Source organism: Carassius carassius, chromosome 45, assembly GCF_963082965.1.
Source record: "Carassius carassius chromosome 45, fCarCar2.1, whole genome shotgun sequence".
NCBI lineage: Eukaryota > Metazoa > Chordata > Actinopteri > Cypriniformes > Cyprinidae > Carassius > Carassius carassius.
The window spans coordinates 6227791-6359365 of NC_081799.1; the positions used below are offsets into that span (position 1 = coordinate 6227791).

Sequence of the window (131575 nt, forward strand, 5' to 3'; positions counted from 1 at the left end):
TCTGCGAATTTCATCAATATTTCCCCTTGCAGGGGCAGCTCCTTCTTCTTGAACTCCACTATATCATTGATTTTTGAAGTGATTTCATCTGCACTTGCTTTGGCACGCTGACATCCTTCAACATCCTCATCCACCAAGATTCCCAGATTTCTTGCAATCTCAGCTAAATGAACAACTGAGGTTTTATGATTATTGTACTTAATTGCATCTTGCAGCTTGTTATGGATTTTGTTAACAAAGTCTGCATCATTTTGCTTAGCTTTAAAAATTAAATTGCTTTTCTTCAGATTGAGTTTGCTGACTGTAGCTTTTATGCTGTCATTGGTGGAGTCTCCCACAAAAAATAACTGAGCCGTAGATTTCTGACTGGGGACTGAAATTAACTGTGCATCTAAAATTTGTGATTCAAAGAACACAAACACAGCAGTTGAAGCCTCACACAGAAAAGTGTACTGCGTTTCAAAGCTCTGAATGTCACCTCTCAAGTTAGCGATTGCTACAGGCTCAGGAAAGACATCTATGTTCTTATTTCCACAAGGCAGATAGCAGGTCATCTCAACCAACCCATTTGATATTTTCTTATTGATGTTTCCACAATCCATGTTGGAGTGCACAAAAGTATCAGTGTACTGCTGTGGATTGCTGAACAACTTATTCAGAATTTCTGATTTGGAAATGTTGCATCTACCAAGTTTTACAAAAGACACTAAAGGCATTTCTGACAGAGCAATCCTTTCTTCCACAAATGCACTTGGATCTGATAATGAGTGTGGTCTGAATTCTTTCACAATATCTCTCATTGCCCAAAGCATAAGAGTGATCTGATCGTTCTCACTGTTTGGAAGCAGCAGAGGAACAGCAAACTGACACATGGACATTTTCATGATCATTTCCTGCTGAAGAAAGCTATCAGAACAAAGAAACACTGCAGTCAAAACGTCTAAAGGATTTACTGAGTGAGGACAGTCTGATTCACTCTCCTGATCATCATCACTCTCTGAATCTTCTGTACCGTCTGATGAAGAACACTTAACACTCCTCGCTGTTCTCTGTAGCATCATCAGCCTCTTCAAGAAAAGCCACGGCAGATCTGAAAGAGACTGAACAGTCCCATCTGTGATACTGTTCTTGTTGATCTGCAACACTGTGTGTAGAGTGAGTTTCTTATCATAGTAATCTGCTAAACCCAAATTGTCCAGGAGTTTCTTCATGATGTTCTCTGTAAATGAGAACAAAATGAGCTTTCCCAGTCAACACAGCATGATTTTAAGAGCAATGCCATACCCCCATTAAATACTTTTATATAATAATCCACTGGTATACCCTAGTGAAAAATAAATATACTTAAATTTATTTAAAATACATTTATTTCATGCTAAGTATACTACAAATAAATTTTCTGATTTATGCACTTAATAAAATGCCCTGCAATTATACTTTTTATATACTAAACTGGTATACTTAAAGTCTGCTAAATTGGAACAACTAATTAACAACTTAATGCACTTTAATTGTGCTAAAAGATATACTTAGTATATTGTGCTAAAGTGGAATATTTTGCATTTAAACACTGATGTTTTGCATTTTGCATTTAACAATTTACACTTAAATCGATATTGGTCTACACTTCACTATGTTAAATTACCAATAGCGATATTGGTCTACTCGTTATCATCTTAAATGCATCTGTTAAACACCTTGTGGTACTGTACCATCCCACAGAGGCAAAAAACAAAACAAAAAAAACGATGCTTTCACTTTCCCTTAATTCCGTCCTTTGGAGAACTTTAGATAAAATCATCTGCTAAATGAATTCATGTAAAATGTACATGTAAATATGAAAATAATAATAATAATTATTATTTTCTGTTTTGAAGACCGAAAACAAGAAAACAGAGCATTAACCTGGTATACAGGGTCCTTAACATTTCACACACAAATCAAATGATGCTGATGCTCAAATTACAACTTTAAGGGAAGATGTCACACAGAGTAAAGTAATGGTGCTAATCTGGTATTCAAAATCTAAATTAAACCTGAAATAAAGCGTAGAACAATGATTAACACAATTTATTAATTAGATTATGAACTGCATATCAAACATGATTATAGAAGTCACTTTAACTTACTTTCTTTTGAAAATTCTGGTTTCCTTCCCTGTGGAGAAAAAAATGACATTAATGAAAGTGCAATTACTAATACGTATGTGAACAAATTTAAACAAATTAGAATTTTAACTTTCCAGAGCTATTGGTCTTTAAAAGATATTTCATTTACACTTTATTTTAAGGTTTACCTTTAAGTTTAGGTATAAGATCAAAGGATCTAGAATATGGTCATGTAGAATCAGTATGTGCTTTATGTAAGCAATACATTTTGAGAGGCCGTGCTGTATTGTGAATAAGTTACAGCTGAAAGGTGATGTTATGCAAGATGCAAAGCAAATCTGATTTTGTGCATGTGAGATGAGTAAGTCCATGTTAATATTTAATTTAGAACAACAGTAAGCATCATGTTCACACTACGCCTCTGCACTTACTACTGATTTCTCTCAACATGGGGACAGGAGACCCGTCAGTCAGTAAATGGGAAAACAAATTTACTGCTGCTATTTATTTGAAAAAGTAACTTAGATACTTTCAGGTAAATTAAAAAGTAATACGTTACTTTACTAGTTACTTGAAGAAAGTAATCTGACTATGTATCTCGCAATACTTGTAATGCGTTAACCCCCATCTCTGTCTAAACTAAAGTGTTACTGATATTTCATAATATCTTCATCACTTTTACAAGTACTATAGTGTCTCTGAACAAATTAAGCCCAGTGATTGAATACACTTAAGCAGTAAGAATATAGTTAAACCAATGTCACAAATTATGAGTTGTGACAGGATGGAGATTATGTGGCCTTGTCATCATACTTTTTTCTGTTTTTCATAGTTTTTCTCTGCATTATTGTAATGTATGTGCTCTTGTTTTTTAGTCTTTCAGTTTGTAGTTTTGCTACTGCTTCCTCATCTCAGTTCACCCAATGTTAAAACTAGAAACTAAAAGACTACAAAACAAGGGCATAAAAAACATAGCAATTATTTACGAGAATGTTCTTTTAAGTCCAATCACTAACCTGTATTTTGAATGATATTGTGTTACAGTCACGGTTCTAAAGGAGTGGAACATTTCCGGTGAATTTCTGGAAATTTCATTATTCCATAAAATCCTGGAATGTTTCCTAAATTTACTGGAAATTTTCCATATATCTGTAACCCTACAGTAGTTACAGTGAAGAATTAAAGAACTGAAACTGAGAATCCAAAGAAGAATGATCAGAAAAGTAACTTTTTTTTAAACCAGAAGAGTGAAATAGTTGAAAAAAAAATCAGTCCTACTTTATTTCAAGGTCCAATTAATGCTATTAACAAACCATTAACTATAACTTTTACCTCAATAAACTCCTTAAAATGCTACATATGAATAGTTAATAGTTAATGTTAATAAAAAGCATGCTAATAAACAACTAGATGAATTCGTCCCTATACCAAAGTGTTACCGTGCTATCAATTGTTTTCAAACATGTGCAACCTGTACATATCTGCTAACATCTCAAAAATGTGTTTTCACGTTTAGGGCCCTATTTGTGCACTGGTGCACTTAGGATATGTCCGAATCCACTTTTGTTAGTTTAGCGATGGGAAAAACGGTCGGCACACCCAGGTGCATGGTCTAAAAGAGTTGTTCCTATTCACTTAATGGGTAATGGGTGTGTTTTGGGCATAACCAGATAAAAGTCTCACCTTCAATTCCCTTAAAGAGCTTGCACCAATGGCGGATTTGCTATTAACAAGGTAGAATGTGCAAAGTGCAAAGACTAAACACAGAGAGGAAACGGAGCTGCTCGTGCACGAGGAAATAGGTATCCTAATTTTGATACATGCTTATACTTATATTTATGTAGGCTATACGATAATAATCTTTTACATTGTAATTCTTTAAATGTTAAGGGGAAGTTGTGGCCTAGTGGTTAGAGAGTTTGACTCCTAACCCTAAGGTTGTGGGTTTGAGTCTCTGGCCGGCAATACCACATCTGAGGTGCCCTTGAGCAAGATACTGAACCCCATAACTGCTCCCTGGGCGCTGCAGCATAAATTTTAATTTATGCATTTATCAGATGACTTACAGAGCACTCAGGATACAATTTTTTACCTAACGTGTGTTCCCTGGGAATCGAACCCACAACCTTGCACTGCTAATGCAATGCTCTACCACTTGAGGCACAGGAACACTAATAAATGGCTGCCCATTGCTCCAGGTGTGTGTGTGTGTGTTCACTGCTGTGTGTGTACACTTTGAATGGGGTATATGCAGAGCACGAATTCTGGGAATGGGTCACCATATGTGGCTGTATGTCACTTCACTTTTTTTTATATTTGGCATGTTTGTGTGCTGCTGTGTGTCCCTGTGTGTGTAATAAGCAGAGTATGCATGCGTTGTGGACCAACCTGTAGGCGCATATTTACTATCGCACTCTTTGAATAACAAAAAATACAGTGTAGGTGACATACAGCCACATATGGTGACCGATACTCAGAATTCATGCTCCGCAATTAACCCATCAAAAGTGCACACACACATCAGTGAACACACACACGGAGCAGTGGGCAGCCATTTATACTGCAGTGACTGGGGAGCAGGTGGGGGTTCAGTGCTTGCTACTAATCTTTCATTGTTCAGAAAGAGAGCAAATAACATTTACATTATTTTCACTGATAGTCTAGAGTTCAATCACTCTCAGAAACTTCCATTAAAATCACTGAAACTGTTAACACTGTGAAATCAATATCTTAATTAAAGATTCGTAAACACATCTGCACTTTGTTGTTTCTGAAGAGAGAATTCGCCAGAAAGCGGTATTCCGTCAGAGAGCGAGTGAAGGAAGCACCGGCATTTTAGCGATGACTCATCTGAACACCTCTGATTGGCCAATGCTTTAATAAGCTCAAAAGAATCATGTGTGATTTGTTATAATGCGCAGCGCTGTAAAAACACATCTATCTCTGGCTCAGCGCCAGCAAGTGATCACAGATCTGAATTTAGCAGCTGATGATATGACTCGCTGAATGTACTTGCGCCAGTGTGATTGTATTAATATTAATAAAATCTTAATCGCCTATTTTTTGTCTTTTGGAAGCTGCATTCAACTTGGTTCCCTTCTGTTATAAGTCACACGTACAACAAACTAATGTCACAGTGGTATCGTGTACTGTAATCGAATGTAGCCCAAGTTACCTGTTAAACAGTAGACAGCACACGCGGTGTTCATCTAATAAGGATCTCCAGCGCAAGCAAATAATAGCCTTTGCAGATTTGCTTTCAATTCAGTGCAGTTCCATAGCCACGTTTTCAACGCTGCTGATGTTAAACGTTACAACTCCGAGTGAACCGCTTCAGACGCTCAGCGCGTGCGGCAGGGAACTGAACGACTCATTCAAACTGATTCGTGAACCAATTCACTCGTTTGCCAACTGGTTTGATCAAGCCTTTGAACAGAATTGACTCAAAAGAATGAATCATTCGCGAATGGGCATCGCTCATTGCCCAGAGAAAAGTAGATGTCGCGTTTGGAAAAAACGGAAGCAGTTATAACATTTATTGCATTAAGATAAAGTAACGAGAGGAGCGTAACACACAGTAACGAAGTAAAAGTACAGATTTTCCCCAAAAAATTTACTCAAGTAAGAGTAAAACTACCCATCTTTAAATATACTCCAAAAAGTATTAGTTACCCCAAAGAATTACTCAAGTAAATGTAACGAAGTAAATGTAACTCGTTACTACCCACCTCTGCACAAAGGGCAATGCTGTTTAGCTTTGTTAACTAGATGTCAGGGCTGTGCAAAAAAATTGAATGTGATTTTCATGCGCATCTCGTCAGTAAAAACGCTCCTGTGATTATAAGTACATCTCCAGCACATGCTCCTTGCTTCTCAAAACTAGTCCAATCACGTTTCCAGGAGGGCAGCGTGCGCTCAGCTGCTGTCGAATCACAACACAGGAACCGCTGGCCCAATCAGAACTCGTTTCGTGCTTCTGAAGGAGGTACTTCATAGAACAAGGAAGTCATCAGCCCGTTTTTATGACAGTGAAAACAGTGGTATACAGATAGGTGAATTGTGTGAAAAATACTGTTTTTTTTACACGCGAAACATGAACACATGTTATATTGCACACTGTAAACACAATCAAAGCTTCAAAAAAACACGAAAAACGGGACCTTTAATTGAAAAGACTCAGTTCGTTCATGAATCAGACTCCGCTTCTGCGTGTCGGAGCACGTGATATATTTTAAGGAGTATCGATATGTTTTATGAAATGTAGTGAAGTAAAAAGCAGTGCTCAAATTGAATCAAGTCTAATGGGGGTCCCCACCATAACATTTTTATTTATTTTTTTGGTGGGGATTAGTCTGACAATACACAATTTAAATACACAATATATTTGAAAATAATATGCATAACTATAAACTATTTATTAAAAAAAAAGGATTACATATTAGAACAGGCTTTTGTTTTGATAAAGAAAAATCAGTCCAATGCTGCATAACAAAGAGATAAGCTATTCTTCTTTTAAATGGCTTTCTCCAAGTAATACTGGATTTAGAGGGTGACAAAGTAGCAGACCCAAAAGGGCAACTATGGCAAATATACCAGGGGAATTCATATATATTCATATTTTACTTGAAGATCCGTAAAAGCATTTGACATCAAAATACATAGAAAATTCTCAAAAACAGTATAAAATATTCAGATGGTTTTCAGACTCACTGAATTATATTCAGATTCAGCAGTGGCAGTAACTTCATATGGACCTGTTTAAGGACCAAAAGGATGGGAAAATGCTATCAGGCTGGAATGATACAGATGTGATTGGGTATTATTCAAAGAGTGCAAGACAACTGGGCAAACAGGATATAGTCTTTATAATAGTTCATAAGTTTAACATACTCAAAAGTCAACTCATTTATCTATAACAGCTCTCAAGGTGATGATCGGTGGGTGAAGTCAGAAACCAATGTTTAAAACAGTTGTGTACAAATTATGTTCAGGATTCTTTGACGAGTAGAAAATGTAAAAGAACAGCATTTATCTGTCACTTTTGATCAATTTAATGCATCCTTTCTGAATAAAATTATTAATTTATTTAATTTCTTTCCACCCAAAAAATAAATTAATAATTACATTTTTTACTATAATGTATAATGTTACAAATTATGTCTATTTCAGATAAATGTTGTTCTTTTGAACATTCTATTAATCACAGAATCCTGGAGAGAGAAAAAAATTGTACTGTTTGTGTATGTGTAACTGTTTTCAACATTGATAATAATCAGAAATGTTTCTTGAGCACCAAATCAGTGTATTAGAATGATTTCATGTGACACTGAAGACTAGAATAATGATGCTGAAAATTTTTACTATTGCTTGATAATTATTTTAAATTATAATAATATATCATGAAATTACTAATTTTAGTGTATTTTGGATCAAATCAGTGCAGGCTTGGTGAGAATGACTTTTGAACAGTAATGTACGTCCAACAGAATAATTCTAGCATTATTTACCAATGTAGTTTTTATTATTTCCCCAAAAAACGACTGGATGATTGACACTATGTGATAACAATGTTTGTTCCAAAAGACTTGTTTAAATGCAATTATCTAGTTTATTAAATAATAAACCAATAAACTAAACTAGTTTATTATATATTTAAAATATAAATTGTGACAAGACCGGCTGCCAGTCTGTGTTAGTGCTGTGGGGATTTCAGTGCAGTTTACATAGTTCAACCTATTCTCACTCCCAAGGTGTCAAAAACTGAAGCATGGAACTGAGCATGGAAGACATCAAGCTTTTTCTGTGGTTGGACCTCAGTTATGGAACATTCTGCCGCTTGAAATTAGCTTCCCTATCCATTTTTAAGTCCCTTTTAAAAACACACTTGCTTGATCTGGCCTATTAATATCCCATTCTTATTAGATATTATGGTCTTGATTATCTGTCATTTCTTTTGTTTTAAATTTATATGTCTTATTCTTTGTGTTTTATGGTTTGATTTTAACGCACAGGACTTTGGTCAATCTTGTGGCTGTTTTTAAATGTGCTTTATAAAATAAATGAACTTGAACTCTTTCCTCTATGTGATTTCTGAGTTCTCCATAGCAGTAGCAGAGTCGCAATCGGGAGAGTCAGGACTTTTTTTCAGTATACAATATTAACTTATTGAGTGTAAATTTTAATTTTAATTCAAATTAATAAATGGATGCCACCCTATTGGGACAAAGCCCTCCCTACACCTACCCTTAACCTACCCAATATTATTTTCAACTTTTTGATTATTTACTTCATTTTCACTGAAAATAAATGCTTTTCTGATGTGATTTGAAATTTGAAAAGGGAGAAAAAAGTTTGCCAAAAGGCAGATTCAAACACGGTCAATCACGGCAAAATATGCATGACACAAGTTTGACCTTCTGCGCCACTAGAACTACTGGTTAAGGATCGTCTTTGTAATCTTGACTAGCTGAAAATAACACATTTGGTGGGTGAATTAGGGTTGTGCCGATGATAGTATCGTGTATCGACGATAGTCAGATATATCAAGGATAGCAGATGTCTCTGTTGATAGTCAAGACGATATTAGGCTCATTCTCCTATTAATGCATTAAATTATTATAATAATAACTATCATTATTTTTATTAGGTGGCCTATTATAATTCGGCTATCAAACTGCCCAGCTATTTCACTTCAGCATGGCATTTCACACACACATACACACACACACAAAATGAAAGAGATAAATAACGAGGAGTTGGTTTCCCACACATTTAATGGCTGCTACACAACAACGCGCTCTTCTCATACATTAGAGAGTAACTATTTCTTGGCATCACAAATAAAGTAAAGACAAAATAATAACAAGGTGGCAGAGCGAACTTATCATCCATAGTGGTTCTCAAGTCATCACCACATAGTGTGCGTTATAAGTTAAGTGATCAGTCTCTTAAAGGACACATAATAATGTGATGCATGCAAAATACATAGTTTTGGCCGTTACGAAGTCTCCATCCTCAAACAGACGCACATCGTCTGCAGATATAAGGGATTTCATTGCACTTTAACAAGTAATCTGAATGGCCTATATATGTGCAATATTTTAAACGAGCCCTCACTAACTGAGTTTAATGTCACAGTTATGTTAGATGCATCTCATTCTTGTTTCTGTGGAGGTGCGTCGGTCTCGTTATGAGACGTGCGGTCCGGAGCGACAAAGATTCTCCCTCTTGCTCCACCCATGCACGATAATATCGTGTATCGTCGATGTCACGGGCTGACGATATGACGATTCGAAAAATTACCATATCGCCCAACACTAGTCAGTCATCTGACTGTACTGTGCATATTACGTTTTCACAAACTTTATAAGTCCCACTTGTGATTATGAGCTGGAAAACTCGACTTCAAGTAATCGACTTCACATTGCTTTCATATGCAGATTTTAACTGTCATCTTCATCATGTCGTCCAGACTCCTCTGAAGATTCTGCAAGCCTTCAGAAGAACATCTAACAAACTAAACATGAGTGCAAGACTTAAAGGGTTAGTTCACCCAAACATTTTAATTCTGTCATTAATTCTGTCAATTATCACCAGTGTTGTGGGTAACGCGTTACAAAGTAACACGTTAGAGTACTCTAATTACTTTTTTCCTGAAATGTGTAACTTAACGCGTTAGTTTCGTGCGTAAGTAATCAGTAACTTCGTTATTTTAAAAAAAAAGTAATCCGTTATTTTAAGGAAAGGAAAATCCCGACTGCAGCCTGCTTTTTGTCAGACAGTAGGCCTAGGTCTACTGTGCCACCTGCGGATGTATCAGCGGAGCCGAAGCTCTGTGATCGTAAAGTCAATGGCTGTGATACGTCTGTGCCCTGCGCACCCGTGGAGAGGCTTTTCAGCCTCGGGAGTCTCGTTCTTACTCCCAGGAGAAATCAACTGTCGGACAAACGTTTCGAAAATCTGCTTCTGCTACGTTTTAATCACTACTTTGAAGAGTAAATGTAAGAGGACTGTGTTAAAGCGAATTTATGCTTGTGACTGTGAGTGACACTTTAATAATAATTAGTTCGGCTATTAAGCGATTTGTCATTTGCCTGTGTGGCAGTGAAGGATTTAATTCGGTTTGTTATCATTTTTGTTTGACAGGCAGCTGTTAATTTCTGTTAGATCGTTGGCTGGCTGGTTGTTCATCATTTCTAAATGGATTTAAATCTGCAAGCCTGTTTAAGGTTGTGTTTACAAGTAAGCATACTTGTACTTTGATAACTGCATTATTTAAAGTTAAAGAAAAATCAGGAGTTATCTTGTGGTGCTCATAATATACAGTAGCCTAGGCTACCCGGGCTGGGTAGGTGCGAATTATGAATAATAATATGTTCTGTGATAATAAATAAATAAAACGCCATGTGGAATAGCCTATTGCTGACTGTCTTTCCTGTTATTGTTATCCTGCAGTGTTAATTTAGTCGGATGACTTACTGACGTTATTCATTGTCGGGAGTCACGACTTCTAGTGCATTTAAAGGGGCCGGGGGCTGTGTCTGTCATGTGTGAGCCACTGCAAACGGCTTTTAATTTTTGGTAACGCATGAGTACTCTAACGCATTACTTTTATGAATAGGTAACGCTGTATCATAACTGATTACTTTAAATTGATGGTAACGTTGTAACCTAACTAACTACTTTCCAAAGTAACTATACCCAACACTGATTATCACTATATAATCTTCACAATTGAGTTCTGCTTTACAGTTATCTGTTACTTTAAATGACTGTTGAATGTGGATGGCTAATAATTACATAGGAAGCAGATAAAAATATATAACAGGGCAGCCTTGATGGATGCCTCTATTTTAAAACTATGGGCAGTATCATGTTGTATTTGATTGAAGCATTTCCATTATAATAATACAACGTTTGACTTGCATTAATACAATTGAGGTCAAAACCAAAAATATCGAAAGACTTGAAAATGAAAGGAAACTCAATGGAAAAATGGATAAAACTCAAGAAAAAGCAGGAAACTGTCATCGCTTCTAAACACATTTGCGGAGCACTTGCACAGCATCAAAAGAAACCGGAAACAGCTGACGGACCGATCCACTGTCATTATAGGGGTAACTATGAGAACGATTGGTATAAGTTCATTTAGTAATACAATAAATATCCGTGATACAAATTTGGGTCAGGAAGATGTTAACAGAAGATTTTATTCTTATGATATTTTTCATTTGCTGTTTGACAGCTTGAGCGTGTCCAACAGAAGTGTGTGAAGTTCACACCGATTTATCATCAGTTGGTTCAGTCCGAGGATGGCCGCTGCTGTCGGTGTAAATAAACAGACGAGCGCAGCGGCGATGGAGCCCTGTGTGAGACACGGCCGCAGTACAACCGCTAATGCGGTGAAGGTATGACGCATACGACATAAATAACCACTACACTAGAGGTTTAGCTCATAAAAAGCATGTGGTGGATGTTATTTTTTGTCCTGCCGGAGTTCAGTGAGCTGCGGCAGGGCGTTAGCACGCTAATGATAGCAACATTCAAAACTGTCACTGCGTTCTTTATGTTAAACACTGTTACACATTCGTTTATAAACTCATCATGACACTTTAAACATTAATTTGTAATGAAATATTGTGTTGTATTGATAAATGTACAGATTTGAAAGTAATGGCACTGAGTTAGCTGGCTAGCTAAATGATCAACTGTGTTCGGACACTAGAGAGGCGTGTTTAAAAACCTAAGGTGCACATTTAGGCTCAAATTAGACTTATTTGAGAAATTTTAAAGCTGCTGTTATGAAATTATGGATAAATAAGTGGTGCTCAATCAATGCGTATTCATGTATAACAGATATGTATGTTGCTGCAAAATAACATTGGACTGGATATGATTGTAATTTACTGAAGTATATATCACTCTTCATGCCAAACGATAGTGTGATGTTCAATTAATCTTATTTAAAATCTCAGTTCAATATATATATTTTTTTATATTCATTTTTTTTATTCCAAAAAGCATTTAGACACCCAAGGCAAAATGTAAATATATGTAAATACTATTTAATTAGACAACCAAAATAATACAATATGTGTACTTTTAAAGAAAGACTGCACAAGCACACACCTTTCAAGCAAAATATATATTTTTAAAGCTTTTGTTTGCATATTTTTGTGCCATTCTCAAGGTGTTGGAGTGTGGTGTTTGCGAGGATGTGTTTTCACTGCAAGGCGACAAGGTGCCGCGTCTGCTGCTGTGTGGACACACGGTGTGTCACGACTGCTTGACCCGTCTGCCTCTTCACGGCAGGGCAGTTCGCTGCCCCTTTGACCGACAGGCCACAGAGCTGGGTGAGTTAAACACTGCCTTTCTATTCTTCATTTAACAGTATAATCCTAAAGAAAGGAAAGCAATGTCTCACTCCATCTGATTTTACTCTCCAGGAGACTCGGGTGTGTGGGGCCTGAAGAAGAACTTTGCTCTGCTAGAACTGCTCGAACGGCTGCAGAATGGGGCCAGCAGTCAGTCAGGCATGTCTGAGGATGTGCTTCGAGAGATGGGAGAGGTTAGAGAGAGACACTTTTTATTATGAAATGTCTATTTTATATTCTTTATAATAGTAACAATGATAAAAATAATAATGTTGTTAATTAGAATACTATTAATACTAATACCGTAATATTTTTTTTTTATCATTGTGATGTTTTATTAATACATTTAGTTCTATTATACAATAATTATTTTATTGCTGTGGCTCCCTGTATAAACTATATATATATATATATATAGATCCTGCACAATACTGAGGTTTGCATCATGACTAATTTTAATGAGCAGTGTTTTGGTCAATGGACCTACCTCAAAGTTACGAAACATGCAAAAGTATGAGCACATTTGACGACACATCATTTTAAAGAGTGTAAAATCAATTAATGCAACTTAATGATGAATTTTTGCTGGATGGGGGATAATTAGTTTTTTTGGGGGGGATTTTGTGAAAGGTGAAGGTGATTTATTATTAATAGCTGGTTGTCAAATTAGCTTTTGCATGTTTTGTAAGTCTGAGGAGGGTTAATTGACTATAACCTTGCTCATTGAAATTTGTCATTAAGCAAGTCTGTGTACTGTATGGGCTCTATATTTTTATTTGTTTATATTATCATTTCATCCAGCTCACCTACAGTTGATTTGGGTGTGCTATATATTGTTATGAATCATTTTTTATGAACACAATTAATTTCATGTCTCATGTCTCTATTAGTGCATAATCCGCTGTGATGAGGATGAGACTCACACTGCTTCCATGTACTGCACTGTTTGTGCCACACATCTGTGTGCCGAGTGCTCCCAGCTCACCCACTCCACCCGGACACTGGCCAAACACCGGCGTGTGCCGCTGGCAGACAAGCCCCATGAGAAGATGCTCTGTCCACAGCACCAGGTGCACGCCATTGAGTTTGTCTGCCTGGAGGACGGCTGCCAGCCGGGGCCGCTCATGTGCTGCGTGTGCAAGGAGTACGGGAAGCACCAAGGACACAAGGTGCAGAACCTTAATGCAATATAATTCAAAACCACTTGTTAGTCTTTAGGCTTAGAATATTGGCTTGGATTGTTTTATATAGTTTGTTTCTTATTCACAAAGTTTTGATTCAGGTTCAGTCATGCATTGAGTCTTGAAGCAGATTTTCTGATTTCATTCATTTTTAGGAATTTAACAATGCAGTTATATTTTAGAGGCATTGTTTAATGTTGTTTTGTTTTTTTTGCAACTGGATTTATGTATTTGAGAAATATCTTGAAATCTGTCTTAATAATTTGCAATAGTGTTGTTTCAGGTGCAATAACACTGAAGAAGGATTATTGTTAAAACAAACTAAAATAATAAAAAAACATTTAATTTGAAATAAGCCTTACTTATTATACATTTTTACTTCAAATAAAATAAACATTAATTTAAAAAAAAAAAAAAAAAATCTGCTACTTGCAAGGCAATATTTCTCATTTAGTTTAACCTGAAGTACTAAAATAACCAGAACTAAAACTGAGGTAATGATAAAAGCTGTATAGACTTATTTAAAATAATAATAATAAATCACACACTCATGAAATGACTAATTTAAACAAAAAAATTAAAGATGTGGAAAATGTATATTAAAAAAATAACTTAAAGCAGTGTTATATAGCATCATAGAAATACTGTAGTAGTTTTTAATTCACATTTTCTACACCAGTTTTTATTTTTATATTCTCAGCTTTTATTTTAATTTGAGGTTTTTTATACTAAATTATACTAATTAAAAATTATACTTCAGCTATACTAAATTAAAATGAGAACCGCAACTAGTTGAAAAAATATTTTATTTCTGTTAATATGTATTTTATTCCAAGTAACAGTTTTTTTTTTTTAATTACTGAAATAACTCTGATTCAAAGTATTAATAAAACATATACTAGTCTATCAATTATAGTAAAATAAAGCTGGACAGTTATTTATATATTTATTTATTTTACTTAATCGGTTTGCTGTTCATTGTATTGAATTTAATTCAGTTGTTCTCAATTTAGTTGAATCAAATACTATGCTAGTGAATCTAGAATCATATCAGTTCACTGTCAGTCAAACAATTTTTACCCATTCACACATTGTTTTATTGGTAAGAGGATATTTTGTACCAAGGCTGATTCACATTTTCAATCTTTTCTCATGGAAACACTTCACCAGCATGCTGTGCTGGAGGCTGAAGCCAACCAGATCCGAGCATCTATTCTGGATATGGCACACTGCATCCGAACATTCACAGAGGAAGTGTCGGAGTACTCCAGGAAACTAGTGGGCATCGTGCAGCAGATTGAAGGAGGAGAGCAGATTGTGGAGGACAGCATGGGCATGGCTCACACTGAACATGTAGGAGTGTGTTTTATGTGTTCATATTGCATTTGCAATCTAAATAAGTTTGCACTGAACTCTTCCCTGGTTTCCACTCAGGTACCAGGAGCTGCCGAAAGTGCCCGATCTTGTGTGCGTGCCTATTTTGCGGATCTCCACGAGACGCTGTGCCGTCAGGAGGAGATGGCTCTGAGCGTGGTGGACGCACACGTCCGAGAGAGGCTGATCTGGCTTCGACAGCAGCAGGAGGACATGACCATACTGCTGTCCCAGGTGTCCACTGCCTGCCTGCACTGCGAGAAAACACTGCAGCAGGTACAGACTCAAACACCTGACACAATCACTGGGATCATGAGCACTTCAGGCATTTGAGTTGCTCTGTTGTGTTTTTCCGCTAGGATGATTGCAGGGTGGTTTTGGCGAAACAGGAGATCAACCGGTTACTAGAAACACTGCAGAAACAGCAGCAGCAGTTTACAGAGCTGGCCGACCACATTCAGCTGGATGCAGGCATCCCTGTTACTTTCACTAAGGTAATTTGACCTTTTTGTGTCATAGCACGGTCAGTTCAGCTTGTAAAATGTTATGTGGTTCAATTTGTATTTTACATTTTTTATTTATTGAAATAAGGTGACCATGCATCCTGAAAAGGCCTGTTTTTTGGTTTGTTTTCCTATTATTTTCATACTTGCTGAAGGTAATAACTGAAAATTAGTTTGATGAATGCATACCAATAGAAAAACAAAGAAATTTTAGGCAATTTGGGAATCCCAGTCTGGTGGAACAAAAGAGGATGTATCATCCTAATTAAACTGACGAGTCCATCTTTTCTCCAGGACAACCGTGTGCACATTGGTCCAAAAATGGAGATCCGGGTTGTGACTTTGGGTTTAGATGGAGCTGGCAAAACTACTATTCTCTTCAAACTGAAGCAAGATGAGTTTATGCAGCCCATACCGACCATAGGTATCTACTTGAATCTTCAATACAGGATGTATACAAATCCAAACACGCCTTCTTGTTTGAATATTTAGAGGTTTACTTTCTGTTTTAGGTTTTAACGTGGAAACTGTTGAGTACAAAAACCTGAAATTCACCATTTGGGATGTTGGTGGCAAACACAAACTCCGTCCCCTGTGGAAACACTACTATCTGAACACACAAGGTACAGTTCACTTTACTGTGTTTACCCACACAGTCACATTACTTGTATAATGAGTGAATATGACTGAAATTGTTCTTCTGTGGTCTCCCAGCGGTGGTGTTTGTGATTGACAGCTGTCACAGAGACCGGCTGATGGAGTCTCACAGTGAACTGGCCAAACTGCTGACAGAGAAAGAGCTCCGAGATGCTCTGCTGCTCATCTTCGCCAACAAACAGGTGAGAGATTTGACAAATGTTTATTTTAATTAGAAATTCTGAGTGGAGGGACATTCATACAAACACATCTCATTAATGTGCCTTATATGCATATGTATGGAAAAAGATGCTGGTCCTTCAAGAGTCACTCGCAACTTATTTGTCAATAAAGCCTATTAAAAATGAGTCTTAATGTGTTTCACAATACTTCAGCATGTTATTTTTATAAAGTGATGGTCATTTTTTTTAGTGTCTTAGAATCTGACACCTTTTAATTCTTGAGTCTTCAGGAAGATTGCAGTTCTGGAAAATAGTGGCACTGGAGACTAAATGGTTCTTAATAGTTTCACACCTAATTCTTCACATTTAATTCTTAAATCTTTTGCAGTTAACATCTTTTCTTCTCCACCGGGTTTTTTTTTTTTTGACCTCACTGACCCAGTGAGCATTTTGCTGTCCATTGCCCATGTCTTCCCTTGCAATTTCTGTATCGCATTAGTTTTGAATATTTCTCATGGGGATTTGATCATTTTTGATATCTCAGTCTGAGTTAAACCTCTTTTTTGGCTAATTTTATCAGTAAAAGTACACTCGACTTATATATCTGTAAAATGTGCTTGGAGAAATTCAAAAAACGTGACTATTATGCACGTAGTGTACATTATGTATTTATCAGATTATTGCATTTTGCCAATATGTGTGTTCTTTGTGAATCAAATCCTTGACCTTGAACTCCTAACAAGATTTGTCTTTCTGTAGGACGTTCCTGGTGCGGTGTCTGTGGAGGAGATGACAGAGCTCCTGAGCTTACACAAACTGTGCTGCGGCCGCAGCTGGCACATCCAGGGCTGTGACGCCCGCAGTGGCATGGGTCTACACGAGGGGTTAGACTGGCTCTCACGCCAGCTGGTGGCCGCAGGAGTTCTGGATGTGGCCTGAAGGACGCTTAACCACTATTAATAGACTTATGACTTAAAACTCAAGCTGGACCATGCCATTTGCACAGTCACCCTGCTCATGTTTACCCACAGTACCACGTCGTACCATCATACATTAGTAGACTTGCTGCGGTGTGCGCTCATGGCTCAGTGGTGTACATAAGTGGAGCTTAAATAGGAGTGATTGAAGCGAGGACTCCAGGTTAAATACAAGGCAGCACGCTGCCGGTTACCATCAAACATCATTTCAACTCCGCTGTGGCAGTTGCTTCGGTTGCCCTGTAGACATGCTTTACTGTAAAAATGTTTTTTTGTTGGATAGTCCCTGCTTGGATCCCTATCACAGAGATTGTAATCAAGAACATTTGCATATGCTTTTCATTAATGTGTATTTAACCTGGACTGTTCCTTTCAAAACAAGTTGATGGACATTACAAACTAAACTTTGTACTCCCTCTCAGGCCATCCAAGATGTAAATGAGTTTGTTTATTCATGGAAGCAGACTTACAGAAGTGTAGCATTGCATCACTTGTTCACCAGAGGATACTCTGCAGTAAATGGGTGCCGTCAGAATGAGTCCAAACAGCTGATAAAGACATCACAATAATCCACTCCAGTCCATCAGTTAACGTCTTGTGAAGCAAAAAGCTGCGTGTTTGTAATCAAAATCCACTGACGTATGTTTACAGCTGTTATGGCTTGTAAAGAGTTTTTGATCCACGCATATTTCTTTACTCATTCTGAAAGCAGCCATTCACTGCAGAGCATCCATTCGTGAGCAAATGATGCAATGCTACATTCCCATTGCATCATCTGTTCAGATGAAGAAACAAACTCCTCTACATCTTGAGTACATTTTCAGCATTTTTTTTCTTCACTTTTGAACTATTCCTTTAACGTAGTTTATGATACTCATCTTTTCGTGCTCACTTTACTCATTTTGATCATTTGTTTAATAGTGACTAATGCCTAGAGATATTTTGCACATATATAGTAGATGTGCTTAAGCAAAATATAGTGGTCATTTCTGTACAGACACCCTCCTGAAATCCCAATAGTGTTGTGTGCAAACAGCACAAGGTTTAGATAGATCTATTAAATGTTTAATCATAGGAAAAGCCCCTGGGGTAAGGAGAAAACTAGGCATCAATCACCAGATTTACAGTTTCTGCAATGTGAAGTGCCTGTTAATGTGTCAATCAGCTACTGAAATAGTGAGAAAAAACGTGATCAAATTCCATTGCCATTGTTCTAAAGTTACATGAAAGTAGAGGGGTGAATTTCACAAAATCTTACAATAACATGAATAGGTCATGCTTTCCTTTAATATCAAAGAAAAAATATTTATATATTGGCATTAAGAAACCTGTTTTAGGAGCATTACGGATTTTCTTTACAATCAAGCACATCTTACCCTCATATTCTCTTAACCGTAATGTAAAAAAAAAAAAACTAAATCTCATTAATGTGAAATGCTACACATGGTAGGATTGCCTTTATGGATTCGTGTTAAAATAAATCGTAGTACAGTAGTGAAAATTATAACTGGGAAGAAATTTCAACAATTGTATGGAGTATAATGTGCTTCATTGTTATGAAAATTACGAGAGCTAAATATTTGTAACGTTTGAAAAAGCAGTGTAGGTTTTTTTCTTTCTTTTGTTTTCAGTTATGCAAATTTAAATTGATTTTGGGGGAAATGTGACTCACATGCATTTTTGTGAGATTCACCCAAAGGCATACCATTAATCTAGTTTTTTTTTTTTTTATGGCTATTGTGACTCTTTGGCTTTAAATGAGCCTATAAATATTTATTGAAATGTACATTGTGGTCTTAAGACTGGTGCATGGTTGTAGGTGTATTTTCACCATGTAAGGAGAGATGGACGTGTCTGTGGCAAAAGATAATGTTACTGATAGTTATGTTTTAGGATTGTAGTTGTCATAAAATGTATAAACTCACTCCCAGTTCATTTGCCCACTGCTTATTAATATCTGGCTATATCTCATTTGTTAGAGCAAGTATTTCTTAGCGTCTTAACTAAAGCAAAAACTGTTACATTATATGAATATTGGTTCATCGGTGAACTTCGGCTATAACACAGATGTGGCTGTATGTAAACGCTCCATTATTTGACAGATTATCCGCATTAGTCGGTTTAAGGAACCATCCTTTGGTTTGAAACATTGATCCTCATTGCTATGTGATGTTGCCTAACTGTATTTAGATGAAACGCATGTGTGAAGCCTTTCCTGGCCCCCTTCGCAGGAGGATCTGAAGTTGTGAAAGGCTTTGTCGTTAATGTGAGTTTTGAAGCCTCTCAAGAAGCACAGTGCACATCCACGTTTGTTGTTGATTTGATGATGGCTTTTTGTATAACCATTCATAATGTTATGCTATTAAAAACAGTGCTGAAAACTAATTTTGAATGATGCATGACTAATGAAACAGTATTAGTATTATTTTTAAAAAAGATACTTTATTTAAAAAAAAATCAGAAGCGAACAGCTCAGGCGGCACATCTATTTGACAGTGATGTTTATGATGCTGATGTCTTCATATGGTTTTTCGGTTTTGGGGTTGACTTTCAAGTTGGAGATCCTCTGGACCACCTCCATACCTTTAGTGGTCCTCCCAAAGACCGTGTGCTTGTTGTCCAGCCAGGGCTAATTGGAGAGAAAATTTGATCAAAAGTTAGTTGAACTGACTCCGCTCAACCGATGTCAGCTCAAAATGAAAAACTTGGTGATTTTCCAAGATTCATGGTAACTACAAGACATTCACAAAGTGACAATGGTGTGACATTCATTTTATGACCACATATTAAATGAATGACCTAATTGTGTAATTAGGCCAATTTTTATTATGTTTCCTGCCTTTACTGCTGAAACTAGAGCCCAATAAGCAAAAGAACCTTTACCGAATCATTCAAAAAGATTCACGAGCTCATTTGAATCAGTACGATGGACCCTTCAATAAACGAACATAACCTTCAAAACTGTTACTGAATTAACATTACTCAATGCAATATTTTAATAGAATACATTAAAAAGCGTACATAAGAATAAAAGCAGGTGATACAATTTAATCCTGTAATAATTTTAGACTTAGTTACAACAGTTAACATTAATGCAGTTGATTCCTGTGTCTATTAAGTACTGTATATAGAAACAGAATGGCATAGTTTCATAATTTTGTTCTGTATAAATTTACAGCAATAACAGTGAATATGAATTTTTCATAAGCAAAATGGATACGGTAGCTGAAACACACCCAAATTAATTAATTAAATCCCTATTAACGAAACAAAAAAAGGAATGACCTTAAATATTCACATTCTCTTATACATGTACAATTCAAAAGTTTGGGGTCAGTATGATTTTGGTTTATTAAAGAAATTTGATGAAAATATTTGTTAATGTTAAACTTTCCATTAAAAGAAAAAAATCTATCCTGAATAAAAGTACCCAGGTTTTTATTTTATGTTGCTTAAGCATCAAATCAGCATATTAAAATATTCAATTAAAATGATATAATAAAAAATATTTACATGGTTTGAAGGATCATGTGACACTAAAGATTTGAGTAATGATGCTGAAAATCAAGCTTTGCATCATAGAATTACATTTTTTAATAAATTCAGCCTTGTGATGAGACCTTTCAAAAACATTAAAAAAAACCCAAATCTTACTGACCATAAACAAAAACACAAGGCCGTTTGGAGGACTTACAGTTGGGACGACAGTGATGAAGAACTGCGATCCGTTGGTTCCCGGGCCTGCGTTGGCCATGCTGAGGGTGTAGGGTCTGTCGTGCCTCAGTGTGGCGTGAAACTCGTCCTCAAACTCTCCTCCCCAGATGCTCTCTCCACCCATCCCTGTGCCCGTGGGGTCTCCGGTCTGGATCATGAAGCCCTACACAACACGTGAGAAATCACCTGTTCAATCACATCCTCAAACCTCCGGAGGAACACGTCTAAACACCCGACAGGAGCGCACACCTTGATGACACGATGAAATATGTGGCTGTTGTAATAACCGTTCCTGCTGTGGACGCAGAAGTTCTCCACGGTTTTGGGGCATCTAAGAAGAAAAAGAAATAAATGAACAAGCATTCTGGCTTCTCAGGCCAAACTGCTGTTAAACGATAAAACGAAACGTACTCCACAGGAAAGAGCTTGATATGGATGTCGCCCATTGTGGTGTGAATGATGGCGCTGTCTGACACTCTTTTCGGCCCTTCTGCTTGTGTGGCTGCCATCACTTCCTCTTTAGACGGCTTCTCGTTGAAGATGTCACGGTCAGAATCGGCACTCTTGGTGTCCTCTGGCTCTCTCTTTGTGAACTGTTCAAAATAAACATATTATTAAAGCCCATTCACAGCAAAAACAATAACGGTAAATTTTAAGTAGATGCGTTTGCTTTTTCATGGGAACAGATTTGGAGAAATGTAGCGTTACATCACTTGTTCACCAGAGGATCCTCTGCAGTGAATGGGTGCCGTCAGAATGAGAGTCACAACAGCTGATAAGAACATCACAATCCACATCACTAAAATTAATTAACGTCTTGTGAACTGAAAAGCTGTGTTTGTAAGAAATCCATCAGGACACTAAACTGTTGCTTTGCACATATTAAGCTAAGACAAAATATTTTTAAACATGTGTAAGGGGATTTTGATGTGAGAGGACAACGGGATGGACATTTTTGTTTTTTGTTTATTATGGATTCAACTTTTAGCTAGAAATGATGGTTTAAAAACTTAAATGATGGATTTGTTTCTTACAACCGTGAATTATTGTGCTGTTTGGACTCTCATTCTGACGGCACCCATTCACTGCAGAGGATCCATTGGTGAGAAAGGGATGTAATGCTACATTTCCTCAAATCTGTTCCCATGAAGAAATAAACTTATCTACATCTTTGATGGCCTGAAGCCGAGTACGTTTTTAGCACATCTTTTTTTGGGGGTGATCTGCTCCTTTAAAAAAAAAAACTTGCGTTCAAAATTATTTTTCCACAATTTTTTTAACATAAATCCAGCTCCCATTTATAATCAACAGAACATTATCATCCTTCTAGAGTCTAAAGTGTGTCAGATTCTTCTGGATATTAACAGGAAGAGTTAAGTGAGTGTCTGGATCTCACCATGTAGAAGCGGTTCTTCTTGAAGGCGGTGCAGAAGATGGTGGGGTCTGGATCAGAGCTCTGCAGCGCTGGGTTGTCTGAGGCCTTCATCTCAATGGTTGGAGCGGCCTGCATGGCCTTGGCTATTCCCTGAAACAGACTCAGCTGCACCACACGGATGTTCTCCTGTTTGCCCAGGATCCGCACACACCTTTACAGCAAAAACAGTTCAGACACAGTTAAAAAAAAAGACTTTCAGAACTGCTGAAAAGATTCAAAGTAATGACTCATGTGGAGTACCATAGACTATAAAGTAATAACAATCCACCAACACATTAGCTCTTAAAAATAAAGGCTCTTTATTTGCAATCTGGGGTTCCATGAAGAACCGTTAACATGCAACTGTTAAAAGTTATTTACACTGAGGGAAAAAAATGGTGTGAAAATGTAATAGATGAAAGTAGACATTTTTAATATATTTACAAAATATGGTAATAAAGTAATTTTAAGAAATATCAATAATTATGTATTCAAATATTCAGTTTTTGACTATTTACAACCTGAACTGATTTTGCCAAGTTATTCAAAACCTCTGATATTTTAAGAGACTGACCCTATTGACACAATCATGAGTGTTGGCAGAGGTCCTCTATATGATATTTCATTTGACATTATTGATCATGTTAAAATAAAGCAATAAGCCACAAGAAGCCATGGTTTACAGCATTGTTAGGACCCCCTTAGCTGTTATAAATTCACTGTAAACCACGGCTTCACAGGGATTATTACTTTTATAAAACAGTTATTCCACATACATAGTAAGGTTTCACAGAATAAAACAGAGCAAATGATATTAATAAAACCAGTATTCTTCCCCCAAAGAATGAAGTTCCTGAGAAAGATGCCGGGCAACACACAGAAGTAAACAAAGCAGTACGTTTATAGAGTAATTTACAACAGCTTAGAACGGGGCTCAACCAATCAGAATCAAGGACTGGAACGATCTGCTAAAAATCATTTGGGAATGACAAACATCTTCATCATAGAAGAGGTGTGTTTATTGTGTGCTGTGTGTTCTCTACCTGTTCGTCTCCACGTTTATGACTTTAATGCCCAGCATGGTGCCGTACAGCACAAAGTGTCCAGTCTCATCGAAGATGATGTTGGTCAGGCGGATGCCGTCCACCTTCTCCAGCTCTCGCTCCACCGCCATCCTGCGGCCAAACTCCATGTCAGGCAGCTGCTGCCTCATCTGCTGGAGCTCGGTGAACATCTGCCATCCAGTGCACAGACACCACAAATGACTTCACGTTCTTCCAACACGCATTTGATCTTCTTTAAAATCAGTAAATATGTATAGTTATTTAAAGTCCCTAACTTACGGTTAAGGATTCATCAAACACCCTCATCAGCTTCCCAGTGAGGAAGCGGAAAATCCTGACTTTGCGGTCGGTGGCGATGGTGGCCATTTTCTTGCCATCTTGGGAGAACGCCAGGCTGGTGGGATACGTTTTGCATTTGGCAAACTCATACAAGTCCGTGTCTGTCTTGAAGTGCCACTCCACCTGCCGTGGAAATTTGAATTCGCTCGGGAGCCCCGTCCAGTACTCCAACATCCCCGCTTTATCAGCCGACACTATGACGCGATACTTCGGGTTCAGCCGGATCTGAGACAGTGGCGTGGTGTGCATCTTCTCAAACGTGTGCAGGGTCTGATTACTTCCCCGTCCGTCATATACAAAAATCTTCCCCGTTGATTTCTCCGAACAGGCTACAGTGGAGATGGCATCTCCCGGATTATAGATCCACTCGCACTGGCCTGGATGGAAGCTGGGAAAAAAAGAAACTTTATTAACACTCTTAGATCACTTTAAACTAAGAATATATAGGTTTTAAATGTTTTATGTTATCAGAATAGAATAAAACTATGTGACTTTTGTGGCATTGCTATACGAACACACACACACACACAAATAATGGACATTATAAAAAATGGAATAGTCTTAAAAAAAACAGTCATACTTAAAAAAAAAAATGTAAATACATTTCTCCCACCAGGTGAAAGCAAACTGCTCAATATTTTTGCTTATATATTTTGATTATTTTATATTGAAATAAATTATGTATAATTTAAAAGTATCATCTATGAGCATTAAATATTTAATACAGAATATTAAAGAATACATTTTATTGAAAAAATAAGTAAAAATAAAGCAAAACAGATAAAAACAAAAAACAAACATACAGCACATTTCCAAACAGAAGAGCAAGGCTTTACCCGAGTTTGAGCATGTTGATCATGTCGAAGTTAACGACATCAAAAACTTTCATGGCCTGATCATCACCCACGGAGCAGAAGAGCGCTCCCTCCGCACTGACGGAGATACACTCGATCACTCCTGCAAACCAGAAACAAACTTATTTACAAACACTGTTTTGAGATATTTTCTGAAATAAAGATCCACTCCCACAATGCTAGGCGTGTTGTAGGTCGCTGTCACTCTCGTTTAAGTATTTGCTAGGGTTTTGCTCACCAGATGTAATAACAGGACACCTACCCAAATGGCTGCGGAAGTGCTTGACAAACTCCACTCCATCATCCTCTTTCTTCTTCCAGAATTTCACATGCCCATCTTGACTCGCTGTTATGATAAAATCAGTTCTGGGATGGTAAAAAGAATTACAATCAAGTCAAACAAATGCACTTGTCTTAGGGCTGTAAGATCGATGAATCGCTTCCAAAATAAAAGTGTGTGTATCCAACTGTATAGTATGTTCATAGTACTCCTATCTGTATATCATGCTGATAGTATTTAAAATCTGTAAATTATGTCCATAATACTTCCTTATTTGTATATTTATTGTACATTTGTAACATACTGTAGCCCCTGTATATTCTGTACTTACTGCTAATTGCACTTCTGGTTAGATGTTAACTGTTTTGTTGCCTTGTACCTTAAATGTGCAGTGACAATAAAGTTGAATCTAATCAAATCTAATGTATGCATATGTGCTGTTTACATTTATATGTATATAAATACCTATACATACATGTTTAAATTTAAGAAATATATATCATATTAATATTTATATATTTGCAAATATATGCATTTATTTTTCTGTTACATAAGGTTGTAAGCTCTGCTTGTAACTTGTAAATCATATACCTGATTTACAAGTTACAAGCACAGCTGGCTGATTGTGATTTTGTGGTTTTGGAGTCTCCAGCGGAATTACAACAGAATTTTAAGCTATGATAATGTAATGCGTCACAATATAAATAATTATATATGTATCTATATAGAATGAGAGAGGGTTTTTTTTCGTGGTGGGGTTAATTAAAACCACTGGTCTGACCAGGCATGCAATAAAAACTATTTTAATATATTATTAATATTTTGAGGTGGCAAGTCTGAGGGAACTTACTTGGAGCACACGATGTGTGTTATAACATCCCTGTGCATGTAACTTCTCTCATACATGGAGGCAGAGGGTAAATTGTCCAGATACAGTCTCTCATACTCCAGAACTGCAGCAGAAGACATATGATGCATTAATAAAACATATCTCAGCCACCAAACCAAACAGCACACTGCTATGAACACAGAACACATCCAATATTTGATAGAAACGGCTAACTGTGTCTCAATTCAATATCTTAAACTTTAGGCATATTACTAGTGACTATAATGCCCACAAACGCTGTCTAGGGCTCTATAGTTAGGCAGCTCACTGGGTTTAGAGACACAGTCATAGACTCTTCCGGGTTTTTGAAGCATAAATCCAGTTACCGTAACATTACCTTTCTTCTTTTTAGTTTGTGAGGCCTCGCAGGGAAGAGGCCCGACCCATTCGCCTTCATCTTCATCTAGTTTGCGTTTATTTTCAGAAGCATCACGGCTAACGTCGGACGCCATTTTCAAATGAAGTTAATATTTCTTCTTCGATGGTGGTTTTAAGGTAACCATCGGCTCTCCTTCCACACCTTCCACACGCCGACTACAGGACGGGAGAGAAACTGCAGCTAGTAGGCACTCCACCAAAATGAAACGCATTCTCCTCGAAACGCCACACCTAACATTGTTTTCTTCATTTACGTTAATAATGGAAAATTCTTCATACTCTACAACAGTAAGTGCAGTGGTAATCCTGTTGTATTGAACTCTGCTCATCTGTTGAGTGGTAATGTTGTTCCTCAGGACATTTGTGAAAGGGTTAACATGAAGCAATGTGAGAGATGTAGGCTGACACATGAACACACATAGGCCTATAGAAGTTTATGTATGAAGTGCAAAGTATTGAAATGTGTAAATTAAAATGTGCATATTTCTTTTACAGCATGCCTATGTGTGTCTCATCAGGTAATTAAAGCTCTAAACATACTTGCATTCTTCACACCAACTTGAAAACTTGGGACAAATGCAGGAAATATGACATAATTAAACAAATGCAAATGTAATTTTAGTTAAAAAAAATTATTATTAACTTTAATTTTTAATGACATGCACTTAACATGTTCATTTGATTACCCAATGGCTGTATGTTTTTTTCTTCTTCTGTGTTGATATATTATTTCTTATTAATTTAACATTTCTTACATTTTCAAATTACTACAGCATATTTAGACATTTTCACTGGCCTGAAACCCTCTCCGTTTCCCGAGTATATGTACATTCACTAGAATTTGTTACCTTGGAAATGATCTACAACCATTTCAGGACTCATAACCCTCAACAACTTTCCATGAGAGGGTCCACAGTTTATTAGTTCCAAACGTTACTGTGTTTCTGCAACTTTAGCTTCACACAACTCAGTCATTCTTAAATTATATTCATACCTGGCAATGTGAAATTGCTTTATTTTGCATTTGCAAAGTATTTCATTATTATTATTTGTGTGATATGATATTTCACATATTAACATATAAACTATCAACATATAAAGAATGATTATATATGTATATATATATATATATATATATATATATATATATATATATGGGGTTATTTTAAGGTGTCCTTGTTAGAGTATACGTACACATTTAAGTACTGAGTAATATTAATTAACTACATGTACTTAGCCTACTATATGGTTAGGTTAGGATTAGGGTTTGGTTTAGGGTTACTTGCAAGGAATTATACATACCGGTAATAATTATTTTTTTATTATTTATTTTTATTTTATTTTATTATTATTCCTTATTATTAAAGCAGCAAGTCAGCCCCGGTGCATACAGATAACACTAACAGTAGAGCCTAAAAATCTAGATCAAATATAAAATATAAGATACAGCTATACAATAAGGGAATGTAAAAAAAGACATATAATAAAATTAAAAATAAAGTTACATAAAGCAGCGCAAGGCACATGGCAGATAGAGTGCAAACCAATGAAGTGAACAAACAGTGCAGATAAAAAGATTTTTAGTGCAAAAAAAAGAAGCTTATTCAGTCTGATTAAAGTGACAAAGCACTTAAAAATGTAAATAAAAAGTAAAAATAAAAATGAGAAACCTAATCTACAACAAACAGAGCATACCAACTTACATAATTACATATCAGCATCACATAAACCATACCACAACACCTGTTAGAAGTCAAATACAACAACAAACAACATATAACACAATAACATAATAACCAAAACATCCCACTACAGGCAGTATGACAGCCACATGAAGCTTCATACAGAAATCAAAACAGAACAACAGCCTATATACAATCACACTAACAGCTGAAGGTTTCTTTGACATATAATTTAAAACCATTAAGTGGGATAATAGTGCTTATCAGTGCTTCAGTTGTGTGATTTTGTATTTGCAGTAAATCAGTGCACTGTCACATAGTCACCTCAGGGTGTCGCTGCAAACTAAGCGACAAACCGCAATCAGCGAACACACATCTAGCGGGGCGAAATACCACTTTCATAACACTAGACGATATTTATTTGTATACTACATTCTATTTTAATTTGATATGTAATGACATTTACAAACGCTGGTTTTCTATTCTGTTGTTGATTTACTGTCTGTGCCACTGTTCTATCACATGGAAAAAGAAAACACCTGCGCTTCAGATAACAATATAAAATATGGTTAAAAATAAACCATAATATACACTTATAAAAAAAAAAAAAATTACTTGACAGTCTAACCAATCGACACTTGAAAAAAAAAAAAAAAAAAAAAAAAAAAAAATATATATATATATATATATATATATATATATATACATATAATTTATTTTCGGGGGGGGGGGGTATTGACATTTATTGTGAAAATAATGTTAAATGAAATTTATTTTCAATCCCATTTGACTCTAAATAGGACTTTGACTTGTTGCATGCCTCGGACAATCTGAATGTTAAGCATAAAGATGTTTGTTAATCGTTTGTTGGAGGTTTGTGTTGTTACCTGCTTCACCTGACGATCAGGCGCGCGCGCACCGGCAGGCACATCTGCAATGACGTCATGGCGAACCTCCCCGGCGGTGTTTGAGTTTGAGTGCTGCCTCAAATCCGGCTTCACTATTAAAGGCTGCAAGTCTGTGATCAGCTCTGCTGTACTGCGAGCGCGCGCCCCGATGTGCGTTACTGTTATTATTCATCTCTGTTCAACCAAAGAGCACGAGACCAGACAATAAGCCATCACACACGCTGGAAACTTAAATAGTTAAACATGAGCTGATTATTAACTTATTCATCAACTTTTTCATATTTTGGAGTCTTCCCCCCTGCATTGCTGATGAAGTGAGTTCATGAAGAGCTTTTTTTTCTGTACAAGGACACAACTACATTTGTTGGCATGAGAATGGCTTGAAGCGAAACGAGAGATTTGCTGAAGAATGAACTGAGGTGGAATCAAATGAAGATTTCTACTGTCTGCATGTGCTCTACAATAAAAGATGAAGACGGTAACTATCATTTCTTACAGTCTTTCGGACAGGAAGGATAGTCTGGGCTTTCCCAGTGGAGTTTGCACAGAAGATTTCAATGCATGTCAATATAACGGAGTCTGTTTTTAATAGTAATGCTTTGTGACGGCTTTATCTCAGACGACAACATTAATGAAAGATACTTAATAAAGAAAGAAAGAAAGAAAGAGAGTCCCTTGGAGCGCATTAGTAGTCTTCTCATTGGTCTGGTGTGTTTTTATTTCAGCGGTCAGTGTAATAGTGTTGGGCTGCTGCCAGCTGTCTGGGTCAGACACGTTTTAGACTCGAGCTGCTGTCTGGAAGAAGCCTTTATTAAACTTATGAATGCATGTCTGCACTTTTACCGCTTCAGCTTCTGCTGCGATAGTAAGAAACACATGAGCTGACATACAGGATATATCTGCTGGAACTGGCATTTGATTTGATGTTCATCCGGTGAGTTTCTTCTGGAGTTGCTTTTACTGTCACATAGAGCTCTATACATTGAGTCTAGCAACGGTACTGCAACTCAGTCCTGCTTCATAGATAGATAGATAGATAGATAGATGGATAGATAGATAGATAGATAGATAGATAGATAGATAGATAGTTTTGGGGAAATGCACCATAGTTGTTTTGTCCATGCATTTGTTGTTAGTTGTCATCAAAACTGTTTGGTTACCAGTTTTCTTCTTTTGAGAAATGCACACAGGTGAGTTAGTACTCGATGACATAAGTGTTGTTTTTGTGTGAACTATCCATTTAATACACACTTAAAAATGTAGTGAAAAATTAAGTGCCATGCTGTGTGTTTTTATATTACAAATCTATTAAAATATACTGTTCAAAATGAAGACAAAACTATATTTTGATGTCAAACGTTAGTGGATTAAGTTCTGCACCTGTGTTACTCTGATAGGACACCTGTGTGAAGTGAACTTGAGGAGAACTGACTTCACACATCCACTAAAAACCATCTAGAGACCAAATGCAAAGCTGTAACTGCAAAAGAATGGTTTAGAGAAGTTCTGAGAGGAGCTCCAGTAGCATCTGAATCCAAATGACGCTTGATTTCATGGTTTGAAATAAATGCTTGTTGATTTCATTCACACATCAAGAATCTGGAAAAGTTGTAATTTGCTGGTGAAGCTTTAGTCTAATCAGCCACCAGTCAAGTTATTTGCAACAGGTTTTCATGCCTTGAGTCGGAAACAGGCAGGGCAGCTAATAGTCAAGTGCAGGTGTGAAAATGATAACCTGAAGTTACGGCATCCAACTCAACACCTTATGAGCTCAGCGTTATGTGTGTGCGTGTGTGATCAAACCGGTTCAAGTCCAGATGTTACAGCTATGGAATTGCAATCTGACAAAGCATGCTTAGTATTTGCAGTTAAAGAGCTATGTTCAGTCAAAGTCCATTTTATGATCACAAACTGGCAATTTTCCCCTGACAAGTTTTTTCCCCCCTACTTTCATTCATTTCCAGGCAAACAAATGGACCATTTGGGACAAACTCCTAAGATAGATCTGCTGTTTTGGAATAACATGAAGAGAATTCATGTGGATTCTTGCCCTGCTCATGGCTGACAAAGGTACAGGATCAAGTCACCTTTAGGAACATCTTTGAACCTGGGATTAAGTGTGGACTGAGATTCAAATGTGTCGAGGATGCTTGTCACGGATATGTTATGGTGCGAAGCTGGATTGATCATATCGCTTTAATCCACTTGTAGCCTCCCCCAAACCCCCTACCCCACCCCATGTCAGATCTTTCCTAAATTATGGAAATTTTTTGGAAGACGCTGACTTGGATATTTAGCCTGGTCTTGGCCGCTGCTGAAGCTCAGGTCCTTTCATACAACTCTCAAGGTAGGTTTAATAACGTGTGGGCAAGAACATATAGTGATGACTATAGCTAACAGCTGATGTCATAGCAGCTCTGAAAATTCACCAGCAGCCAGCCATAATTCATTTCTGCTTACAGTGACTTTCAGCTATACCTAGAGGAAACTTTTTTATTGCTCAGTTATGTTTCATGTAAGTGTCAAGCTCATCTCAGATGCTTCTTCTTAGGAGAAATAAACAGATGAACAAATGAGACAATTATTGACATACAGCAAGAGTACAGAGCTATAAAATAAATGTGGGTAGCATAACTCAGATGATTTGATCTTGGAAAAAAATGAGTTCATTTTGAGATCTCTGGCAGACTTGAGCACAGTGCGAGATGTTTTTGAGATCTCTGCTGAAACGCTGTAGGAGAAAAATCAGAGCAGCAGACCTAATAATGTCTACACCTAGAAGAAACGATTGAGACAAAGAGGCCTTTACTAAAGAAAAAAGATTACAAAAGATCCCTTTAATATCTCATTTGTTTCTCCTAGACATTAGTGAGACTAAATAGAGAGGAAAATTGTGTCTGCTGCTTCTGATTCTTCTCCTTGAGGAAAAAATAATCTTGTGTGTTTCCATCGGATTCCAAAAGAGATCTCAACATGTCTCAAACTGTGCTCAGGTTTGCCAGTCCAGTGGAAAAATGTATTTCTTTTGCAGAAGATGGTGATCTCAGTTATGCTTCCTTTGAAGTATCACCATTGTTGCTCCTGAAAAACCTTAAGAGAAACCTTAAGACTTCTGATTTTAACTTTTAAAATTTGTCCATATCTACTCTGAAACATCAAGAGGAGACACATTTGAAATAACTGGGAGATATATCAGAGAAACAGAAGTGTAACTCCCTTTAAATGTTACTGCTGTGAAGGAGAAACAATGGAGACATTCAAGAGTTTGCAATCCGATTTCTCATCAGATTCTTCCAAGAGCAAATTATCTTAGCTTTACTCTACACATTGATTTGTGTTATTTTTATTTCCCCAAAGCATTTTAGGAGAAACATCGGAAACAAAGTTTTTAGAGGATTAAACGTAACCGAAACTCTTCTAAGCCTTGAAAGAGCAATCTCTGAGCAACTGATCTTTCCTCTGAGCACACCTGCTACTTACATTGCTGAAATTGCAGATTTTTGGTTTCCCATGATTACCCTCTGCTTTGTTTTGCTCACTGTTATCTGCTTCACTTTATTCCCCAAAACACAAAGCGGAATTCCTGTCCACGCTGGAGCATTACCAGCTAACAGTACCAGTGCGGGTGAATGAGAGGGGCCAGTTCATGAGTTACACTGTGAAGCATTACAGGCCTGGTCGACGGCGACGTGGACTGGACCAGACTGAGCTGGACCACACTGAGACCAGGCTTTTTTACAAACTCTCAGCCTACGGCAAGCACTTTCACCTGAACCTGACACTCAACCCCAACCTGGTTTCTAAACATTTCACAGTAGAGTACTGGGGCAAAGACGGACTAGACTGGCAGCATTCAGTGGTCGATAACTGCCACTATGTTGGATTCCTACTGGATCAATATAGCACTACAAAAGTGGCTTTGAGCAACTGCAAAGGCTTGGTGAGTACATCCGTCTTTGAAAATCTTCATGCTTTTGGGGGTTTGAGAGGGTAAGTAACATTTGCTTTCTTAAAAGAGCCTTCTGATTTGTCCTGAATTTGTAATATTTGTAGCAAGCTGCTTTTCCCCCCAAAATACCTCAGGAAAAAGCACACCGTTTTCTGCTTAAAAGAACAGATTGGAAATTGCAAATTCAGGCAGGGATATGAAAGCATGCTGGCCAAAGACATGTGGAATATGCATTGCATTTTATTGCCCACATATCTAAAGATCTTCAGCTGAAGTGTTTACTTTTTTTAAAGGGCCACATACTTGCTGACTTCGCTTTCTTGATGTGACTGATACGCTGTCCTTACTGTTGATGATTATTTCTAAACCACGTGCATTGTTGCGGAGATGTGCTATTACTTTTAGCAATCAAACTTTTAAACTTTATCCTGGCAAAGAAATAGGTGAAGAAGGGACCCAAGCAGTATCTATGGACTAGAATATCATAGAGACTTGGGTGGGCTCTTTTGAATTGGGCTTGTGGCCAACCAGCTAGCACCCACCCACCCAGAACACACAGTTTAGTAAGTGCTGCCAATCGATTAATAAAACAACTTATTAATCACACTTTTTTTCTGAAATTAATCACAATTAATTACCATTAATCCCACCCAACATTAGTTTTTAAATATACTTTTATATTGCAATTTCACATTCAATCTTTCAAATGAACATAGAAACAACATAAAGTATATGTTTACCATTTGTTTAATGCCATCTTTTTTACGAATAAAGGCAAGTATCACTGAGACCGATGTTATTTAACTATTGACTATACACGTCAACTGTTGGATATTATTTCAATGTGGATGAATCCTAAAAGCTAAAAAAGTTATTGATTTCCTCCTTTTCCTTTTGTTCTTTGATTAACAGACATCACAGCTGCTGGATTATTAGATTATTTGGCTGCTATTACTTTAAGAGCAGCTGCTGCTCAACCTCGTGAATCTGATGCACATGCTTGTAGTTTCATTCACACTTTAATATGAAATGATTCAGGCTACAGCGTGCATGGTCGTATTGGTGCATGCAATTGAAGAGCATGCGCTACAAGCACAGTATAACAGGACAGGACATGAAGATTCATTTTTACTGATATATGTCCTGACCAAATTTAATTTGACCGCAGTTCACTGTTGTTCTACTGAAGTTCCTCTTTACCTGTACCATTTTTGCGCACAATTGACTAGTGCCTAATGCTGAGGGGAAGTGAAGTGCATGTCCGAAAACTCTCCTGTTTGATGTGGTCGTAAAGACATTCTGCATCTAAATAAACACAATTCTTGTCAATAAAAAAAGTCAGAAGCAGCAGTAGTGAGTCTGGTGACCAACCCTTGCTTTGCCCCTGCGTTAAATGTGTTAAGTATTTTTAATGCCATTAAACTGGAAAAGTTAATCGGCTGCATTAACATGCTAATTTTGATAGCAAAATACCTCAATAAATGCATATACTGAACACTCTATTGGTTGGACAAACAGACAAACAGACACAGACTATTGAGTGTCCCCAACTCACGCCATTGGTCGAACCAGTGTTGGAATGCTGGGAAGCTCAAACAAGCAGAGAAATGTTTTGATAACACCAAATTGTTCACACTTTTTGGGAAAATCAGCCAAAATGTTGCATTTTAAGCTCAGATAGGTGAAAGGATTTTAACCATGAAAAGTGTCAATATCGATGTCTTGCTCAGCAGTTTAACAGCAGAGCTTCATGCCAATGAGTCAGCATGTCTACATCACATTAAGCTTAGGCAGCTTCAAGAAACTTATGCCTCATGTGTGACTAACACGAGAGGGAGAGAGAGGTTAAAGCGCCTCGTCTGTTTTGCTGCCAGAGTCCTTATCTCTGTCCCTGTCTCTGTGTACACGGCTGCTTCTGCTCACTGTTAAAGTGACTGCTGAGTGACAGCAAAATATTAGCTTAGCTGTCTCTCCGCATTGGGCTTGAATCCCTCCTGCACCTGCAAGCCCCTTGCCAGCTGATTCCTATCTCACACTGAGCATTTCATCTGGTGGGGACTTTGATATTGCTTAACTAAACCGCACTCCTCACGGTTGCTGTGAAACGTGGCTTCCTGTAATGCAATGCGATTATCGAAATGTTAGATCACGGCTCTGGCTAGTATAAACTAGCGTGACCCTGCAAATTTCCTTGAATACTCACTTCTGTAACTTTACTGCAGAAAGAATCCATTCATCGTTTTGAGGTCTTGCAGGACATGTAGCATATTTATTTGTGAACAATTCGGTTGAACGCTGCTACATGATAAATATATATATATATATATATATATATATATATATACAGTATATATATATGAAACATTTTTCAAAATTCTAGAAAAAACAGGCATACAGGTTTGGAACAACGTGACTAAATTGTGAACTATTCCCTTGAAATAGCTTTAGCATAGTTACATTTAACTACTTTTCCAAATGCTTGAGTGTCGTTTAAGTACTTTAAACTATGAGTAGCTTGTATCTTGGCAAGATTCAGTTTTTATAGTAGCATCCCCATTCCCCATCACTGGAAGCTAGACTGCACTCGCGTATTTTGTGTCTTTAATTTGGAGACAGAATGAGAGGAAAATTCCCAAGAGATCTGGCACTGTGCAATTACCTTAAACTGGGGTGTTCATGTGGGAGGACAGGCCTCGATATTGGATTCCACCCTGGTATCAGCAGCACCCTTGCATAAATCTATGAGAATTTAGAGTGGCTCTGCTGGTCCTGAGGCATTTCCTGCAGCCACAGTGTCTGCGTGCAAACACAAAACCTTACCTCTACACCGCCGGGCAGACCTATAGTTTCAGGAGTTCAGTAAACAGCAAGCTTGTTGAGATCAGAATCAGAATCAGAATCAGAATCAGAATGAGCTTTATTGCCAGGTATGTTCACACATACGAGGAATTTGTTTTCGTGACAGAGCTCCGCAGTGCAACATAACAGCGACAGAACAAAAAAACACAATAAGGAATAAAAAATACAAAAAAATACAAATAGGTGGGTAAGGATTGACAATATACAAATTGACAATGTATGGCAGGTATATTAAAAAGAGCATTTATGTATGTACATGTATATTATGTGGAAAAATTGTAACTGTACGCTAAGTATGTGTGTTTGGATAAATAAGTGTATGTCTATATAAATATAAATATAAGTAGTATAGTGTGTTCCATGTATGTACATGTATATTATGTGCAAAAGATTTACGTGTACGCTAAGTATGTGTGTTGGATAAAAAGTGTAGTGTATATAAATATAAATAGTGTAGTGTGTCCCACAGTTATTATCAGCTGTTCATAAGATGGATTGCCTGAGGGAAGAAACTGTTCCTGTGTCTGGTCGTTCTGGTGCTCAGTGCTCTGTAGCGTCGACCAGATGGCAACAGTTCAAAGAGGGAGTGTGCTGGATGTGAGGGGTCCAGAGTGATTTTAACAGCCCTTTTTCTCACTCTGGATAAGTACAGTTCTTGAATAGATGGGAGGGTTGTACCGATAATTCGCTCAGCAGTCCGGACTACCCTCTGTAGTCTTCTGAGGTCCGATTTAGAAGCTGAGCTGAACCAGACAGTTACTGAAGTGCAGAGGATGGATTCGATGATGGTGGAGTAGAACTGTTTCAGCAGATCCTGTGGCAGGTTAAACTTCCTCAGCTGGCGAAGGAAGTACAACCTCTGCTGGGCCTTTTTCACAATGGAGTCAATGTGAATGTCCCACTTCAGGTCCTGAGAGATAGTGGTGCCCAGGAACCTGAATGACTCCACTGCAGTCACAGTGCTGTTCATGATGGTGAGTGGGGGGAGTGCAGGGGGGTTTCTCCTGAAGTCCACGATCATCTCCACTGTTTTGAGCGTGTTAAGCTCCAGGTTGTTGAGACTGCACCAGACAGCCAGCTCTTTAACCTCCTGTCTGTAAGCAGACTCGTCACCGTCCTGAATGAGGCCGATGAGTGTGGTGTCATCTGCAAACTTCAGGAGCTTGACAGAGGGGTCCTTAGATGTGCAATCGTTAGTGTACAGGGAGAAGAGCAGTGGGGAGAGAACACAGCCCTGGGGAGCTCCGGTGCTGATTGTACGGGTGCTGGATGTGTATTTTCCCAGCCTCACTAGCTGCTGCCTGTCTGTCAGGAAGCTGTTGATCCACTGACAGACGGAGGTGGGCACGGAGAGCTGAGTTAGTTTGGGCAGGAGGAGGTTTGGGATGATCGTGTTGAAGGCAGAGCTGAAGTCCACAAACAGGATCCTCACATAGGTCCCCGGTCTGTCTAGGTGTTGCAGAACATAATGCAGTCCGATGTTTACTGCATCGTCCACAGACCTGTTTGCTCTGTAGGCAAACTGAAGAGGATCCAGCAAGGGTCCAGTGATGTCCTTCAGGTGGGCCAGCACCAGTTTTTCAAATGACTTCATGACTACAGACGTTAGAGCCACAGGCCTGTAGTCATTTAGTCCTGTAATTTTGGATTTCTTTGGGATGGGGATGATGGTGGAGCGTTTGAAGCATGAAGGGACTTCGCACAGCTCCAGCGATCTGTTGAAGATCTTTGTGAAGATGGGGGCCAGCTGGTCAGCACAGGATTTCAGACAGGCTGGTGTAACACAATCTGGGCCTGGTGCTTTTTTCCTTTTCTGCTTCCTGAAGACCTGGCGCACCGCATCCTCGCTGATCTGTATTGCAGGTGTGGGGGAGAGGGGGGATGCAGGAGGTGTGAATGGTGAGAGCGCTTGATTGGAGAGGTGTTCAGGGTGGGTTGCAGGAGTTGTGAGTGGTGTGAACAGTTGTTTGGAGAGGCATTCAGGGTTGGTTGCAGGAGTTGTGAATGGTGAGAGCGGTTGATTGGAGAGGTGATCAGGATGGGTTGCAGGAGCTGTTAATGGTGTGAACGGTTGTGTGGAGAGGCATTCAGGGTTGGTTGCAGGAGCTGTGAATGGTGTGAACGTTTGTTTGGAGAGGCATTCAGGGTTGGTTGCAGGAGTTGTTATTGGTGTGAACGGTTGTGTGGTGAGGTGTTCAGGGCAGGTGATGGGTGTTCTTTCAAACCTGCAGTAAAACTCGTTCAGATCGTCTGCCAGTCGTTGATTTTCCACAGTGCTGGGGGGTGGTGTCTTGTAATTGGTGATCTTCTTTAGGCTTTTCCACACTGATGCGGAGTCGTTCGAAGTGAACTGAGTCCTTATTTTTTCAGAATAATTCCTCTTTGCCACTTTGATCTCCTTTTCCAGTGTGTATTTAGCCTGTTTATACAAGACATTGTCCCCCTTCACGTAAGCATCTTCTTTGGCCTGACGGAGCTGTCTGAGTTTTGCAGTGAACCACGGTTTGTCATTGTTGTAATTTAGTTGAGTCTTGGTAGGAATACACATATCCTCACAGAAACTGATATATGATGTTACCGTCTCTGTGAGTTCGTCCAGATCAGTGGCAGCAGCTTCAAAAACACTCCAGTCAGTGAGGTCAAAACAAGATTGTAAATCCTGCTCTGCTTCATTAGTCCATCTTTTTACAGTCCTTAATACAGGTTTAGCTGATTTTAGTTTCTGCCTGTAGGTCGGTATAAGATGAACCAGAAGGTGATCAGAATGTCCCAAAGCTGCTCGTGGAACAGAGTGAAATGCATCCTTTATTGTTGTGTAACAGTGATCCAATATATTACTGTCTCTTGTGGGACAAGTAACATGCTGTCTGTATTTTGGCAGTTCACGGGAGAGATTGGCTTTATTAAAGTCCCCAAGAATGATTAAAACAGAGTCTGGGTGTTGTTGTTCTGTCTCTGTGATCTGCTCAGCGAGTTTCTGTAAAACTGAGCTCACGTGCGCTTGAGGAGGGATGTAAACACTCACCAGAATGAACGAATGAAACTCCCGCGGCGAATAGAACGGCTTGCAGTTAATGAAGAGCGTTTCGAGATTTGAGCAGCACGTCTTCTTTAACACAGTTACATCTGTACACCACCGTTCACTGATGTAAAAGCATGTCCCGCCGCCGCGCGATTTCCCCGTTGATTCTGCGTCGCGATCCGCTCTAAACAGCTGAAAGTCCGGCAGATGGAGCGCGCTGTCCGGTATGGTGTCATTCAGCCAAGTTTCCGTGAAACACAGAGCAGCAGAGTGGGAGAAATCTTTATTTGTCCGAGAGAGCAGAAGCAGTTCGTCCGTTTTGTTGGGTAGAGAGCGGAGATTTGCCAGATGGATGCTAGGCAACGGCGTTCGAAATCCGCGTTTTCTGAGTCTCACGAGCGCTCCCGCTCGCTTTCCCCGCCTGCGCGTCCTCTTGAAGCGTGTGATCAGCGCAGCCGCTCCGCCGACAAGAATGTCCAGCAAAACATCAGAATAGTCGAAAACCGGTGAAATATCGGGAGATGTGTGTTGCCGAATATCCAGCAATTCGTCCCTGGTGAAACTGATTGCAGGAATATAACTAAAGACAGGACAAACTAACAAAAACACAAAAACAACTGCAGAGCACGTCACGGAGGCAGCCATCCTGTATCGGCGCCACTTCTAGATCTTTACTTGACTCCTCAGTTTGATATTGCAAGAGATGACGCAATGATGATTTAAAGAATTTTCAATACACCTTAGGCTTACTTAGCACCATTTGTGACAGTGCTGTTGATTACAATGGTAATTTATTTATATTTCATTAATTTATAAAAACCATCTCAATGGCAGTTGTTTGGCTGGCACATGACTTGCATTTAATAGTTTTAGCTTTTGTAAGAAGCTTTTGAATTTTGCCAGTTTTCACAATGTCGAGAAACGTCGTTTATATGATAATATAATAAACCAGTTCAACAAGGTTATTAACGCTGCACTCTCTCATCTCGACTCATATAATACATCTTTTTAATCACTTAAAAAATTCAATTGTGATTCGTGGTTAAAAATCGGATATTTTAATTTTATTCTACACGTGATGATTTGTGCTTATAGGTGAAAGTGCAGTAATTATGATGAAATTTCTCAAATGACATAATTGCGGGTCAAATTTTCAGTTTAACATGATCATTAAACCGGTCATTAAACCGCTAAAAATTATGCATTTTGCTTATTTTACATGGCAACAGTGTTTTAGTGGCCTGAAAATAGTTTTTTGGTAATGGTAATCAATACAGCAAAATCAATACAGCAAAAATGGGTTTAAAAGTGCAAGTTTTGGGAAATAATAAGTTATCGTCTCAGGGTAAACTAAATTATACTCAATTTTCCTCAGTTGGAAAGAAATCAACTGTAACAATATAAAAACTTCATAATCACGGGAAGAAGGAGGCGGGAACCGGCGGACATTTCAATCAAAACTTTAATATCCAAATAAACACAAACAAAACCAAAACACCAAATAAAGTCCAGGCCTGGTCCTCTCTCGTCCTTCACTGTCATAAGTCCTCCTCTTTATCCTTCCGATCTCCTCCGTGGGACTCGAGACCAGTGAGTGGAGCAGGTGTCACTCATTTCCAATCACTCCACTGGCCTCGTCCCGTTCCCACGGCTCTCGGCCCCGCTCCACTCGTCACATTGACATTTAAAAAAGGGTGTTTTCTATGTTTCACTATGTGTAGTTTTTCCATTTTGGCTTTATAGGTTTGTATAATATAACGAAATCAATATTTTGTCGAAATGTACAGCTACATTGAAGTTGCCTAACAGCATCTACCAGTAAGCTAACAAGCAAAAATTGTATTTACAGTATTGGACTTACTATGGAATTTTTTCCTTTTGTCAGTAAAGGTTGGGAATTTCTACACAAATCTTATGTTAACATGAAGTAAGTGTAAACGTAATGTTGAGGTTTTACAAACTAAGGGAAGTAAAGTGTAAATTATTTTCTGCTGTCCAAAAAGCTTACTTGAGATAGCTGTAAGACTATCTATCTTATCATTTCACATGATTTAGGACAAAAAGTGTTTTTAAACGATTTTTGCTGTATTGATTACCATTTGTATAACCACAGTTTTACATCAAATGCTATGGTTAGTTTAGAAAAACCATGGTTAATTTTGTGGTTACCATGGATTAACTATAGTAATCATGGTTTTTGTGGCTTCTGTTGTAAAACCATGGTTAATTTTGTGGTTACCATGGATTAACTATAGTAATCATGGTTTTTGTGGCTTCTGTTGTAAAACCATGGTTAATTTTTTGTAAGGTTTGATATCTGATATCATCAAGTTTGATCTGTCCCAATGGCTGGGCTAAAATGAAAGTAAAAGCGATGCTTTTACAAACATGATGTTCCACCTTTGCCATTAAACCAACCAGATTACCAACACAAAAGCTTTACGCTGTAGTCCACAAGAAATTTCAAACAGCTTTGCTTTATCAGGTCTGTAATATTAGGCTTTTCTCCACAGTCCTCCTTTAGTCAGAATAAAGAATGAGACAGTTGTAATGATGCTAAAATGTTATATTATGATTGTTGCGGCCAAAGGTACTGGCTCACCATGCTTCATAAATTGAGATCTCTGCATTGCTTCAGTCATTTTATTGAAAAATAAAATGGAAAAACAATCCTTTGAATGCCTCAGCATTTTTCACCGCGCATCACACAGCATACGGCTTATATCAACTGTGCTTTTGTTTTGCGTGCACAGCGTTGGCTATTTCTTTGTAAAGATTTAATTGGTCTCATTGTGGAGTTTTACAGACTTGGAGAACATGCCAGCATTTTTTTCCCTCTTCTTTTTCTATAAACACATTTCTGAGGCTCTTTTTGAATTTATGTTAAATTGGGGGTGTTCAAGGGCGCAGGTCTGTGTGCTTTGGTTCCTGTCCCAGTAATTACAGTGTTGTTCTTTATGTAATTGGTGGTTTTTGAGTGATTTATCTCACTGATTTGTATTGTGGCGTGTTTTTGCATTTTCTTGCAATGCTGAATGATATGAATTACTTAGTAATAGTTATCTTGATTCTGGTATGTATTTTAACAGCATGAATGTATTTGTAGAGATGATAAGCATGTGATACGGCCATTAAAATGCATGAATTTACAACCTTGTCCTTGACATTGCAAATGGAATATTTCAAACCTTGTCAATGGACATATTTTCTTATTTTTCCAATGTTCCTTTTGCGTAACCTATCATTTTCTCTTTTCTTATCAAGCATGGTGTCATAACCACAGAGGACGAGCAATATTTAATAGAGCCATTAAAAAATATATCCAGAAATTTCAGTGACGTCAACCAAGATGGACAACCACATGTTATTTATAAAAAGACTTCCATTCCTTCTCTGCAAGAGCCAAGCGAGGAGCTCAGCTGTGGTGTTTCAGGTTGGTAAACCTCCGTTTGGCCACACAGTGACATAAACAGCTATAGATAGCAGTTTAGGAAATGATGGTCAGTGGTTCAGGTTTGGCTGGACGTCTTTGCAAACAGCTTCAGCATAAACGTTAAGTTAAGATCTACTTCAGCTTAACCTCATTTTACTATCAATTGAACTGCTAATGAATCACTTTTTGATAAAAATGTGAACGATTTTTGTTTTCCCCAGACCTCACAATAACCAGGACACCCAACTATGATACCAATCCTGAAGCATACACACCTTACCCAGCCACCGAAGGCAACAGCTCAATGGGTGGCCACCGCCAGCGGCGCTCTGTCAGCTCTGAACGCTTTGTGGAGACCCTAGTGGTGGCGGACAAAATGATGGTTGGCTACCACGGTCGCAAAGACATCGAGCACTACATCCTGTCCGTAATGAATATTGTAAGTTTGGTCCTGCTTTTCTCATGTGTATTTATCTCCGATTTGCAATTTATTCCTTTAAGAGTACGAGAGAAGAACTCAACAGCATTTGGCTGACTTTGTGTCTTTTCTTCTTTTCTGGAGGTCAGGTTGCCAAACTTTACCGTGATGCCAGTCTTGGAAACGTTGTGAACATTATTGTAACCCGACTGATTGTTCTGACAGAAGATCAGGTGAGTGTTGCACAAGTCGATCGTTGTCCCAAAAATGACAATTCGGTTATTGCTTACTCAACCCCATCAGCTTTCACTGTAAGGATGAAAAACAATGAGACATTATCGTGTTCCACAGAAGAAAGAAAGTCATACACGTTTAGAGTGGCATGAGGATGAGTAAACAATAAAGAGTTGGGTGAACTATCCATTTAATGGTGTAATTCTTCAAGCATAAACAGTTTATAGTGTACAGCTGCATTCTGGTTTTGCTAAAGGTCAATGTATTTCAGTAGTACTTCTTAAGACTAGACTGGTGTGATATATTTCCCTAGTCTCACGCACATGCACGCTATTCATCGTTCTTGTCTTTCATCTGCATTAGCATTAAATGAGCGTGAGCTCAGAGTATATTTAGAAGCTTAGAAACACACCTCACGGTAGTCTGCTGTTTTATTGCCCTGAAAAAGACAGATGGAATCATGAATCGTCTGACCACTTTTAAAGATAAAAGTTATTCAAACAGATATGCCTAGACATTGTCCCTGAGGGAAACTTTGTAAAAGATTTTACGTTAATGTCTTTAATGAGAGAGCCAGGGCGTTTCTCAATGTTTTTTTGTACTTGGAAGAGTAAAATAATTCTTCCAAGACTGGGAAACCAACCAAAAGATCCAACTAGCTCTAAGATTAGCTACAATTCTCATTGTACCAGCCAAATAATATATAACATTTTAACTAAAATATATACACTTAACACGCTGAAGCATCCTTTGTCATATTGTGACTTGTCAACTTGCTGTGGATCAGATTTTGTTGCTTGATACATTGAATTGTTTTTTTTTATGTTGCAGCCCAACTTGGAGATAAACCACCATGCAGACAAATCTCTAGACAGCTTCTGTAAATGGCAGAAATCCATTCTTTCTCATCAGGGAGATGGAAACAGTATCCCAGAGAACGGGATCGCCCATCACGACAATGCTGTTCTCATTACAAGGTCGGTTACTATTATTTCCATCTGATTTCTGAAGTACTTTGTGGTTGAGGTTGGGGATATGGTTAGGATTGGGTTTGTTTGAAAGGAATGTTGTTTCAGGGCCAAGGTGTTGATTCAGGAACACATCCCACTTGGTCACCAACACTTCATTTGTTCAGAATCATGATTGACGACAACTAAACTTTACTGTAAAAGGACCAGTTCTCACTATTAACTAGCATGCATCACTAGCACATTGGGCTTTTATAAGTACTTATAAAGCATATATTAATTCCTTATACTGCATGACCATATTTTAGATCCCTAATCCTACCCCATGCCCAAACTTAACAACCACCTTAGTAACTATTAATAAGCAGCATATTAGGAGTTTATTGAGACAAAAGTTGTAGTTAATAGTTAGTTAATAATGAGAACGGGATCTTAAAATAGATTATATGTATTCAGTGCTAAGTAGTTAGTATAGTTGCCATTCCACAACCTAAATAATGTTATCTACTACATGTTAGCTGTCTGAAAGTACAAATACTTAATTTTTACACCTCATTTCAGTCTGACTATAACATTAGTTAAGAACCTCTGTTTAAACTTCCAACATCACCTTAAATTGTTGCAGTTGCTTTGATATTTTGTATATTTTGACGGCGTAACCCAGCAAACTAAATGGGTCTTGTTAAAAATAGTTTTTATTGACTTGAGGTCCTCTTTTTTGTGTTCTTTGTGTGTTTGTTAAATACATACCCTTTTGGAATCCCTTCCTTACTTCATTATATTTATCCAGGAGCTCAAAACGTCTTACAGTAGTTGCTTCAGTGATTAGTTTGTGGGCGATCTATCCACTAAACTGCGGACAGCCCTGTGATTTAACATTTTTTACTAACTTCCTCAATTTAGCTGGAATTAGAGAAGAAAGACTTGTTTTAGGGTTGGTTGACATTTTGGCATTTAAGGTTTGACAGTTTGTACTGGAAGCATATATTGGGTGGGTCGTTTACAACTGAGACTAAACTGGTTATTAATGTCATTGTTAATTGGTGTTCAGTGAGGCATGACTTTGTGGTTTGGACAGGTGCAAGCCTTGACACCGTCACACATAGAATTTGTTTAACTTCGTAGTGTTTTTGCTAAACACGTGGAGCCCAAACAATTTTTCGAATTGACTAAAATGGGCGGTGCGTCTGACGCTAGTCTACAGAAAGTTTCATTTTAAGTTTATTTCTCCAGAACAGACACACATCTGCCAAAGTAAGCCAGGCGGTAAACAGCTAGCCGTTGTCCTGCTAATTTCTGGCAGACTGGTTTTGAGCCTGGCAAACAAACCCCGCTAGTTTGCCGCTATAAATGGATTTCATTCTGAATTAAGTGCAGCTTTAAACTTTAGTCAGAGAATTTTCCTTTCAGAAAGAGAGGGAAGCCTTTGTGTTATGCTAAATTTATTGGAGGAATTGACATTTCATATTTCAGTTAAATATAAATGACTCCAAAGCTCATATTGTATTCTTTGGATCCACGGCTGTTGTTTTAAGAGATCCGTTCTGATTGTTTGAGGCTTTACTCAAGAAACGAACAATAGTCAAACGGTGGATAGCTATTATATCCCAAGCCAAAAATATTCATTAGATCTTAAGTCAGTGTGTGGAACCTGTATATAGAGACATTCAGATTTTTTGATGTTTGTATTTTTTTATTATTATTTTTTTTTTAGAGTCTGGACTAAGTTGCAGTTAGTTTGAAAAGTTCACATTGAATTTATTTAAAGAAAGACATAACTAAATGTATTTATTTTAACTGAAGTATTTCTCATCACTCTGGACTCATTCTTCATACATGTGACATTTACTTTTATGACATTTATATGGCATTTACTTACACTATTTATATACTGAATGAGTCACTGAGGCAGTTATTTAGGACAAAGGAGTGTAGTATATCCGTGCTTCTGAGCGAAATGTCATGATAGACATAAGCAAAGGCAATATTTCAGTTTTCTGTCCTCTCTTTCCACATTGTGAGAAAGTCATTTTACATACATCAGCTACACTGCATTAAAGAACAGATCAGATTTCATCAGTGGTAAAATGACAGTGTAGTCAGTCGGTTCTAGATTAGATTTGAAAATCAAATTTGATTCATGTGCAGCATGAACAAAGCCTTATTTACATGAAGGCTAATATGCTGATTAGCTTTGCGTGGTTAGCTTATTGTTGAGTACTGCAGGAGGAAGGTGCCCCTGCAGCGATGTGATTTTATGACCATTTGTACTAGCAGTGCTTAGTTTGGAGACATTTATGTGAGGTGATTTCATATACGACTAATGATAGCCTGAAGGAGAGCTTAACAATCAGAGTGATGTTTCCTTGAAAGCCCGTTCAAGTAAACTCACCAGCATACCATACAAAGTAATGTCTATACTCATTAGCTCTCTAGCCAATTATGATTATTTGCTTATTTTGGTAGAAATCAGTGCTAATCAGTCATGCTTTTGATTGTTTTTGGTTTGTGATTGTTGTTCGACATCACGTATTGACTTTTACTAATTTTTTTTTTTTTTTACAGTGTCCTTGTTCCACATTACAAAAGTTATGCACATATAAATAATTTAAAATGCAACAAACCCAAATCTTTACCCTAACCCTATAGTAATTACATGTTGATAATTATTATTACTCAGTACATGTACAGTAATTACACTGTACCAAGGACACTAACATAAAGTGTAAGCTAAACTTGTCATAGTGATAGTACAAATATGGTTTATGAATTTTACTGAATGTTTTATTGTTGCAATTTACTGTACAGTGTTTACTACAATATCAAACGTTGCCATATTTGTTCACATAATTGTGAGTAGTTTACAATGTGATTTTTACAATAGTTTATTAAGTTTACCGTAATATAATTAACTATAATGTAATAATGGAAACAACCACAACATCGCAACTTAAGTAAACGTTGTAAATTTTTCAGTTATTGCTATTTTATTAACTGTACTGTACATTGTTAAAATGAACTAAGTTTCAGATTTAAGTTTCTCTTTAAGTAAATTTTAATGAATGCAAAAAGCTTACAGTAAACTTCAAAAACTGTTGTAACTATGAGAATAAGAAAATGTTGTAAACTATTCCAACTTTTGAAATTGTTAAAAAAAATAGTGACTATAGCAACCATTTTAATCAAATTTGTAAACTGCGGCAACTTTCACAGTCGTAGTAATGTACAGCATCACTCTGACTTTTAAGTATTTTTCAAAGTTTCTAAATTTTGTTGAGTTTTTATGGTTTACTTAAATGACCCAAAGTGTTCATATTAATAATTTATACAATTTATAAACTTTACTAAACTGTAAATAATTGCAGTCGTTTACTAAATGAGGTAAAATTGTGATCTTTGTACTTTTTGTAGCTTACTAAAATAGATATAGTTGTGTGATTTTAAATTTAAAGGTGTAACAGAAAAAGGACATAATTCTTGCAGTAGAAATAATTATAGATCAATGTATCTGATAAACTATATATTTACATACTGAGAAAAAAAGTAAAGCCTGAATATGTCACGTTGGATAAAAGTGTCTGCTAAATGCATAAATGTAAATGTATCTGTTGTTAAATTACTTTCACTTCAGCAGAGGTCACATGGACAGTTTTCTGAGGTCAGCTGTCCCTCTCATTGGGTGGCTCAGAGATGCAAACATTTAGACAGAAGCTCTCGGGTGATGGCATTTGCCACATTTGCTGCAGTATCTCTGCTGGTACAAGAGAAAGAAACATTAATGGGGTAAAGACTGCGTGATGCAGACACATAATCCTGACGGACGGTCCATCCTGACCTCTTCAGCAATGTTTTTCCAGTCCTAGACTTTTGGCCGGAGCATGGCGGGGGGATGCAATATTGCTTGTTTGGAACACGATCCATTGTGAAAGCTGGGGGAAATTAAACTAACTAAATCAAAATAAATCGATGTCCAAATGAGGTCAGCTTCTCGACACAAGTTCATGAGACAGTACCTAATGCTGGTGGGTTTGCTCTGCTTGGGGAGTCATGGAATGAGGAGGGAGTGAACTGAAATTGAATTTGCATTGTCCTTGGTTTTTTAATACATTAAAAGCCCGTCCTCAAGCTAGACCTTGTTCATCATTCCGCGTGTATGCCTTTCTTTTTTTATTATTATTGAATTACCAGTTCAGTACATACATCAATTAGACATCAAGGGTAACACACGCATGCACGCGCACACACACACACACACACACACACACACACACACACACACACACACACACACACACACACATATGTATATAGGATCTCCCATTTAATTTACTCTAAATTATAATGTGTAATTTTGTTATACGTACAGATTTAGCAGTGTGATGCAATGCTAATATTATGTAGTTATTATTAGTTGTGGTTGCTTATGGCAATATTAATAAAAAAATGTAAAGCCTGTTAAACTAATGATTTAAGAAATATTCCAGTTCGATACAAACTCGGTCAACAGAATTTGTGGCATAATGTTGATTACCACTAAAATTAAGTTTCCTGTCTTTTCTGTTCAAAAATGGAGAATTAATTTTATAGTGAGGCACTTACAAAGGAAGTATAGGGCGGTAAAATTTATGGAGGGTCAGCAGAATTGAAAAGCTTATTATTGTATACATTTATTAACATTCATTATTTTGTTAAAACTTGTGTATTGTTTATGCTGTGAAGTTTATTTTGTAAATTGTACGTTCATTTTAAAGATGCCATAGAATGCATAGATACATTATTTTAAATTGTTCTCTGATGTCCCCAGAGTGTGTATATGAAGTTTTATCTCAAAATACCCCACAGATAATTTTTATGCCTTGTTGAAATTGCCACTTTTAGGGTATGAGGTTTTTCCCGCCGGTTTAAGTGACACCAATAACATGATATTTAGCCCCTAAAATGCACATTTTACCAGAGGAATCCCACCATAAATGTGCATTTTATCCCAACAGAATGCGATTTTCACCGGGAGATCCCCCTCAAAACATGATTGGGCTAGGTTTGAGTAGCTATTGGGAGGTTTTTGTAGTGAAAACTTGGCAACCCTGATGGAGCTTCAAGAGCTCATGCGGTGGTGACCATGTTACCAAAGTCCTTTTAGGCAAGTCGTGCCACTCGCCTGCCATCTTGGCAACGCGTTTTCAGACTAACAAGACCAGGCTCCTATCTAAATGAATGGGCATGGTCACCGGGACATAAAAACTGCATGTATAGAAACAGCAGTAAAATATAATAAAAAATTGCTGAAAAATGTTGATGACTTTGCCCCAAAATAAGGTTTAAAATGCCTTTTCCCCACAGGTTATACTTTTACTACGCATGCGCAAGAGTTCCTCAACTGTGCGCATACGTCAGTGGAACCAGACGATAGGCTCAAATGTTTCCCGGCTTGACTGTTAAAAGCAGATGATTGGCTTTCCAGCGGGAGGGGCTGGACATGTGCATAAAATCGCCATCTTTGCCGTTACGGGTTTTCCTTATATAGTTGTATTGAGGATTGAGGAAGTGGCATGTCTCTTATAAATTGTCTCTGATGTTACTGACGTCACATTGCTTCCAAATGCAACTTTTTTAACACATTCCTATTCACGATCATTCTGGTAGCACATGAAGGCAGCATTAGTGAAAACAGGCGGAGACAATGGTAGCTGTAGCAATATTAGCCTTACAGAGAGCCAAGAAGCTCTTTTGGAAAACAAAATATGATGTGTGATGCTTACTTTGTCTGGAGTATGGATGTTTGTGCACGAAGCATTGGTATCGATCCCTCTTTCAGAAGCAATCTTTGCCCAACTCCAGCGCTGAACTGACCCTTGTTTGTGAGGCAGCCCAATGTAAAAGTTTTTTTTTTTTTTTTCATCGTGTCCTAAGCGGTCTATGGAGGCTACAATGTTCGTTTGTGCATCCCAAAACACAACACTTTTAATGGCTCTTGGTGCTGACATTGTACCTCCAGCAGCTACAGTAAGAGAACAGTAATGGCGGACCACAGCTTCTCACTCAGGGCTGTGTATATGCTAATAGAGTAGAGAGCGTCACAAATGGGTGGGACTTTCCCTGCCTATGTCGTCATAGTAGTGAGAAATGCTAGTGTGGAGAGACTGTTTATGAATTATGAATTATGAGGATTATAAAACAATGAGTGAGTGGATTTGTACCATTATAGACTGGTTGTATTCACACACTGTGTTCAAACACCTTATAAAAGTGATTTAGCATTCTATGGCACCTTTAAAGAGATAGTTGACCCGAGAATTATTTACTCACCTTTATGTTGTTCCAAACCTTCAAACTTTTTTTTTTTTTGGAACATAACAAAAATAATTTGAGAAATGTTTCAGTGGTATTTATTTCCATTCAGTAAAAGTAGAGGGTAACCAAAGGGACTTAGTTATCAGCATTCTTCAAAAAAAAAAATTCTTTTTGTGATCTGCAGAAGAAAGAAAGTCATGCAGGTTTTGATCAACATGATGGTGAGCGAGTGATAGCAGAATTTTTGGGTGAACTATCTCTTTAAGGTTTTAGGTATTACATTACAGTGGCAAAATTGTTGGATATCATTTGGATATAAAATGTAAACAGAAAATGTTAATAAGAGTTTTAAAGGGACCCTTTTACACTTTTTCACCTTTCCTCTTGTTTGTAAACCTTCTCAGCGTCATAATTGTGCAAATTTGACACCATTGTGAATATTAGCTGAGCAGATGAAGCTTGCGGTTATGGTAAGGGGCGTGGCATCTCTAGAACACGCTCAAATTGGTTCACCAATTACAGCGCACTGGGCCAGCTAACCAATCAGAGCACATTTCATATTTTGAAAGGATGGGCTTCCCCGAAAAAAGGACCTTAATAGTGTTTAAGACAGACTGGTAAGAGAGGTGCAGCAAGGGTGACCACCTGCTAATAAGCCCAAGGGGGGACAAGGGGTACGTTTCTGAGGGACAATGTGGGACACCCCATGGGCAGACTCACTGATAGTGGTTTACCCATTTCTAGCACATACCACCTTACATGGTATATTAATAATGCCCTATTCCCCTAAACGTGTGTAATTGCTGATGTATGCTCATGACAGAATTGACAGATGCACTTCCACTTACGATTTACTTTAGCTATTTTATTAATTTTTCATTACAATTTATTCACTTTAAATAAATTATAATATAAAAAATGATTAAAATGAATTGTAGTTGCTCAACACCACAGGAAAAGTAAAAAAAAAAAAGTCTGACATCACAACTCAAGGGAAGGGAATTCACTCATTCACTAATCCCTATATAGTGAATGGCAGTTGAGTTCACTATATCAGGAAGGAGTGAATAAATAAATAAATAAGTGAACGGATTCGGACAGTGACGTATAACCTACACTGCGCGTGAGACTTGGAGCTGTTGCAAAAACATTGCCATGTGTACTTTTATATTACATCTACCTAATTTTAAAAAAATAATACTAATAGCAATAATAGTCAAAATTACTTTATATTGCAGTTATACATACCTCCCGCGTCAGCTTTGTGGTTTCATCGATGGTATATAGTAATAATATATATATATATATATATATATATATATATATATATGTATATATATATACTGTATATTGTAATGCTTTTATGTTCATAATCATTAATTGCTATTAAAATAACGTACTGAGAACAAAAATAAACACACATAAACGTTCATAATTATGTTTTTATTACTTTTAGTATCTTGACACTTACTCAAGCAGCGTTTTGAGCTCAGATAAGATGGTTGTTGAGCGTCCACAGGCGACTGTTACTTTTACATACACTACCTGTTATTAACGGAAAAATGTAAATTATTCACCAAATTATCATTTTTGTAAGTTAAAAACGATGCCACCTCAGTAAATTAGTCAAATAGTAAACTGAGTTACATAACATAAACGTTAAAACAGAAATAATAAAGATGTAAACTTCATCTCTCATTCAAACTCGCTCGCTCGCTCTCGCAGTAGCGTGCTGAACTGTCAAGTAATGTTCGTTTGGCTGCCTGGGGCTCGAGGATATAGAGCCATCAACTTTTTTTGAGCAAGCATTGATTTTGCGTGACACAGTCTCAATTTGCGGGACGCATGAATTGGGCTTCAAACGCTGTGCGCGCACGCGCTACGCGGGACGGGTGGTCACCCTAGGTGCAGCTATTATGTAAAATATGTGAAAAACAATGAGTTTTTGGAAAGAAAAAGAAGGAAAGCCTATTCTAGTACACCCCAAAAACCAAATCAAGACTTCGTACAAAGGGATAATAGGCCCCCTTTAATAAGAGATTGTTTTATTGTGACTATTCTGTTGAAGCAGTGAGTATTTTAACACTTACCAGCTGGCTCCATTCTCTTCTTTTGTCAGTGCCTGACAAATCTTAAAGAAAAAGAATAATAATATTAATATTTTTTTGTGGTAATCAACATTATGCCACAAGTGCTGTAGACTGAGCTTAACTGGTATTGAACCTTGTATATTATTTTAAAATATGACAGGTAATTTGTGCTACGGGCATTATATCTCAAAACACATAGCTTGTTAAATAACTGATGATGGTAAATTAAAAAATTCCATAGAAACAGCTGTTTTGACTAACCACCTAGCAATGCCCTAGCTACTGCACTGCTGCACAAAACGCCCTACTAATTGTATTTCATCTCACTTGCATGGGCAGGCACTGCTCACATTGTCCTAAGAATGTCTTACACGAGCGCGATCTCACAATGAGTTTATATTTTTTCACATTTGTATAAAAACTGTGCATAGGAGCACAAAGAGACGCTTGTTTTGATTATTTCTTTTTTGGCTGCAATATTCCAGTATGGTTTTCCAGATTCAAAGATCTTTTGGCTCTTTTGACCCTTTTCAGTTGCCACAGTAAACAGAGCACATGGATATCTTCAGATCGACACCAAAAGAGAAGGCCGATAGAAACTGCCAGTCTGACTGAATATGTGCATAACGTCTGCGCCGTTCCCCTCAAGCCCCTGACGCAAAACACAAAGCTTCTGAGAGAGTTTAATATGATTCAGATCAGGCACCGTGTCTTTCCTCTGTGCTGAAGACAATGTCAAACAAAGCCTGGCTGCCTGCCTTTGGCCAGACTCAGCAGCCCAAACTGCTTGTGATATTTTTCAGGAGGTGTTAAATGCCCCATTTGGGGAATAAGAAAATATTTGGCATTCTTTCATATAGGCCTGCATTCGAAAATGTCCGCAGACTGACGAGAAGTCCCAGTGGGTAAAAAGAAAGAGTTTGTGTTACAAAACAAACAACAATAAAACTAAATAAAAAGAAAACTGAGGCGCGTTGCACAAACTGACAGTAAGTTATAGTGGATGTTGTCAATAAAATATGGGTCGTAGATTTGGATTACATTGGATTAATTTGACGTTTTAAACTTTTTTAAAATTATTAAACTTCAAGATATGTCTTTCTTCAGCTCAAACATGTTGAAAGCAAGAACAGATCAAATGTAAATGTGGACCTTGTTTATGTTAATGTAAGATTATGTGTTACAGACATAAACCATAATCGCATACTAATGCACTAATGTGCTAATACTTACACTTTTAATGTGGTAGATGATAAAATAGGCAATAAAAATAAATAAAATGAGTGGACTTGCATAAAAGGAAGGATGTGAGCCATACTGTTTCATAGTTAGGTCCTTTTGGTTACACTATATCTTTCAATAGTCCACTTTAGACATTTTACGAACTACTAAGTAACTTTGCAACTACACGTCAATTAACTCTCATCGCATGAATAGATTGTTAGGTTAGGGTTAGTAGAATAAGTTTGCATGTACTTGCAAAATGACTTGAAGTAATTACAATGTCTGTTGGGTGACCATCAAAATAAAGTGTTAGCAGATATTAAGCTGAAAGTCTATAAATATTCTAATGACTGCTAATTGACATGTAGTTGAGAAGTTGGCAGAATGTCTAAAGTGGAATATCAGAATAAAGTGTGGCTCCAGACATTAAGCATCCACCCAGAACACATTAGTAACCCCATTCCAACTTTAACGTATACTAATTAACATATAATAATTAACGTTTTCTTTATAAGTAACGCATGGAGTTCTGATGAATTTCTGTTATACAAAGACCTTACATTTGGTTTCTTTTCTCTTGTAGGTATGACATCTGCACCTATAAGAACAAACCCTGCGGTACTCTCGGTAAGTACCTGAAATGTATCCTAAAACTACATTTTCTTTAGATTTAAAGGGTTAGTCCCAAAATGAAAATTCTTCTGAAGAGTCACAATCACTTTATATGATAAACTTATCTAATTTAGACTTTTAGTCACATGTAAACCCTAGTGAAAAAGAATATTGTACACTACAGATATATTTACATGTTTATGTACTTTTACCTGCAATAGTGCTTTTGCTATACTAAACTGGTATACTTAAAGTCTACTAAATTTGAACAACTAATTTTGTTCTTAATGCACTTTAATTGTGTGAAACTATTTCTGAAGTCCGACTAAAGATATGCTGAAGTATATTTGATTGTGCTAAAGTGGAACTATTTCTAGTATACTTCAGGTACTTGCATTTAAAGACCGCTATTATGCAAAGATCATTCAATCCTCATCAATAGTGACATTAAAACACATTTTAAGGCTTAATATTAAAAAAAAAAGTGCATTGTGCACAAATAATACTCCAAATAAATCATCATTTTTAATTCAGTTAGTCTTAAGCAATATGGCAGTAAATATGTTGGTAGATTTTAACTAGAAATATATAACATTTTTACTAATTGTAATTATATAATTATAATTATAATTATGTAATTATGTAATTATATATTTATTGATCAAAAACTCAACCATGCTTGCTTGACATGCAAGAAAAACCTCAGTGGTTCTTGTGGAAGCTCAAACTAATGGTGTGACACACAAGAATGAACCTCACTGGCTCTTGTGGATCAAGCAAGTATGCTTCAGCTTCCATAATCAAATTTGAATGGAATTGGATCAGAAAATGAACAAATTTCTGGAACTTCTGGAACAGTGTGGGTGAGTAAATGATGACAGAATTTTCATTTTAGAGTCAACTAACCTTTCCAACTTATGTCACTGAATGGCAAATGCTACATGCTTCGTTAAACAAATAATTTTGGTAGGATTTTTGAGAAAGACTTTGCTGCCCCATCTTTATAGAGCTGTTTGGCTCTTGTTGAGCTCAAACATGGCTCAAAGCCTCAACAGCCGCCACTGTCTCTTGTTTCATTTCCAAACATTCCCACTCCTGTCTGCTACGGGACCGAGGTGTTTACCCCTCCCCTGGGCAAGCCAAAAAAGAAAACCAGTGAGGAAAATTAGACTATACAATATATAACAGAGAACAACAGATAAATGAAGAAATAATATGTTTAAAGAAGACGGGATAACTGAGGAGAAAGCAAACACTGGTGTTTTTCCCCCTTAAATGGTCTGCAGGCAGTGTCAAAGCCTCGTCTTATCTGAACCAGCCCCCTCCAGTGCTCCACCGTATATCTTAGAAGTAATATTGTGACTCCAGGGGTGGTTTGACAGATTGACCACATTCGTCACATTCCCCGGGTCCCTTTAATTGCCCTGGCATCTGCTCTGCTTCCTTGCTGCCCCCCTCCTCTTTCTCCACCTCCATCTCCACTTCAACACCCCCCCACTCACCTAGAGGCACCATCGTGATCTCGGGTCAACGTGTTGCCCTCTGTGGGTCACCGGGTAATCGCAGAGCGGGGATAATATCAACGTGACCCTTGGCTTAGGAAAACAAGCCCCACCAATGAGCTTTCGATTCAGCCTGGGCCCACTAGCCTTTTTCCATCCTGTATCTCTTTCCTTTTTTACCCTTCTTGCCTCCAGTCGGTGTCTTATTAGCCTTTGATTTGCATGTCGGCTCTTGTTTGGGCCTCTGGATAAGGAAGATAACGAGGGCAGAAGTGCTTTGTTGGAGCAATGGTTCCTAAGCAGACACAAGCTTCCCTCGGTATTCCATATTCTTGTGCAATATCTTTAATATTATTTTGCCCACAGGGAGGTCAGGTTTATACCTTTCCAATACTCTTTTGTTATATTATCATTTTAAAGCAGTAGTTCAGCCTCGTGGGACTGCAAATCTGTAATACTGTGTTTTCCATGGATAAAGTCGAAAATGTCAAGGTGATAGTTTTAATATTAAAATGAAGGGGAAAAGCCTCATTAACAAAAAATAATAATAATTTATTTTATAATCTTTTATCGTTGTTTCTTAGAAAAAAACACCTGCCTATTAATATTTAGAAAAACACAGTGTGGTGTGGCCAACAATGTCATATGGTGCAACCAACATGCAGACAAGAATTAAAATAATTAAATTCTTAAGTAGTCTGAAATAACATTTTATTTTGAATTATTTTGAAATTTACATTTTAATTTGATATTTATGAATGAATAATTCATTGATCCACACATCATAATATATTTCCAAAAATCACCAAGCTGCTATTATCCATATACAAATTAAAACATAGTCTTTAAATTTATGATACAAAAAGGACCATAAGAGTATAATGAACTGAGGCCATAAAACGTATGGTATATATACTGAGTCATATATGAGAAAAGCTCTCAAATTCTGTAAGCGGCAAGTGCATTTTCAACCTTGTGTGAAGACACGTTATATCAACTCTCCATTGGCTCTTACATGTCTTGTAATTAAATGTGGCATACCAGTAAATAGAAACATTCTTCAAAATATAAAAATGTACCCCCCACCCCAACAGTTAACTTATCCAAGACTCAATAGTTAAATTATGGACTTTAAATTAAAGGCTGAGGTGTCCTTTGTGTTTTTGAGTTTGCAGAGATAAACTACCCACCATGTGCCTGATCCAACCAGAGACTAGGGCAGGCTTCTTGAATCTAGGATGGTCCTCCATGCATCTAGCTTTAGGGTTTTGTGTTTTGCTCCCACCAATCATCAACAGATGTAATCTGGTGAGAATTGTTCTGCTCTCCCAGGCTGAATAGATGGGAAAAAAGAACTAAGAGACACCTGGATTTCGCAAGAGCCCTTTTCTCCACTTCATAGCTTCAAGGGAACCCCCTCCCCTTAACAGAAGCAGCTGGCTTTGAGAATGTGAAGACTCAATCTTTGGTCCAACTTCATCTTTGTCAAGAAGAAACATCTAATATTTTTGTAAGACATGAAATGAATCCTTTTTTAGGAGAATCAAAAGCATAAGCTGTTAAATGCTTAGCTATCTTTTTGCTTCAGAAAACATGGAATACAGTGTACAAGCGTACTGTAAAACAAAACAAAAACCCTGTCAAGTAATGCACAGTGTACTGTATTAAAATGAAGGGATTTCTTTACAGTTGTCTAACCTGTTCATTACATTGTGTTTTATGGTTAACAGAATTGTCCATAAAATGAATAGTTAATTTTCTATTTATTTATTTCTTTTACATTGTATGGACTACTGTTCTGATACTTTTGTGCTCCTTTTGCATCCTTTTTGATGCTTAAAAGCACCATTTATTGTAATTGCAAGGAAAATAGCAACCATTTCCTTATTTTTTTCTGCAGAAGAAAGTTGAATGTATCAAATCATTAATGTAACAAACATGCAAAGGCAATCCCAGAAAAGCTTTTTTTTTTCAATAACTCATATTTACATTGCTTGAATTTAATTCAGAAAATTTACTTCTTGTATGTATTTTTATGCATATTGGAGTAGCATGTTGTTAGGTCAACCTCTAGCCAAACTTCAATTGTGAGTCGATTCTTCACTGTACTTTGCAAAATGTTGAGTGTTGTTCGCTTTACTTTGTTGCTGTTGGTGAATGTGTTGCTCTAAATGAGTCGGTTCTTATGTTGTATTTCAGTCATCAAGCTGCATATGTAGGCAGTGTACAGAAAGATTCGTGCAAGTTTTGTGGGATACAAGTGCTCTATGTCAGTGCTGCCACACTGAGGTGGCTTGCTACAAACATTGCTACATAAAAACAGAGAGTAGATTTAATATTTCCTTCATTCCATACCAATTAAATAACAGGCCTGTTTATTTATGGCAAGGAAAATGACAGTGCAACATAAAGCTTAAAAAAAAGTATAAACCTCTCAGAAAGCCAAGTCCCTATAGGCTGGGGACTAAAACACCCTCAGTAGTAAATTTCAGCTTATGCGGGTTTAATGTTAATACCCAAAAATTGTCAACTAAATCTTATTTGGAAGAAAACAGACATAACAGGATTAAGAAAACAACGATTTCTTTCACTCTTTTTGCAACTCTGAAACCTTGAATAATAAAAACATCTAAATTTTAGGGCCACAAAGTGATGTGTTTTCTTGAATTCCAAGCTCTGGCTTGAATTACTAGGTGGTCCCTTGTTACCAGATGTAGAATTTATAAATCTAACCCCCATGTCTAGACATTTTCCAGCTACAACATCAGTTGTTTTTTTATTTAATCATCTAGCCTTCAGTGTTGACCCACCCCCTGGTGATTTAAAAAAACTTTAGCATAAACTTTTCACCAGCTTCAAATTCAGTGGTGTCGAGGTTAATGTGAAGAATCTGATTTTATGGTGGTGACTCAGTGGAGCACTTCTACACCTTGACCTGACCTTATGTGTGTGTGTTTTTGTGTGTGTGCGGTCAGGTTTGGCATCCGTAGCAGGAATGTGTGAGCCAGAGAGGAGTTGTAGTATTAATGAAGATATAGGCCTTGGTTCAGCCTTCACCATTGCACATGAGATTGGACACAAGTAAGTCTATTTTCTATTTCTATTTGTCTTTTTGTTTCTGTCTGAATGAATATATGTGAAAAGTCTTATGGAATTAGATTGTAATATTTTAATTGCAGTTAATTAGTGGTGTTTGCTAAGGCAGCCATCATTATTACAGTTTGAAACCTAAAGGGAGAGTACACCCAAAAATGATAATAAAAAGTCAGAAAGTGATGATGAAATTGTAATTTTTGGGTGGATTATCCCTTTAAAAAGTCTATTCTTTCTGGTGCTTTTATGAGAAAATATTTGGGAGAAAAGGAAACAAGAATGTTGCAAGCCAGATTTGAACACACTTTTCTTGTTTGAGCACCACAACTGAATGTTTTGATAACATAACCAAGAAAAAAAAAACTCTTTTGCTACTATTGCTCAAGAAAATCTTATTTTGACAAAACTGTCAATTTGAAATAAAAAAAAGTTTTTAACGTTTTAATAACAAGACACGTTTAGTTCAGGCTGTCCAAAAATGTTTTTTAATAAATAAATAAATAAAGGGCTTTACAGAACTTTTCAAGTTTTCTCTTATTTCTTATTTGACACCTGTTTTAGAGCATTTAGTATCTAATTAAACTGGATTGCGGGTTGCAAGTGAAATACAGCACACAACAGTAATGCAACTGTTCAGTGAATTCACCCGTGAAAGTGTAATGAGATGGTCAGGACCTTATTAAAGCCCTTGTGGTTGAAAAATTGCTCAGTATTCAACGTGTGACGTTTTCACATCTCTTAATATATTTGTGTCTGGATTGGTTTTATTGTGGTCATTACTATTTATAATCCTCCAGCCAAAATGCAAAGCATGAACTGCCTGCACACACATCTTTATGCAAATGACAGTCTGGACAAATGAACCCTATCCCGAACGCTTAGAAAAATAACCATGATCTATTGGTCTATGTAGCTTTTCGGCTAAGTTCAGCGAGATGGCAATTTCCTCTATTATGTCTTGCGTCTGCTTCTGTTGTGGAGCAGTTGTAAAAATAGCCCCTGCTTCTTGCGGGGAAGCTTTCTCCCATGCTGATTTATATTGAGAGTAGAGTGAAATGTCATAAATGTGCGCCTTAAAAAAACACAGAGGAATTGTGTGATGTGGTGGGGGGTATGCTATATGCATTAGAGGCTTACTTCTGCTTTTGGAAAGACCCCGGCCGACAACGAAAGCTTCGAGGTCTTGCCGTAAGGTGATCTGATTTTTTCATACAACATCCAGACAGATATATAAGGGAGCAAAATTTGCATGGCTCAAATGATGTATTTGTGGAGTTGCCGGCAAGGAATGTGGCTGAATGCTTCAGCAGTCTTGTACACCGATGAGCAGATGACAGCAGCTTGGAGGAAGGGGGAAAGCCAGGCCAGGTTCATTAAGAGATGACTGCACGATTGAGGTCTGCTCAAACGTGTAATTATTGATTGACAGGCCTGGATCAGGGTGGTGATTACAACTTTCACGTTCCTTCAGAGCTCCAGACAGCCTCTGGCCTTTGACCCATCTGTCCTCTTCTCACAGCTGTTACCGAGCCAGAGAGAGCCTCTCTTTACAGCTTTGCTGAAGGAGATGTCCTCTGCTCCTGAGCTTTCAGAGCTGCCCGAGCTTGTTTGCTTGTGTGAGACGTGATTGACGTGATCCGTCAAAGTTCACAATCTGCTGCTTGTCTCACAGTTTCGGCATGAACCACGATGGGATCGGGAACTCCTGTGGAACCAAAGGTCATGAGACAGCCAAGCTGATGGCGGCCCATATCACAGCCAACACCAACCCCTTCTCCTGGTCAGCCTGTAGCAAGGACTATATCACCAGCTTTTTGGAGTAAGTGAAAAGAGCATTTGAAGAATGCTTGCCCTAATTCAATCATATACACTGTAATATAATCCATTATTTAGTCTCACTTGCTGTTCTAAAGCCCATCTCACACTGTACAATTTTGTTCATCTGAAACGTCGTCTTTGCTGTGATAATCAGTGGTCGCACCACTGTTTTCATTTGGGTTTAAACTTTAAAATGATTTCCTATTTAATGAATTGGGTTTTCATTTTGGCTTAAACTATTCTTCTTTAATACGCCGCTATTGCCACCATTCATATCATTTTCATGAAAGCCCTGCATGTAATGCAGCTCGCAGTGAACGTGTATGGGTTGATAATGTAAAACTGTGTTTTCATACACTGCATACACTTAACCCAACTCTTAATGTTGGTAGAACCAAATGCAAATCTTACAAAAGTTTTGCAGAACATGTTTTAACAACTAGATGCAACCTGTAAAATAACACCATGGGTAACACTTTTACTTTAAACATTCTACCGACTATAAGTCAATTTTCATTTCCACATCAAGTTAACCCTAGCAATATCTCTAACCATAACCAGTTTATTAATACTCTAATGAAAGTGAAGCCCAAAATACTTCATTTTTATACACGTACGCTAGCATATGACTGCAGTTGAATGCACAGCCTTTTAAATTGTCCATGTGATAGCATGCTTGAATGCAGGCGATGCCCTAGAATGTTTCATCTTTTTCCAGTGTCCGCTCTATTTTTCTCCAGATGTTATGACTGATAAAAATATCTTTGAAATCTTTTAAAATAAAGTTGTGACTATCTCATAACCCTTCCAAAAAAGTGCTCGGGCATCTTGTTGTTGTTCCATCTCTTTTAGTTTCATTTTCTACTGTGAAGCAATCGTAAATCTGTAAATCAGATTTGTCTAGCATGCATGCAAGTTAATCAGACTACAACTGGACACAGAGTTTTGTGAATGCTCTGAAAAAAAGAGGTGATGCATGAAAAATATTTGATCACATCTGTGTCAAGTGTAAGATGTGACCACATTTACCTTTTTTGGTGAATTTTTGCAGGTAACACAGTTTTTTTAGGAATCTATGTAACTGGCAGGATGAAAAATTAGCATCGCAGATTTCACAACAATTTCAGATTGGTCATGTGGGTACCTTATATTAATGAACAGAAAGCTCCTTGGTTTGAAAAGGACTCCTGTGTCAGGATTAAATTGCTAAACTATTGACAATAGACAATGAACCTTTTTTGCCCATAAAATATTGCCAACATTTCACTAATGTTGCCCCACTTTTAGACAAACAGATAAATACTGAAGACTGCAGCTCAACTACACACACACAAAAAAAAACTGCTGCAGATTGATTATAGCTGTCCATTAACGGTCCACTCTCAATATCACTCAAAGATTATCAAAACATTGGCAAAACTAGTGGCAATTTTTTCCTTGAAAGTGTTCATTGTAACCTTTCTTTCAAATGGATTGCTAAAAACCTGTGCACCATGACTCAAAAATGGTGTGTAGCAGTAGTCCAGGCAGATTGGCCTTTTCCCAAATGAGGCCCTTATCACTTTGAGAAAGAGGATGTCTGTGAGCACCCTTCTAAAACCTAAATTGCCAAATGTTACATTTTAACTAACTTGATTAAATGTCTAGTGTGCAGTTAGATGATTACTTTGATGGTTTTACTCTATTTTATCACTGATACATAATGCCACTTAACAATTGACTTAATTCTTTATAACCACACAAATGTGCTGGATTTAGAAAAAGTCTGTTCATGGCTAGATGAGAGTGTGGAAGTTGATCTGTAGTAGGCAGTCATAGGCAAGTCTGTGAAATGTTAGCCTAACCTAAAACGAAAGAAAATAATAGCGGTTGCCATGGCTGTCAAAAAGTTTTCCTGGTGAATGACCTCATGGAAGAAGATTAACATCACAGCCATCGCTGGCATCAGAAGCTTTATCATCGTGTGCCAACTTCCCACACAAACACAAAGAAACGCTGCTCTGTTGGTTTGGGATGAACTCCCTGTTGTATAATCACACCGTGTCATCTGTGACCATTTCAGATTGAGGCTGAATACTAACCTTCCTTTTTTGGATTTGCTTAGCGCCGAGCAATTCATCAATAATGGACTTTCTCTGAAATCTCAGGTTGATGTAATCTTTGGCAGTAAAACAGCTCTGCTATGATAATGCTAGTCTATTACCGCAACATCCCCATCTAGATTCTGTGGATGGATCTTTCCTCGCCAGAAACCCAGAAACCGGTGTTTGGCTGAAGATTTGGATTTATTTTAGTGTGCTTGTTTGTACATGTACAGTAGTAACCTTTAATAAAGAAAGTGGCTTTCGGAAAAATGGCTAAAAGCTATTTAGGCTTCTGTTTAAAGCAGTCATTATTACTGTCAAACTCATTGGACATGCTAATTAATTGGCAGATATACATGCAAATTTTGAGATAATGTGCCTTTTGACCAATTGACAATTAATTGTGTCAGTTTCAAAAGGTATTTTTCCATTTTGTCAATGAACCAGAAAGTCAAACACAGTCAAACTGAGCAATACAAGCATCTCTGTGCTTTATACAAAATACCAGCACATGGCTTGTCTAATTAGATTTGAAAAATAACTGTTCTATAAAAATTGTTATCAATAGCACACAAGTTTAGACGATTGCTGTGGACAAGCTGTAATTTGTTTAGCAGTTTCCTATTTAGATATTTGTTTTTGTGCTGAAATATTATAGTTACTAAGTTTCCTTTTTATTGCTGACATATCTGCTCGCTGTAATGAGTTTACCAAAGGAAGTCAAATAAACATGTCCATTTTTAAAGTTACCATTTTTGTATTTCTCTAAAGAAATAAACAGTCTTTGTTTGTGTATTCCAATACAAGGGCACATATTCAGATTCGTCTTTCTCCCCGGCAAGAGGATTATTCTACCAAAACACATGGGAAAAAATAGAAAACTTAATAGATGAAACTAAATACAACATTGGTTACCCCCCAGGCTAGAGCTTATGTGTTTCTTTCCTTTCCAATGTATTTGGTTTAGTTTTTAATTAGATTAGACTTCCAGTATTGTGGTGGGAAGCCAGAGATCCCTGTTTCATCTAATTCTTCCCCTTGAATGCACTACAGAAACCAGATCCATAGGATGCTTTTTTTTTTTTTTAGACATCTAAATATATTTTTGAATACCCTTTTGTTAAATTAATGTAAGATTTTATCAACCACATTTGGCTTATTAAGGGGAAAACAGAGCTGATTGTCAAACTGTTTTCTCTAGTGAATATTACATTTGCATTTATTCATTTCCGTCTTCAGACCAATAAATGTGTGAGTTAGACACATATCCCTTGTAGAAAGTGTCTGAAAATGTAATGGCATACCGTCAGAGGGTTAGTGTGTCTTGGCTGATGCAATGTAAACTCACTCTCTTTAGAGGCACTGTTGCTTTTAGCAGCGCACGGTGGGGTGGTTGGTTAACATGCTTTAGGTTGCGAGTTCAGTTGCAGCAATCATGCAAATGCCAGACAGAACCTAGAATAGAGCCGCCTGCTCTCCAGCAGTTTGAAATGTTAGCGTTTATGTTGTTAGCGAGCCCACTATTCCCTCAGAGAGAAGGAGAGCGTATTCCGCGGCATGCTGCTGGAAAAGCCAGCGGGATAATAATTGTCTGTTTTATTCCGGCGGACAGCAGCGGCGTGGGGCGGACACGTCTCTAAGCCGCTTGCGCACGCCAGGGAGGGGGGAAAAGCATCCGTAACGGGGACGCCGAGAATAAAACAAGATCCACTTCTGAACCCAGAATAAACACAGCCCAACAAAACATGCACCGCCTAGCCTCTGCTTTGGCTCTATTTTTTCACTTTGTTCATTGCAGACAGAGCTGTGGCCCTTTTTTGAGGGTTTCTTGGGAGCGTTCATATTTCTAGCTGACTAAACAGACTAAACACAACTTTGACTGGAAGCGTGACCTCCAGTACCTTCTGCGTTTTTTTTTTTGCTCGTTCAGTCTCTTTCGTCATTTTATTGGCTCATCAAAGGATTCCATAGGCACAATGCAGTACCATATAAGTCCAAATCTCAGCGTTTGGCCACTGTTTGTCATTCACCCTTCCCTCATTTCGCCTTCTGTATTTTCCAGGTACCTCGCTTGCTAATTCCCATTTACAATATGCCTTTCCTTTTCCTTTCATGTGAGATTTTGTCACAAGACTTTTTTCTCTTGTTGGACATAGATGAAACCTCTGTACAGAAGCCAATCCCATTGAAGGTTTGTTTTTTTGACAGCTCAGGTCGGGGAACATGTCTGGACAATGAGCCTCTGAAACGAGACTTCCTGTACCCCACTGTGGCTCCAGGGCAGGTGTACGATGCAGATGAGCAGTGTCGTTTCCAGTACGGCGCCTCCTCCCGTCAGTGCAAATATGGGGTAAGAAGGCTGCAAGACACTATCGTGCTCTGGGAATATCATGCGTGAAATTTGTTGGCTCAGACACCACACATTTTTGTCATTTTTGAGAAAGAATGGGACAGTTCTGCTTCAACCATGATCATTTTTTAAAAAGCAGTATCAAAAAGTGTTCATCAAAAGTAAGATTTACAACCTTTAAAAGTTAATTGGAAAATATCTTTCCAATTACGTTAGTGGAATATATCTTAATTGTGCCATTATTGTCAGCAAACGGTATAGCAAAAATAATTCCTGTTTTCAAACAGGTTTTCCGAACTCATGCCATTGGTTGAGCCACTGTTGCTGTGTCAGACTCACTTGAACCAAGAAGCAAAAATTTACTTCCATCGCAACAAGCACAACTATTCTGTGGATGCTTAAAAGTCTTGAGAAATTTAATCATGTAAAACATAACAATGGTAGATGTTGGACTTTTAAACATTGCAGAAATGTTGTTAAAATCCCTGTTGCCAACTACTTAAAATGGAAAGTAGGTAAAGTATGCTCGGAAAGTAGGATTGACCATATCTAGTTTTATAGATGGGATGGTATATAGGTTTATAATTTTTATCGGTATATATTGGTATAATCTCGCCTAGCGACTACAGTTGATACGAGGTAAAAGTTCCAAAAGGGGATTTTAAAGTCACAAAATCTGTAAGTCGCTAAGTTGCCAATGCTGGTTACAATGGGCCAACAAAACAGTGGTTGTCGTATAAATGCTTCATTCAAATGTACAAATTACGTTACATTAAAAGCTGGTTTTGGTATGGGTTTTTTTTTTGTAAAAACATATTATATTGACATTTTGAGTCTATTTAAGGAAAACCATTTAAAAAATGTTACAGAGATGTTACCTTATTACAACCAATGCAATTAAGCTAAAATCACTAAATCTAGTCCTAGTCAAATCTAATCCTAGTCAAACACGCCAAAAAAAAGAAAATGGCTGTAACATTGCGAACACATCAAGTGTGATCAGATATTTTCTACATTATTGATAACTGTGAAGTTAAAACCTGCTCTATATGTACTAAAATCCAAGAGCTGATTTTGATTCAGAAGGCAGTCTGGACATAGAGAGCAAGACCGCTACTTAAAGAACTCTGAGGAGACATGATGCCGGAGGTCAAGCAGTTATTTTTACCGCTGACCCAGAGGAGACTAGCCAAAGGACATGATTTGTTCAGCAGGCAACATTACAAGAAGAGCTCTCTGATGTACAGAGCAGTGAGGGGGAAAATGTGCTATGAGTGAGTGCTATGGTGTCTCATTTGGACTTGTAAAGAATATATCGAGTTTAAGTTTTTGTAACACTTGCCCTGATTGTGGAGAACTTTTGGACGCTTTGAGAAACACAGGTGATAGCAATCAGCTTAGATTATTTTCACTTCCTTTGAGGGCTAGAAGTGAGGCTGCCAAGTCTATACTCTCTTGTAGTAGGTCACATGATGCCATAAATGTTGTCGAAATTAAAGATCGTTGTTTTATCAGCACCTGAAACGAGCTTCATTGAGCGCGTTTGAAGTCGGGCCACATATCTTTCAGAGAAAGCCCATATTTGAGGTTTGTTTCTTTTCCTGTCGAATCCCCAGACTTTTGGAAATGATAATGATTTTACCCAAAGAATAACAACCTTAAGCAAATAAACTGACACAGGAGGAAAAAAAGGCTTGAATGAAGCCAGGAAAATTAATGATCAATAAGAGATGGTGCTCTGCTTAGTACAAATATGCGGCTTTGCTTTCTACACCAGAAAAGAATTAAATTACCCAAGATTACAGAGTTCTTTTGTTTCATTGAGAGATATATCCGACAGTGGATGAACGCATGCCAAAAAGAGAACCCTGTAATTTCTCTCTTAAGCTCATAACTGTGGTATAGATCAGCATGGAAGACGGTCATGTAAAGAAAAAAAGTCTTGCATTCCCTTGGCTCAAGTTTAATACAGCGTGTAGTGTTAGTGGATTCTGACAATCTTATTTTTTTCTGCCAACCATCTGTTTAATACATGCCTTTGGAGAATTATAACCACACCATTGGACCAGAGGTTTGAATTTGGTTTGGAAAAACTGTTACGGAGAGATAAACACACACCCGGGGGGTAGACAAAAAATTTGAAACCTAAAAATATATTGATATCAAAGACCTAATAAGGAATACGACCACCTTTAGCCTTTGATTCTTCCTGGAATTCTGTCATATATTTCCTGAACGATGTGGAGTGAAATTTACCCCATTCTTCAAGAAAACTTGAGCCTGGGGGTCTTTAGGACAAAGCCAGTGGAAATCTATTTCTAAATCTGTTCTGCTTCAGATCAGTGGTGTTTAGATCAAGTGACTATAGAGGATGTGGGAGCCATTACACTTTATCCTGCTGTTTATTAAACCACCAATTAATCAGCAGTGTATATGAGGAGATTATCACCATGGAACATGGGAACATCATAAAGGAAAATATTTAGTGGCAGTAGAGAGCACCTAGTATGGTATGGTAAGGAGGGCAGACTGGTGGGACAAGAAAGCCTGGAGAACCCAACAGGGTACGGTCCATGGTGGAGCCAAGGGAGCGAGGAGCTGGGATGGATCCAATTGCTTGATTGGCAGAGGTATAACTAGCAGCTCTGACAGACAAGGTGGAGTCTGGGATTCCTTAAGCCAGCACATTACTGGGTACCAAAATCCCAAAGGCAGATGAGGGCTGATGGTGGAGCTGAGGGGTGCTAGTGGAGGCAGAGCAGAGGGAATAGCTGGCTTCAGGGGAGCATGCAGGAGTGGAAGACAGGGTGATTGAGTCAAATCAGTGATGGACAGAGCTGGTAGTGATGAAGAACCATCTGTGCAGGAATGAACTAGTGATGATGAAGAACTTTCTGTGCTGGACAAGACAAGTGGCAATGAAGACTCTGAGCAGTGAGATCAGTAACAATGAAGACTCTATACTGGATGTGACTGTTGACAATGAAGACGCTGAACTGAGTGGGATCAGAGATGATGATACACTTATACAGGAGGAAGGTTCATGGCTGAGCAGGGTGGGAAGCACTACCTCAGTTTCTCAGTCAATTAGCCATTTTTCCTCACCTAGATCCACTAAAATCCCCACTGGTGTACACAATACAGCCGGTTCACACACTTGGTCAGCCGGGAACTCTGGCTCCTACTCCAGGACGAATGTGGCTGTTGGCTCCATCTCAGTCTAGATCTCCATGGCAGGGATGAGCAGGGTCTCTCTGCTGTGGGCTCTGGCTCTTTCTCCTCTGTGGACTTCCTCCTAGCTCTGGGATGATGACGGATGGTAAGTGGGGTTAGAAGCTGGCGGCGGGATCCTCCTCTACATCAACCACACTAAAACAAGATCCGACGACCAACAAGGTGAAGTTGATGTACTCTGAGTTTTTCCGAAGCATCACCAGGCAGATCTTGTCATCCAATCCAACCCAAAATCCATCTATGAGCTAATTGTCGCTGCAGATGACGAGTTGGCTGGTAGCATGAACTCCTCCACATGTGCCGCCAGGTTCCTTGGAAAATAAATTCTTTAGCCCCATTGGGCTCAAAAGATAATCAGGCCAAAGATAATCGAGTGCAAACTTCCTCTTTATTAGTGGGTCCTTTATTTAGTCACGTTTAGGTCAAAGAATGACAAAGGTAGACAAAAGAAATTAAAAGAAATGTTTTAGATTAATCAAAGTGAATCCAACAGAGAAGAAGCACAAACGACACAGTATGTAAAACACAAAACGACAATAATAGACAAAGGATTAAAGAAACTGGAACTAATTAAATAATTAACTAAATGACAGGTGAATAGAAAGTTGAGTAGGTGACTAATTAAAAAGATGCAGAAACTAGGTCAGATGACAAATCAAGAAAGACATAACCAAAACACAATGAAAACATGAAACTAAAACTAAACAAAAGTGTTACATAGATAGAAAGAATTACTGAATATATTTAGAGGATATTTCCATCAGAAGACCAATGCTATGACCTAAATGGAACACTTTGTAAAAATTCGCACAGATAGCCACAAATCTAAAGATCTTTTATATGCTTATTTTATATTGAAATTCTTATTCTAGCCATTTAGTGCCCCATAACTTTAAAACAAAAAATTTAAAACCGTGCGATAGCAGTAATTACTTTGGTCTTAGTGAATTCTGTCCATTTTTAACCTGCACTCCCAGCTTAAAGCCGTCAGTGCTGGGGTCTCGCTGGTCAAGCCTACCCCTCTGACCTTCTCAGCATGGGCATCTTGAATGGACCAGCAGGAAACCTTATTAAAACCAACCAAGAGCTGGAGCTTTTGCAACCTGAGAGTGGCAGTTTGCCGCCTTATTTAATCTGGATGGGCTGGGCAGCTGAGACTTATTTACTGACCTGGGGTCAGCGGTGGTGCTCCCTATCGTAAGTCTTTTTCATGGGGGCACTTCTCTGTCCTATAAATCCTGTGAAGTTCAGGCTTTAAAGGGAGCTGGTGCACTTTAATGAGAAATCTAATGCGGGTTCTACAAAGCTACACTTGTAATGTACGGAAAGCCTTATGTCTTCCTATGCTCAAACATCAGTCCCCAGCATGGTTCCTTTAGAGCATATGGAAGTTAGTTCTTTGGTGCATTTGTCAAATACTTATAAGGCAGCTCTAAAAAATTAATACGGACAATTTCAACTTCTATACTGATCTTATGAAGTGATGTAAATTTTAGGGAATCAAAAATCCTATTGATTCTCAGACAAATCTATATTAGTAACAAAATACCATGTAAAAAATCTAGGGCTGCTGTCAACTAAAGATTTTTCTGGTTGACCAGTAGTTGTTCATGTTAAGCTGTTTGTCGACTAGTCACACGTTTACTGTATATCAATAAACCATAAGTCATAGTAATGAGTAATTAATTGCCTATGTAGCACACAAATAATGTTTGCCACACAGCGCACCGGCATAAGCAATGATTATGAATGTATCAGGAAAAACAAGCAAGGAGACTGCCTTAACATTTTAATAATTCGTTGATAAACCATATGTGATGTATTTTCGCTGCAGTGATGAACTGACGATCTCCTCAGTGCTGCACCTATATTAATGTTTCATACAGATCACATCACCTGAGAATAGTTGTTTTCCATCTGAAGTGGTTTGTTTAAAAGAAGACATTTCGCTTTCTATATATAGGCCTATATTTCTTATGCCTAGTTCCGTTTTATTATTTGACGCAATCAAGTTCAAAGACCATGCTGAGACAGCAGAATGCAAATGCGCACCCTGTTTGGTTTCATTATTTTACAAAATCACAAAAGTTTTTTTTTTTGTTGAATTTAGCTGAATTGGTGAAATTTTGTAATGATTAGCATGCTAGCATAAAATACTGGTTTACCAAAAAGTTAAATCAAATTTCAAGTTTTCATTAATGGCATTTTTAATTCATGTATTATACTCTTTTACCATAAACCTTTAGCTACAGTCTAAAAATTGCTGGGTTAAAAACAACCCAACTTGGGTTATTTGGCAACCCAGTGCTGGGTAAATATTGGACAGAACACATGCAGGGTTATTTTGATTCAGCTGGTTGGGTTAAATGTTTTCAAACAACATGCTGGGTTGTTCTATTTAAGTAAACTGTTGTTTAAAAATTATTATATTGCTGGCTTAAAATGGACAGGAAATTTAAAATCCCACACAGATTTACTCAAAAGATAATCAAAAGATTAACATTTATTATTAAGCAAGAACGCATACAAAATACAAGACAAATTGAAACTATTTGGGTGTATACACAGCGGTTTTTATACACAGCCTTTTAGACAGAAAACAATGTAAAATTTAAAAGTAGTATTTTAATTTAACTGTAATCAACCATTCTCTGTAATTGCTTTTTACCAAAATAGTGCTAATTCTTGTGCAAGTGTGTCTCCGAAATCTGAGCCGGTGAAGGGCTGCTTTTCATGGAGGAACTATGAAACTCAGACCACCTCCTCGCATTTCACTTGTAGCTAAAAGATGCAGCATCCATACTTCATCGGTTGATAAAGTAGAAATTGCAAAAAAAAAAATTCTGAAATTTTCAATCAAATACTCTATGCCACCGACCAGCAAGTCGCAAATTAGCAATGGTGTTACTACAGCCTATTGGCTATTAAAAAGGTGCAGGTCCTTTCGATATGCACCACCCAAACATCTTGTTTAAATGCAGATATGAAGCAATTTCATGCGGCCTTGTAAAAAGTCTGGTGGGGAAACCGGTCCACCACAGTATGCTGGTCTCATGTCTATTTTCTCTGTCCCTTGAGAATTAATCTATTCTGACCAACTTGCTTTTGCCTTCTTTCCTAGGAAGTGTGTAGAGAGCTCTGGTGCCTTAGCAAAAGTAACCGCTGTGTCACCAACAGTATCCCCGCAGCAGAAGGAACCCTGTGCCAGACCAGCACCATTGAAAAGGGGGTAAGTCAGCATCCCAACATCAGAAAGATTTATGTAGTGGGAAAGGTTATGAAATGGCAGGTAGTGGGAAACGGACTCCTGACAGATGAGAGAAGAGAATGGCTCCGGGTGTGGCGTTTGTCCCTTCTCTCATTGTACCATATGGGAATAAGAAAGCCTATTCCCAGTGTTCACTCATGCACACAGTGTTTGGGTCATCAGTTCACATTTCTGCCGGTCCAGGTTAGAGAGACAGTACTAACAAAGATTAGAGTGGCCATTGTCCTCGTTGGTAGGATGGCTCTAGAGGAAGAATGGATGAGGACCACGAGCTGTCAGTCTTTGTTACCATTCGCTCACTGGATCTATTTACTGCCAAGCTCTTGTGCGTTGTCTTGGACAAGCAGCAAGCCCCAGGTTGAGCCACTGTTTTTTTTTAGCGGGTGGCGTACTTATGTTTGCCCCTGGCTGGGTCTGCATCAAAGGAATACGAATGTCAGCCATTTCTCACCCAGCGTGTAATGGAGTGGAGGCCCTGCCAGCTCCAGAAAGTCGAGGAATGGAAAGACAGAGAAAACGGGGTGACCACACATGCTTCTGAATATGCTTTCCACCAACGCCACTGATAATGAATTTGTCACGTCATAAAGAATGACTGTCGAACACTTCAGAAAGCACAATGCCAGAAAGCCGCCTATTTCAAGACAGATTATTCCTAATCTGTCACTGAAGACATTCTTCCACTCTTTGTTTAAATTAAATTAAATTAAAATTTAATTTATGCATTTAGGAGACGCTTTTATCCAAAGCGACTTACAGTGCATTCAGGCTATAAATTTTTACCTATCATGTGTTCCTGGGGAATCGAACCCCCAACCTTGCGCTTGATAGCACAATGCTCTTCCAATTGAGCCACAGGAACACTAAACACACTTTGTTTAAATGTGATGTGACAACATGAAATCAAAATGGACTCTATTTACTTTCTCAATAAATGCACTGATTTATCAGTGTTTTATAATAATAGTGACAGTAATAGTAATGTATAATATACTTTTAATGATATACTACTAGCCAATTTATTGTATCAGCATTGGCCAACACTGGGCAAATTAAAAAAATGGCCTCTTCAACAATCTGCTGACACTCTTGTCAAATGGTTATCAATTATTTATGTACATTTAAAATTGTAATAATTTTAAATACTTATAAAATAAAATGTAAGATTAAATGAGATTGTTGAGTTATTATTATTAAGATTAATTATTATTGTTATTTATACGATTAATGTAAAATGCAAAAAAGTTTTCCAGTATATTTTAAAAGTCCATAATTTGCTGAAAGACTCGTAAAAGGATAACAATTTCTATATTACTTTTTAAAATGAATTTAGGAAATTAAATTAACATTAAAATAGTGAATATGAATAAAAATATAAAATAGTTTTATGTATTCATTAATGTAGCCTAATGTTCATATTTTTTGTTTGATGTGTTTAAGTTAGGTGTTCATTTAAGGATTAAGTAAAAATACAGAATGCAGTTGCATCAAACAATGGTACGAACATCATTCAGTGTAAATTGTGATAATTAATTATTTATAATTATTAATAATCGCAATTACAATTTCAAGGGAATAATTGACATTTGATTTTTGTCATAATCGTGCAGCCATATTATATTATATTATATTATATTATATTATATTATATTATATTATATTATATTATATTATATTATATTATATTATATTATATTATATTATATTAATTGTTTGTGTGTATCAGCATTATATAAGGCACTTATTGCTATTATGTATCTATTAGTTATAAGCAATTAACCCAGTAATATATTAACAAATCATTTAGCAATAATTATCACAAAGTAAACCATTTTTGACCTTTCTCTAAAGTACCCATGCATCTCTTTCTTATTTATAAATTATAAAATGAATTATTACATTATTTATATTATGTTATATTTATATGTATTTTACATTATGTCACTTGTTTCTATATTATTTATAAAAAAAAATTAATTGTCAAGTTTTATAGAAGTGAGTATGAGTATGTGATGCTGCATTGGGACTGTTGTGCAAAAACAAAGTACAGTTTGTTAGGGAGCAGCATAATCATGCTGCCTACTTTTTAAACAGCCTTCAAAGCATGCGTATGATCCACTACCTTAAAATGATGCGGACAGAAGCCGCTCACTAGGCTTTACAGCAGCGTGTCTGTTAGATAAGACATTCTTTAAGAGGTTATTTTGGACCTGCCTGCTAGGGTCTTAGTAGACTACCCTGATTTCAGACACTGGTAGCTGAGGACACAGTCTTTCCCTTGCCAAGTTCTCTGTCTGCGGACGAGAGAAAGAAATAGAGTCTGAGAACAAGAACAAACCATCCAGATCCCATCCAGAGGGAGAGAGTGAGAAAGAGCCAGAACTTAACCTACTGACACAGTTGCACAGTGACGACAGTTTCCAGCGTCTCCGATCCCTGTCCTCGTGTCCCCCGGGCTGGATGGATTATGAGATCTTGCCTGGAGAAGATTCCATGTGGTCCTGAGGCATTACAAAGCCTTGAGTCTGTTTTTATTCTGGAGTGAATTCAGATAAGGGACAGTAGGTGAAGACGCTGTTTACACAAAACAAGATTAAGCCTAGAGACATCTCTCAAATGACAGCTGCGCTTTGCTTTGGCGGACATAACGATTACAATAAGCTTCATCAATCCTAACTGTAATAATGAGCAAGAGAATGTCCAGTAACACTTTACTTGAATTCTGTGTGGTTACACTTTATTTTAAGGTGTCCTTGAAACACTATAATTATACATTTACGTTCTGAGTAATATTAATTAACTACATGTACTTACTATATGGTTAGGTTTAGGATTAGGGTTTGGTGTAGCATGCAGTAATGCATTATTAATTGTTATTATATTAGTAAGTGCATGTAACGTGTAACTAGGACACCTTTAAATAAAGTGTTACTGCCTGTGTATATAATGCATTATAAAAAATATTTTATCAACTATGTCTTGTAATGCACCTCACAAACCAGTTATAAAACATTACAACTTAACTGTCTTACCTTATCTTTTTTTATTAAGTCCATTTATAAAACTCCACTTTGTGTATTATTGCTGTGACGTTAAATTGCAGAAAACTAGCAAGTTTGACATCCTTCTCTCTTCTAATAAATGTAATCAATCTCTGTATTTTTTTTCCTTCTTTTGGAAAAATGAAATGGATAAAGGGCAAATGTGAACAAAAATTATATATATATTTTATATATATATATAATTTTTCCAAATTGGGGAATACATAAAACGATTCTTCTTAAAGAGGCAAACAAACAAAGTAGTAGTAAATATTAGCATTTTATTTTTAAGTTTTACTATAAAATTTATTTACTATAAAATAAATGCATTTGTATTTAATACTAGGACTGCATTTATTTTTAATAATATTATCTCACACTATTATTTAGTTTATTTACTATTATTTAATTTTTTTTAACTAAATAAATAAAGTGTAATAATATTATAACTATTATTTATTCATTTTTTATAGTTGCATTTAATGGGTCACGCTATATGCAGTGTGAGGACCAAACCAAATCTCCAGGTTCTCTTATGACACTAGGCTGAAAAAGTTATGTGCACCCCTGATTATTAATATTATTATATTCACTACTGTAGAATATTTCCAACTGAGAACACTGGTAAAAAAAAAAAAAAAGTTCCATAGCATTCATGATGTACCAGTTTTAATCTAGAAATGCAAATGAAATCCTACAGCAGAAAAGATGATTTTCTAAGAACTTTTTCTTTAACGCTGATTTCTGGATCTCTGTGTATCAGTGGTGCTATCAGGGTGAATGTGTGACGTTTGGGACGTGGCCGCAGAGCGTGGATGGGAGCTGGGGACCTTGGACCTCATGGGGCGAGTGCAGTCGTACCTGCGGCGGCGGCGTCTCTTCTTCCATGCGACACTGTGACAGCCCAGCGTAAGTAGGCAAAGTAAGCCAGAACAAAACTGAACGGGTCCCTATTTAGTCCATCTCACCACAGCTCACACCTTCTATGCTTAAATCAAGACTGGACTCATAACACAACTTCAGTAAATACATACTATTTAGGTGCAGCTACATTTACTGGTGTTCAGTGGTTTTGTTTGTTTACTTTTTTGTGGGCAAAATCCAGTCATTTTAATAGGAATTCATGCAATCTTGAATTTTCTGTGAGGTGTGAGAAATATATTGCAATTTAGTAATGGCTTCAAGTTAGTCATGTGCATTCACTATTGGCCAACAGAAACCCTTGTGGTTCTGTGTGAATTGCTTCCTAAATCAAGTTATTGACAGTAGACTATGAACCTTTTTTACCCACAAACCTTTGCAAATGTGTCTGCACTGGTTCATTTGCAAATTAGTATGAATCAACCCAAGTGTTGCAGGTTCAGGTACACTACCAGTCAAAGTTTGAAATAATTATGATCTTTATTGTTTCTGAAAGAAGTCTCTTATGCATACCCAAGCTGGGTATTTGATCAAAAATATTAGTGAAATATTATTACAATTTAAAATATATTTTTTCTATTTGCATATATTTTAAAATAGACTTTATAAGAACAATTAATAATCAATGAGCATCAACAATAATTTGATAGGAAAAGGAAGAATTCAGCTTTGCCTTCACAGAAATAAATTATATTTAAAAAAATATTAAAATACAAAACAGTTATTTCAAATTGTAAAAATATTGGAGGATATTAGCTTTGGTGGACATAAGAGACTTCTTAAAAAAACTGTATTTTAACTGCAGGAAAAAAACATAGCATGCACAGGCACTGCATTAAACATATTTGTAATATTCGAGCTAAAATATTAAATGTTGAGGTAATGAGAAAACAAATGCTTAGGAACTCCAGGCACTGTATTAAAAATGTTTTTATGGTTTTACAGTAGATACCCAAAAATGAAAATTGTCATCATTTACTCACCTTCATGTTGTTCCAAAATAGTATTAATTACTTTCATCTATTAAACACAAAAGAAGTTGCTGGTAGCCTTTGATTTCCATGGTATTTTGATCCATACTGTGGCAGTCAATGGCTACCAGCTACCAGTTTCGTTTCCAACATTCTTCAAAATATCTTCTTTTGTGTTCAACAGAAGAAAGAAACTCATACAAGTTTGGAACAACACAAGGGTGAGTAAATAATGACAGAAGTGTCATTTTTGGGTGCACTATCCATTTAATATCACAACCCAAACTCAAGTTTGTCATGCCAACATAATAGATATTTGTTGATCTTGCCAGTTTCTCCAAAGATTTCATAGATAGCCTCAGGACCTCAAAATAGGTTTGGATGTAGATGGAGTTTAGGTTTCATTCCCGGTGGTTTCAGAAATGTCTATCTCGCGCTCTCGCTGCAGACAGTGGCAGGAGTGTGGCCGGTGTAATATGTAACACCTGTGTAAGATGATCGGCCCTTAAAACCTGGCTACCAGAGAGAAAGGAAACCCAAGCACTTCAAGCCAAGCTACCCTGGAAAGCATTCATTAAGAGCGGGCCCTGAGAAAACAGCACAACCAGCAGCTCTCAGTGCCAGACGCCCAGAATCACCTAAGCTTTGGCAAACCTCATTACAATGCCCTCCTGGGTCAAAATAACCTGCGGAGAAATGGCCAAACAGCTCAGCTGTTCACTGAGAGAGACCTGGATGCATACATCAAGTTTTTATAAGACAATGAGAAAAAGTGCACACTGACCTGCTGGTCATAACCACCTGAACAGACCTGGAGATCTGGAGCTCTCTGTCAAACAAACACAAATGGAAACTGCTTTTCATATTTGCTTGTGGCTTGAGTTTTCTGAATGTCCATTTATGGGACTGAAGTCAACCTTGATAGAACATGTGGATACTCAAGGGGCTTATTAGGGGCTCGGTTATTAATTATGGGGATTATTGTTTATACAATTGGAAATCACTGGCCTGAGGGGCACCTTGCTCTTTAACAATGGAACTCCATGTAAGGCTGAAATTACACATTACTTTTATATCTTTGATTTTAGCTGAAAGAAACTTTTAGTGATTCTACAATGCAGAGATTTTTTGCTTCTTAAATGATAGCGTCTGGATTGCGTATATTTAAAGGTGATAGGCATAAAGCGGAATTGAAAACATAAATATAGCTGCAAGCAGTGATGCCAAGCTTTAGAAAAACAAATTCATGAGAGCATGCATTTAAGTGCATAAATGTAATAGGACCTGTAATAGCACCTTGTTTTAGCATGCTATTGACTAAATGCAAATCACATGAACCCCTTGGAGGAGTTAATGACTGTTATCTTGAAAGAATTTTGGAAGATTATAAGTAAAACTGAAATAAAGTGTGTGTGGGTGTGTCTGTGAGATAGAGAGACGTTGTACTACAATATACAAGAATGTATTTACTCACATGTTTCAAATAATTTGACAAATCAAAATAATTTTGGTTAATGTTTGTAAGATGAGTCTCTAGATGATTGCATAATTTAATAATACCAAATTTCATGTGAATTGACTAATCTGGGGTTGAAAAACATGCTTGAAAAATTCGATATGGCATTTTATTATAACTTCCATGTTATAATTAATAATCCAATTAAATTAGAGTGGTAAATTAGCACGATTTATTGAATTTTTGTTTACAAACAGTTTCTCGAAAACTTCTATCGACCCTGCCTTTTAGATTTTTCGCTAATTTCATTAATCAAAAAGAAATGTAATTGCGACATTTTATCTCACAACTGTATTTTTTATTTTTTATTATTTAACATTTTTTAGAATTGCGAGAGAAATTGTGACGTTAACTCGTATTTGCAATCTCATTGCAATGAGTTTGTCTCGCCATTCGGACTTTTTTCTCAGAATTACTAGAAAAAAGAGAATTGTGAGACATAATCCCAGAATTGCAAGAAAACATTCAGAAGGGTGAGACAGACAGTGTTCGGAAAATGTTTTCTTTTTTTTTCTTTTTTTACACACATTAGCTTTAAACTGATCAGAGATCAGAACAGAAGAGCAAAGTCAACGCAGATCTGAAAGATGGCTGTATTTGTGTGATCTGATGACGTGATCTGATCTTTTGAACACTAAACTTCTACAGACGACCTGGAAGTATGTGTTTGCGTGTTGAGGTTGAGCTTACTGGACCATTTGCCCTGCTCTGCTAAAGCAAATGCAGTACAGATGCTGTCCGGTGTTGACTGGAATGGCGTGTTGATGCATTTTTACCTCGATTCGCTCTCTCTCATGATGGTACCTCATGAGCCTTTTTATTCCTCCTCTTTCAGGCCGACAGGCGGAGGGAAGTACTGCCTCGGAGAGAGGAAGCGCTACAGATCGTGTAACACTGACGTGAGTTACAGCTCTTCGTTTTCTTTGTCTGTCAGCAGAATTATTTCGATTTATTGTTTAACATGTCAAAGCACCTAGTATTGTTTATATAATTACACTTTAAAATAACAGTTTTCTATACAATGTATATTTCTATACAATAAAACGGTTAGTTTACATTTATTTTTAAAATGTAATTTACCCCCGTCTTTAGTGTCGCATGGCTTCCTGTTTCAAAGGAAATACACCAGCACAGGATTTTATGGGGTCTTTAAGGTGAAAATTGAGCTCGTCAGGCAGCCTTTCTACCACAAATCTTAAAAATAACAGTCAAGCACAAGCAGCAAATGTGTACTTTGGAGAACAAACAGCACCCCCAAGCACTGAAAATGAACGTGCGTTGTCCAACACAAATGTGTTGTGGATATGCTCTATTGGTGACATCCGATCAGATTCTGAGGGCTTTCGACAGCAGCCCAGCGCTAGTTCAGTACTTATTAAACAACGACCCCATCACAGATATAATGTAATTAGTTCTTTGACCTCCTGGAATCCAAACTGAGCTTTTGAAGGGGACAACCAAGGGTTGAGGACCACTCTCTGGCGTGTTTATGTGGGGCATTCCAGCGTCTGGATTTATTATGGCTGTGGCTTTGAAATTATTAAGTCATTGAGGATATGGCCCCCCTGTGGCTCTGGTTCCAGCCACGGCCATTGTTCAGTACCAAGCAAAGGTCTGCTATCATTTGTTTTACTTCTCAAAACAATGAGCTAATCCGCACCCCTTCGCTCACTGCTGACTCCATGATCCTCCAGTTTACATGGTGACTAGGGTTAATAACAGTGCTGCCATGGAAAGAGGCCAAGTCGAGTCGCATATTAAAGTTTAATTGGATTTAGGGCAATAATGTTTAAATAACATTGAAAGTTCATTACACAATGCACATCATGTTTAACATCATTTTTTTATAGAAGGGTTTATTATTATTATTATTACAAGAGGCAAATGTGATCATGTGTATTCACAAATGAGTCAATTCCATCAAAAGTATGTTTTTATTTTATTTTTAAATTTAATATTTTACTTTTATTACCCATTTCCTAGTAGTTTTGTTTCTTTAACTTCTCAAAATCTAAATATAGATTTAGATATATATTTTTACAAGTTTTTACAGATTTAACCTTTTAGTTTAATCAAATATATATTTTTATTTTTAGACATTTATTACTTTTTTTAAATCAAGCATTATATGTATATGTAAAAAGTTGTTATCCGAGTGTAAGCAGTATCTAAATGTTTGAATGCCTCAGTGAGCACAGTTGGTTTCTGTTATCACAAAGAGTAAACAACATCAACATTTCTGAAACTGCCATGAAAATATCGTTCATTAAAACTAAGTTGAGAATGGAGTAGAGGTGCACCGGTCAACCATATCAAGAGCTCTGCACAACATCGACCTGTGTGGGATTGTGGTACAAAAATAACCATTACTTAAAATGAACCTTGTGCAACCGTGTCTGGAGTTTGCCAGAGAGTATTATGTCAACCAATGGAGAAAAAGATCATGTGGTGAAATGAGACCATCAGAGTTTTTAGCCAAAATTAAATATAATATGTCTGACTCTAGTGCCCAAATAAGACTGGCCACCTCAAAAAACATCCCCTACATTACCAAAACTCTTAAAAATAAAGACTCCTAATCGGCATATGTGGTTCCATGGAGAACCTTTAACATCCGTGGAATCTTTAAATTCTGCAAAAGGTTCTTCAGAGTAGAAAAAAGAACTGTTCACTAAAAGGTTCTTTGGAACCACAATGTTTCATCTGACGGATGGGAATCTGTAACACTATTCAATGTTGTTCAGTGTAGGATCAAATGAAAGTATTATAAATACTCTATAAGTTGATGTAATATAAATGAGAGTACTATCTGAAAGGCCTCAACGGTTCATTCACTGCCAGTTATTTTCTTGTTTGATCGCAGGCTTGTCCAGCAGGATCACGTGACTTTAGGGAGAAGCAGTGTGCCGATTTTGACAACATGTCTTTCCGTGGGAAGTACTACAACTGGAAGCCGTACACTGGAGGTAGGTTCCCAGCCCAGCACCCAGAGCGAAGTGCTACAGAGGGAGCCGCTCTCTCCCACAGCCTTCCCAAAGTCTGGGCTTCAGTGACAGTGTACATACTGGCTTGCTTTGTGTATCCTGCTAACACCAACACTGTGGAAGTCTCTTTGATGGGCTGAAAATTCTTCAGATTCCAGCTAGAACACCATGTATCGCTAGTCTGTGTGAGTGTGTGTGTATGTACACAGTTTCTCAGAGAGATCAGATCTGTAAATAAAAGTGTGACAATTAGACCTGTCAATGTAATGCAATAGTCCACCCAAAAATTAAAATTCTGTCATCATTTACTCACTGTCTTGTATGACTTTCATCTGTGGCACATAAACGTACTTATTGGGGTGTTATTTTGTACTTACTTTACGTATGTATGTATGCATTGATTGATTGATTGATTGATTGATTGCAATACAGCAAAAGTCAATGGAGTCTAATGTTGTTTTGGACCCCACTGAATTCACTATATGGAACAAAACCGAAAAGAAGAAGGAAAGAAAGAAAGAAAGAAAGAAAGAAAGAAAGAAAGAAAGAAAGAAAGAAAGAAGAGTCATACTGGTTTTTGTCAACAATCTTTTATTGCAAATTATTACTTATTAAAAATAACTTAAAATAGTAAATATAAAAAAATATATATTAGTAATTTAACACAAACAAGAGTGTAAAATTGTTTAATGTTTATATAAATGTGTATGTATATATATGACAGCATGATTAATTAATATTTACCTTTTTATATTTATTATTTACTATTAATTTTTAGTATTATTTGAATGTTTAATATTTCCATTTTATATTTATTATTTAATTTCATAAAAATAGCGATAGTAATTTAATATCAAAATAAAACAAGCAAGACTTTTATAAATTGTTGATTCAATGCTTTCATCTGCTCTGTGTAATGTTTACAGATGATCTTCACTTGGGAGCTTTTCTCAGAAAATTATTGTCATCCATATAACTGTATAATCATATAACTGTATTTAATTAATAACAGTGAAAATCAAACACTACCACTACCTCCCAACATTTTACCCCATTGTGGTTTTATTAAATCTTTCTCTGATGCACTTTCAGACCTCTTTTAACAAAAAAGTGCAGCCAGAAAGCCTGAGGGAAGGGTGCATTTCTTGTTTACAACAAAATGGCCCGAACCCAATAAACAAAGAAAAACGGCAAGAGATCGAGAGGCATTTCCAAAACATTCTGACAGGAAGTTCAGGGTCGCCTCAATCATCTCCTTATCTCTCTGCCCTGTAATAAGCATGATCATTACCAATTGTTTGGCTCTTAAAACTCATTTTGGAGGTGAACTTCGCTTGTAAAGTCTGCGATAACCTTTGTGAATGTCTCCATGATTTTTGTTGGCAGCTCTGTTAATCTCTCCCCGTGTCTTTGCAGTAATGATGTCAGGCAAAACGTTCAGATTCCACTATGAGTAATGCCTCTCTTGTGCTCGAGTGCTTTGACTGGATTGTTAATATCAACAAAGGCATAAAAGAAAACCGTGGGCCCTGTCTGAGAGCCCTGGCTCGAGACAGTTGCAAGAAAAGCAGTCTGCGAATCACTTATCAATGCACTGGTGAGGCGAGAGACTGACTCGGTTATTGCGTACAGATTCTCGGTTTATCGCAAGACATAAATCGTGGCCGCCTCTTTGACACTGCTGGGCCGTGAAGGAGTTCTTGAGGACCTTGGGACACATCAATAACCTGACATCAGTTGTTTGACGATAAACTCACTGTGTTTGTCAGGTGGAGTGAAACCGTGTGCGTTGAACTGTCTGGCTGAGGGCTACAACTTCTACACCGAACGTTCTCCCGCCGTCATTGACGGCACGCGCTGTCAGGCCGACTCGCTGGACATATGCATCAATGGAGAGTGTAAGGTGAGTCTACACCGGCAGTGCCTGAAATAATCTAACAATGTACTGTAGTAAGTACCATGCCATTTTATAGTGCTTAAAAGTCACATCCCAATTCCCATATGCATTCAACTCACTCAAGACACGAGTGAGGGACAGTAGTTCTGAGATGTTTATTACATCTTGATTACATCTGTTTGGCATGTTAGCATTAGCATCTAGCTAAAGTTCTTGCATATCGTTACCTAAAACCAGAAAAATAAAATTTGTGGTGTGTTTGGCCTTTTGTACCCTTTTTTATAACAACTGAAAAAAATTTAAAGAAGAATAGAGACAAAAGCATGCAATGGTGGGTAAAGCACGCAAGATCTGCCACAAGTATTATATTATCAGGCCTGCTTTTGCATTCTATTTTCAACACACTATTGTTCTAGCGCACTGCATACTGTGCACTATACACTGACTGCTACTATTTAAGGCAGGACACTACAGACAACAACATTGTTTTATCATGCACAGGTCTGTTTTGGGATTTTTGCTTCCATAACTTGGAATGAAGTCATCTAAAATATTCTCTAAAATAGCATTTATTGTATTACGTGCATCATCAAATTATTTGTGTGATTTTTTTAAAGTGAGTATTTTCTCGTGTACTGAGCCAGAAATGTCCACTTCAGCAGCACTTACAAGCACCAAACATATCTTTATTCTGAAGGGTTTTTCAAGGAGTTTGTTGATTTTTCTTTTGCCTGATTTATAACATTTTATGCCTGGAAATGCGGTTCAAAAACATTCACTGTATTGACCTATGGTGCCTTAAAAGATAGTATGCGAAATAGAACATTAAATTCTAAATAGATGTTGCCAAGAATAGATGTTGCCAAGAGAAATATTTCAAGAAGTAGTGGCCTACATTGTTGTCGAATGACATTTTATTTACTTGTTTTTTAGAAACTAAAAATAAGCGCTCTTGGTAGCATAAGCACTACCAATGTCATAAGTTTGATTCCCAGTGGATAACTGATACGTGATTTGGTATAAAAGCATCTGCCAAATCCATAAATGTAATGTAAAAATGTGCAGAGTGGCTTGTTTCTACAATATTTCATAGATTTCTGTTTTTATGTGGCCCTTGTGGTCTAAATGTTGCATTATCTTTGTTTATCAGACTTTAACGTCTCCAATGTAGCCAATCACTAACACAGAACAATTAAGCCTAAATAAAGGCTGGTGTTGAAGGGGCTGAACCTCTTATCAGGACAGTACAGTACATGTGTTTTCCCAAGTTAGTTAAAAAGGCGGGTGAGCCGCTTGAGAGTGATTTTTAATTCACTTACAATACCATTTGTATAACAAACCAAATTTATGTAATAGTGCTACACTTTGTTTATTTTTGTGTGAAAATGGATTTTGAACTCTGTGTAGAAAAGATTTTGTCTAGAGTTCAGTATTTGTTAGTCTCGCACATTGTTGTCCGCATCCTTGATTTATGTGGTTTAAGATACTATTTTAATTGATCCCCGAGGTTTCCTCTTTGATCTGATCTGGAGCGATGAAATGCACACAATGTTCTTTTAAACTCAAAGGAATCGATCTGTGCTGCACCCAACAACCTCTCATTGCGTTTTGGAAGAGATTCTTACCGTTTAATAATAATGCAAGTAAAGGCATGCACAGGGGTTGCAGAGGGAATATCCAAAACAGTAGTAATCAATCTTATGTCTAGTCCAGTGATTCACAGCTGGTCAGTCAAAACCCAAAAATGGGTCACCTGTGTTTTCTGAGCAAGGGGAAAACAATGTTCAATTTAGTTCATATAATGCACCCTAGTGAAAAATTTATTTTGTGCTTAATGCACTTGAATTCGTCACAACATTATAATGTGAAATGTGAAAAATCTTTAAAAATCAAAAATAATGTTAAAAATGCATAGTTCAAACATAATCATATTGATAACAGTGTTAAATTACCAGTGTTTGTTTTAGTTTTTTAGTTTTTTTAATCAGCATTGGATGGAGCTAACTAAAATCAAGCATGCACAATTAATTATACCATATCAACTGATACTAATAATTAAAATACATATAGATATCCACAATATTGGTGGTAAACCAGTATGGTACTAATTTAGTGAATATTGCAATTTTTATACATCAAAGGTTGTGTGTCCAGTCAGGCTCAATGGTATTTTGGCACAAATTCACCTGTAATTAGTTTGAAGCCAGTCAAGTTAGACAAATGCCAACATGGACAGGTTGCGTGACATGCCCTCATGAACAAAACCATTCAAGATGAAAGAAAATTTGACACAATATGAATAAACCTGGTTTGTGCCGACCACAATGTGTTTTGTGTGGTGAATTATTGGCTGCCGAGAGCATAAAACCAACAAAATTCAATTGACATTTAGAAACAAAACACTAGAAATATAAATACTGTTACTCATGCTTCTGCTATTGTTTATGCACATACAAAAATGTCAATTTTCATAATCAGCCTGTCATATCAACAAATTTCAGTTTGATTTAAAGGATATTTTTATTTAATTTTGTACAATGCTGTAAATAATTTTGTTGCTGTGTTGATGTCCAGTGTAAAATCACGGTCCTGAAGCAAAACCAGAACCATTCATCTTTTCATGTCATATTCTGACTCAATACAGCTGTGTGGGAATGACATGTTTTTCTTTGAATCAGACAGTCACGGTCTGAGAACGCCTCGACCATGTTCCCCTGCACTGAAACACCCTGCCTATGTGTCTTTCCAGCATGTTGGCTGTGATAACATCCTGGGCTCGGATGCCAAAGAGGACAGATGCCGTGTGTGCGGAGGTGACGGCAGCACGTGTGAGGTCACCGAAGGACTGTTCAACGATTCGCTTCCCAGAGGAGGTCAGGAGGTCACTGATTGTACACTCATCATCAATAACACATATTCAATATTTTACCATTTCACCATTTTGTATGAGCAATTATGACATGAGAAGGTGTTAAACAGCCTACTAGGTAAGTACTGGAGTCAAGTCAAGTCCACTTTATTTATATGTCACTTTTAAGCACTATTAAGTAGGAAAATAGTGTGTCAATAATACAAAATGACAATAGTAAACACTAAGTTTTCAGTTAAAGGCAGGTCAACATTAAATTCAGTGATGTCATTATCCAGCTCAGTTCAAATAGTTTAAATAGTATCAGTGCAATCAAGTCGACGATATTGCTTGTAATTAAGTGACCCCAACTAAGAAAGAGGCAACAGCAGCAAGGAATCAAAACTCCATCGGTGACAGAATGGAGAAAAAACCTTGGGAGAAACCAGGCTCAGTCGGGGGCCAGTTCTCCTCTGACCAAACGAAACCAGTAGTTCAATTCCAGGCTGCAGCAAAGTCAGATTGTGCAGAGGACTCATCTGGTTCCTGTGGTCTTGTCCCAGTGTATTGTAAAACAAATATCGGAAGGTTTGATCACAGGCCGCATTGAACCATGAACTGGAGAGTTACTAAAGGTCCCCTCAGGCAAAATCGAAGAATGAAATGTTGTGATGTCATTTGAGCAAAATCAGGCCAAACCAAAGTTCGTTTGGACTTTGTTTCTGTACTTAGAAACAGCTTGCCAAAGCTAACTTTCCAGAAAAGTTAGCTTCAGTTGGTAAACACGTTTGAACTACCATTGATCTGAAGCAATTACGCAATAGGTAGGTGTGATCCACCTTGACGTGGAATGCCAGGTTTTTAGCTTTGTTTTTGACATTGTTTGTCTACTGTCCTCAGATGTTATATGTAATGTACATGTATTTGCATAGGTATGACAATTATCTGTAGAACCAACATTCTTGCATGCCATGTTTGGTCGATTATATACAATGCCTGCATGCTATCATTCAGACTGTTTTCAGCAAGCATGAAAACATTTGAAAACCCTGGACATTTCAGGTCATATACAAATCCTGGCCAGGGCATGTCTGGGAAAAAAACACATATGGTCATGCTGCTTAAAAGCAATGCATTGTATAATGTGCTGTATAAATAAATGTAATGTGCAAATATCCACATCACAAAGATCAGATGCTTTCTTAACTGCTGTTTCTCACCACTGGGTTTTTTTGTTGTGTGTATATTTTGTGATTGAGTGCACAGAACAGACTTGCATTAGTAACACAAGTTACGTAATCAGATTCCTTTTTTTTTTCAAGTAACTAGTGAAGTAACATATTACTTTTAAATTTACTAAATTTACTTTGCTTCCCATTTTTTGTAAAAGATATTGGGAGTTAAGTGTAGAGCCACTTCCTTTGGCCTGTATGAAATGGCATTTACAGTTGTCAAAAATATTACTTTTGGGTTATTTAAAAACAAATAAGCGAGCCCAGCCCAGGTGACGTAATTCGTTACTTTCTATAAAGAGGAAATAATGCATTTAGTTACTTTTTGTGAAGTAATTCAATAGCCGCGTTTACACTGTCACTTCTGGTGCTTGATCGTGCCTCGTCTGGGCTTCCTCTGGGCCAACGACCAGGGTTTTTTGGCCCGACGAAAACCTTGGGCCAGAGCGGGCCATCTGGGGCTAGAGGAGTGGTTATGAACAAAGACTGAGTTTCTCCGCGTCTGGAGAGCTCAGCGCTGCAGATCATTTCAGAAAGATAACAGCTTTAACACCGGTATTAAAAACTTTTGAAAATAAGTTGAGCTCAGAACTCACTTTCAGTCAGCAGAGAGTGTTTGAAATAACTTGATCCGATGTGGATTATAATCACTAAACAAGGCAGAAATATTTATAAGCGATGTAAAAGACAATGCACGCTAAACATTAACGTTACCAGAGTAAACATGGTAAATGCAACCACTTGGAGAAATCAGACATCAGCTTCTTATTCTCTATCACAATCGTGTATTTATTTAGTAAGATATATTATCTGTCATAGGTCTCGTTTCGAGAGTTTGGCTACACGTTTCCTATATCATAAAAATATAATAATGTTTTTTGTTCGGGAGCTTTTATAAAAATATAGATATTATCATTCATTCTAAATGTGACGTATATAGTCTACTGTGGCTACAAATAAACAGAAACGGACTCGACTGAATAAGCAGGCTATTTTCATAAGCGTTAAAAATAAATAAATAATATATATATATTTCTGTTTGATTAATGTCTGTTTAATAAAGTCCTGATAAATTAATTCATTATGATCAATGTATCACTTATTCTATAGTAAAACATTGATGCTTTTGAATTTGAATATTTAACAAAGCATGCAAACAAACGGCAGCTTTTATCATGTTCGTGTGTGATCGCGCTAGTTCCAGTGATTTATTTCTTAGTTTTCTGATAACTTGTCTTTGTTGGTGAAATGATGATTATTCCTGAGAGGCGTGTAAAGGGCGGATTTTAGGATTTTAAGCGCAGCGGAGCTTCAGGCTCGACTGTGGAAACCCTGTGCTATTCTGGCCTCGGTGCTACTGGCCTGAGGCTATTAGCCCCACCCGGCCCGTTTTAAGCCCTGGCTCGCACTGGCCCGACAGTGGAAATGCGGCTAATAATGTTATGCATTACTTTTAAAAGTAACTTTCCCAGTAACACTTTAGTATAGGGACCAATTCTCACTGTTTACTAGTTGCTTATTAGCATGCCTATTCTTAACATATTGGCTGTTTATTAGTACTTATAAAGCACATATTCTGCATTGCTACCAAATGGCAAACGTCTTTTTAGCCCTAAGTGAAGAACAAGAAAACCCCTATCTTAAGTATATCAGGGTCTTAAGATGTCCTGTCACCACTAGGTTTTGAGCATATGTTTAGGGCAATTGTCCCTACAGTCAGTGTTCATATTGCATTGAATTTCTGACATTTCTGAAGCTGTTCAAAAATTTAAAGTACAATGTGACAAAATCCACAAGCCACTGCTGAGCTGTATGAAAGAAGAGGAGCACCACGACCAATCTCTCCCTTTAGAATCCCATTCCAGAGAGTGCACGGCACGCTTGCCAAACGCGACAAGTTTTTAATCGCTTACCACTAGAGAAATCCCACTTGAAGAAAGCACAGCACAAGCGAGTGGAGGAACGCATTGTCTTTTTGGCAGTGGCTCCTGTCAAGGGGCCAACGGGTGCTTTGGCCAAGCTTGACATTTTTCATGGAAATGCAGTTTTTTTTTTTTCATCAGACAACCAATGATAAAGGTTTTGTTTTTGGGTCAAGAAACAAGTTGTCAAAATAGAAGTGGTAACACAATATATGAGTATTAATTGCATCATCCAGTGAGAGAATCAATAAAACCTGTAATATTGCACACATTGTCGGGCCACATCCAAAAGTACTCTCTGTAGTAAGGGACTGTTTTCTCCTTTTAAGGTATAGCTGGTAAATCATCTGAAACTTTAAGGGGGAGTTAAGGGTGCGTTGTAGATCCTTCCCTTGTAATGAATTTGCTGTTGCTAAGTTAGTTAGATTTTCTTTGAACATGCTGGGATTCTGTTCAAATTCTCCTTGTCTGAATAGCTTGCAAGAAACACTAGATGCAACTAATAAGAATTAGTCATTAATAAGGTATAAAGATGGGTTACAAATTAAGATGTTCTCGGAAGTAAAAATGCATGAAAAAGTTTCAAACAAAACTTTTGATTTTCTTTTTGGAATAACAGAGTTTGCACAAATTAAATAAAAAAAAATTTCAAAGTCTTGTGGTTAGATACTCAAAAAACAGTGTAAGATGAGACACTGAATGTGCATGCTGTAGTTTAGGTGCTTTACTCTAACAAAATGCTAATGCTAATGGAAGCACAGCATGCTAATTTAAGGGACACTCGTGATGCTAAAAACATGCTGCTAAAACAATATGTACATGTATGTACATTTACAGACAACTACAAATTGTGCTGTTATATGAGCGAAATTCAACTTTTGATTCATTTTCTAAACCAAATTGTGCATTTTGTAGGTTATATGGAGGTTGTCCAGATACCAAAAGGATCGGTTCATATTGAAATCAGGGAAGTGGCCGTGTCAAAAAACTACATCGGTGAGTGTTTGTATTTATCTTCTTGGAAGCTTTGTTCATGAAGCCACACTAGGTACAAAAGTGGTGAAATTGTTTGTTTTAGGCTTTGTTGTGGATGTAAATCTGGATCAGTCTCACAGCCATCCTCGCTCTCATGTCTTATATTTGTTCATTGTCATGATTTTGCCTTTTGTCTTTTCCAAACCGCAAGCTGAGTAAAACCATCTCATGGTTCTCAGCCATGTAACTAATTAAAACAATCAAACAAGCGGGTCCAATTAAGTTGTTTTGAGTGCAAACATAAATATAGCTAGTGTGTATGACAGCTTGTTGGGTTTTGTTGTCTATCATGTTGATGCAGAGGTTTTTTCTCATCGTTTGAAAGGAAGATAAGTTGTCTGATGTTCTAGCACAGCGGTGGCCAACGTTAGTGCCAAAGGGCTTGCGGAGCAACGTTTTTAAGAAAATTGTAAAACACATTTTGTCTCCTTCAGTCGTTCACATGCATGCCACATTTGTCAAAATAAACACATGGCCCTGTTTAAAGTGAGAATCTTTTGAAATGGCCGTGAGATCCTTAATGTCTTACAAATATTTGGCTAATAATGAAAGCAAGCTTGCAGAATTGGTTCATTTGATGTTTAACATCAGTCAGTTCTTTTAATTTCGAAATAAAACAACTGTCTTGTTATCTTTGGTTGGTTTTGCCCAACGTGTCATCAGTTTGAGGGCTTACAATTCCATTATTTTCAGTTATTTCAGTTCAAAGAAGAGGTTTTGAAGAACTCTTTCATGTATGGTGAATGCTTGTGCAGTCATATCAAAACACGTAATGTCACTTTTAGTTAAAAGATTTGCGAGAACCAATTGCCATTTGGTATCATCGATATCTTACCCTGTTATGACACATCTTGACACACTATGTTTAAAATTTGAATATTAAGTATTAAATTTGACTTAAATTTGACTTTTCACACATGTACAAATCATACTGTTTTTATATTGCTTTTTTGTCCCGTTTAGAGCTAGTCATTACTTTCATGCATGGAAAAGATCAGTTTAAACATTCTGCCAAATGTCTTCTTTATTGTTCTCTGGGGAAAAGAAATTCATGCTCATTATTTTCTTTTTATTTAATTCACAAATGATAGTGTGCTATCATTTTTAAAACTTTAGCCAAATATTAGTACCAAGATAATATTTAGCTATTTGGAGCTGCCCAATGTGTAATAAAACATCCTAATCTTCAATGTTAGTGTTTCCATTTGAAAGATTTATTAAAAGTACCATTAATTTCTTTGTTTGAAAAATACTTTGTGTATGTTTAAGAAAAATAAATGGTGTCTTTTTGAGCTGGAGTGAGTAAAACATATCTAGGTTGTTCTTTTACAATTTGGCCCCATCTGAATCAAGAAAAGACTGAATATTTTGAGGTGTGTTATGCTTTGAGATGAGATCTTTGTTTTGACAACTGAGCAGTTACGGTTTCGGTAACGAAAGAAGACTTTCACCTGAACTTGGTAAGCTAGATCTCCAAGCTGCACAGCGTCTGAAAGTGAGAGTGAAAATTGCCCATGACATCAGGAAGCCTGAGCTCCTCTGTAAGACGATGCTCATCATGTTGATGAATGACAGCGATGACATCACTCTCTCTGCTTGGCAGCATCAGGCTCGTGTCAGGTTATTAACTGGAGCTCTCGCTTGTCACAGCTTTGAAATCGGAGGAGGATGACTATTACATCAACGGAGCCTGGACCATCGACTGGCCCCGCAAATTTGACATTGCAGGAACAGCCTTCCACTACAAGAGGCCGACTGATGAACCTGAGTCACTTGAAGCTTTAGGGGCCACCATTGAAAAGTTGGTGGTTATGGTGAGTCGAACTTTATTTACCATGAAGGATACAGTAGTGTTTTTAGTGCTGGTGTTTTAGAAGTATGTGTTCGATATGTTCAATTCAATTCAATTCAAGTCTATTTGTATATTGCTTTTTACAATACAAATCATTACAAAGCAACTTTACATAAAATTAAGTTTCTACAATATTTAGTAGTAGCTTATCAGTGGTGACTGTCAGTTTGTGCGCGTATGACAGGATTTTTCAGAAAAATTAATACAAGACGTAGTCAGCCAGACGATGAACATTATTAACAGCAATTATTATATGACGCAATCACACTTGTAGCAATATTTGTTAGTTCTGTTTGTTGATTCAGCGTTAGCATCATCCGAGGTCCTCTGAGGGGTCAGCATCATCTCTTCTCAGGTGTTCTGGATCCAGACTGGATCTTGTGTAAATCCTAGTTGCGCAAAACATAGAAACAAACAGAAGCATCATTAGCATACAGTAGCTGCTGTACCAACAAAGTAAAATTAATTAGTTTAACCCAAGCTAAAGAATGAGAATGCACATTTGATCAGATGCAACTACACTCACAATTTAAGAGATACTTTATTCGAATGCTTGGCGAAAGAGATTTTTTTAATCTAGATTTAAACCGAGAGAGTGTGTCTGAACCCCGAACATTATCAGGAAGGCTATTCCAGAGTTTGGGAGCCAAATGTGAAAAAGCTCTACCTCTTTTAGTGGACTTTGCTATCCTAGGAACTACCAAAAGTCCAGCGTTTTGTGACCTTAGGGAGCGTGATGGATTGTAACGTGGTAGAAGGCTAGTTAGGTACGCAGGAGCTAAACCATTTAGGGCCTTATAGGTAAGTAATGATCATTTGTAACTGACATGGAACTTAATAGGTAACCATTGCAGAGACTGTAAAATTGGGGTAATATGATCATATTTTCTTGACCTGGTAAGGACTCTAGCTGCTGCATTTTGGACTACCTGTAGCTTGTTTATTGAAGATGCAGGACAACCACCTAGAAGTGCATTACAATAGTCCAGTCTAGAGGTCATGAATGCATGAACTAGCTTTTCTGCATCAGAAACAGGTAACATGTTTCGTAGCTTGGCAATGTTTCTAAGATGGAAGAATGCAGTTTTTGTAACATGGGAAATATGATTTTCAAAAGACAAGTTGCTGTCTAATATAACACCCAGATTGACTGTAGAGGAAGAAGCAGTGCATCCGTCTAGTTGCAAATTGTAATCTACAAGATTCTGTGTACTGTTTTTGGTCCAATAATTAATATCTCTGTCTTATCCGAATTTAATAAGAGAAAATGATTGGTCATCCTATCTTTTACATTTTTAACACACTCTGTTAGCTTACATAATTTAGAAGTTTCGGCTGGTCTTGTTGAGATATATAGCTGAGTATCATCAGCATAACAGTGGAAACTAATCCCATATTTTCTAATAATATTACCAAAGGGCAACATGTATATTGAAAATAGAAGGGGACCTAGGACGGATCCTTGTGGCACTCCATATTTTACTGGTGATAAATGAGATGACACCTCATTTAAATAAACAAAATGGTAGCGATCGGACAGGTAGGATCTAAACCATCTTAGAGCCTGCCCCTTGAATACCTGTATAGGTTTGTAATCGATCTATGAGTATGTCATGATCTATGGGGATATATGATATATGTGGCCTGCCAGGTTGTTCACATGCTCAACACTATGTAGGAAGAACACTTATGTGAGAGTAGCGTATGTCCACTTTTTCTCTTCTACATGTTTTTTTTCCTGTCACTTCTCCACTTTCTTTTCAGTAAAAAAAGTAACAAAAGTAACAAAAGTAATTAGTGACACAAAAACATTTTATTTCATTGCTATTGTTTTACAAATACATTCATTGCATTTGCATTCGTTACTGAATTTGAAGTTTGCTTGTTTGTTAAAAAGGCTCACCAAATTTTATATTTTATAAAACATATAATGGCTAGTGTTTTAAAACATGTAAAGTTGTCTGAATGTTCATAACAGAATTATGCAACATTTTTGTTTAATCAGTAATTACGTTAAAATGAAAAGTTTTTGAAAGTATATACTGTAGCAGTTATTTGGCAATGTTTTTTTTACTTATTAGTTATCTACAGTTTTAATGTTTTAGTAGAATTGTATTTTTAAAAAGTTGTTTGAAATACTGTACATAAAGTAAATATCCAGCAATGTATGATTAATTCGTTATTAGTTGTTAAAACATGCATAGTTAATTACTGTAGTTATTAGTTATCTAAATTTTAAAGGTTTTTTTTGTAAAATGTATTTTTACGTAATGGTTAGTGTTTTAAAACACAAAGTTTGTAATTAACATAAGTATTCAAAAATTGTTTGTTTGATCAGTTATTACTTAAATCCCCTACATAGTGAAATTATTTGTGACAGTGTTTGTTTAGTTAAAGCTGTTTGAAAGCACATAATGCAATTGTTTAATTAGTTATTAGGAATCTAGAATTTTTAATTAGTAAATTTTGGCTAAAGTTTAAAAATATGTAAAATCATTTAAGTACATAATCATATTTGTTTAAGAAGACAATTAAGCTATTTCACTAAAGGTTTTAAATAAAACACATTTTATGAGTTGTGTTTCATATGCAATATTCAAACATGGAACATGACAACATTCGTATGTTAAAATTATTGAGTTTAATGTGTCTCTGTAAAATTTTTACATGCTTTTTACATGGATTTTTTTTAATACATAACATTATTTACATGTACAGAATTCAATGATATGTGTGACAGTTTTTAATTCTATTAAACAAGTTTTTATGTAAATGAATTAAATGTTTTACATAATTGGACACAATTTACATTCTAGCTGCAACATAAAAAACTCTTTATTCGAAAATTAAGTCTATAGTCGATTTCAAATTGGAGTAGGCTTTTACACAACTATTCAGGCCTTGCCTTTGAATTATTGTCAGACTATCAAATCTCACACAGTGAAGTTGTCTTATAGTAAAGTCACTGTAGTGATACTGTGGGCTTGTGTTCTGAATGTGCAGTTTGAAATTGCTTGGTTCATTCTAAATAAAGGCCACATCTGTGTACAAACCTCAAATGAACTCTGGCTCGTGGTTTCAGAGTTAACCGTTATATATGTTTGCACTAAAAACCTCTGTCTGGCCAAATGAGAGTACTCATTTGCACATGCTTTAGCACGCGTGTGTGTGTTCATTCTGAAAATCCCCATCTCGGCAACCACAATGGCTTTAGCCTGGACAAAAGTGCTGGAAATACCAGGCCTGGTCGCAGCGCCGCTGGAAAACATACAAGTGGCCAGTGCACCGCAAGCCATTCCATTGTGCCCCACACTGGTTAACATGGCTTTCCAATTTATAACACACACACAATTATAGCTCTCTGACTAAGTAATTCAGGAGTGAAGCTGATGTGATATGCTAAATATCTGCTTGTTCAAGCTGAACTGAGGTTGGGCTCATCCAAAAAAAAAAATATACCCTTCTTAATGATTTGATTGCTCTATTTCATGCATTTTTAAGACCTCAGTATTTGTCTTTCTGTCACCCATTCAAGACCAACTTCCTTTGCCAAAATCCTTGGAGAAAAAGACCATGGAGGTCTATAATACCTGTAGAAATTCCCATTCATCTCAATGATAGTTGCTTGGTTGGTGCATCCATCTTTGCCCATGGACACATTAAATTGTTGTACTTTTAGCCAGTCAGGCAGGGAAATGACATCATGACAACACTGATTGGCTGATGCCACCAAAGAATGTGCACTGCCCCACTATGAGTAACTCTAAAATTCCATCTACAAGTAATATACAGAAATTTTGTGTCCCTCAGTCTGCTAATTGCCACAATTAAAAAAAAATAGCCAGGTAGACCATTAATTTCTTCTTTAAGGCAGTATACTAGCAACAGAAAAGTAACCACAATACATTTTTAATCTTTCAGGTGCTACTTCAGGAACAAAACGTTGGCATCCACTACAAGTTCAATGTGCCGATCCAGCGTACAGGAAGTGGGGACAATGAAGTGGGCTTCTCCTGGCACCATCTGCCCTGGTCTGAGTGCTCAGCAACATGCGCGGGAGGTAAGAAAATCAATTATTCACATCCTTATTAAGAAAATTTGTTAGACCTATTGATCATTAGCCATGTTTCCATCCAAAGTTGCGAAATTAACTTATGTGCAAAGTTTCCATTCCATGTGTTCAAGAGAACAATATTGTCACTTCCTTGGAAACAGGTGCAAAGTATTGATAACACTGAAAGTTGCCGCATCCTGTGGCTCTTTTTCATTAGGTCTGCATAATAAATCAGGATTTCTGATGTTTGGGAATGCAGTCGTGTGTCAGTTGAGACAGTTAAAGGAGGTGATTATACTAAATAATTTTGATGACGTTTTTTGGCTCAGGCATTTAAAAATAATTAATGATGGTCATTTGAGATGGTGTTTGATTAGTTATTTAGTTAAAAAAATCACATCATTTGTTGTGGCAAAGTCACATGTATTCCCATTGTAGTTTAGTCACATGGTAAACAATGATCAGACTCAACTGAGTGCAAGTTTTTTTATGCACAATTTTTTAAAAGTATGTACATCCTGGGGTTCCATCAAGTGTTTTTATGTGAAATAACAACATTTACATAAAAATAGATGAAAATGTGATAAGTGGACAGACAAAAGTATGTTCTTGATAGTGTCCTTGCCAGGCTTCATACCTAGCTAAAAGGAATATTTCACCAAAAATAACAATTCTGTCAACAGTGAGTCCAACACAAATGTTTACATTTCGAATAATTTACTGGTCGTTTTTTTCTTTTCAGTTACACTGAAACAAGAACTGAGCTTTTGAGTTTGAAAAAGGAGAGTTCATGAGAGAAGCAGCAAAGTCTTGAATAATTGATCTTTTAAATTAATCAGTTCATCCAGTTGATTATAATTGATTATTCATAATGAACTGAACTGATCTGCTTCATAGTTATCAGCGAATACCAACTGAAATTTTGGTTTGGGCTACTTTAATACTTTCATGGTGCTGTGCTTTTATGTTCTTTTTGAATCAAGAAAGCTCCATTTTGCTTTGCTATATCTTTTTTGTGAACTGTATTGGACTCGAAATTCATTCTGGTGTTTTCAGCTGAGTCATCTTTTTTTTTATTAGTTATAAAATCCAACAGAATGATAAAATGTGTATTTTATCTGACATATGACTATATGGTCCATCAATTTGTACTGCTAATGTACAAGTTATGCAGTGAACAGAAAGGCTGCCTCCTATTTCAACATCTGAATGTCATAACCACATGTAAATGTGAGCCCACACCTCAAATATGACCAGACTGTTCAGGCTGCCCTGAAATAAATGGCTTTCTTACAACAATAAATAGTTTTCCTCTCTGCTTTTTTTAAAGTGTGGCCATTGAAAACATTCAAAATACTTGTTATATTTCACCAAAATATGCAAACATTGCAGGCTAGTCCATGGAGGGTTTTCTCCGGGCTCAGTGAACTCGACCTCATTTGTTGCTCAATTCATTTGAACACATTGTAGTTTATATGGAAATACCCCAGAGCAACACTTATGTCATTTGTGAAATTTTGTGTTATTAATACAACTCACGGCTGTTCTGTTGGCAAGCCACACAGGGAGCATTTAAACACAGAGTGAACTGCCATAAAAATTCTGCAATATTCTTTTAAATATGATTCTTTATTCACGCCGCTACAGATGCTTGGACTTGATTCCTGCTTTTCTACAAACTCCCATTAAATTTCAATGTTGCCGTCTTATTATTTTGAACATTATGTGCAACAGCACTGATAATGGTCTTACATCATGAACTGATGTCATGAGATTTTACATTTACCCCCTAGTGTGGTTTCAGCGAATCAAATCTCTTTTCTCGAAAGGGGTCATCGGGCTCCCACCTGAGTATTTCATTATTTCGGTTTCCCAGTCAAGAATGTCATATTGGCAGCTATTAGATCCACCTCACAAGGTGGCCTTGCGCATAAGCCAAGCTTGGCATAAACCGTCTTAACTGGAGGCTAATGTCTTTCCTTATGGGCCCCAAAGAGCCCCTGCACCAATGGATCCTAGCACTGAGTGTATAGCGTAGCACACTATTCTGCCATTACTGTGGTAAGGCTCACTTTTCACAACCAAGAGCCAAAGAAAAGATTGGCTTCTCTGTAAAAGTCATTCACTAAGACCCTCACTTCAACCGAGGCATTTACACACCTAGATATAATACTGAGGGAAAGACAATATCGCCTCCATGCCTCCATCCACACATAGTGCTCTGTCAGCAAGTGGACCCCTAGAGAAGAGACAGAGAAGTAGTTTTACCTCAGGGATCGACGCCGACCACACGCGCGAGCTGCTGAAGTGTCAAGAGCGATCTCCCAGCCGAGAGCGCCAGGCAGATGAATGAAATTATGCGTTATTGTCTTTTTGTAGGCTCGCAGAAGCAGGAGGTGGTGTGTAAAAGACTGGACGACGGTTCTGTGGTCCAAAACAGCTACTGTGACCCAGACGGCAAACCACCAGGGAACCAGCGACCCTGCAACACCGAGCCGTGTCCTCCGGAGTGAGTATGGCAAATTTGAGGTGTAATTTGAATCTTAATCTGAACATTTGTGATTTACAGTACAGACCAAAAGTTTGGACACACCTTCTCGTTTCAAAGTTTTCTTTATTTTCATGACTATGAAAATTGTAGAGTCACACTGAAGGCATCAAAACTATGAATTTACACATGTGGAATTATATACATAACAAAAAAGAAAATATGTCATATTGTAGGTTCTTCAAAGTAGCCACCTTTTGCTTTGATTACTGCTTTGCACACTCTTGGCATTCTCTTTATGAGCTTCAAGAGGTAGTCACCTGAAATGGTCTTCCAACAGTCTTGAAGGAGTTCCCCGAGAGATGCTTAGCACTTGTTGGCCCTTTTGCCTTCTGTCTGCGGTCCAGCTCACCCCTAAACCATCTGGATTGGGTTCAGGTCCGGTGACTGTGGAGGCCAGGTCATCTGGCGCAGCACCCCATCACTCTCCTTCTTGGTCAAATAGCCCTTGATGCCTTCAGTGTGACTCTACAATTTTCATAGTCATGAAAATAAAGAAAACTCTTTGAACGAGAAGGTGTGTCCAAACTTTTGGTCTATACTGTATATCAGCAAAAAATTATTAGGGGTGCACTAAATTTTCACATTTTTTTTATTAAAATTTTCTTCTAAATTACTGTAATAAAAATTTTTTTTAAAAAAATCTTAATTATCATTCAGTCATTCTCATTTCGGTAATGACGTATGAAAAATAATCTGGACGATTTATCAATTAAATTCAGTATAATGAAAACTATCATCATACTTTCTTAAAATTAGGATATTTCACCCAAAAATGAAAATTCTGTCATTAATTAATTAATTACTCACCCTCATGTCGTTCCAAATGTGTATGACCTTTGTTTATCTTTTGAACACAAATGAAGATATTTTTGATGAAATCTGAGAGCTTTCTGACCCTTCATAAACTGCAATGCAACAGAAATATTCCCAGAACCAGAAACATCGTTCTTACTAAGTTAATGTTGTCCAAGTGACATCAATGGTTCAAATGCACATTTTCTCTGTGAGAAGAAAACACAAATAATGACTTTATTCAACAGTTCTCCACAATGTACCACACAGTACCACAATGCATGATTGTGCTGTTACTGATGTAGAGCACGCATTCATTGCTCCTTGCAGTTTTGTCCACATTGAAAGTGAAAATCCTGAACAACATGACAAAATTTCAACCAAGCAGAAGATATTTGATGTACAGTTATGAGTAGTGTAATTACGAACAAATTATATTTCACAAGAAGCAGGGCCACCCAGCGTGATGCCGAAGTAAAAGAAATCAAATATCTATCAAAATTTCCTGTCACGTGTCACTTGTAATGGTCACAACTGGTTACAAGACTTAGATTTTAATCAAAAAGCTGTATTGCATCACATCACGAGACTCTGTTGAAGTATGCTACTGAGAAATAGGGTTTAACTCTCAAGAAATTAATGTCACAGTGTAAAAATGTTTATAAAAACATTAAGCCTATTTTTATTTATTTCATACAAAATCAACTTTTATATATATATATATATATATATATATATATATATATATATATATATATATATATATATTAGTGCTGTCAATCGATTAAAAACTTTAACTAGATTAATCACACATTTTTTCTGTGATTAATCGCAATTAATCGCAATAAAAAAAGAAATGTTTTTGTACGTTTTTAATATTTTTTTTAATGTAATAATTTCACAGTTAAATTTAAATACTTGTTTAAATGACATCTTTTTATGAATGAAGGCCAGTATTACTGATATTAATACAGCTACTGATTTTTTTTATTTTTTTTTTTACATTTATTATTAGGCTTTCAAAAAGTTTTTAATTTAAGTAAACTTAAAACAATGCTAACATAAACCCATAATACATGTCATGTTTACTCCTGCCCTTCCTGTCTTAACAGTTAGGAAATATACAGAAATTTAATAAAGTTATCAAAGTTATATGCAGTCTGCACTGCATAAACTATAAATTAAATAGTTAATCCTTATTAAAGCTACAAAAGTTATTTAGTCAAGAGCAGCGAGTCATTTTCTCTGTTCCCTTTGTTCTTTAACTTTACTGACAGGAAGCTTTATTGGCTGCTGTCCCTTTAAGAGCAGACAGACACGCGGATCTCACCGTTTATATACTGTCTATGGATCTCGCCTCATTCTCTCACAGCTCTTTTTGTTCATTTTAGACTTTATATAAATCATTTAAGATTGCTCTTATGACAGGGTCTCCGCGGATCCTTAAAAAGTATTAAAATGTCTTAAATAAAATATACGTTTTTTAAGGTCTTAAAATGTATTAAATTGCGCTAATTTTTGAAGAGTGGCATTAAATTTCATCTGGGCGGTATTAAATTTCATGCGGGCGGAATGAAAGAAAGATATCGGAAAAATTATTTTCCATGCTAACGTAATTTCACCAGCGCACGTCCCTGTCTGAAGACAGTAAAAAGTAGCGTGTGCCTATAGCACAGGCATCATACACCATTTACGGGGCAGTGTTTTCCCAGTAGGCCTGTCATAGAAACAGACGAAGATGTGTTTCATAGTGATGGGAAGTTCGACTCTTTTCCGCGAACCGGTTCTTTCGGACGGTTCGATTCAATAAACCGGTTGAAAAAACCGGTTCACCGGTTCTTTTACGCTCGACGTAATGACGTCATTGGCGAGGACGTAATGGCGTCACGTCTATCAAACATTCAAATATATAAAGTCAGTAATCATAACTTTAGTCAGTTAAAAACCTCATAATCATGAAAAGTTTACAATTAAGTTTTGCAACAACGCACCCAAATACAGTAACAGCAATAATGTGCATATGAGGATTTAAGTCTTGAAGATATAAAGTAAATAAATTAGGTGTCATCAGCGCAGAAACCACTATACATAAACCATTGCGATGTATTTGTTATTAAATGAACTTACGTTTCGCCAGATTGCCCCTTCATTCAAGCCCTCGGTTTACCCGCGCACATAACATCAGCAATAACAGCGGCTTCACGCTGAATCACGCATGCGCAGTATCATCAGCTCCTCTGTTCTCAAAACAGACACGTCCGAAAGAAACGGTTTTGGTTCAGTGTACTGATGATCCGAAAACCGATGCAACCGGTTCTTGACTCGAGAACGAGAATCACTCTAACCGGCACGTGCTGCAGCTCAGTATCATCAGCTGCTCTACTCGTGTTCATGTTCTGTTTACTACAAACTCAATTTGTGAATGTGTCATCATTAACTATAAATACAGTACACATATTTCATAAATCATCCCTTATTCCTATTAAACATAGAGTCTTTAGAGTTCTTAATTATTGTCCAACTTCCCTGAAACCCCCTCTGGCCTATTCATAATCTACAATATACAGATTAGAAACATTCATCTTAAAAAAATTATAATAATAATAAAAATGTATATAGATCTTTTATCACACTTTCCGAAATACTTTACACGCATGCGCAGTAGCATCAGTTCATCGGTTCTCAAATTGGACGCGTCCGAAAGAAACGGTTTTCGTTCAGTGTACTGGTGATCCGAAAACCGATGCAACCGGTTCTTGACTCGAGAACGAGAATCAGCAGTAAGCACATCGGTTCTCAAATCGGACGCGTCCGACAGAAACGATTCTCAGTTCAGTGTACTGGTGATCCGAAAACCGATGCAACTGGCTCTTGACTTGAGAACGAGAACTGCTCCAGCAGTGGGCGTGTTCGTTCGTTATCTAGCTCGGCTCGGTGTTCATCTTCAGTTCGGTCTACACAGCAGTTCAGTCAGTGTACTGTTTGAGTAAATGAATTACTCCGGGATATTGGTTTATTCTGACTCAGAGGGAGTGTCAGTCACGTTAAAAAAGTTAACATCTTAAGTAATTTGTGGATTAATGCTTATTGGAGACGTGAACCGTTTCAAACGATTCAGTTCGATTTGGTGAACTGGTTCAACCGGTTCACTAAGAAGAGCCGGTTAAATTGAACGATTCGTTCACGAATCGGACATCACTAGTGTTTCATTCAGAGTGGCAGACGCGAGCCAAGAGGGGAAAGTGCAGGTTTAATGATAACTGGCTCGACGATGAGAAATATAGCAGGTTACAAAAAACAACGGAATACGAAGTGCGGTGCAGACTTTGCAAAAAGACCATACAATTGGGAACCATGAGCTGCAAAGCCCTTGACGCACATATGAAAGGGGAGAAGCACAAGCGCTATGCCGACAGTCAGGCAACAACTGTCCCCATTCAGATGTTTGCAGCATCGGTATCTTCTTCAAAGGCTAACGTTACACCCGCGTTGGTGTCTTCGGGTCCCAGTACAAGTAATGCCTTCGGTACATTCTCCCCAACCACTACACTAAAAGCCGAAATGCTGTGGGCTTTGCACACGGTTAGCCGACATCACTCCAACGAAGACGTGAGCACCAGTGATGCGCGGGTCAATGTATTAATAACCCGCACGCGACCGACGTTTTCAACTGACCCGCCCGCAACTCGGACCGCAAAAAAAGAAAAAGAAAATATTGTACCCGACCCGCATTTTTTAAAAGCAGTAAAAAATGCTCATTGTAGCGTCATTGGGCCATAGACATAGGAACTAGGCAAAAAAAAAACAAAAAAACTATATTCTAATTTTGTTAAGAATTAGACAAAATCGTCAATAAGCTCATAATTTGTACTAAAGTAGTCTAGTCTGGCTATGTCTATTTTGATGTTTGAAGTTCAGCAGAGGTTCGGGTTTGTTCCGATCAGAGCTCGTGAGCGGAGAGCGCATTTCTGAATATTCCGCTCAGCTCACTCATTCCGTGGGGTCGCTCACTCAACCCAGAATGGCCTGCTGGTTCGAGAAATTTAATTGATTAGTAATAAACTAGTGTTTTCTGTGTCGCTGCAAAGATGATGCAAAGAAGTTGACGATGCTTACTCGCCATGAATGCCAGAGAGAAATACATATTTCATATGGATTACATAATCAGAGAGTAGCCTACTTATTTTGGTTTGAATATTTTATTTTAAAATAGACATTTCAAGCTTTCTGCAATATATAGCCTATATTTCTCAAATCTGTGAGGCACAAGCTGAGTTTCGGCACCCTCCAGTTAACATGCAATGCAAGTGATCGTGCCAGCGCCTCATTACATTGTCTGCTATATATTTCCTTCTTATTTATAAAATACGGGCAATTGATTGATAAAACATTGATCAAAATTAAGATTGTGTCTAGTACTATATAAATCACAAAGGTTTATTTGGCATCTTTATTTCAAACGACCCGACTGACCCGAATATCATAAAAAATATTTTTGGATGACCGCACCCGCTCATTTTGGATCAACCCGCGCATCACTGGTGAGCACCATCTTCAGGGCAATGTTCCCTGACTCGGAATGTGCAAAAACATTTAGTTGTGGCAAGGACAAAACCTCTTATCTTGCTCGATTTGGACTTTTTCCGTACATAAAAAGGCAACGTCTGTCAAGTGTGAATCAAGGCAGCTTCGTTCTCATGTTTGACGAAAGCATGAATAGGACCACCAAAAGCAAACAACTGTATTTGCATGTCAGGTAGGCTACTGAAGTGAGATGCTTAACGGATCAACAGTAAAAATTGTGCAAGAATATTGGGGTTCTTTGCTGTTGTTTGGACACTAATTCCCTTTTTTTTTACTCCGTATTTAACCTGTCATTTGCAATTTTGATTTGTTTACACCTAGAGTGTCGTGTGTATGTATATATATATATATATATATATATATATATATATATATATATATATATATAGTACAGACCAAAAGTTTGGAAATATTACTATTTTTAATGTTTTTGAAAGAAGTTCCTTCTGTTCATCAAGCCTGCATTTATTTGATCAAAAATACAGAAAAAACTGTAATATTGTGAAATATTATTACAACTTAAAATAATAGTTTTCTATTTGAATATACTTTAAAAAATAATTTATTCCTGTGTTGCAAAGCTGAATTTTCAGCATCATTACTCCAGCCTTCAGTGTCACATGTAACATCAGTCTATCACATGATCATTTAGAAATCAGTCTAATATTCTGATTTATTATGAGTGTTGGAAACAGTTCTGCTGTCTAATATATTTGATGAATAAAAGGTTAAAAAGAACTGCATTTATTCAAAATAAAAAAAATAATAATATATTTTCTTTACTATCACTTTTTATCAATTTAACACATCCTTGCTGAATAAAAGTATTTATTTTATTTAAAAAAAAGAAAGAAAAAAAATTACTGACCCCAAATTACTGACCAGTAGTGTATATTGTTATTACAAAATATTTATATTTTAAAAACATAGCTTCTCTTTTTTTACTTTTTATTCATCAAAGTATCTTAAAAAAGTATCACATGTTCTGAAAAAATATTAAGCAGCAGAACTGTTTCCAACTTTGATAATGAATCAACATATTAGAATGATTTCTAAATGATCATGTGATAATGATCCTAAAAATTCAGCTTTACATCACAGAAATAAATGATAATTTAAAGTATAATAAATTTAAAAACAATTATTTTAAATTGTAATAATATATCACAATATTACATTGTTTTTTGTAATTTTGATCAAATAAATCCAGGCTTGATGAGCAGAAGAAACTTCTTTCAAAAACATTAAAAATAGTAATGTTTCCAAACTTTTGGTCTGTACTGTATATATATAAATATAAATATTTTTATTTATTGATTTATTTTGCCGGGATAATGGTCTTAATTTTTATTCTTGAAGGTCTTAAAAAGACCTTAAAAGTCATTAAATTTGTTGATCAAAAAAGTGCAGATACCCTGTATGAGGATAATCGACAAAACTGGCACTTTGGGATGTTTATTGTTAGTTCAAGCGCTTAAGAGAACTGGATTCTGGCACCCTGTCTATGCATTGTGTGTGTGTGTCACATAAGGGCATTCACAGACAGCGCATTCTCATTTGTCTTGCCGCGCTTGAAATGTTTAAAAGCATTTAAATAAATAAGACCGTGATCATATAATGTAAAGCTAGCCAACGGATGGCAGAAAATACGGATGCTGCGTTAATTGCGTTAAATATTTTGACACGTTAAACCAGACAAAAATGAATCGCATGCGTTAACGCGTTAACGTTGACAGCACTAATATATATATAATTTTCCTTGAATCCTGAGGTGAAGTATATCTAATTTACTAAACATATGGCTCAACATGTACTCAAGGTTTTGCTCTCTTTGCCAGCCTAGGATGAAAAAATACAGAAATTTTATTCTGTTTTGATGAGCCTTATCAAAATAGCACATAGCTGCCCAGCAATAAAAAGCGCAAAAGGCCACAACCCGTAATGTTTAATTTGTCTTCATAGCACCCCGGCCATAAAGAGCCTCTTTGAAGACGACTTAAAAACTAAGCAACATGATTTATTTCTTCATATGTTGCCTATTTTCATTTGGACTTTGGTGCCAAAATCCTAAAGGCGTCCAAAAAAAGTATGAGTGATCACCTGTGTTTAATTGTATTGGCTAGCGCAGTTTATGAACCCTCAAGGGACAATATCCATAAACGTGTGGAGTATGCGTGTGTGCGGCGGCCAGACGCACTTAGCGCTCATTTTCAATGGGGCGAGCAGCTGAGCAAAGTTCACTTGTGTCTGCAAATCTTAAATTGGAAGGAGGAATTAAATGGTTTTGGCCTCTGCGCTCTTGCATCTTGCCAGAGGAGGGTTTAGTGAACCTGAACCCTAAGATGGGCATCGCTAATAACATCATCTACAATCTATTTCCATCTCCACCTGATGTCAGAGGAATGCAGTCTCTGGCCCAGAAAGGGTCATGATGGTCATTCGAGAACACCCTGTTGTTTTCGAGGAAGGGTAATTCTCTCTAATGATCTTGCAGATAATGACAGATTTTATTTCATTAATAATTGATTTCCAACTTTAATTTTATTTTACTTGTAGTGTTTCATAAGACACATCATCCGTTGCTTTATCAGAGCATCGCCAAGAGAATGCAAGCAAACCGCACGGAACTTAATTCAGCCGTAACAAATGATAAAAAGTCAGACATTTATATAAAAATGGCTGTATTCCACAGCCCAGCTAAAAGTGTAGAACTCATTTAGCCAAAAATGAAGACAAATTGAATGCAAATTTGGAATTGTTGTTGCCATTGTGTGGAGTTCACAACCCGTTGAACGTTAACAATGTGTATTTGCAGGGTCCAAAAACTAAATGAGAGTGCAAATATGGTTTTGGCGAGTAAATAAAATGGCGTTTCAGGCCATTTATGCCAGAAGTTTGTTTTCCCAGTAATTCCAGACTGCCATGTGGCAAGAGATTATTTGCATTAAGCCCCTGAAAATAATATCTAAAAATCAAAATCAAGATCTTGATGGTTTTATTCAAGGATGCTGGAAGTGTGGAACAGTCTCTGCTTAGGAGAATCTATTTATTTATTACTATTTGTAATAAGGGCAACAAAAATATATTTTGATGAAATAATGCACGTACTGTTCTGTGGTTGGTAATAAACTTTTGTGAATTTTTGTGAAAAAAGTCAGAAAGATTACCATTACTCCAGTCTTCAGTGTCACATGATTATTAAGAAATCACTGTAATATGCTAATTTATTGTATTAATTAATAATTTTTTTGTGGAAACAATTACTTTTTTAGGATTCTCTGATGAAAAGAAATATGAAAAGAACAATTTACTTGAAATAAAAAAATTTTATGCTGTGCATAGAAATATTTTATAATGCAGAATACAGTTCTGTGGTTGTTAGGGATCAATTTTTTGCATCAAAAAGCACATTTTGGACTCCATTTATTTGTGTTTCAGGTGGTTTATCGGTGACTGGTCAGATTGTGGGAAGACCTGTGATGGAGGCGTCCGAACACGCACTGTTTTGTGTATCCGTAAAATCGGACCCGCCGAGGAAGAAACCCTGGAGGACAGCCACTGTCTGACCCATCGGCCAATAGAACAAGAGTCCTGCAACAATCAGTCCTGTCCGCCCCAGTGGGTGACGCTGGACTGGTCTGAGGTGACTTGATGTGTTTTTATGTATTTGGATTTCCTCTAGAATGCCTGGTAATCTTCTTGTTTTAATATTGTTGTGTTTTTGTTCATAGTGTACCCCAAAGTGTGGCCCTGGCTTCAAGCACCGCATAGTTCTATGTAAAAGTAGCGACCTGACCAAAACCTTCCCACCAGCGCTCTGTTCTGACCACAACAAACCTCCAGTCCGTATTCGCTGCAGCCTTGTACGCTGTCCACCGCCACGCTGGATCCCTGGAGAATGGGGACAGGTAATACAAGTTTACTCATCCACAGTTTTATTCATCCTGATGAGGACAGTTTAATAGAACCAGAACTTGCAGACAGGTTAAAAGTTTCCAGGTTGCTTTTGGTTTGTTTCTGTTCATCTGTATGCTAGGAGTCTTATCTATATACAGTCTTGCTTTTCTGGGAAACTCTGGACCCAAAACACTGAGTCATTCATTTACTCATGGACATACAAAATCTCCCTCAGGTGAAATCGTGTTCTAGGGACACTGAGATCGGACTGAATTTGCACTTTAGCATCAGCAATTAAAGGGCCAGAGGGGGTTCGAGCCTTCAGAACCCGACTGTTGTGCTCTTTAGATTCAAGTACCATCCTACATTTTTCTCTGATTGAATATAGTTTCATTTAAAATTGGTTGTGAATACAGTTTAAAATTGACTGTAAAATACAATCAGATTCAGGCTTGAATATACATATTTCAGGTGTCATTATGGTTTAGAACAAATAAAGAAAACATTTTAATCTTTTTTTTCACACTATTCAAGTACTTGGATTTATGAGTATTTTGATGATACAAAATATTCCTGCATCCAAAGAACACTGATTTATGGATTTTTACACCCCAGCAGTAGTTTTGTGCATAATTCTGAAAGTAAAAAGTAAAGAAAACTGTACAGCAATTCCTGGTCTGAAAATGCAAAGGCTGAGCAAAGACTGTTTTAATACAGCGTGAAAAAGACCATGTGTTTAGTTGACGTCAACAGAATTTACACTCGCGTGATAAACTAGTGTCTCTGGAAAGCCAGTGACGTGTGTTTCCGTGAGTGACAGCGAGTATAATAGCCCAAGAGTGTGGAAGTGGTAGTAATATCATCCAGATTGTTTGAAGTTTATCTCTGGAGTAGACAAGGTTTTCTGTCAATGCCAAGAATATGTTTTAAGGAAGACAAAACACATCACTTTCAGACAGATCCTGTGGTTTCTCTTTTTAAAATAATGTTACGATCATAATAACTGTGGTGACTTATAGTAAATCTTTTTAAAAATACCAAAAACAAAAGATAGACAGGTAACATGGTATTCAATATAGAAAAAATTGTAGGGCAGAATAAGTTCTTATCTTTCAGGAATTGATTGAAATGAACGGAAAAAATTGTTTGTTGGCTTTTGAATGAATTGCAGAAAATAAAATCTGTGCCCAAACAAATGTTTATGACACATTTTAGTCATTGTGATGATCTTCAACAACTAAAGTTTAAAGTTTAAATACTATCAGCAAACATCGGTTGGAGTACTGTTATCACTTGAATATCACACTCCTCTCACCCAATCAGATTCACACTCCTCTCACCCAATCAGATTCACACTCCTCTCACCCAATCAGATTCACACTCCTCTCAGCCAATCAGTGGACTGGAAATTACTGTTGTATATAATATAATATAATATAATATAATATAATATAATATAATATAATATAATATAATATAATATAATATAAACCATCAATATTGACTTCATGTACAATTCTACACCACTTATAAGTGATAATGAAGGTTACAAAATCAACAATAATTTTATGATCTGAAAAATATATTAAACTTACAAAAGTATCATAACTTTTTCATATACAAATATATTAAACTTACAAAAGTTTCCTGAATCTACCTAAATGAAGCTACAACTGCTATTGTACAAGTTTCGCCATCCCATGATTCCCGCATTGAACTGGGAATCTCATAATGGAGAGGCTGTTGAAGGATGCTGTGGGCCAAAAGGTCACTGGTTCAAATCCCACTTAAGGCCCTCACTGACATATGCCATCTTTCAGGGCTCGCACTCTAATAAATTCTGTTTAATTTGAAGGGGATGAAATGGGGAGTCTGCTGGAAACTCATCTGAGATGTCTGCACTCCTTGTCCCATGAGGGGTCCTTCACTGTGGGTCTTACACGACTAAATCCACATCAGATCCTTGTCTTGGCATGCGACGTCAGCGTTTCTGTGGCTTTCACACTGGGCGCTACAACAGAGTGACTAATGAGTGAAATTTGTGTATTGTATTGGGTTTCTAGGCAACTCTTTGGTTTTCCATTGAATCACTGAGCTACATCATGGTAGGAGACTACTGGAATACATCTCAGTTTCACTTCAGACAGACGCAATTTACTCCCTCCAGCAACGTCGAGACCTCTAATGTAGAACAGCTGACAGTAGTCAGAGATTCAATTAAACTATTACAATGACATTCCACAAGTAGCTCTCGCTCCTTAGTTTTGGAGCATTGATTTTGGGCCAGAATTCACAAGCTTGCCACAAACCGCCTGATACACACTGCACACAAACATGCCAAGTGCAGACTAAAATCACTTATACCAGTCTGATTGGTTTGGTTTCTACACAATGGACTCTATGCACACTACAATCTCAGAGCCAAACGCGTTTCCGTTCTACCATAGAAAACTGGTAGTAGCAAACTCTTTCTGTCAAATTTCTAATAACTGTCGATCACAACTAATTATATCGTATTTATATATATATATATATATATATATATATATATATATACACACACACACACAGTATAAGCAACTGTAGTATAGGCAACATTTTAGTAATGAGTTTTAAAATTTTAAATACTTTTAAGTGTGATCGGTAGATCATATCAATATTGCTATGTCTTCTTCCTCAAGACTTAATTTTGCGCTTATTTTTTCTCTTATTTTCCATACACTGCACTCCACTGGAAGTTGCGGTGACCACTGAGTGCCACTAAACGCGGAAGCAATCATCTACAGAGTGCATTTATAGAAGGCAACATGTTTTTATGATTATAAGAAACAACCAGTTGCTAAATTTCCCTGTGGTTCTGGCATCGAAAGTTCAAGAGAGAGAGAGTTTTGTTTGAGATACTTGGTAGAAATTAAAAGATATCCTTGAGAACACCTTAATATTCAACTTTATTTCAGAATTGAATTTGATTTCAGGTTTGCTTGCCCCTTAATACTCTGTAAATCAAACTAAATGTTGTTGGTAACCATTGTTAAACCTTTTCCTGTTTGAGTCAATGGTTCTCGGCTAGAATAGGTTGCAAAGTGGACAAGATGTCCACTAGGTGAAGTCTAACTAAATTGGCTCATTATGGCAAAGTGGCTCAGAATATATTAACCTTGGTTTTGCTTATTCTTACATGTGGTCTCATATTTCATCTCAGACATGCTCTTCACTAATTGTTGTACCATTTCAAACAACTGATTTTATTATTGTATTCAATTTTTAATAGAAATAGGAAGAGATGAAGAATGTTAATATCAGTATCTGTTTTTAATATCTCTGCATCCCCAGTTATGACATATGTACTGTATTAGAGGCTGTACTAAAGGCTCGTGTGTGCTTTTGCAGTGCTCTGCTCAGTGCGGACTAGGGCAGCAGAAGCGGCTGGTCCAGTGTCTGTCATTTACGGGACAGCCCTCCACTGAATGTCCAGAGTCACTTCGGCCCAACATCATGCAGCAGTGTGAAAGCAAATGTGACGCTACACCCATCTCCGGTGGCGACGGTAAGTCAATCACCCTTCCGCTAATCCCGTAGCTTATGAGCGTTTTGTATGAGCTGCATCTGGCTTTGATCACAGTGTTGACATTTACAAAGTTTGTGGCCTCTGCGTTCAATTTTGAATTAACAAAGGATTATATTGTTCTGTTCTTGCCTGTTATTAACTACCTCAGTTTGGAATCGAGACACTATTTAGGCGATCCTGGATTCAATAAAACTTCCATGACCCTCACGAAATGGATCCCTATTCAGATTCCTTCACTGGGGAAGCAGCGTTAGATTATCTCTACTAATGGACCCTAATAGGATTAGTTGTATCCTAATCAACAGCAGTGACAGAATGTCTACTTCCATTGTCATCAGCCATGGCAGTTTAGAGAGTCTAATAAGGAAAACATATTAATTGAGGTAGGGCCAGTTAGCACCATCAGCACAGTCACGCTAATGAGATGGCCGTCTGCCCGTGCCGTGAATCAGGTCGCTCTGTTTTTACGCTTAGATGCTGTAATTACTATAAGAGGCTTGTGTCCAGGCCCCGAGTCATGGCCTCTTTTGAAGGAGAATTTAGAGTTTTGGCTTTGACACAAAGGAAGTCTATTAGCTTTTCAGTGCTGCAGGGTCAAGCAAGATTCTGTCCCTGTCCTACAGAATCCCTCTTGGACCCGAAAATAACTTTTAATTGGTACTCTATTCAGTGCCTGTTTAGAAATCCCACAGAATAACCTTTTCATGCAAATTTAAATACATTTAATATTAAATATTTTTGACTGTTTGACAGATACAGGCATGTATTTGTGATGATTTCCCCAACAGAACAGTGTCACATTTGCGATTTTAGAACAATTAGTGGAGTGGCTACCAAGCTGCTAGATTCAATGCAGATTTCACACCTAACCCCAGGAATACCTTGGCTAACCAGCTGACCATCATATTCACTCAAATGTAGGGTCCTATGATTATTGCGATACGGAAAACATGGACGGAATCCAGTCATAAAAATGGTCAAACATGGAATGCCATGGAATTACCTTTAAATTAACCAAAAGTAGGTCAGTACACTTCAATTAAAATGTGATATGGACTAGTGTCTGTAAATATTAAGCTGCAAAAATACAATTTAAATACGAATCCTGCATGTTCTGCATCTTTGTGTGAATGAATGGCGCTGACGCATGGTTTCATTTATTACACACATACTTAAGCGTGCCTGACCCTCTCATTGTTTTTAGTCTCTGCCACCTCAATATAAGAATACATGAACATGTGAAAATAATCTCTAAAACTGCTCTGAGAGTCACTTCACAAACATTTTACCATTTCTTTTGAGTAAACAGTTTACAAAGAGTAAGCAAACTTAAAGGGTTAGTTCAGCCAAAAATTTTAATTAATTAATTACCCTCATTTCATTCCAAACCCGTAAGACCTTCGTTCATCTTCGGAACACAAATTAAGAAATCTGAGAGCACTCTGACCCTCCATAGACAGCAAGGGTACTACCACGATCAACACACAGAAATGTAGCAAGTACATCCATAAAATAGTCCATGTGACATCAGGGGTTCAAATCATAATTTTACAAAGCTACGACAATACTTTTTGTGTGCAAAGAAAACAACTATAACATAATTTATTAAACAATTTTCCTTCCCAAGTAACCATCTTAACACAATTTTGGAGAGCCCCCAAGAACGTAATCAACGTAATTAGCATTGTTTACGTTCAGTAGACAGTTCATGGTGATTACGTTGATTACGTTCGGGGGTACTCTCCAAAAGTTCTCCATCTAGCCTGCTACCTTCCCTTACAAAATGTGATTATTTTACTACAAATATCATGGTTAAACTATTGTTAGTGTAGCAAAACCTTGGCTAATTTGTGGTTACCATGATCTACACTGTTGAAAAATCCAGCATATGCTGGTTACATTTTTTTTTTGAAGCATCCTGGTCATGAGCTGGTTTAAGCTGATCATGTGCTGGTCATAAACTGGTCCTGAGCAGGAGCTAGTTGCTTAGGACCAGCTTAAGACCAGATAAGAACCATCTTAAACCAGCTCATGACCAGGTTAAAACAGCTCATGACCAGCAGCCATGCTTCAAAACATACCTAACTAGCATATGCTGTTTTTTTAAAAACAGGATAACTATATTAACCATGTAAAAATGATTACTGGAAATGCTAATAACTGGATTAACAAGATGAAGGTACTATGATAGGCATAGAATCTTACGCAACAACAATTATTAGTGTAAATTTGTCATGTTGCATCTGATTAGGACAACATGTAACAAGGTTGGGACAGACAGAAAATAAACATTAGCACAGGCTGGGTTGTAAATCATCATTGTGTCATTACAAGCATTACAGGAGAGGACAGTGAGATTTATATGGGCCGCTAATTATGAAGTTGACATATTTTAATTCTTTCACTTGCCGCTCCCTTTCACTAGCATATGAAAACTTGAGCTGTTCACCCATGCACTGATTACCACCTAGATTCACACAGACATCTGAAATATGACTCGCATTCTAAGAACCCAAAAGATGGTCCTCCAAACATGCTTTTCATTAACAACGATGAGGGATATGAGTAAAAATTTCTTCAACGTAGTCAAAATAGTAACTCAAAAGACTAGATTAATTACTGGAAGCTTGTTCAGTTTCAAAGTAGCTGGTGTTTATTCCAATGAGGAGCTCATGAGAGATTTAAGAGAGAGAGCTGGGCCTAGTTGTAGATCCAGCAGTCCCTGGGTTCTGATCAAAGTCCTGAGTCACTTTTCCACACAGACTTGCCTATCATATAATTGGATAGTTCAACCAAAACTAAAAGTCTGTCATGATTTACTTGCCTTCATGTCATTCTAAACTCATCTGACTCATTTTTCTTAATGATACCTTTATTCTGATTTCGGAGCTTGACAGTCCCAACGAAAATTAATCTTTTGTTCCACTAGAGCAACAAAAAAGTCATATGAGGGTGAATAACTGATGGCAGACTTTTCATTTCAGGGTGAACTGTGTCTTTACAAACCTTTCAAGTTTCCCCTTTGTGGTTCCTCAGTATCATCCACTTACTCACTCCTTCACGTATCCTTTCTCATTCCACCTTTTTTCTCTTCCCCTAGAGTGCAAAGACGTAAATAAGGTGGCATATTGCCCGTTGGTACTGAAGTTCAAGTTCTGCAGCCGTGCGTACTTCAGACAGATGTGCTGCAAGACGTGCCAAGGACACTGACCCCGTGGAGAGAAGCAGAGACAGATGCTGCAATGAGGAAAGCGAGAGAAAACTGGCAGAGAGAAAAGTCAACGCTGGGCACAGAAGAAGGAAGGAAGGCTCTCTCTCGCTAATCAACACACACAACTGTTTTTAGCCCTGTGGAACCCAAACCACTGCTCAGCACTGCGCTGACACCTGTTTTATTTTCACTTCTGTGAAGTGGGAATGTATAAAATTATCATTATTGTTGTTATTTTTATAATAATAATAATAATAATTGCTATTGGTTATTATTATTATCAATGTCTTTCTGTTGTTATAATCCAAAGTGCTGGACACAACACTCACAGAAGTACCCCGGCAGAGGTTTACTTCAAGGCTCCCACATAAGGGAGCTCGGGACATTGGTATAACCCTGGGTCCTGCAAACACACTCCTAACATCGTTCTGTTGGCAACACTGCATTCAGGAGCATTCAAACTGACAATGATTGCTGGCAGCATCAGATCGACTGGAAATAATTTGTTTTGAGTAAGAGTTGGCGATTTGAGGCAACGTGAGTGTCAGAGACTGTTGATGGTGTGACAAAGTACTGTAACCAGCAACCGGAGTGCAGACACTGTCATTCATGTGATCCGGCATCTGATACAGCTGTCTAATAGGAACATTTCCAAACATGGATAGTACTAAAATTTGGTGACTGGAACATGCATTAGGTTTAAGGTAAAAATAACAATCCAAATGTTCCACCCAAATGATATTTTTCACTCCTAGAGTCAAAGAAGTATAGATCAAGGATAACCAGTCTTGTTCCTGGAGACTTCAGTTCCAACCTACTCCAACACATCTGCCTGTTGATTTAACTAAACTCTGCGGGATGGTAGCCCTCCATGAGCAGGGTCAGTATATATTTAACAGACCTGGTGTGTCCAATCCTACTCCTGTAAGGCATAGGCAGAGCGTGTGTAAGGCTGGGGAAGGCTCCTGTACTAACAAATTATATATATTGCGTTTGTTGCTAACAAAGTGAAAATTAATATAACGTGTTGATTGTGGCATTAGATTAAGATCTGCTCATGTTGCACCAGGGTTACCAGGTTTTCGCAACAAAACATGTCCAACTTCTACTCAAAACTAGCCCAATCGTGAAATTCAGGTAAAAATATGTTTTAAATACTAGGTAAAAATCAAATTCTGGGGGTAAAATACAAGTTTTTCAGCGGGGATGCTCCAGTAAAATTTGCATTCCAGGGTCTAAATATCACGTTATTGGGGTCGCTTCAACCTGCGGACATGAAAAACAACCCGCGGCAACAGAGTTAAAATAAACTAAGTGACTTGGCAACACTGTATTGAACTGTATTTTATTTTAGGCATTTTTACAGTTTTGCGCATTATAACCAATCCCACACGATTCTGTTGAGCTTAGGAATGCAATGCCTAATCAGAGGTTGTTCAGAGGAGTCATTGTTGAAACTCATCGGCTTTGCTGAGTTTCAACAATGAGTTTCAGCGAATTCAATTCGCTGACTTGAATTCCCGACTCTTACCAATTCTCTCATCATAAACAGCAAAATGCAGATGTACGTAAAATGCAAGTAAGAGATTTTTTCGCAGTGTAGACAGCTCCAGTGACTATAACGACAGAGGGGGGGGTGGTTTGAGAAAGAGTGCTTAAACTCGCGATAGTTCAAAGTTAGTGAAAATGTCACTTTCTGTAGGCTATGTAATTTATTTGCCGTTTGAATAACCGTGGAAAGGATGATGAAATGACAAGATGTTTGTATTTAATAGATTTGGCTGTTTTCAACCTTACCCTGGAGTTGGTTCACCCTCCGCTTATGCTTTAAGGGTCAATATCCTACAGAGTTTAGTGCCTACCTGCCTCAACTAATACGTCTGGAAGTTTCTAGTCATCCTGAAGATCCTAATTAGGTGTGTTTAATTTGCATAGGAGCTGAAATCTGGTTGCATTCCACTTCGCTTTTAGGCGAACACTTGCAAATTTCTCTATGCACTTCCCCTCAGGTGAATGCCCACTGCCATTTTAAAGTCCTTTCTATTTTGTTAAGTCAGCAAGGGAGGTTTGTAGAGAACCTCAAACCCTCCATTTTTACTAAGGGTGCTTAGTGTACACTTCAGGCAGCTCCATGTACCAGAATAGCTAATCAGAAATAATTATTTTTTAAATATTAAAAACAGTCCAAGCATACGTATACACATATGCTGCATGAAACTAATTTGTAAGGGGGGGGGGGGGGTTAAATAAATCAACTCCATAGCGAATTCCAATTGATCAAATGTTTAGAACGTTCCATTTTAGCCCATTACTATGATTCTGCCAGCAGTGGGCACTTGTGCAACATGATCAATGATGTATATCCAAATCAATGAGACTGATGAAGGTTAGCAAAGGAAAGGACATAAAAAACAAAGAGGAACACAGCCAGTGTAGGACTGTGGCCCTCCTGGAGCAGGATTGGACACCCCTAGATGGTTAGGCAATGTTGTTCAGCTTGTCCTGTTGCTTTTTGCGGTTAGATTGAGATCATACTAGATATGCATGTGGTTTAATTGAAATCCATAACTTGGAACTTCTATGTACATTTTTTTAGAGCAACTACCATTGCATTCATAGTTTACAACCCTTGACCTTGGCATGGCTTGAGCCAGGCTCTACCAGTTGAGGAACTTCTAAACTTCTAAAATAATGTTGTTTTGACAGTAACTTTCGAAAGTCAGATAGAGACCCAAGGGCAAAAGACAAAAAGGGTAGTGTGATTGGGTGCTTTGGTGCTGAATTTTTGCAGAAGAAATCTCAATTAGAGCTTCAGAGTCCAGATGTTCAGTTGAGTTAGCCACCTGTTTAACTGAGCTGAATCACATGACCACAGGCCAAAGAATTCCACCATTGTCTGACACTCGAACAAGGCCTGAAAATCAGATCAGTTCCAAAGGGACGTTTCTACTATTGTGTCTCTAGAATTATTGTGGACACCAGAGAGACATTAATTGCTATTCTGACGTGATTCTGCTTTATGGATCCATATTCTGCTTTAAATTCTAGGGTTCTGACATCTATGCGTCTGTTCCGGGGACCAGCATGTTCCAGACGCAATAATTTTCACATAAAATGCGTGCTGCAGCCACACTCCGCCACATTATCAGCAGAATACACAGACAATCCATCAGCACAGGGATGACTTGCTTGGAGATCTCCAGATCTGTGATGCATTAGTAAAGTTAAGTGAAGGGCCAGTGCCTGGGTAACCTGCCAGACCCCGCAGATCCGGTCTGCCATCGACTACCTCCAAAACACCCCCTCTTCCTCCTTCCCTGAGATCACAGTGCTTCCAGCCCACACTCTTAAACCCTCCACACTCGATGGTGCTTTTCTTTCCTCAGTGGAGGACTGTTTGTTCCACTGCCCTTCTTGCGCTCATCTTTTGAGTGGGCGGCTCTTCTGGCCCCATGGTGCTATAAGACCTTGATGCTTTCTGGGTATGCGGTCTGACAGAAAACCAAGAATACTTAAGCTCTATTCCAAATCCTAGTGAGCTCCCTACCTAGACCATCTTTTTAAGGAATCATAGGTCTTTCTGGTGCAACGGTCATTCCAAAAAGTAGGCTGTTCCTTTTTATGAGACCTTTTTTTTAACACATTTAAAGGCAAGATAACATTTCTTTTGTAAAGGTAATCCCAGAATGCATTGCTCAGCGTCGGACAAAGTGGAAAAATATGTTCTATGCATTTTTATGCTTGTTGGACTATTGTGTCATTAGCTTAGCTACTGGAATCAATTGTGCGTCATGTTTACTGTGCACTTTACGAATGCTATTTGTGTGGCATGTGGGGTTGTTGCCTACATAGTGTTTCAAATCAGTCAGTCAACAGGTCCTATTCCCATTACGATGCTGCTTTAGGCCTGAAATATACTCTACTCTACCATACAAATGCAAATTCTAGCTAAGCTTGATATTACGTTGCATTGCAAAAAATGTTGGATCACGTCACATTCTTAGCATTGACACATGCTAATGTGTATGTTCAACAGGACTGCATGTTAGCATACTTGCCTAAGTCATGTTTCTTGACATGGAAAGCATATGACTAAACCACACAAAGAAAAGCAGCTTGCTAGGTTTTGGAACACAGCTTTTGTGTCTTTCTTTCTGTCCTTTTACTTCACATTGGTTTATGTTTCCATCAACTCTGTGTTGCATTTTTCCATCATCCATGACTGAGTGATTTAACCCTGGTCTCTCTTAGCCAAGGGAACATCAAATGATAGAAAATCAATTTTAGATCTCACCTTTGTTACGAGACACAACTGATCATTGAAATGAGGAGTTATGGGACATTTTGATGTTTTTTAATCATACAACCATTCTACTTTTGCTGCTGCTACTTTTTTGTAGCCACAAATACAATATTAATCGATTATGTATTATAAAATGTTTATATTGGGATTATTCAACAGTGAACATTGAACAGCGGAATTGTAGGCCCAACATGCTGAGCATCCTGTAAATCCTAAGGCTTGAAGTACAAGTTTACTGGCTTTGGGACATGGACTCTCAATAAGACACTCAATGAAACTGGTACTGATCGCTGTGAACTTGTGTCTTTGAATGTCACATTGTTTAACCTGTACCTATAGAAAAGAGGTTTGCATTTTTTTTTGTGAATAGTTGCTTACATTTTATATTCAGTATTATTAATGTTGGTACACTGTTACTAATTTTTTTTTTTTAATTTGTAAATTATATGCTAATTTATTGCCATGTGTCACTTGTCTTATGTATGTTTCACTGCATGCAAACTGAAATCTAGCCTAGTGAAATCAATGCAGTGGAATAACACCCTTCACAATCTTGTTTTAGTCTTGGTAAAATGTGAGTTTGAATGTGTCTTATTTGATACTAGAGCGCTCTTAAAACTATGTCAGAATGCTTTTGTGTGACTAGGTGCGTTTGAGTGTGTGTTTGTTGATACTGATGATATTACTGCACTGTTTCTCGAGGGCCAGTGCTCACAAAAATAATAATAATAAATAATGGTAAATGGTGTCAAAGTGTAAGGACAAAAATATTCCCATAGTAACTTTAACATTCTCAGTCCTTTGGTTTGTACCCTTGGTGAATCCAACAATATGTAATGGATCCTGAATAAAATGACTTTAAAGGGGTTGTGTTTGCTTAGATGTTCTTTTCTGTGGTCTGCCTCAAATGGGAGATGTATATCTAAATTACATATATATATATATAATATATAACATTTTTTTAAAGTTTACTGCCTGAGGACAATGGGCTCTTTCATTAAAGGGATAGTTCACCCAAAAAGGAAAATTCTGTCATCATTTACTCACCCTTGTGTAATTCCAAACCCAAAAGACTTGCTTTCTTTAATTTTTTCATTTTCTTTTCAATTGCTGAATTCTGAAATTAGTTGTCTGAATCTTTATTTAAAGGAAACATACATGTGTACTTTTTAACGTCTAGAATATAAACATCCCTTTGCCCAAATAGTGTGTAATTATATGACAAGTACTGGCTAACAGGGCCATGCCCACAGGCCAAATCTTGACCCCCTGAAGGAGATGGACTTGATTATGTTGTTCACAATGCTTCATGGAATCCGCTCTATTACAGCAGTTTGACTGACAGGCTATCTGAGCAATCAAATGACCAAAACATCCATGACACCATGGACTTGAACTTGAAAAATTTTGTGTATTCATGTCTTTCTGCGGTTGAAACAAGATACTTTCTGATGTTCATTCATTTTTATTTCACCCTGTAACTAGTAAAGTGGAAGAGACGATTGTTTCATCTGCTGCTTGAACTGAGGCGCTACAGTGATCTGTTAAAAAAACACATTATTTCCCACATACTGTATATTATTGTTTCTCCTCTATGTCCCACCTTTCTGAAAAGAACGCGTACATTTTTACAAAGCTCATCGTTCTGAAAAGTGAGGTGTATGCTGATTGGTCAGCTATCCAGTGCACTGTGATTGGCAGAATGCCTCAAGCGTGTGACGGATATGTTATGCCACCTACCATATTGTGCTGCCATACCATACAGCTTCTTCACACGTGGCAGCGACGGCAGCAATAATAAAATTACATGTTCTTTGTTTGTGTGAACATTTGGGTGGCGTTTTGCAAATCTTCCCAAATACTGACATAGACATGTGGGGGCGTTTAAAACGACGCGTTTTAGGAGGGCGTGGATGAGTCTTAACTTTTATAAAGAATATCTCTTTGGGTTTGAGACTTTAGTCTATGCAAACAGCTTGTAACACTCCAAAGAGAAAGGAAAACTTAAAATTGCATCATATGACCCCTTTAAGGAGCCACAAAATGCTATTTATTGATTACATTTATTGACAAATGAAAATATTTGAAAGCTGAGACTTCGTTTCATACAAAAAAGTAACCTGCTCTGTCTTGTCTGTCAGAGCAGTTTCAACTTCCTCGTTGCTCTGCAAGGTTTTTCACTGTATGAGAACATGATGTGAGGTGTGAGAGAGGCATGGCTTGATGGACGTAGCAACATAAACTAAGGGGGGCGGGTCATTGTGAAAGATCAATCGGGCTTTTGCTGCTGAACAATTTGGTGCGATTTCTGCTCCCAGCTATTTCTCTGATTGGTAGTATGGGTAGTGTAGTCCTCACTGGGAATTTGCCTATCAATCAGGACACTAGAAAAAGATATTATATAATATTCACTGCTGTCCATGGCAGCGCTGTACATCAGACTTATTGCCTCTGTAACTGACACTGCTGCAACTTTCATGTCTCTTCTATCATTCCATAGACATTTCACTTGTTTCATACAAATTGCTGTCATTTTGCATAAAAGATTAGTTCACTTCCAGAATAAAAAAAATCCTTATAATTTATCACCCCCATGTCATCTAAGATAATCATGTCTTTCTTTCTTCAGTTGAAATAAATTAAGGTTTTTGAGGAAAACATTCCAGGATTTTTCAGCGTATATTGGACTTCTATGGTGCCAATGGGTTGAAGGTCCAATTTCAATGTAGGTTTCAATGCAGCGTCAAAGGGCTCTACACGATCCCAGCCAAGGAACAAGGGCATTATCTAGTGAAACAATAGGTCTTTTTTTTTTTTTTTTACTATAAAAATGTATATACTTTTCAACCTCAAATGCTCATCTTGCACTAGTACACATAGAGTGTCTTCGCACACTGCGTAATCACAATGAAAAAGTCATGCATGGATAGTTCTTCATCTGTGTACCTCAGTTCAAAAAGGTAGGGTAGGAAGAAAAACTCAAAATTGTTAGACTGTTGTCAGCTGTTTTATGTTTTTTTTTTTTTGTAAAGGGAGTTTAACTTTCTCCTTATAAACACTGGGTTGGTACTTCCAACCTATGTACATCAGGTGTGTGATTATGTAAATATGTTATGCATGAAGTTGTGTTACTGCAAGACAAGTATTTGTGGTTAAAGTGTGTATAATTGTTTTAGAAAATGACAAAAGAATTTTTAGATAAGACCCTTTTTTCTTGGCTGAAGAGTGAAGAGCATTGAAACTGCAATTTGGACTTGCAACCCATTGGCCACCATTGAAGTCACTATGTGAGTAAATTTTATTCTAGAAGTAAACTAAACCTTTAAAAACCACAGTGAAAATTACCTCAGAGGACTTCAGTATTAATATTACTGAAATATTCTTGCAGTGGCCATCTTGTTTTTTCTAGGATGTAAGCTTTAAGATATTTCTCGTCAGCGTATTTACTTATTTTGTGGGTAGCCACATAATGGATGAAATAACTCTTTATTTATAATTTGCAATAATGACCATCTGACAGTACATTATTCCTTAAATAACAATCTTGTATTTCATCAAGGATTAGGTAAGATTAATGTATATGTAACTACATTTTCACTATAGGCCTTTTGAAATTACCACAGGTGAAAACGAGGAGGTTGTGAGGGGGCGACTTACCCTAGTCTTTTCAATGGCAAATGGAGTTTCTGACTACTGATTTATTTTATATATTAATACAAAGCATTTACTTCTGTCTTGTTTCCATTCCTGTCAAAATTTGCTACACTGATTAATGTCTATGGCCAAAATGAATGCATTTTAACTTTTTTTAAAAATAACACCAGTTGTGCTATTTGAACACAAATGCACATATACTTAACGTGATGCTAATGCTAACGAATCACAGAGTGCAGGTACTAGCTGCTCTGTTTTATCAAAAGCAACTGCTTTAAAATACCTGAAAGACTGCTTGGGCTTCTGTCTCGTTTACTTGGAAAAAGACAGAGAGCGATTGAAACAGAGACTGAGAGAAGATTAAGAACGTCTTAGCAGCTGGCTGCAACTGTCAGCTACAATTCGGCTGTTTACATGTCGACTCTCAGCATAGCCACAACAAAGATGAAGCAAGACAGCAGAGACACTTGCCAAGAAACAATTCCATTCTTTATCTCTTTGTAAACTAAAGAGACAGACTGAGATGTCAAACGAAATAACGATATAGCATAAAAAGGCAGCCCTATGTATGCATGGAAGCCAAGAAATGGCTAGTTTAAAGACATTATGTTACAAAGCATGAATGAACATCAACACATTTCTGTCGATGGCAACATGTTGTGAACAGCATTTGGTTTTGCGCCCCCAAGAGCTGAGTGTTCTCATTGTTAGCGTAAGGGGGATGTGCATAAGGCAATGGTGATCAAAGACATGCTGATGGCAAGATTGCACTTGCATTTTGTACTTACCCCAAACAGATGTTTATCTTTAAAGGATCTCAGAGAGGAACAAAGGCTTTGTTTACTTGGGAGTATGTGGCTGAGTGTTTTGCCTGAAAGTTCCTGACCTCAGGGGGTCTGGTTTAATGGTGTCCCTAAGTGGTCTTACCCTAATGTAGACTAGCCGGTGATGTGGTCTTCTTCACTAGAGAGTGCTAAGGATGACAGTTTCGAGCTCAAACACTAATCCATCCTTCTGTATCACACTTAAAATATTTGCACATTGGGTTTATAACAGATTAGGCAGAATAAACAAGCTTTTGAGACAAACTTTCAATTCTGGCTCATGTGAGGAAGACTATAACAATGACAAATAACAATAGTTCTGTTCCAAAACCTAGTGAGCTCCCTAAATAAATAGCATTTAAGTTGTGTTCTCAGCTGGTCCAAAAGTAAATACTAATGGCGCTTTCACATTGCATGGTACTGCACGGTACGGTTCGGTATGGTTCACTAGTACCACCTTGGTTGAGGTTCCAATAAACCGTACCATTACCAAACCATAACATTTTAACTCTGCTGATCACTGATTGGCCAGAGAGAATCTTCACTACCTGCATCACTGAACTTGTGACACAAATACAACAGATTTAAAATCAGCACAGCCAGCAAAGGATCGAACTCAACGGTTTGAGCGAGCGCACCTTTTTTTAACAACCCAAAAATGGCTGTTTCGTTGTCTGTTGAGGAAGTACAGACAATCCTCTCGTTGATAGCAGAGGAGCGGATCCAGTGAGAGCTTGATGAGGCGATGCAGAATAAAAAAGTTTTTCACGGGTCGCCGCAGTAGAGGCGGCACAACAATAACGACTTGTGAATAATCCCGCCCACTCTAAAGTGGTACTAAACTACAGTGGAAATGCAAACCAAGCCGAGTCAAGCCGTGTCGTACTGTATCGAGCCAAGAATGCCACAAGATACCTTGTTTGACCAAAGATAAGGAAATCCCAGAATGCATTGCAATAGGATTATATTGGAAAAAACAAGATGGCAGACATACTGGTTTTATACTCTATGTGTTGTTCAAAACCAAAAGGTATTGATAAAATAGTTCAATTTTATTGTAAATTAAGTTGACCACTCCCACAGACACATTCTGCCCAGGATTTCTTAAATTGCCTAATGTAATCAGGAGTTGGCTGTTTGCACTGCACCAATCGATCGTTGCATGATGTCAAAGTACTGCAGAACTGCATGTCCCTGGGAAGTGGCACATATGGTCACCTTATTATAAATTTATTATTTTACCCAATATTTGTGTGTGTTGGGAATTGTTGTGTATGTTAATGTTTTGTTAACTTAGCAACCTGCTAATTCTGTTGAAATCATTTGACACCAAAAGTCGCTGCCAAAGTTAGGTTGCTGCCTTAGAGGCTGTTTACTCTGCGCATTGTTACGTTCCTGAACGGCATGTTAAGTTTATGAATCGTCACTCAAAGAAATATGAGTGACGAAAACAGGTTATTTTGTCGCCTCACATCGCCTATGTCTGGATTTTTTATATGGGCATCCAAAGTTCAAGTTTCGGGCTCATGGACCTTTCCTGATCCTGCCCCCACTCTCTCTTCCACTTCACTGCCTTTTATTATTCAACTCTACCATAAAAAAATAATAATCAAAAATCAAATAGCAAAAAAAAAATAAAAGTTACATCCGAACACACTGGGAAGACTACAGTCAGCCAACTAGTATGTATGTTCTGCACCTATATGAGAGAAAATATCTGCATGTGACAGAATTGTTGTGGCAATCTGTAACCAAAACTAATGTCAAAGGTGTGGAATACACTTGTCTGACAGACACTCGATGGCCTTACATTGTCCGACTGTCAGTGTGATGTGTCACAATTTTTTAAGTCATTATGGTGAAGTATGCAAAATCTCACCAATTATTTAGTCTGCATAAACCCCACCCCTTTTTTATAATCGACTGTAAGCCTGCACTGGAGGAGTTGCCTCCTTCTAATCAGAAAACTGATGGATAAAACCAAGTCCCAGCCTACACTGTTATCTAATCCATTTCACCTGGATGTATGTCAACATATGGAAGAAGTTATTGGTTGCTAGTTCCATTAAATCACAACTTCAAAGTTATGAACTAATCTGATGGATTATGGCTTCTGTTTATTTCCATTGTGCTCCTATCTACATATCTATTTTTGATACATTTCTATGTAGGAAGTAGCTAAGGCAGCTCCATGGGTTTTGGAACAAGGATATACAGGTCCTTCTCAAAAAATTAGCATATTGTGATAAAGTTCATTATTTTCCATAATGTAATGATAAAAATTAAACTTTCATATATTTTAGATTCATTGCACACCAACTGAAATATTTCAGGTCTTTCATTGTTTTAATACTGATGATTTTGGCATACAGCTCATGAAAACCCAAAATGCCTGTCTCAAAAAATTTGCATATTTAATCCGACCAATAAAAGAAAAGTGTTTTTAATACAAAAAAAGTCCACCTTCAAATAATTATGTTCAGTTATGCACTCAATACTTGGTCGGGAATCATTTTGCAGAAATGACTGCTTCAATGCGGCGTGGCATGGAGGCAATCAGCCTGTGGCACTGCTGAGGTGTTATGGAGGCCCAGGATGCTTCGATAGTGGCCTTAAGCTCATCCAGAGTGTTGGGTCTTGCGTCTCTCAACTTTCTCTTCACAATATCCCACAGATTCTCTATGGGGTTCAGGTCAGGAGAGTTGGCAGGCCAATTGAGCACAGTAATACCATGGTCAGTAAACCATTTACCAGTGGTTTTGGCACTGTGAGCAGGTGCCAGGTCGTGCTGAACAATGAAATCTTCATCTCCATAAAGCTTTTCAGCAGATGGAAGCATGAAGTGCTCCAAAATCTCCTGATAGCTAGCTGCATTGACCCTGCCCTTGATAAAACACAGTGGACCAACACCAGCAGCTGACATGGCACCCCAGACCATCACTGACTGTGGGTACTTGACACTGGACTTCAGGCATTTTGGCATTTCCTTCTCCCCAGTCTTCCTCCAGACTCTGGCACCTTGATTTCCGAATGACATGCAAAATTTGTCCAAAAGTTCAGTGCTGCTTCTCTGTAGCCCAGGTCAGGCGCTTCTGCCGCTGTTTCTGGTTCAAAAGTGGCTTGACCTGGGGAATGCGGCCCCTTTAGCCCATTTCCTGCACACGCCTGTGCACGGTGGCTCTGGATGTTTCTACTCCAGACTCAGTCCACTGCTTCCGCAGGTCCCCCAAGGTCTGGAATCGGTCCTTCTCCACAATCTTCCTCAGGGTCCGGTCACCTCTTCTCGTTGTGCAGCGTTTTTTGCCACACTTTTTCCTTCCCACAGACTTCCCACTGAGGTGCCTTGATACAGCACTCTGGGAACAGCCTGTTCGTTCAGAAATTACTTTCTGTGTCTTACCCTCTTGCTTGAGGGTGTCAATGATAGCCTTCTGGTCAGCAGTCTTACCCATGATTGCGGTTTTGAGTAATGAACCAGGCTGGGAGTTTTTAAAAGCCTCAGGAATCTTTTGCAGGTGTTTAGAGTTAATTAGTTGATTCAGATGATTAGGTTAATAGCTTGTTTAGAGAACCTTTTCATGATATGCTAATTTTTTGAGATTTTGGGTTTTCATGAGCTGTATGCCAAAATCATCAGTATTAAAACAATAAAAGACCTGAAATATTTCAGTTGGTGTGCAATGAATCTAAAATATATGAAAGTTTAATTTTTATCATTACATTATGGAAAATAATGAACTTTATCACAATATGCTAATTTTTTGAGAAGGACCTGTACACTTAAATTCTGTGATTCTGATACTGATCAGGCTTTGTTAACCCATTAAAGGCAGAGAGAAAATATCAGCACAAGTGCTTTACAAGAACAGGGGGCTTCAGTGGGGGGGAGGGGGACTCATTAGCACATCAGAGGTGGTTTTGATAAAAAGGTGTGAAAGGGATGAGAACCAGAATATACCAACTCAAAGAGGATTCTTCTGAAAATAGACAGTTAATTATAGAGACTGATAACAGATGTTAGTAGTTTTCATAGCAGGGACATAAAATGCATGACTGCAAGGTAGCTCACCCAGAATTGAAACAGTGTCATCATTTACTCATCATTTCAAAGCTCTATCATTATTAGCTGCAGAACACAAAAGAATTTTAAAAACTGTCCTTTTGTCAGTACCATCAATGAAAGTACATTGGGTCAAAACATTTTGGACCCATTCTTTGTATGGACAAAAATAGTTAAAAGTCTTGTGCGTGAGTAAATGAGTGAATTTTTAGGTGAACTATCCCCTTATATTCTCTTGTCTAGTTTTACTTCAGCTCGACTGACGCCATCTGCATCATGCTGGTACTGTATCCAGGTGATGCCAATCAAGAAAGATAAATCTCTTCAAACAGCTCTGTAACTTCCACAAATCCAGATCCACATGGGGTCACGTGCACTTGTAAGTACTAAATGGCACACAGGAACATGTCTGGGAACCTTTTAGAGAATTCATGATGTGCTTCAAAGAATTTTGGCTCTACTTGAGCAACGGTTTTCTAGATAAATCACACATGGCTGGTTTTGATCTGTGGCAACTGAAAAGCCCCAAGCTCCCATAGTCTGCTTCTATAAAGATACAGGAGCAGATATGCAGCAGAAAAATACCAGACCACAGCTTCACGATCTACAAGGCTTCGGCTGTTAATGAATCAGATGCACTAGAAGCTGATATGATGAGGTGTGAGAAATAACAGCCAAATGAAAAACAGCTCTTTGCCAGGAACAAGAATCGTCACCCGGTTTTCCCAGCCCCACTGAGAGCATCTTAAGTGTTCCAACAGAATTTGGTTTGAACAAACTAGCTTCCGCCAACAGCCCAGATGGTGTTGCTGGAGACACTGCACTCTTGCTGGTGGAATGACACAGAGGAATGTTGCCCTGAGGTTGGAGGGTCATGTCATCATCCACTGCTATCTGCTGAGCTCCTTCCAGCTTCTTTCCCACAGCTGACTGCCATATTGCAGTACTTTAGAGAAGATCAAAGCCAAATGGCTACTGGGCCGACAAGCTGGACAGCATCAGTCTTGCTTCACATTTACAGAGCATGCTCTTACCTTTCGGAAGAGTAAGCAGGTAGTGCCTTCTCAAAATACACTGGGAAACTCTATTTCACATGTGGGACAAAAAGCTCAGCATTGTGGTAAAAGGATAGCTCACCTAAAAATTTAAATTCAGTCATCATTTATTCCTTCATGTTTCAAACTAGTATGCTGTTTTTATCTTAAACACAAAAAGAGAATTCATTGTTAATGTCAAGCTCTGAAAAGAACAAAATGCACCATAAAATAAGTCTATATGACATATAACGTGAATTCATGATAAAGGCCCATTCACACCAAGGACAAAGGAAGTCCACACCACAGTTATTCCAGTATCGAAATAGAGGAACAAAATAATTAGAATCACTTTCTGAATACATTTTTCAACTAATAAATGATAAAAAAAAATATTGAGAGCCGATCAGAATACACCAAACAAAGATCCCAAGCACTTAAAGTGAACCATTTTTACATTTAAAGTATAATTTTTGGTTTGAATGAGCCTGAGATGTCAAACTAAATATGCCGCATTAAATGGTGTAAATCTGGATGGATTAAAGGGTCTGAAACTAAGGGAGGCTTGGAGCATCTAAAATTAGTAATTGTTTCATATTTATCACATATGATAAAGTTAAGCAATATTACACAAATTCTGATTTTACACAATAATAAAAAAAAAAACATTTTAGACAAATATATTCAATATTGTATTAGTTTTTGCTGTTTCAGCAACAAAAATAGTTTCAAACAAAGCCAGAGCAGAAGCAAATGTCTCTGAACATTGGTGTTTTCTTGCTAAATCAATTTGAAAATTGGTTGAGTGAATGATTCAATTACACATTCATGAAGGCCGTCACTTGCCTTGTTGCTGAATCATTTCTAGATTCAGAATGATATATTGAAACATAAGCTGTAAATACAATGTAAATGCATTCATCCATCTCTGAGATGCATTAATCAGTCTGTGTAAAAATACTTAAATACTACTACTGCAGTGAAAAATGAATATTGTCAACACTCATTTCATTTGATTGGTAACATTTGGTACAGCTATTCCTTTAGAATGGCCAAATAAGTCCATGTCCAAGGTCACCTTGATGTCTCATTTTTGATTATATGTTTTACTGCCTTTGAGAAGAGTGCAGGTAAGTAGATTAACTGTACTGCAAATCAATAACCAATCACTTAGGCTAAAAGACGGAGGTAAAAAAGAAAGAAAAAGGTTATGTTTTCCACTCTATGCACATGTTGCTAATGGAATAGACGGGGACATTTTGAATTGAAGAGGACCTGCTGTCCTGCACCCTCTAAATGCCTTTGCACTATTATTCTGATTCTCTAAAAGCAGACTGGGGGGTCCTGAGAAACATTTAGACTATCCTATTCTATTCTGTATGTCTTACTGTTAGGTTGATTTCAGGGGTCAGTAGAGAGGAAAAAATAAAACAGATCTGGCATTGTTGGGAGTTAAAGCATGTTGGCAGGTAAGGATTCTGGACAACTCATCTGTTCTGATACTGTCTTCTCTTCCATTATCCTGTCGATCTCACCTCCATATCACTTTTGTGGCTAGAAATAAACCTCCTTTTGTAAAACTCTCACGTGTGACATTCCTGCACTCTTTATTTTCAATCCTGGAGCAATGAAAAGAAGCATTTGACACTCATTTCCTAACTCCAACCCTACAGCCAGAAACACATCCAGTACTCATGGGGGCGATAGAGTTTCCTGTAAAAATCTACATGTCTGTGGCAATGTGACAAAGTTCAACTAGGATTAGTTCTAAATTCCGGAAATTAATTAGCATTTTTGGAATTTTGGTTCTTTTTGGCAAAGTCAATTTATTTATTTTTTGTTGTTGTTGTTGTTGTTGTTGTTTAAATTGGTTTGTGGTTAAATGTCTGACGTAAACTCTGCCGTTAACGCAAGCTCAAGATATTTTCACGTTTATCTCCACAACATAAAATACATCTGTAATGCACCACTCGTGACCTTTTTAAAATTGTATTTGTCTTGAAATAGGCAATTGATAACAAATGGCTAAATGTGACTACAAAAGGTTGTCAGGGACATTAAACATCATTACAACAAACTGTTATACTAGTTATTTTCATAACCTTGTTGTGTTTATAATGTTGCTCTTGCAAACTCTAACTCAAACTTTAAATGAAGTCTGAAAGAGCTGTCAAAAGCTTAATGGTGGCGATATTGAAGTCTTACTACCGAGGTGTACTTCGTTTACATCCTAACTTTTTATGTTTGTATGTTTTACATTTGCTGACTGTATTTAGGATTTAAAATTCATTAAAGTTTTGTTAATTTGTTAATATTATCTTGAGGAACAAACAATGTTCATTAAATGTCAAGTTTTGTCGCTCTACTTCTCTGTAAATCCAACAGCCAATGGAAAGATCCTGTTGGGTTATTGTTGAGGGAACCAGAGTAAGCACTGTATTATTCAGGTCTCTAGCAACAAACATGTCGGCAGTTTTAACTCTGGTGGAGAATCATCATAGCCTACTAAAAACATCTTATTTAGAGCCTGTTCTGTTTAAAAAAATAACACAGGAACTTAAAGATGCCATACTAAAACATAGTATGGAACTGCAACACCACAGCAACTGCAAACCACCCAGTAATTCAATTCTTTTTTTAATGAATCAAACACTAACAGCTGTAAGACTTGAACCAGTGTCAATACCTGCCTCTAAATATAATGTAGAAAGTCAATAAAGTCTGAACAAAAGAAACTCTAACCCCAACTTCGGCCGCACATTTGACGAACCACATTTGTACCAGTAACAATATACAGTGTATTCGTTTGCAAAACAACTACAAAACTAATTGATTTTCCATTACTAATAAAAGTTGCTGAGGAACTAAAGTGCTGTTGAGTGATGGTCCCCATCTTTAGGGTAAACAATGAGAATGGACCGGAAAAGACAGCTGAGAAGCACTGCAGAGGGCTGGATGTGCCTGAGTGAACGTGAACAAAAATGTGTGGAGAGAAGCTGGAAGTGTACAAATTAAGGTGTTTCCTTGACAGCCAATAGCAGATAAGCAGCCACTTGTTTCCTGGTCATAAGCCTTTTTTTATCCTTTGACCCAGGGCTCGGTCCACTGCACACAGGCCATCCAGGTTACATACAGCTGGGGCTAATCTGCCTTAAAGAACAAATGGTTCAGGAAGGGACATGCAACCCTCTGACAGAGACGAAAAAAACGAAAATGAAAACTTTAATTTGTAAACTTAAATTTAGCCTTGACAGCAATAAGAAAAAAAATGACTAAAGGAGTACTAAAATTACTTAAATTAACACTGAAATAAATACATTTAATGAACTGAAATCAATTAAAGCTAAATAGAAATACATTTCAAAAACATGTCAAATTACTAAATCTAAAATGAAAATATCAATATATATCAAATGATTTAGTATACAGTCACATTCATAATACTTCTTCAAAATAAATGTAACGCAATTCATCTCAGAGCTGGTTAGTTTGATTAGGACTGAAATCTTAAATTCAGCA

General features: G+C 37.4%; 4 protein-coding genes across 5 annotated transcripts in view; 2 read left to right on the top strand and 2 right to left on the bottom strand.

Moving 5' to 3' along the window:
- The window catches only part of LOC132126969 (up-regulator of cell proliferation-like), a 3544-nt gene extending 2332 nt beyond the window's left edge, over positions 1–1212 (bottom strand). Inside the window, exon 1 of the mRNA XM_059538593.1 lies at positions 1–1212. This exon is cut by the window's left edge and continues 2332 nt beyond it. Within this exon, the coding sequence (XP_059394576.1) occupies positions 1–1211 (1211 nt within the window). The 5' untranslated portion in view covers position 1212.
- A 10151-nt stretch (positions 1213–11363) lies between these two features.
- LOC132127762 (E3 ubiquitin-protein ligase TRIM23-like) lies at positions 11364–17739 on the top strand. Of its 2 annotated transcripts, XM_059539840.1 has the most exons (11): positions 11364–11515; positions 12298–12460; positions 12554–12675; positions 13372–13650; positions 14833–15015; positions 15097–15312; positions 15396–15530; positions 15834–15963; positions 16052–16162; positions 16254–16378; positions 17117–17739. In XM_059539840.1, exons 1-11 carry the CDS (start codon positions 11420–11422, stop codon positions 17294–17296), a joined length of 1740 nt encoding a protein of 579 aa, XP_059395823.1. In that variant the 5' UTR covers positions 11364–11419; the 3' UTR covers positions 17297–17739. The 2 variants fall into 2 exon arrangements, with proteins under 2 accessions (XP_059395823.1, XP_059395822.1); XM_059539839.1 differs by having other exon boundaries at positions 14833–15312.
- A 2045-nt stretch (positions 17740–19784) lies between these two features.
- Positions 19785–26383, bottom strand: ppwd1 (peptidylprolyl isomerase domain and WD repeat containing 1). The gene is made up of 11 exons (XM_059539838.1): positions 26226–26383; positions 25850–25952; positions 24982–25085; positions 24702–24822; positions 23806–24253; positions 23506–23696; positions 22445–22634; positions 21460–21641; positions 21298–21379; positions 21029–21211; positions 19785–19963 (listed from the first exon to the last, which is right to left on the bottom strand). The coding sequence occupies exons 1-11, from the start codon at positions 26338–26340 to the stop codon at positions 19820–19822; spliced, it is 1863 nt and encodes a 620-aa protein (XP_059395821.1). The 5' UTR covers positions 26341–26383; the 3' UTR covers positions 19785–19819.
- A 2585-nt stretch (positions 26384–28968) lies between these two features.
- adamts6 (ADAM metallopeptidase with thrombospondin type 1 motif, 6) lies at positions 28969–115465 on the top strand. The gene is made up of 25 exons (XM_059538995.1): positions 28969–29334; positions 30821–31203; positions 32432–32796; positions 41951–42119; positions 42341–42558; positions 42687–42770; positions 43603–43748; positions 53928–53971; positions 58434–58539; positions 60224–60370; positions 64662–64803; positions 71159–71266; positions 75110–75255; positions 78590–78653; positions 80618–80720; positions 82508–82641; positions 85385–85508; positions 89553–89633; positions 91323–91486; positions 95446–95584; positions 97958–98087; positions 106944–107148; positions 107237–107413; positions 110793–110949; positions 114071–115465. Exons 2-25 carry the CDS (start codon positions 31116–31118, stop codon positions 114178–114180), a joined length of 3351 nt encoding a protein of 1116 aa, XP_059394978.1. The 5' UTR covers positions 28969–29334; positions 30821–31115; the 3' UTR covers positions 114181–115465.
- The last annotated feature ends 16110 nt before the right edge of the window (positions 115466–131575 follow it).

What these genes read in the sequence shown, in the direction of transcription:
- ppwd1 (XM_059539838.1), bottom strand. Translation starts at nt 26,340, where the DNA reads ATGGCGTCCGACGTTAGCCGTGATGCTTCTGAAAATAAACGCAAACTA. An exon ending in ACACACATCGTGTGCTCCAA is followed by an intron (nt 25,086 to 25,849) that starts GTAAGTTCCCTC and finishes TTACCATCCCAG; the next exon opens with AACTGATTTTATCATAACAG. An exon ending in AGAAGAACCGCTTCTACATG is followed by an intron (nt 21,642 to 22,444) that starts GTGAGATCCAGA and finishes TATTTTGAACAG; the next exon opens with TTCACAAAGAGAGAGCCAGA.
- LOC132127762 (XM_059539839.1), top strand. Translation starts at nt 11,420, where the DNA reads ATGGCCGCTGCTGTCGGTGTAAATAAACAGACGAGCGCAGCGGCGATG. An exon ending in TCCCTGTTACTTTCACTAAG is followed by an intron (nt 15,531 to 15,833) that starts GTAATTTGACCT and finishes TCTTTTCTCCAG; the next exon opens with GACAACCGTGTGCACATTGG. An exon ending in CTACTATCTGAACACACAAG is followed by an intron (nt 16,163 to 16,253) that starts GTACAGTTCACT and finishes GTGGTCTCCCAG; the next exon opens with CGGTGGTGTTTGTGATTGAC.
- adamts6 (XM_059538995.1), top strand. Translation starts at nt 31,116, where the DNA reads ATGGAAATTTTTTGGAAGACGCTGACTTGGATATTTAGCCTGGTCTTG. An exon ending in CCCGTCAGTGCAAATATGGG is followed by an intron (nt 64,804 to 71,158) that starts GTAAGAAGGCTG and finishes CTTCTTTCCTAG; the next exon opens with GAAGTGTGTAGAGAGCTCTG. An exon ending in CGATTCGCTTCCCAGAGGAG is followed by an intron (nt 85,509 to 89,552) that starts GTCAGGAGGTCA and finishes TGCATTTTGTAG; the next exon opens with GTTATATGGAGGTTGTCCAG.